The sequence below is a fragment of the Trachypithecus francoisi genome, unplaced genomic scaffold (assembly GCF_009764315.1).
Source record: "Trachypithecus francoisi isolate TF-2019V2 unplaced genomic scaffold, Tfra_2.0 Lachesis_group2, whole genome shotgun sequence".
Taxonomy (NCBI): domain Eukaryota; kingdom Metazoa; phylum Chordata; class Mammalia; order Primates; family Cercopithecidae; genus Trachypithecus; species Trachypithecus francoisi.
In genome coordinates this window covers 4,697,469-4,841,647 of record NW_022681465.1, presented here as the reverse complement: position 1 = coordinate 4,841,647, position 144,179 = coordinate 4,697,469, and the positions used below count along the sequence as shown (strand labels likewise).

Genomic DNA, 144,179 nt, shown 5'->3' with positions numbered 1-144,179 from the left:
GGATAGGTCTATATGGCAGATCTCTATATTTCACTGCATAGTTTTTAGTCATGTGCTAAGAAGGAAAATGCTACTTAGAGAATATAATCAGTAAAATGGGAAGAGTATTTTATTCAGATTCTGCCTGAGTTACTAGAATAGGACAGATATTTCAAAAGGAGGAAAGTAGACTAGAAATAACAGCTTCATTGTTTTTAAAGAATCAGATAATACCTTTGTTTTCAAGGCTCCCTCTGTTGTCCCATCATTTTTTCCCTATAGCCTTAAATGTGTTAGGGAAATAAAAATAAATATGATTATGTCTGTATAATGGATGAGAACACTGGAACATAGAATGGTTAATTTAACAGTCCTTCATCAGCAGTGAGAATGAGAATTCAGGCCATATTTACTCACTCCTAGATCTCAAGAGTTATCCCTTAATAATAAAACAATTTGCTATCCCCTAGATAACAGGCATTGCACTAGATGTGGGTTGAAGAATGATTCTATTCAGCTCAGCAAGAAACCCAGGCAAGAAAATGAATGTGAAAAACCACCATGTGATATGTGCTGTAATATCAATATATGATGTATGTATTTGCTTACTAATTATACAAAAATGTATTGAGTACCTACAATATGCTAGATGTGCTACTGGATGTGAAAAATAGAGTGCAGAATATAAAATATGTGCTGTTTGCTGTCCTGAAACTTGCATTCTGGTGGAAAAGACACGTTGAAACACAGATACTCAATTACAGTATCACAAATGTGGTGGACAAGCAGCACAGGGCACTGTGAGAGCATTTGCCGGAGATCCCCCAGCTGGGGGAACACGAGGGATTTTGCTAGTGCTGATGCTGGAACCACAACATTAGTGTTAGTACTACTTTCTTCTTGTCTCCAGTAACCTTTTCTGAAAGAAGCTGAAGTACAGATCATGAACTGGCAAGCAACTTAAATGCAACTGGAAGCGGCTTAATTCAAGGTCAACGCAGAACACATGCAAGTGAAACACTGTAAGAAAAATAGAAACGGTGGAATCTGTTTTTCATATATGCGAAAGATAGGACCAAGTCCAACAGCTTCAATATTCCTTCAAGGCCAGAAAATAACATCTTACAAATTGTAGTTCTGGGTAGGAAAGAACTGAGCACGGCACTGAGGGGTAACAATGTCTCTCAGCAGTTTATGGTCTCGGGGTATCCTCTAGTAAAAACTGTTTGTCAGTCACCAACTGCTTTGAACCAGGATGGTTATTTTGGACCAAATTGTGAAGGTAGGCTGTGCATGTTCTGAGTCTTTCCAGCACTGACTTTTCATTCACTAGCGACATGTCTGTTTCTCAAACTCTCAGGCATGTGGAAGGGAGTGCATGAGTCTCTTTGAGTAGTCTTTAGTGTTATGTTACAAAGTATTCCTAATAAACTCTTGGTGGAAGGAAGATTGTGTCTTGAAGCCTGTATGAATAAACTCACCAGCACATAGAGCAGCCATCAGCTAATGTGGCCACGTGTGACTTGGTATGTGTTTTAAATGCCTGTTAAAACTGCTAAATGTTTAAATAGACATGTCTGCCTTTACTTGTCCTTTTTGTCTGCAGACATGCGAAGTTACCATAGGAAACTTCTGCATGAGTCTGAACACAGGCATGGGAGAGGTGAGCACACGAGAAGGGCTGTATCTCTGGTTTCCTAACTCATCGTCTCACCGTTCTTGAGCCAACGTGCGCCTGACTGGAGTCCTCTTTCTGGTTGCACTGCCCTGTTGTGGACTCATTAATTTCAAACATTTGGAAGCAATGTTAGTTATAGCTAGTTGTTAATCAATGACTTGAAAATGAGGGATAAATAAAATACTCTATTTGAAGATTAGCAGATTTTGATGATAATTTAGATAACCTCAAAAAAAAGTCTTCATTGGACAATTAGAATACATACAATAAGACACTTAACTTGTTCAGCAGACTCTTCATAACACAGATAACCTTGAAAATCACCTGAAGCTGTTTGTACTAGAGGATCCCCCGAGACCATAAACTGCTGAAGGACATCGTCATCTCTCCAGTGCTGTGCTTAGTTCTTTCCTACCCAGAACTGTGATTTGTAAGACATAGTTTTCTGGCCTTGAAGGAATATTGAAACTGTTGGACTTGGTCCCGTCTTTGGTATATAAAAACCAGATTCCACCATTTCTATTTTTCTTAGTGCTTCACAGGCATGTGTCCTGTGTTGATCTTGAATTAAGCTGCTTCCAGCAAAATTTTTCAGTCTCTAGGGAGTGTGACCTAGATCGGTGGTTTCTGAACTTTAGCATAGAGTAGAACCATCTGGAGGGATTCTTAAGACAAGATTGCTGCGTTCCATTCCTAGAGTTTCTGACTCATGGATCCCGGGGTGTCTTCCAGTTTTCAGGTGGTGCTGATGTCACTGGTCTGGGATTACACATGGAAGAGCAAACCGCCCCCCCGCGCTCCCCCCCCCAACACACACTGGATTTGGATAGCATCAGCAGCAAGGCCTGGTGAGGACTGTCCACACCACCATCCAGCAGCTGCCACGGCATGGTACCATGCTGATTCTCTCCAACAGAATTTTCTCATAGCCCAACCTTAACACATAACATAGGTGTAGAGGAGCACCAAAGCATTAAAAAAAAAAAAAAAAGCCAATTCTTTTTTATATAATTAAATTTCAAATTTTTAATTGGCATAAAATACCTGCCTTGGGTTTAGCTTTATTTGGGTTCAATTAAATTACATTGATATAATAGAAGCAAAAGTAGCATTCACTTACAGGCACCAATAATTCTTGTAACCAAATAAGTCTTACACTAGAATTGCTGACTTTACATTGACTTATTATTTTAAATCATAGATAAATATCCCAAATTCAATATTTCTCTGAACAAATCTCTTTTTAAATTTTAAATGAAATAAAAACTCATATTCCTTGACCTGAATAGCCTTAATAAATCAACCACACACCCTGTGAAAAAATGCGCAGACTCAGGAGCTAAGAGCTTGCATTTCAGTATCGTGAAGTAATGCTAAAATCATATCAACTCCACCCATTTTACTCCTTCTTAGCTTCTGCCTTAGCTTACAGGTGGCTTGCCAGAAGAATAGGAACCAATTACCAAAAGATATTCGAAATAAGTCAGGAACTTGGAAAAATAGCTGGCACAGAGAATTATTCCAGCTTTGGTCCCTCTGAGAGATGCATGTCCACAGACAGAAATAACATGCACATATTGTTTTTCTTGTGTATTTTGACACTTTTCTTTTATAACATTATAGCAAAACTTTCAAATAACTATTACTTACAGTTCAATTAATAATGATCGTTGTAATTAATATTTAAATTAGTTGGTTATTTTCTATAGTTAATGAAATCCATGAGAACAAACAGAACATTTAACACTCACAAATTTTGCATTTAATTTCTGCTAGATTCTTTTATAAAGTTCAAATTTTGAACATGTAATTTATATACTCATCATCTGTGTGTTTCAGGTTCTATTATTTATTTTACAAATGACTGACAGACCATAGCACTGAATGCTTTAGTACTTATTACTTTACTTTTGTTCTCCAGAAAATTAAAGTGAGGAAGGCAACACCCTAAGCTTCTTTCCACTTTTCAATTTCTGAGAAATCCACCACTTTATTATCAGCCATCAGATGAAACTACTTGATACATGCAAAGCAAGTACAGAAAGAAACGGACAGGCCCACCCTTGGGAAAATTTATTACACTCAGAGAGGACAGAGTGAGGGCAGCACCTCTAGATGACCATTGTGTTCCCATCATCTTCGACCAGAAGACAACATTCAGGCTGACAGCAGAGACGTGTTAGTAAGACGTCTGCTCCACTGCAGGGCGGGGGGCAGCAAGAAAGGAGATCAGATGTTCCAGGAAGCTTCAATGCTTCAGGTCCACCAGAGTCACAACACAGGGCCTTTGAGTATTTGCAGATAGGAAAGAGGAGTTATTTTCCATGAGAAAATGTTGAATTGTGAGAGAGGGGTCAGATGAGTGGAAAAAGCTAATATTTTTCCAATTTCAAAATTGGCAAAAGGATGAATTCCAGAGATGCTGGGCCAGTCAGTTCAGCATTGATCACTGACAGTAATTCAGAAGGAATTATTAACAGGCAAATGAGCAATTGAAAAGGAGCAGTGATCTCCAGGTCCAGTCCAGTTAGTTTGACAACAAGCAACATGTTTTCTCTTTGTATTTAGTCAATTTTCTTTGCTGGGTGCTAGTTAAATAAAGATTAATGAAGAGTGATCCTTGGATTTAAGGAGCATTCTCAATTGGTGTACCAAATAGCGTGGTGAGTTTCTGGCTTCCCACTTCACCTGGCAAGTAGTTGTCCTTTTGATATTCCTGTGTACTAGATGAAGCCACAGTTAAACAGATCAGAGCTGCCTTAACAATCTGTTCAAAGACTGCTACTAATTAATTGGGGTCAATCAAGAGGAAACCCTTAATGGCATGCTGTTGGGTCTTGATCTTTATCAAACTTCTATTCAGTGGTTTGGATGAAGGCACAAAAAAACATGCTTATAAAATCTGCACATGTGGCCATATGCAGAAGATTGACACTGGACCCCTTTCTTCCACCATATACAAAAATAAACTCAGGATGGATTAAAGAGTTAATTGTAAAACCTAAAGCTATAAAAACCGTGGAAGATAACCTAGGGAATACCATTCTGGACATAGGACCTGGCAAAAATTTTATGATGAAGCCTCCAAAAGCAATTGCAATGAAACCAAAATTTGACAAATCAGATCTAATTAAACTAAAGAGCTTCTGCACAGCAACAGAAACTCTCAACAGAGTAAACAGAAAACCTACAGAATGGGAGAGAATGTTTCCAAACTTTGCATCTGAGTAAGGTCTAATATCCAGCGTCTATAAGGAACTTAAACAAATTTACAAGAAACAAATAAGCAATCCCATTAAAAGGTGGGCAAAGGGCATGAACAGATAATTTTCAAAAGAAGATATGCATGCATCCAACAAGCATATGAAAAAATGCTCAGCATTACTCATTATTAGAGAAATGCAAATCAAAACTACAATGAAGTGCCATCTCACACCATTCAGAATGACTATTATAAAAAGTCAAAAAATAAGAGATGCTGATGAGATTGTGGAGAAAAGAGAACACATATACACTGCTGGTGAAACTAAATTAGTTCAGCCATGGTGGAAAGCTGTGTCGTTATCCCTCAGAGAACTTGAAACAGAATTACCATCTGACCCAGCAATTGCATTATGGGGTATATGTCCAAAAGATTATAAATTACTCTACCATAAAGACACATGCATGCATATGTTCATTGCAGCATTATTTACAATAGCAAAGACATGGAATCAACCTAAATGCCCATCAACAAGATGATATAAAGAAAATCTGGTACTTATACACTATGGAAACTACAGAGCCACAAAAAAGCATGAGGTCATGTCTTTACAAAAACATGGATGAAGGAAGAGACCATTATCCTAGGCAAACGAATGCAGGAAGAGAAAAGCAAATACTTCATATTCTCCATTCTGAGTGGGATCTAAACAAGGAGAACAAATGGACAGAAAGAGGGGAACAACATACACTGGGCCTACTGGAGGTTGGGAGGAGGGAGAGGATAAGAAAAAATACCTTTGGAATATTATACTTACTACCTGAGTGACAGCATAATCTGTACACCAAACCCCTGTGGCATGCAGTTTACCTATATAACAAGCCTGCACATGTACCCTTGAATTTAAAATAAAAGTTATAATTAAAAATTTAAAAGATTTGTACATGAAACAAACTCAGAGGGATAGCTGATACAGATGACAGAACTGACCTTCAGAATGTTTCAAAAAGGAAGAGAACTGCAACCAGATACACAGGATTCAATTTAAATGGGTGATGTAAAGTTAGGAGTTTCTGGGTATTTAGGCATAGTTGTCCACACAATTGCCAGCAATCAGAGTTCCGTGCTGTATTAGGCCATTCTTGCATTGCTGTAAAGGAATACCTGAGACTAGGTTATTTATAAAGAAAAACTGTTTAATTGGCTCACAGTTTTACACAATTTGCTTTACAGGGAGCCCCGTGCTGGCATCTCCTCAGCGTTCAGGGAGACCTCAGAAAGCTTACAATCATGGTAGAAGGCAAAGGGGAAGCAGCATGTCACATGGCAAAAACAGGAACAGGAGACAGATATTGTGGGGGGCGGTGCCACAAAACTTTTAAATGACCAGATCTTGCAAGAACTCACTCTCATGAAGACAGCACCAAGCCTTGAGGGATCCACTCTTAAGATCCAGTTACCTCCCACCAGGCACCACCTCCAGCTTGAGTTTTACAGTTCAACCAGAGACTTGGCTGGGGACAAATACCCAAACTGTATCACATACTTTTTCTAGACTAAACTCAGGAAACCTGAGAGTGCATTTACGGAAGCGTTAGTGGGTTAGTAGGGTATGGGACAGTGTCTGTCAGTGCTGGGCAGGGCTGGCTACTCATATCTTAAGCAGTGTGGCTTCTGTCTTCTGCATGCTCTCAGAGAAAGCACTCAGTGGAGGATGTAAGGATGGACTGGAGGCCCCCTCGGAGGAGCCCTGGATACAGGTGACCTCCACAGATACGACTTGAACAAGTCTATGATGCCACAAGTAGGTGCACTTCAATAGAATCAGATCACGACTTTGCTATAAGAATTGTGCATCTACAAACCACCCCTTCAGGTGATGAGCCACTCATCATGAGGTAGATGCAAGCCAAGGCTGAAGTGCCCTGTGTCAGACACTGTAGTGTGACTCATGCATGAGATGGGAGAGGGTTTCACCAGATGATCTTCCAGATCCTTCCAACTTTAAGTTTTCCTCCTTCCGTGGCTGGAGTTGGCTGAGTGCTCAAGGTTCTTACCAGCATACACACACACACACACACACACACTTCTGCTCAGAAGAGGGACTGACTTGGAGGAGAGGAAAGATGTCTGAGACTAGTTCCTAGCCTGCTCCTGCGGGTTCTTTAATCAATGTCTAACTCTTCCCAGAGAACATCCAGCAACACAGCTTCTTGTCTTGGGTGTTTTCCATTCACATTTGCTGCTGCCACAGCAGTAAAAGCTGGTTGGGTATAACGAGCTCTCTGTCATGTTTTAATGAGGAGACTTTGGTTCACTATGGCTTTTCCCCTTTGCTTCTATTTGTTTCCTATGGCAGTGCTCTGCATGCTGAAGTAATGCTTGTCCCATGTCCAGCTTCTGAATTAGGATAGCATGGGTTCTGAAAACCTGATGAAAATGTCTATGGACAATTAACAAAGGAACTTTATATTGTAATTGGTGATTTTTTTAATTGCTTCCACAAGAAAGGAACACCAATTTTTTTGGATAAAACAGAAAAATACAATAAAGGAAAATTTAACACATGAAAATTTGAAGATTAATTGAAGAAGACACAGAACTCATTCTCCTCTCTTTTTTTTAATAGTGTGAGATAATAGTTGTGAAACATTTTGAAAAGCATGAAGTGATAACACTCTGTTTTATTAAACATGGTATAATGTAGTAATTAGAGATAATAAAATAGTCATCATCCCACATTTTACCTCTGAGGAATAAACTTGCAAACCACATCAGAATTCTCAGTCTATGTTTACCCTTTTTCAGAAGGGGAAATGATTAGCCAGAACAAATAGCTGAATGATTTGTTGGTGTTCTCATCTACTTAGAATTTCAAAGTGTGGCCTGGGCCCAAGTCTCTGCAGTTACTTGACTGAATCATTCAGTCATCCATACATCCATTCATTAATCTGCTTTTCACCTTTTATGTTACTCCTAAGATGTGCATTTCTTGTTGGCATTTCTAGTTTCAATGGTGTGGATGACAGTCCACACATCTTGGGGCAATTGATCTTTAAACCTCACAGAGAAGCATTCAAGGAAAATAACAGCGAGCTCCTCATTTTCAGACGGACAAAAACAAAATGGCAGCTCTCAGACACCAGGGCTGAGGGTGCAGGGCAAGATATCCGAAGCTGTGGTGAGGAGGGTGAACGCTTGTGCGAAGAGTGCCACAGATCACAGTTCCACGCCTTTGCTCTTCACACTCTTTCCTCTGCCTATAGAGCTGAAGGCAGAAGGAAAATTGGGCCTTTGTTGTTCTGTGAAGGGAAATGTGCTTCAGTGCTTTTGAGAGCATGTTCACTACTGGGGATGAAAGCTGTACTCTCTTAAAATGTCAAGGAAACATCCCAAAGAAGATTCCAATTAGATGCATATCTTTTGCACGGATTTATTGGTACTGAGGGAGCATAACTAAATCCTAAACCAAACATAGTGGTGTGGAATGGGCCTAAGCCAAGGAAATGTAAGAAGATGGAAACATCCTTAATGAATATCAGAAAATGTGCTCTTCATTCAAACCTCATTTGAGCAAATGTGTAAAACAATAGAAAGCAGTGGAGTTGAGCACATTTTAATAGATCCATTTATGCAAAGGGTACATAATGGTGATACAACTGGAGTTCCTGGGGACCAGAGCACAGAAATAAGATATTTTGTAAAGAAAATAACTCTTCTTATTGATGCATTATTAGACAGACTCAGGAGAACCTCCTTATAGCACAGAGCAGGAGAAGTTCTCAAACATCCTCTTGCACTTTGTTAATCTTACATGTTTTGTTATATGCAGCTTTTGTCTTTATTTCTGAGAATTTTTGACTATACTTTTGCTTTATTTTAAATGGGCAATTGTGAGCAATTAAATAAGCAATTCTGAGGTTCTCTGCACAATGCAGCTGTGAAAGTAACTTCATTTCAGTAAACCTCAGCACATATAAAAGTGAAATTCATTAGAAAAGATGCACATTTACTAATGTGTGTCAATACTGGGAGGGATCAGATTTAGGGTAGTCTAAACTCTAGATGCTTCAGGTTGCCTTGCTACTTTTCTTTCTTTCTTTTTTTTTTTTTTGATGGAGTTTCACTCTTCTTGCCTAGGCTAGAGTACAATGGCACAATCTCGGCTCACTGCAACTTCTGCCTCCCAGGTTCAAGTGATTTTCCTGCCTCAGCCTCCCTAGTAGCTAAGATTACAGGTGCCCACCACCACGCCAGGCTAATTTTTTGTATTTTTAGCAGAGACAGGGTTTCACCATGTGAGCCAGGCTGGTCTTGAACTCCTGACCTCAGGTGACCCACCTGCCTTGGCCTCCCAAAGTGCAGGGATTACAGGTATGAGCCACCACGCCTGGCCTGTTGTTACTTTTAAGCTAACCTTCCTGTCTTCTCCATCAGTGGTCAGTGTGCTATGCCTGCAGCCCTGCCCCTCACACCTTTGCCTCTGCTGTGCCTCTCCAGGAGTGTTGTTCACCTGCATCTGGAGAAAGTCTCCCTGGTCTCAGGTTCTAATTCAAATGTCACTTCTTCTATAAACTTTTCTGCCCAACCCTGAGATGAAGCAATATCTCTGGGTGTTAAGAAAGAAGTGTTATCTGGCCTTCTCCTACAGCTGATATTATAGGGACATCCTATATTTCTCCATGGAGGAGCTGAAGTGTTCAGAGGCTGGACTATTTTCTACTTATCTTTGTATCTTTAGAATCCACCCCAAGCTCAGCACACAGTAGTTGTTGGAAAAGTCTCCGTGGATACACAAGCTCCTGAGAAGGTTTGACTGCTGTAATTTCTGCAGCGTATTCACTGTCTACCCAAGGGACACATTCACAGGCCTGCTCTCAGTGACTGAGACTTCCTCCACATCTAGGAACCTCTCTTCCACTCCTTCCTGTGCCCAGGGGCTGGGACTCTGACCCTGCTTGCCATCCTGTTGGGGTTCTCCAGCAGCGCATGGTTGAAATGCTCCTTTTGAACTCCAGGCCTCTGGTTATACACCTTTTTCATAGCAATTTGTTGCTTTTCACTCTGACCATTAAAGCTGACCCACGGGCCGGGAGGGGGAATGGGACCTGTTCCTGATAAGGGTGAGGCCAGGCCACTCAATGCCAAGTAAAAAAGTAAACAAGAATATTGTATTACAGATTCACATTATTCACTTAAGTAAATCAAAGCTGGTTTAAATACATGTTTTCAAGAACTTGGATGTTTTGTGCCACTGGCAGCCACTGCAAACTTCATTTGGATGGCCCATTCTTCACAAAGTCCAGCAATGACCACTTAGTAGGGATTGAAATCCATCGATTTTAAGTCTAGCAAGGAAATCATTTTGAGGCCAACATTCAGGCAATGACTATGAGACATTAGTATCCTAACCTTGAAGTCTCCTTTCAATCCTCAAAACAACCCTTTGAGAGAAATATAGTTGTAGGTATAGATGCAGGAGTAGGCATAGGCATAGACAGGCTTAGGCATAAGCACAGGCATATAAGCACACCTATAGATACAGGCATTGGTGTAGGTGTAAGTATAGGTGTAGATGTAGGAGTACACATAAGCATACATAAGCTTAGGCAGAGACAAAAGCATAGGCATGCCTGTAGGTACAGGTTTAGGTATAGGTGTAGATGTAGGTATAGCTATAGGTACAAAAGTAGGTATAAGATTGGTATAAGTATAGGTGTAGGTGTATGTATAAGCATAGGTGCAGGTATAGGTAAAAGTATAAAAATAAGTAAGATAAGTGTAGGTATAGATATTGGTGTACATTTAGGTATAAGTGTAAGTGTAAACAAATGTATACTTGGAGGTACAGGCACAGCAGGTATACATATTGGCGTCAGTATTGGTGTAGATATAGGTACAGGCATAGGTAGAAGTCTCATTGTAGGTGTAGGTATAGGTGTAGATGTAGGTGTAAGTATAGGTCTAGGAGTAGCTATAGGATTTGTATAGGTATAGCATAGGTGTAGGTATGGGTGTTGGTGTAAGTATAGACATAGGGAAAGGTGTAGGAGTACAGATAGGTATAGAGAGGCTTAGGCAGAGATACACGCACAGGCATGTGTATAGGCATAGGTATACATATTGGTGCAGGTAAAGGTATAGAAATAGGTTTACATATAGTGTAGGTATATATATAGGTAGATGTATAGGTGTAGGTATAGGTATAGACATAAGTGTAGCTGGAGATATAGGTGTAGGTGTAAGTATAGATATAGGTGTATGTATACATGTAGGTGTAGGTATAGACATAGTCTAGTTGGAAGTAGATGTATAGGTGTAGGTATAGGTATAGATATAAGTGTAGTTGGAGGTATAAGTATGGATGTAGGTATAGGTGTAGAAGTATGTGTAGATGTCATCATAAGTGTAGGTATATGTGTAGAAACAGGTGTATTTGGGATAAGTGTAGGTGTAAATATAAATATAGTTATAGGTGTAGTATAGGTAGAGATATAGGTACAGGTGTAGATATAAGAATAGATGTAGGCATCGAATTCCATATAGGATAGGGATAGGTATGGGTGTAGGTACCAGCAGGAAGCCCATTTGAAGTGTTCTCAGAGAGTTAAAATACCTGTCTGGATTTACAACTCTCATAAGTAGCATCCACAAGAATGCACTCGGGTGTGACCCACAGACTTTCTACTAGAGGCATTATCTCCAACTCAGGAAAACCTGCTTTGATGAGGAACCCAGGATGAATGAGAAACTCCCATTAGTGTGAGATGGAAGTAAGTGTATTTTCCCACGCAAATGGTCTAAGTTCATTGCAAAAACATAATTTCCCTCATTAGCATAAAAAGCACACTTCAACAGTGGTTACAAATTAGTTCTTATAAGTAACCAATATACTCTGAATAGCTGAAAATTAACTACCAGACCCTATTCTAGTTGCTGGTTCCTGGGATATTTTCTAGTATCACCTGACATTGTTCCTTTACATTTGTTTTTGTTGTTTTCTTTTTATTTTTTGGCAATTTATGAAAGCTGTAGGTTAAATACTCTTAGTCAAGTAGTTTAATATAATAGAGGTTGAAATAGTCTATTATTAAACTATTTCATGCGTTTTAGCTGGCTCCTGGAAGAAAATGCTAGAGAAGTTATTTCTTTTTGACTTGTAACTATTGGTATAAATACTAGTGTTGGACAAGCTCCTCATAAATTTTATAGTGAAAGTTAATTGGCTAAAATATCTTATATGATTTTGAAGCCAACTTTGTCTGAAGACTCATGAATAACTTTGTGTTCAGAATGAAAAATTACTTCTGTTCTGGGCTATATGGGTGCCCCAAACTAAAAATTTCACAAAATATCCAGCTTAAAACTTCTAATTGAACAGCAAATGTTGTTTCTAATAGAAATATTTAGAATTTTGACGATTTGTAATTTAACATTTCTAAATGACTCTTAATAATATTAATTTTTAGTATCTCAAAGTGTGATTTGCAGCCATGTAGGACATCCCTCCTGAGGAACTGGAAGATTAGGTATATGTGACCTGCATTTAATTCTAAGGCCCATGTCTACATTTTTTACACTTCTGAAGCTGGTGAGCCCAAGTTATACTCAATCCATGCATTTCATATTTATCATTTTTCCTGAAGAACTATTTTTTTTATTATTATACTTTAAGTTCTAGGGTACATGTGCATAACGTGAAGGTTTGTTACATATGTATACTTATGCCATGTTGGTGTGCTGAACCCATCAACTCGTCAGCACCCATCAATTCATCATTTATATCACGTATAACTCCCCAATTCAATCCCTCCCTCCTCCCCCCTCCCCATGATAGGCCCCAGTATGTGATGTTCCCCTTCCCGAGTCCAAGTGATCTCATTGTTCAGTTCCCACCTATGAGTGAGAACATGCGGTGTTTGGTTTTCTGTTCTTGTGATAGTTTGCTAAGAATGATGGTTTCCAGCTGCATCCATGTCCCTACAAAGGATGCAAACTCATCCTTTTTTATGGCTGCATAGTATTCCATGGTGTATATGTGCCACATTTTCTTAATCCAGTCAAGTATTATGGTCAAATGATCTATGGATTCCTTTTTAGAGTGAGTACAATTTTGGAGATCTAGATTTCATTTAAACTCTTTTAGAAAGATTGATTTGCTTTATTTTATTTTATTTTATTTTATGACAGAGTCTTGCTCTGTCTGTCAGGCTGCAGTGCAGTGGTGCAACCTCAGCTCACTGCAGCCTCTACTTCCTGGGTTCAAGAGATTCTCCTGCCTCAGCTTCCCGAGTAGCTGGGACTAGAGTTGCATGCCACCATGCCTGGCTTTTTTTTTTTTTTTTTTTTGTATTTTTAGTAGAGATGGGGTTCATCATGTTGGCAAGGCTGGTCTTGAACTCCTGACCTCAAGTGATCCACCCACCTTGACCTCCCAAAATACTGGAATTACAGGCATAAGCCCATGTCCCCAGCCTGATTTGCATTTGACTACCACTAAATGAGCAGGTATTATGAGAAAATTATGTATTTTCTGTGTAGAGAAATGACAGAAGACAGTCGGGGTGAAATTTCAGACAACACTAGTATTTTTTGAAACTTGAGTTTTTATAGCTGTTTTACTTCTTTAATTTAAAATTTGTTGAAGCTAATATTATCATAATACCATTTTTGTTTGTTTTTTTTTTTCTCCAACTTCCCACAGGTCCCACCAAACCCAATGTAGTGGTTGACCTACAGTAGCTGTTCGGTGACTGTTTGTTGATGAGTTAATGATAGACTTGTAAATCAGAGATCCCAGATGGTTGCTTGTGCCTAGCAACAGTGCCAAATCCTTAGGCCAGATGAGATAATGTATTTGAAAGCATTGTAAACTCAAAAGCGCCCTAATAATACAAGTTATTACAAATAGAGGAAGCAAACGGAACAAAGCCAGACAAAACAGTAAGAGAAGGGGGAGGGGGGCTCGGAGACTCCCAAGTGTTTTGAGGGTTATAGGCCCAGTTGCAAATCAATATAAGATGAGGAAATATATGCCAACTTAATAATGGGTTGGGGATATTACAGAGTGGCAGAAGTTAGTGAGAATCATCCACCGATAAAGAGGAGACTCTTGGAATAGACGTCCATTTTCTTAACCTAGGAAGTCCTCAGGAGTGTTCTGGGACTGTAATTTTAACAGCAATCCTCAAACAAAATTGGAACCCTCTGGGATCCTAGAATTATTCTATTTGGAATCCCTTAGTATTGGCAATACATAATCTAAAAGATTTCCCTCAGGGTGAAACTGTCCCATTTGTGAAATGTCTCAGTTACTTAAGCAGTCATTCCCATCGTGTCCAGTTCCATGAAAACAAACGCGTGCTCCAGTTTCTTTGTGAATTGGAGCTTCTTGTTCAGGCACTAGCTTTTCCTCAAGTAAGTCTCCAGCAAGTCTGCCACCCACCAATGCTTTCATATTTCCCAGGTCTCTTATCTTACATCTCTAGGTAGGGGTGTCCAATCTTTTGGCTTTCCCGGGCCACATTGGAAGAATAATCGTCTCAGGCCACATATAAAATACATTAACACTAGTGGTGGCCGACGAATTGAAAAAAAATCCCCCCCAAATCTCATAATGTTTAAAGAAGGTTTAGAAATTTGTGTTGAGCAGCATTCAAAGTCATTTGGGACCACATATGGCCCGTGGACTGCATGTTGGACAAGCTTGCCCTACAGTGTGATCACAGTGGCTTCATGAACCCTGACTTGACTCTCACAGAACAGATCCTGCCTATTTTTCTTGCATATTTGTTTCCTTTTGTTTCATTTCTAATCTGATAACAACATGATGGATTGCTCCAAACCTTGAACATACTTCCAAAGAAAATTCAGGCTTTGAGCTGGAGGTTATCCCTGAATCTGAAGATAGGCTTCAAGAGTTGTTCGTCAAGAGGAGTGAATCACAGGCAAGGAGTTTACCGCATCAGACCAGATGTGATTTCTATTAAATACACTCTCAGTTGAATCTTGGCAGGGAAGCTTTTGGATGGTCTATACATTTGTAATTTAATTTAACACAGTGATTATTCTTATGTATGTAAACGCTTTCATGTGTGGCTCTAAAATAATGCATGTTTTATGTTTTCCTGAATACTTTGATTTAAATGAGAAAATCCAAGCACCCAACTCTCACTAATAGACATGAAAAGATATGGCTTCTACTCTTTTGTCTCTGTCTTTTCTAGTCACAAGACAAGGAAACTACTGTTTCCTTTTATTTAATTGTTGAACCTGTCACCAACTATCGTTGATTATCCCATTCTGATTTCTTCCATATTGTCTCTCTCTGCTACTACCACCATAAACTGAGGTCAGGTGCTCATTACCTCCTGTTTGGTTGTCCCTGGAATAAGGACAGAACTGCCCCACAGGGAAGAGGAGGATTTAATCATAGTATAAACTAATGACAAAGACCTGACCTACTCCCTTTCTCTATCTCTCCCCCCATTCTTTCCTCCCTCTCTTCGTCCTTCCCCTCCTTCTTTCCTTCAGTAGAAATATATTGAGGAGATACCATTATGTTCAAGTCATTGGGAGGTCACAGAAATAAACAATAAAATCCTCATTCTCAAATGAGGTGATTATAAGACACTGTCACACTGTTATGGCAGAGAAAGGGGAAGCAGTCACATGGAATGGGTGCTGGGGCCTTTACAGAGTCTTCCCAGAGAAGAGTTGGCCATTTAGGCTGAGTGTCAGAAGATGAGCAGCTGGTGAACAATGAAGGGGGAGGAATCTGCTCCACGTCCTGGGAGTGACAAAAACACAGAACATTTCAGAAGAGATATGAAACATTTGGGGAAACGTGTCTTTCAGCATGACTTGAGAATTGAATTCCAGAGGAGGAGATAGACTAGGGGACTGCAAAGGGAGGCAGGTGTGAGATCTTGGTGGACCTTCTATGCCATGCTGATGAATTTAGATTTCTTCCTACGTAAAATGACAAACAATTGGAAGACTTATAACAAGGAGCGATATGGATAGATTATTCCTTGATTGTTTATTTATCCGTCTACCATGTAAGTTTCTAAAGAGCAAGGACCTCGTTTTGCTTCTAGAATCAAGAAGAATGCCAGGTATGTAGTAGGTACATGAGAAATAGAAGCTGAACAAATGAATGGACATGCATTTTTTTAAAGGCCTCAAGTAGAAAGAACCACCATAGTCACATCCTTCTGTTGATTCTGGAAAACAACACTACTAATCGTATTTGGAGAGCCACAGTGAAACTCTTAATTATGTAAGAATGAACCTAAACTTGGTAACTTATGAAGATGTACCTTGAAGTTGTAGGATATTTAATATGGATGTGGTCTTCTTTAGTCACTAAAGGCATCTTTCTGTGACAATTTGGATGGCTCCTGGAATAAACTTCTACCACTGAGGAACCTTGCTGGTGAGGCAGAAGTCTCCATCGCCACAGAGAAAAAGGTAAGGTATGGGAAGTGGACAATGATTGTGAAAACTGGTGCAATACAGTTGTTTCTATGACTTCGTCAAGTTGTGTTATATGCAATGGAAAATAAGAGTTAAGCTCTCAGGCTGCCTCAGCTATCCTCACATCAGTGCGCTGTAATAGTTTCCTAAGACATCTTTCTAGTTCTCATCTCAACTCTCATGCTTCTGGTCCAACCAACCTGCATTCTATCAGACTAATGCTCCCCAAGCACCCATTTCATCATGACATTTCCTGGGTCAAACAGTTACAACCTAGACAGCATTCATCTAAGAAATATTTATGATTTGGCAGTCTGGGCTGCTGAGCTACAGCAAAGCAAATCTGAATCAGCCGTATGCATTGTCCTCAGGATGCTCAGAGTCTAACCAGATGTGAGGGGCAGGGGAGCATCGTGGTTTAGGACCCAGATGCTCCTAAACTTCTCTGGGCAGAACTGAGCTGTGGTCCTCACTGGAGATACGAACTTGGACACACGGTTGCATCTTGCATGCTCCATTTTCCTCATCTGAAATATAAAAGTTGTGGTTGCCTACCACAGAGTAGTTGTAAGGATTACATGTAAGAAGTCAAACAATGAACAAGCTACCAAGAGTTCAGTAGATATCAGCAGTGCTCGTGATTCTGTATATATCCAGATGATCTCTCATTTCACTTAGGACATTGTTTGTTCTGGCTTTTGATTATCTTGCCAACTTTTTGTGACTCTTCCAACAAGTCTCATTCCTACTTCAGGTAGCCACTCCAATCTAACTGCTTACTTTCTTTCACATTTCAACCAAAGGAAGGGGGTTGTGCATCTACTTAGAATAAGAGAAAACGGTTTCCAGATGGCTAAAGAATTGGTTAGGTTTTTCTGTCACATGGCAACAAGCCTTACTTCCTCAAATGCTGGTTCTAAGAACTACTGTGAAATCTTACTATTGAGATTCAACTAGATCTAATTCCATCTCATTGTCATGGAGGTATGGTGCAGAAAGCAGTAAATGAATAAATACAACTGGATTCTGCTCTACTGAGTACGTTGTTATAATGGCTGAATATTCCAACACATGTTTACTTCAACTCTCACATCATCCTGTAGAGTATGGGTTATCTTCTCAAATTTTTTGATAAGACAACTGAAATGCATGGAAAAGAAATAATTAGTCACTCAATTAGCAAGTGTCAGAGTCACATTTTACATCCTTGCTTCAAAATTCAAATTCTGTCTTTTGTACTGTCCTAACTCTCATAATAGCATAAAATCGTTTTTCAGCAGTTTCTTGGGTCAGTGTAGAACGTTGGTTCATTCAAAATTGGCGAATATCTTTTTGGGATTAGAGTGATGAGACAAACCTTCTCTAGAGTGACTAATTGCTGGTCTAGGAGGATGGCCTGCCCATTCTGAAGAACCCTGACAAGCAGAGTTAACAAGTATTGCTCACAAAGTCATTTTAAGTAGAACCAGTCTGCTAGTTATTAAGTGTTTGGAAGCTATTTCCCAGTATTAAGTAGCCAGGATTTGCTGCTAATAGAGTCAGAGTCAGCATTACACCCACTGCTCATAAATGACTTACTTAGAAAGAGTCAAGACATGTTGTGACTTGGCTGTCTTCTCTTCTTTGGAGATAAGGTAAAAGTTCCTAGTAACGAAACATGCAAACAAACATATTACAATCATTTAACATGTGTTACAAGTAAATAATTGGAGAACACACGTTTGCCTTTTTTTCCTTTGCCTTTTACTGTTTCCTTTGAACTAATGTATTCCCTCAGCTGCCAAACATATGTTTTTCGGGTGACGGAGTCATTGTAAGGAGCAGGCCCAGCACCATTCTCTACCATTTCCATGCCCGATGCTTTAGTGCTAAGTAGATGAGATGACGTATAGAAGTGGTCCATGTGTAACAAAAGCCCTCTTGTGTTCTAGTAATTGATCCAGTTCAAAAAATTATTGTTTGTTCATTGCTACAGCACAAAAATGAAATACAGCTTTCCCAGACAGTCCCATAATACACTCAACAACTGGCAGATCCGTTGCTTCCCTAAAGGTCAGAATATTGTTATTTTGGGGTCAGGCTGCCCATCAAAAGCAGAATTGCATGGTGGATATATGCTTGCCTTCTAGAACTGGACAGTTGAAGCCTGGTTCCGTCACTACCTGACTGTAATCTATGGAAAGTAACTTAGTCTTTCTGTGTCTCAATTTCATCATGGAATATACCTCTTAGGGTGTTTGAAGGGATACCTGGAATTAATTGGATAAATCCTTGAGACTAGTGCCTGACCCACATCAGCATTATAGGAGGGCCATCATCAACACCCTCATAGCAAAGGTGACCCTCATGATGGCCCTCATGATAGTGATAATCGGATTATGTAGGAACCCTTAAGACAAAGAAAAATTAGAGATACATTAATGACTGTTCTAGCCCAGCGAACACAAAGTGATAAAGTTTTTTCTTTTGTTTGTTTGTTTGTTTTTGACACTGAGTCTTGCTCTGTTGCCCAGGCTGGAGTGCAATTGTGCGATCTCTGCTCACTGCAACCTTCGCCTCCTGGGTTCAAGCGATTCTCCTGCCTCAGCCTCCCAAGTAGCTGGGATTACAGGCGCCCACTACCACGCCCGGCTAATTTTTGCATTTTTAGTAGAGACAGGGTTTTTCCATGTTGACCAGGCTGGTCTCGAACTCCTGACCTCAGGTGATCCCCCACCTCAGCCTCTGAAAGTGCTGGCATTACCGGCGTGAGCCACCGTGCCCAGCCCCATGAATCTTTTTCTACTCAGGGGATTAAATATTTAAAGTAGAATTGCTTTTGTCTTGCTTATCTCTTCCATGTTACCTCTATTTTTTTAGGGTAAGCATCCATCCTTCAGTGACTTCCTCTTCATTCAAAAATAAGGCATATTTCAGATTTACAGAAAAATTGTGATGGTAGTACACAGAGTTCCCAAACCAGTGTTCTCTATTATTAACATCTTACATTAAAATTAATGAACCACTACTGATACATCATTATTAAGTACAGTGCATACCTTATCAAGAATGCCTTTGTTGTTTGCTTAATTTCCTTTTTTTTTTTTTTTTTTTTTGAGACGGAGTCTCGCTCTGTCGTCCGGGCTGGAGTGCGGTGGCCGGATCTCAGCTCACTGCAAGCTCCGCCTCTCCGGTTTACGCCATTCTCCTGCCTCAGCCTCCCGAGTAGCTGGGACTACAGGCGCCGCCACCTCGCCCGGCTAGCTTTTTGTATTTTTTTAGTAGAGACGGGGTTTCACCGTGGTAGCCAGGATGGTCTTGATCTCCTGACCTCGTGATCCGCCCGTCTCGGCCTCCCAAAGTGCTGGGATTACAGGCTTGAGCCACCGCGCCCGGCCTTAATTTCCTTTTTATATTCCAGTATTGTGTCTTGAATACATTACATCTAATAGTCTTGTCTCTTTAGTTGCCTCTTGGCTGTGGCAGTTTCTCAGGCATATCTTGTTTTCAATAACCTGATGAGTTTTGAGAAGTTTTAGTCTGGTATTTGGTTGAATTTCCTTTACAAGTGAAATGTATTTGATTTTTTTTTTTTTCACAATTAGATCGAGGTTATGGAACTTCGGAAGAAAGGCCATGGAGATAAAGTTCTATTTTTATCATATCTCATGCAGGGGCCATACTACCCATGTGACCTGTCACTGCTGGTGTTGACCATGATCTTCTGGCTGAGGAAATGTTTCTTAGGTTTCTCCACTGTGAAGTTACTCTTTTCCCCCTTTTTTCTTACTGCACTCTCTAGAAGGAAGTCACTACATAAAGCCCACACTTACAGAGTGAGGTGTCATACCTTAGAGGTGGAGCATTTACATAGATTATTTGGAATTCCTCTGCATGGAAGACTTCTCCACTCTGCCCCATTTACTTATTCATCAGTCATTGGTATGGACTCACTGATGCTTACTTTATACTCTGGATTAGAATCTGATAGTACTATGTTTGTTGCTTAGCTTCTTCCAGGTTAGTGCACAGGGAGTTCTTTTGGTTGGCTTCTATACCTCTTTGACATATCCTATCATTGTGTTTTTTGTTTGTTTGCTCATTTGTTTGCTTGTTTTTGAGAAATTCTTTTTTTTTTTTTTCTGACTCTATAGGATACTCTAAGCACATCTTGCATATCTCTAGTTCCAGTCATAGAATTAGCCCTCTCTCCAAAGTTTCCTGTATAGAGACTTAACTTAGAAACCAAGATTTGGGGTATCGTTGCTTCTTGGCCCTCTCAGTTGACATAGTGAAAACTATAGTGTATTTTAACCCCCACATGAAACATCAAGTATTTGTAGGTATTTTTAGACATAGCCATCTGCTTCTATTTATACTGAATGTTTGTACTGGTATCTTCAACTCTACCCCATTATCTCATGAATAATTCCCATATCCTCCCCTCGCTCATCTGCAATTTTCCACTCCAATCATGAGAAACCTAACTGCCAACCCCTGCCATCCACTTACCTAATTTTTCAATTCCAGTATTTGTGTATGGCAATAACAGGTTTGTTAACCTGTGGCCTCCTGTAAAATAATTTTATCAACTGTGCAGTGTGGAGCTATGTCCAATTTATTGTGCCTTTTTCTTACAAACTCTAATATCCAAAGATGCTTAGGATGGAAATTTTTTTCCTTATCTGTTTCAGGGAGATTGTCTCATACATTCATAATACAGTTAAATTGCTTTAACACATCATGCAGTCCATCCAAGGATTTTTTTTTTTGACTTCCTAAAGTTTTTAAAAATAATTTGCAAGCATTGAGCTTCACTGTTTGTGCTGTAAATTTCTGTGGGTTTTGACAAAGGAGTAATATCTTTTATCCACCATTATTGCATCATACACAATAGTTCCACACCCTAAAATATACCCTGTACATAATTTATTCAACTTTTCTCTTATTCCTTCAAGCACCTGGCAACCACTGATCTCTTCACTCTTTCTCTAATTTGGCTTTTTCTAGAATGTCATGTAACTAGATTCGTACAGTGTGTTTCTTGTTCAGTTGGCAAGACTCATCTTTGTCTTCTCTTTCTTTTATTGATGAATAACATTCCATCGTATGGATGTACTAGTTTGTTATCCATTTATCTATGGAAGGACAGCTTTGCTGCTTCTAGTTTTTAGTGATTTTGAATAAAGCTACTGCATTCATGTGTACGTTTTTGTGTGCATAAATTTTAAAGTCAGCTGGATCAATACCTAAGAGTAAGATTGCTAGTTTGCATGTTAAGACTATATTTAGCTTTGTAAGAAATTGCTATACTGTTTTCCAAAATGGTTGTGTCATTACCATTCCCCATAATAGGAAAGGAGAATTCTCTTCTGTGCATCCTCACCGGCAATTAGTATTGACAGTTTTGTTTTGTTTTGACCATTCTAATAGTTGTGAATAGTATCTAATTCCCTAATGACAAATGATGTTGCACATCTTTTCCTTTGCTTATTTGCCATGTGTGTATGTTTTTGATGAGGTGTCTGTTCAGGTCATTTGCACATTTTTAATTGGATTATTTGTCTTATCATTGAGTCTCAAAAATTCTGTGATTTATGAATATTTTTTTCCACTTTGTGGCTTTAATTTTCATTATCTTATCACTGTCTTTCACAGAGTACACATTTTTCCTTTGAATGTTTTCCACTTTAATGTTTATCTTTCATGGATTATGCTTTTAGCATTTTATCTGAAAGCCCATCACCAAACCAAAAATAATGTAAAATTTCTTCTATGTTTTTGTCTACAAGTGTTAGAATTTTCATATACATTTAGGGCAAAAATGTATTTTAGTTAATTCTGGGGAAAAATGAGAGATCTTTGTCTAGGCTCGTTTTGAAAAAATATATATCTCCAACTATCCCAGTGTCTTTTGTTGAAAAGACTACTCTTTTTCATGATATTAATTGTGTTTCTTTACATAAATCAGTTTACCATATTTATATAAGCCTATTTCTTGCTTCTTTATTCTGTTCCCTTGATCTATGTGTCTATTTTCACCATTGCTACACTATCTCATTGACTAATTTTATAGTCAGAGTTGAAATCAGGTCATGCGAGCCTTCCAACTTTCTTCTTCTTTTTTGGTATTGTGTTAACTATTCTAGGTCTTTTGCCTTTCCATGCAAATTGAGACTCTATTTGTCATTGTCCACAAATTGCCTTCCCAGAATTTTGGCTGGAATTATGCTGAAACTGTAGAATAAGTTGAGAAGAATTAAAAATTTGATAATATTAAGTCTCCAACTTATGAACATAGAATATCTTCCCATTTCTTGACATCTTTGATTTCTCTCATGAGAGATTTTGTATTTCACCTAAAGATCCTATATATGCTTTGTAAAATTTATAGTTTTTTAAATTTTTTGGTGTTATGGAAAATGCTACTATTTCTAAAAAATTTAAATTCCAATTGTCTTTTGGAAATGAAAAATTGAGTTTTATATATTAGCTGTTTATCCTGAAATCTTGCTATTTGTTCACTTATTAGTTCCAAAAGGTTTTCATCACCAATTATTTGAGATTTTCCATGCAGAAAAAAATCACATAATCTGAAAATAATGGCAAATTTACTTTTTTCTTTCCAATTTCTATGCCTGATTTTCTTTTCTTGTTTTAATGCATTAGCCAGGACTTCCAGTGAGCTGTAGAGGAGGAATGAGAGATTGCATCTTTGCCTTATTTACAATCTTATGAAGACAGCATCCAGTTTCTCACAAAGCATGATGTTAGCTATAGGTTGTCTGTAGAAATTCTTTATCACCTTAGGCAAATTCCACTTTATTCCTGCTTTATGGAGAGTGTTTATCACAAATGAGTGTTGTCTTTTGTCCAGTGATTTTTCTTTACAACTAATATGGTTAGAACACTTTTTTTGTTTGTTTCTGTGGTTGATTAAATTGATTAGTATTTTAATGTTAAATTAGCCTTGCATAACTAGAACAAATCCCACTGTGTTGTATGATTTTTTAATACAACGTTGGATTTGATTTGCTAGTATTTGTTGAGAATTTTAATGCCTGTGTTCAGGAAAGATATTGTCTGTAGTTCTTCTTTCCTGTAACACTTATTTGGTTTGTTAGGATTATCTTGGCCTCAGAGAATGATGTTGGAAAGTATTCCATCGGCTTCCATTTTCTAGAAGAAATTGTGGAAAAGTAGTTCTAGTTTTTCCCTAAATTTTTGGTAGAATTTGCCTATAAAACATTTGGGTGCTTTCTTTAGGTGCAACCTAACATCTACTTCTCTTTGTGTAAGGTTTGATATTTTTGTCCTTCAAGTCATTGGTCTGTTTAATCTTGGTTATCAAATTTGTGGGCATTGAATTCATCATAGTTAGCTTTAATTGCCTTCTTAATGTCTGTAACCCCAGTAGTGATAATGTCTCTTTCACTACTGATACTGGCAATTTGTTGTGTCTTCTCTCTTTACTTCTTTGTTAGTCTGTCTATAGTTTATGAATTTATTGATATTTTTAAAGAAGCAAATTTGGTCTCATCGATTTTTCTCTATTGTTTCCTTGTTCATTTTTATTTAGTTTTTCTTTTTTTTTATTTTCCTGCAAATTTGATTTCCTTTATTCTTTCTTTTTTACACTTTAAGTTCTAGGGTACATGTGTACAATGTGCAAGTTTGTTACGCATGTACACATGCACTATGTTGGTGTGCTGTACCTATTAACTCATCATTTACATTATGTATATCTCCAAATGCTATCCCTCCCCCCTCCCCCCACCCCACAACAGGCCCCGGCGTGTGATGTTCCCCTTCCTGTGTTCAAGTGTTCTCATTGTTCAATTCCCACCTATGAGTGAGAACATGCAGTGTTTGATTTTTTGTCCTTGCGATAGTTTGCTAAGAATGATGGTTTCCATCTTCATCCATGTCCCTACAAAGGACATGAGCTAATCCTTTTTTATGGCTGCACAGTATTCCACGGTGTATATGTGTCACATTTTCTTAATCCAGTCTACCACTGATGGACATTTGGGTTGGTTCCAAGTCTTTGCTATTGTGAATAGTGCCGCAATAAAGCATGTGTCTTTATAGCAGCATGATTTATAATCCTTTGAGTATATATCCAGTAATGGGATGGCTGGGTCAAATAGTATTTCTAGTTCTAGATCCTTGAGGAATTGCCACACTGTCTTCCACAATGGTTGAACTAGTTTACAGTCCCACCATCATTTTTTTTTCTAATTTCCATTATTTATGTCTTTTGCTTACTTTAGACTGAATCTTTCTTATCTCTTTTCCTATGGTGGAGGTTTATATTGTCAATTTTATTTTATGTCTTTTTTCTTTACTAACATGTATATTCGATGCTATAAATTGCTTCCTTAGCAGTAATTTTGCTATATCTACAATTATGGTTTAGTTCTACCGTCATTTGAACTTGGTTCAAAATAATTTTTAATTTACCAAGAGACTTCATTTTGACCCATATGCTATTACGGGAATGTTTTTAAATTTCAAAATATTAGAGAACTTCCTAGCTATCTCTCTGTCATCGATTTATGGTTTAACCCTATTGTTGCCTGAGAACATACTTTGTACGATTTCTACTTTTTAAATTGTCAAGATACGTTTTAGGACCCCAAATATGCCCTATCTTGGTGAATATTACATGTGAGCTTAAGAACAATATTTTCGGGCTGGGTGTGGTGGTTCATGCCTGTAATCCCAACACTTTGGGAGGCCAAAGTGAGTGGATCACCTGCGGTCAGAAGTTCGAGACCAGCCTGACCAATATGGTGAAACCCACATCTCTACTGAAAATACAAAAAAGTAGCCAGGCATGGTGGCACATGCCTGTAGTCCCAGCTACTCAGGCGGCTGAGGCATGAGAATCACTTGAACCCGGAAGGCAGAGGTTGTAGTGAGCCGAGATTGCACCATTGCACTCCAGCCTGCCTGGGTGACAGAGTGAGACTCTGTCTCAAAAAAAAAAAAAAAGAAGAAGAAGAATGTTTTCTGCCATTGTTGTCTGAAGTAGTCTATAACTGTCTATTATGTTCAGGCCAACTGTCTCCCTAAGCCTGCTAGAGCTCTCAATTTCTAACAGATGGTTGACGTCTCAAACCGTGATCATTTATTTGTTGATTTCTCCTACCCATACCATCAGTTTTTGCCTCAAGTATTTTTGCACTTCAGGTTAGGTGCATAGTCATTTAGAGTTGTTGTGTTAATATATTCTTTAGGGAGGACAGCATTCTGGGTATGGCAGGAATTCTAAAGATTTCCCTGCAAGATTCTCACTCCTGGTTATTTAGTCAAACATTCATCTAGGTACCATGAGAAAGATCTTTGCAGATGTAATTGGGGTTACATCCTTTAAAACAGAAAGAGTTTCGTAAATTTTCCAGCACGCCTAAGCTTAACACTTGAGTCCTAAAATGCAGAGAACTTTCTCTGGCTGGAAGCAGAAGAGAAATGTGGCAGAAGTGGCCGTTGGAGAGATTCCAGCACACGTTTTTGATGGACCCATGCTAGCTCTTATGTAACAGGTGCCATGAGCATGAATGTGGGCTGCCCCTGGATGGCAAGAACAATCTCCTCTGACCGCTAACAAGGGAAGGGTTCCTGCAACATGGAACTGACAAAGACTCTCTCCTTTGACCAAAACTTTGCTCAATCTCGTAAGTCTTTGCTGAAGAGGTCCAAACTTGAGCTTCTTTCTCTGTCCTTGTAGAATGCAGTTTGAATAAGAATCCTTCAAGGACACCCCCAACCCTTGGTATCTGACCACCCTCCCTATCTGTCTTACAACATTGCCTTCAGCAATGATCCTACCAAGTCAGTTTAGCCAAGACCCCCTTAGGCTGGAAGCATAAGAGAAGCATCCAGCTTCTCTTAGTAATTTTCCATTTACTGAGCCCTCCCTGCTCCTTGGCCATAACTCCCAACTAGTCCTTGTTGAAGTTGGCTCCAATTGCTCTCTTTTACTGCAAGACCCTGTTGCAGTGGTCCCTATACCCATCTCCATGGCTCCCCTTAGATAATGTCTGCTTTATCATTTTTAACAGTGTCACGATTGTTTTCCTTTAGCAGAACTGAATTCCACCAACAACCTGAGTCAGCTTATAAACTGATTCTTCTCCAGAGCCTCCAGAAAATAACACAGTCAGTTCAACACCAGGAGCTCTGTCTTCTGAGACCTCCGGCAGAAAAATCAGCTCCCGGCTCTTCCAAAAAACAGAAGCTAAGTCATTGCAATTGTGGCAAATACTACAAAGAAAAGCCAGGAGAGTTTGCAATAGATGAGAATGGCAGGACCTGAATAGGAGTGGTCAAGGGGGCGTTTCTGAGCCCTGGAAGGCAAGAGGGAGCCTCTGTGCAATAAGCAGGAGTAAGGATGAGCAAAGACTGAGAAAAGGCAGAGTCTAGTGTGCTCAAGGAGGCAGAAGACTTCAAGGGTGGCTGGAGCAGGGAAGGAGGGTGGACAGAGGCAAGTCAAGGAGTCCAGAGGTTATGTGGGCAGATTGTTAATCCAGGAGATTCCATTAGGTCTAATTTTCTCCTGTGTCTGCTCCTGTCCGTTACTAAAAGAACAGCATGGCACAGGAGCTCAATGAGGAACACTGCCTATACTGATAGCATTTACACTCCTTCCTAGAAGTGGTTTTGTAGGAGCGTGGAAATGCTCCAATTCCCAGGCAATAAGCCTCCTCTCAGTGCCTGAGCCAGTGTCTGTGAGCCCGGCTCCCCGGAGAAGCAGAGGGTGTCTGTGGTCTCATTCCGTTGATCCTTGCAGGCTGGTATTCCCACCCAGGGTCACCCTGTGACTTTGCTTGCCTGAGTGAGTTGTCAAGTGGGTGGGAAGAATTCAGCTTCAACATGAATACTGGACTCAATAGAAGCACCTCTGCAGGAGGAAACAGGCAGCCTGTTGTAATCGAGAATAGAAAGGAAGCAGTTTCTCCCTTCTCCCTTCCATTTCACAGACCTGGGGGCCTGGGTGGGAAGGTGCCAATGGGAGTTTGATCCCAGAATTACTTGCTCGTCACCAGTCAGATGGTAGAAAATGTGAGATGATGCTTCCCTTTGGTTCCCTCCCCATTTGACAGGGCACTGGTTTGGATACTGTTTCACCTCACTTACATATTCCAGGCTTGGAGGCTGTAGGGTGAGCTTGGAGTGACTGGAGGCTGCCTGTGGCCATGTTCACACTCTCTGCCTCTGTGATTGGACCTATCACACCACGACTGCCTCCTGTTCACGCAACTTTCACCACAAAGTGCAGACACTGACGGCATCAGTGCTCACATAAATGAAATAATCCAAGCAAAAGCACTGGGCTACATCTAATATTTCAGACAGCAAGCTGCATTTACAAAGACCAAAACAAGAGTTGAAATGCTAATTGTATAAATGTAGATAGTTTAAAAGTTGATTCTTGAAACAAAAGTTGAAATAGCATTGTCTTCTGTATTTAAGGTCTGACTAACGCTTTGCCAGGAAGTCACTGGATACTCTAGAATGGAGTTGTTTCTGATGTTATGGTGGGCACTCCTATAGGAATGACCTCCTATGGTACAGGCCCAGGAAGAACCCACAAATACTGTCCTCAAATTTCCTGCATTCTTATGTTTGATTGGACTTGATAACGTGTGAGCAGGACAAGCCACTTGCCCTTTTCTCACTATAGCAGTGATCAGAGCAACACTGGCCAGTGAAGATCACCAGGTTCATCTTCAGCTCTAGTTAACCTGGAAGTTCTGGGGATCAGCCAGTTTGGAAAGTGCCGGCAGGCCTTGGCATCAATGCCCTATTTCATCTTTCGCCGACAGGATTATAGGCAATGGAGTAGTATGAAATGCCTTGATGAGCATAAAGGAGGGTTAAAATATCAGCTGTTTAATAATAACTACATTAGAAGGACGTCTGGACCTGAGACCAAAAAGCAGATTCTTATTTTTCCCATTCTGAACCAACTTCTCCAGCATGTGAAAGCCTGCCAGGCAGAGCACCATGTCTGTCCCTCATGAAGCGCTCCTGGGTGCCAGGAAAAGCCCTGCTCTACCCAGCTGACAACTTGAAGGATGAGGCAGGGAGGAAAAAGGCTTCCTTGAGGACTGGACGATCTGAGAGAGACCCCAGAAAAGCAAAGGAGTCCATATCCAGCTTCATCATGGTGACTTTCACCCAAAACTCAAGTTAGATCACTTTCTCTTTCTCCTAGGAAAGAGCCAGTGAGGAAGAAGAGGTGAGAGGAGATAGAAACAGTCTAGTGGGACTGGGGCATGTAGAGGAAGGCTCCCCACCAGAGGAGTAGGGAACGGATGCTGACTGTTCTTTTGTGGATGCCAACATCCCATTTTATCACTCAGCCCTATCCGTCTCTCATGCTCTAGCTTTGACCTCAGGATTCAACAGCTCCACAGGCCCCTGGTAGTGCAGCTTCAGCTGCCTGACGTGCAGTCCTTCCCACACGCCTGCTGTTTTGGCTATTTTAACAGTTTTGGCTATTTTGCTTCTCCACACATCGACATCAGAGTGGGTGAGCATTGCTGAGAAATCACATACAGCCACACCCTTGGGCCAGTGTGTGATTCTGGATTTAGTCTGTTACATCTTCAAAACGGCTTCTTCATTGTACCTCCTTTATCACTGCCCTCTCCTATCAGTCCAGCAACTGTTCCCAAGAATTGCAAGTCTGTTAGCCCCTGCTGACCTTCAGAAGTGACCCATCTTATTCCATGGAAAATGCAGGGGTGCCCAGGCAAAAAGCTTTTGGGGTGCTGGGCCTTCCTGTGACTGACTGTCCTTTGGACTTTCCCCGCTGCCTTCCCCCCGTTTACTCTAGCAGTCCCGCGGAGCCCTGCCCTTCCTGTTCATGAATTTGCTTCTTTATCATTTCTTCAAATAGTTCTTCTCCATTGCTTTCTTCCCAATGGAAACGCACATCTCTATTCAAAGTAACTAACTTACAAAAACACCCCAAACCGTCTCTTGGGTGATAGCTATTTTTCAGATACGATTTGAGAGTTCTCCCTCTTTTCATAGTTGCCTTTTCAGAACTACAGGGCTATATTAGTTGTCCATGAGTCCTCGACTTTGGTTCAACTCACCAGTAGCTGACTGTTTTATACCCCACACTCTACCGAGACACCACCCAACAAGGTCCACAGTGAGTGCAATGAGCCAACGACCAAAGATAGAAGAGTCAACCTCTTATATGTGTGTGTGTGCGCACATGTGTTTCTCTCTAGGTTTAAGCTACTTCTCTACTATCTTCTCAATTCTATTCCCAAATTTCTCTTAACCACCTTATGTCCTAAATGTTGGCATTTCAGTCCCTTTCCTAAATGCTCTTCTCATGTCTCACTCTCTCCTGGGACAATTTAACCTGTGTTGCTCAATCTGCCCCATCTAGTCTCATCTCCCTCAATTCTGCTTTATTTTATTTTCTTTGTCTGTACTCAGTCTTCCAATCTCTAAATGTATGTACCTAATTAGCTACTAGGCATGTCTGCCAGGATATCTTCAGGCTGGGCACTGATTGAACACACCCTTTTGCATGACATGATGGACCTTTTGTGGACAGGGCACTGCTGTCTGCTATGTTTCCTTTTTGAGAGAAAAGGCTGTGTGTGTGGGTCATCAGACTCCCAGAGTAGCACTTGCATCCTGCTTCTCCGTGCCCTTCTTTACACAGCCCACTGTGCTGCAGGTGGTGGGGCCAATGTCCTTGCAGCTGCTTGGTAAGCCGCAGTTGCCACCTTTGAAGATACCCTCACTGTAGAGCTCACAATGCTGACTCAACAACCTCTGCATGTGTGTTGCCACAGGTCAGGGGCTTCTCCTGTGACGGGTGGACCGCTTTGCTCTGTGCCATGCCTGAAACCTAACCCTATCCAGCTGACAATCCCTCACGGCATTGGAAGCCTACCTGTTGAAATTTACTGAAGAGTTCCACTTGCGAATTTTGATAGACTGGGAAAAGGACTAAGCGAGGTCAGTTATAAGCTTTGATGCAGATTGCTAAGCCCTGGCGCTCTTCTGTAGTTTGTGGTGAACGTACACGGCTGTGTCAGACTCTTCAGGGAAGTGCCCTTAGGTAGGATCTTGAATTGTATTCTCTTATCTTGTGATTGTGCTTTTGTTTTCTCCTGTGTAACCCTTTTAAATACAGCTCTTTCCTTCATGAAATTTTAACTAATTTACCAAATTTTGTGGGCTTGCCCAAGATGGCCTTCACATTGCCCTCAGCTTGGCTAACTTCAGACAGGCTTCTTCCGGACTCAAGTTCCCAGCTGACCTCCCTTTCCTTTGAGCATTTTCTTTAAAAATTATTTTTCTGTGCCTGATGAGTTGTGACTGAGTTATGATCTCTCTCCTTATTGCAATCGTGTTGAATGAATTCTTCCTTGACTGTTTAATCTTTTCTGGTGCAACTTTTGCTTTGATAGATTATTTGAACTAAGTGGCATTCTCTTTCCAGCTACATCAGGTCAATAACGTCCCCATAAAATTACAGGAGACAATCTGATTAACAGAAAATGATGGAGTCCAAGCACACCCCACTGTTAACTATGCAGGCTTCATGGAAACAATGAAAATGCACAGCAACACTCAAAAACACGAGTCCGCTGTGAAGTTTTCTTCTGTTCTCAACTGACGTAAGAGGACTTGGGGTTCACTCCCTTCTGTGTCCAGATGCCCATGTTGCTCAGGGCACTGGAGTTCGTACAGACTTTCTCTACCCCTCACTCGCATGGCAGAGTCCTTCTCCTTGGAGAAGATGCCTCTCTGTACTCTGGGCAAGTATAACAAGCATCTCTTGTTTGTCCCCAAGGAAGAGATCTTTCTGTTTCCCTTGGGAACTCACATTCTGTGATGGTTAATACTGAGTGTCAACTTGATTGGATCGAAGGGTGCAAAGGATTGTTCCTGGGTGTGGGAGTGTTGCCAAATATTAACATTTGAGTGAGTGGGCTGGGAGAGGCAGACCCACCCTCAATCTGGGTGGGCACCATCTGATCAGCTGCCAGCGCGACTAGGATAAAAGCAGGCAGAGGAAGGAACGTGGAAAGACTAGACTGGCTGAGTCTTCCAACCTTCATCCTTCTCCTGTGCCTGATGCTTCCTGCCCTCAAACATCAGACTCCATGTTCTTGAGCTTTTGGTCTCTTGGACTCACATCAGTGATTTGCAAGGGGTTTGTGGGCCTTTAGCCACAGACTGAAGGCTGCACTGTCAGCTTCCCTCCTTTTGAAGTTTTGGTACTGGCTTCCTTGATCCTCAGTTTGCAGACAGACTATTGTGGAACTTCACCTTGTGATCGTGTGAGTCAATACTCCTTAATAAACTCCATTTTTTATATACATCTACCCTATTAGTTCTGTCCCTCTAGGGAACCTTGACAGATACAGGGTCCATGTGGTTACTTGTGCCACTCATGGGCACCCATGTAACTGATGGACACTGCTGACTCTCCTTCTTTAACTACCGGTGTGTTCTCTTTTCATGTTCTCCACCAAAAAGAGCTACTTTAGAGCTTTTCTTGTGTACTCCTTCCACCTGACTTCCAAACGACCTGTCTCTGTAACGTGTGTTCTACTCAGCTAGATTAAACCTGTGTTTCACGGACTCCTCTAGAGCAAATTCTGACATCAAATGTCCTAGATTTTCAGTAAATATAACTTGCATCCTTGCAAACTATAGCTAGCTGTTTATCTCCACCACTAACTGATGTTAAATTGCATATGGCAACTTGCCATGACACAGCATGATTGGGTAGCCAGGAAGAATTTTTAAAAGCACTCCAAGATTTTTGAAGTATTTTTCTGCATCTGGATTTTCCCTTGGAATCATCTGTCTGTGCTTTATCAGATTAGGTCATGCCTAGGAAGAAAAGCATCCCCACCTCGAAAGGCGTACCTCAAGGGCTTTGTTCGTGGTGAAAGGAGCATTTGTTAAATCAAATACATTTGTGATTTTTGACTAGCAACTGTATTAGACTTTGGTAATTAGAAGAATCAGCGTGAAAAAGTGTGCATCATACAATCAAATGTCCTTGGTGAATCTGAGCAATTGGAACTACATCAAGCAGCTTGATTCATCGAACAAAATGGATCCATCAGGGCCATTAGTGTTATCAGTGATTTATGCTTAAAGTAGCGCAATAATTCAGATGACTCTTGGGATCAGTTTTAAACACTAAAAGCAAGTGCCTCCATCTGAAGGGGCAGCAGATTGCTCTGGGAAAGCTTCCCCACCCATAGTAATGAACATATTCAGGTTAGCATACAAGCCAGGCCATCTCTTTCTCTCTCTCTCTCTCTTTCTCTCTCTCTCTGTCTCTCTCTCTCTCTTCTCTCTCTCTCTCTCTCTCTTCCCCAACCCCCGGTTTTTGTTTTCCCTGAAAAAAAAATAAAAGTTCATTAGCCTTCAAAAGAAAAAAAAGTCCATATCTAAAACATTTTTAATTCTGATTACTGCTTCCATTTGCCTTTTTTACCTGACTTGTCTTTTCAGTTTCAGACAATCCACACTTTTTTGACCCATTTTGTACATTCTATTCTTTACGTTTAGATCAACAAAGGCATTTTAACAAAAATGTGATTGCCAGTAAAAAATGACATCTGAAATTGAGTGGTAGGTGTGTGTGTTGTGTGAATTTATTTCTGATGCAGAACAAAATGGATCTTGGTTTTCACAATTATATATCTGGACACATTCCCATTTGCACACATAGACAGCGTGGAGGGTTCAAAATGTATCACTGAAGAATGGGAGGGAGATGATCGAGTATCCTATTAGGAGGCAATGATGCATGGCTAACTTCATTAACTCCATCCAGGTGGCACGAACAGAATTATTGTATAGCTTGCCCTCAACAGAATATTCATCTATTGAGAAAAATTTAAATCCAACACACAAAAATAACAGCAACTAAACAAAATGTTTAGAAGAATTTCTTGTGCCTGTGTTTAATCTGTTTTTGGCAGCTACACATTGGGAAGGATGTTGGTCTGTGTGGGTTGTTAGTACACAGCCTATAGATGGTGTCTATAACTCAGCTGAAATCAGAAAACAACACTCACAAGAATGCCTTTTTAATTATTGTGTTGCAATCAAGTGGGCATTGCAGAATATTAGAAATGTATCTGTGGCCAGGTGCAGGGGCTCTCACCTGTAAGCCTAGCACTTTGAGAGGCCAAACCAGGCAGATTGCTTCAACCCAGGAGTCAACTGGGCAGCATGGTGAAGCCCGGTCTCTAAAAAAAAAATACAAAAAAAAAAAAAAATAGCCAAGCATGGTGGCACATGCCTGTAGTCCTAGCTACTTTGGAGGCTGAGGTAGGAGGGTCACCTGCTCAGGAGGTTGAGGCTGCAGTGAGCAGCCAGGATCACAAGACTGTATTCTAGCCTGGGCAACAAAGTGAGACCCTGTCCAAAAAAAAAAAAAGAAATGTATTTGTTTTATGATTCCATTAGTTGTAATGAGATATATGGACAAAATAATGTGGAAACACAATTATTTTATTCTAATAAAATAAAATTATAAAGCCTTTTAGGTAAATACTAAAAGTATTTATACATGTGCATATTCAATAACAATATCAACTGGAATACAACAAAATAGGAGAGTTTTCCAGAAATTCTCATGAATCCTGCATTGAGTTTTCCTTCCTTGTTTTCTGAACTTTTAAATGTAAAAATTCACTTGGAATTACACAATTTGTACATAAAATAGCTTAAATGGAAGTTTTTAAAATTGGTACCAATATTACTATAGTCAGTCACCCCTGTGTGTGTGCCAATTAGCCTTCTTTCTTGACTCTGCTCCTTGTGAATCATCCAATTTCCTTTTTTTTTTTTTTTTTTTTTTTTGAGATGAAGTCTCGCTCTTATTCCCCAGGCTGGAGTACAGTGGCGCGATCTCGGCTCACTGCAACCTCCTCCTCCCGGGTTCAAGCGAGTCTCCTGACTCAGCCTCCTGAGAAGTTGGGATTACAGGTGCCCGTCACCATGCCTGGCTAATTTTTGTATTTTTAGTAGAGATGGGGTTTCACCATGTTGGCCAGGCTGGTCTCCAACTCCTGACCTCAGGTGATCCACCCACCTCGGCCTCCCAAAGTGCTGGGATTACAGGCGTGAGCCACTGAGCCTGGCCGGAATCACCAAATTTTCAAGTTGCCTAATTTTTCTTCCTAACTAAGTCCAGTGGCCATTGCTGCCATGGTGGCAGTGGGATGTTCTCTGCCCACGATTCAGGCATAGAACTCAGTGTTGAATTTTTTTTCCCCCTAAGTCAAAGTGTTTACCTTGGCTTATTCCCAATATGCTTATTATTTTTAACTAAATCTAAAGAATCTTGTTTTTCTTTTCTCCACCTATTTCTATTTCCCACTTGGGGCACCATTTTAAATCTTTCCTTCTAAGTAAATTTTGACATACGGACCAGCGTCCCACACTTCTGTCACTGATATTGAAGTCCAGAGCCAGGAAAAATCACCTGCAGCCTTTGATTATAATTAATGTCTTAATCTTTGGTCGAGAGAAAGTTTGGAAAATATCGGATGCTCTATTCCCCTGGAGGTGTGCAAGGGATATTCCTATACTAAAGGGCTCTAGAAACTGAACTTGAAATAAAGGAGGGTGGGGAGTGAGAAGCAGAGACTTATTTAAGTTAGGGGTTTCCAAACATTTTTGACCAAAGGATCCATGCAAAAGTGTTGATCTTTTTTTTCATACTTGTTAACTTCAAGTAAAACTGTGTTAGTTTTACAACATTTTAGAAAGTGATACATTTTGCACTGAGTTTAAGAATTTTATGAATGAATTACTGTGGTTAAATGGTCTGACGCTGTCACCAGAATCGTTGTGAGAAAAGGATTACAAAAACAAAGGAGAACTTTGTCATCTTAATAATAAGCTTTCAAATTTCAAAAAATCTTTAATAGTTCTTAAACACAGAATACAAAGTCAGATGCATTCTAATTAGAGATTTAAAAAATTATAAATCCATGTAACTGTTGATTTCAGCCTTTGCATTATTTAGAAGACTTTCACCCTCAATGTTTTTGATTTGCATGAAACCACCTAGCTATTTGAAAGAAGAGCTTTATGTCTAAAAGCTGTTTCAATTTTATCCCAGATGAGGCAAAACAGCAGCACGTTTCTGGGATCAGCAAGAGTTCCGGGATCATTTCATCTCATTAGCTCCTTGTGCCAAAGATCTTTCAGAAATTCTTGAACTGGAAGCTGGTGGTGATCTCATCCCTGTCAAGAATGTTGTTTTACTTAACATCTCTGGAGGTATTGTGGGTGACATTTCTTAATACATAAATTGGTGATAACAAAGTAATTCTAGCTACAAAGAGTTTGTTTTCCTGTTTTGTACATTCAGGAAAAATGAGCCCTAGAAGAGGAAACACTAGAACTATGTGTCTTAGTCTGCCGTAGACTATGGGTGAAGCAACGGAAATTTATTTATTCTACTTTTGGAGGCTAGAAGTCTGAGACCAGGGTGCCAGCATCGCCAGGTTCAGGTTGAACTGAATGATGTCCCCTCGAAATTCGTCTTCATGTGGTTGAAACTCTAACCTTCAATGCAACTGGATTTTGGAGATAGCTTTTGAAAAAGTAACTGATGTTAATGAGCTCGTAGCAGTGGGGTGCTAATCCAGTAGGACTGGTGTTCTCCTAAAAAGAAAGAGAGACACCAAGGATGTACAGGCACGGAAGAAAGGACACAGAAGAAGGCAGCCATCTGCAAGCCGAGAAGAGAAGCCTTGGGGAAAGCAAGTTGCTGACAACTTCATCTTGGATTCCCAGACTCCAGAACTGTGAGAAATAAACACCTGCTGTTTAAGCCTTTGAGTTCATGAAATGTTATGGCAGCCCTAGTGGACAAATGTACTCCTTCTCTTTTAAACATTTTTGATGATGCATGAGTGCTAATCTTGTGATCTCTTCTTACCTAGGTTTGGAGCTGCACCATGCTTCCTCAGAGAAAATGCCCCAGAATGGTTCATCATCCATCTGATGAAGAACCTAATCTCTGGCTTAAGCACTCGTCCCAGCCTGCTAGTCAGCTATAGGATGTTTGCAAAGATGTTTTGGGCCCCAGGGGCATCTATCAACCTCTTCTAGCTGTTTGCATGTTAAGCACTATATAGAAAGAAAAAGATGACAATGTTTGCCTCCAAGGAGCTTAAAGTCATACCCAGCAATAGATATTAATGACCTGACTTGAGATCATTTAGTGTATGTATTGTTTTAGAATCTTTGAATGCCTTTCTAGTCCTCTGTTTCTAGAACAACCACAAAAACATGTGTGAACCCTTAGCATGGGGTCATTGAGTGAGGCTTCTTTCACCCAGCTTTCAATTTGAGTTCTTTTGTAAACTTGGACATTCCCAGTCTCTGCGGTCCTTGCTGCAGTTCTGGCATGATGGGGTTAGAATTAACCTTCTCATGTTCCTACAGCCGGGAAGGAGTGGTGAAGACGGAACCCTTCCTTCCAGCATTGGACATGCACTGGAAAAGTGCTGCTCCTGTGGATGCTGCCTCCTGGCGGCACACAGGAGACTTGCACCCGTACTTTCAGGTGATGCCTCTAAAGTGGACCGCGTTTCAGTTCCTGCTGAGGCCAGCTGGCACCTACTCCACCTTCCACGTTGTAAAACAATTAGCCTCACAGATGGTGCCGCCCTTCCATTGTTGGGTGCATTTTCTTTATTTAGCCATGACAGTAGGCTTCACATTGTTATCCGGTAAACAAGACGCTTGACTTCTTTCATAAAATGTGTACCATGCTATGCAAGATGATATGGTTTACTTTACACTGGCCTGGCCTCATCAAGAATAGTACGCTGAGGGCCGGGCGCGGTGGCTCAAGCCTGTAATCCCAGCACTTTGGGAGGCCGAGACGGGCGGATCACGAGGTCAGGAGATCGAGACCATCCTGACTAACAAGGTGAAACCCCGTCTCTACTAAAAAATCCAAAAAACTAGCCGGGCGAGGTGGCGGCACCTGTAGTCCCAGCTACTCGGGAGGCTGAGGCGAGAGAATGGCGTAAACCCGGGAGGCGGAGCTTGCAGTGAGCTGAGATCCGGCCACTGCACTCCAGCCCGGGAGGCAGAGCGAGACTCCGTCTCAAAAAAAAAAAAAAAAGAATGTTACGCTGCGTCTCAGGGAAGCTGTTACTCTCTGAAAGACCCATTATGTGTTCATAGCGTGTGGTCCTTGCCCTGCGAACTCTCATAATCCTTACTCTAGTGGGTTCAGACACATTGGAAAACATTCCCTCCTCCTCTGCATTTTTTACATTACGAATCATGATTTCACTTCTTGCCCTATTTAATAAACTAAAATTTTCTGAAATGTGAAATCCAAAGAGCTAGATTTTTAACGAAGACTTCGTCTTTTCATTTCTAAAAGGAGGACAGTGTAAATCCTGCATTTTACAGAGTGGCAATCCAATGGAAAAGTATGAGAGAGAGCTTTATAAACTGCAGGATCCGTAAGACGTTGCCCGAAACCTTTTTTCTGTTGTGCATCTTGGTAATTTTTTCTCCAGAATTTCTGTCTTAGGAAGTGCTACAGAACCTGCCCAGTTTTTGCCTGCTGCAACCCCACCTGGCCGCTGTGGCCTGGCCCAGGAATGAGTTAAGTGGGCCCACCTAAGTCAGCTGTCATACCCTGCTTCTCTGCCCTTCAGTCCCTCCTCGGCCTGTTCCATCCATCCAGGCTTCACTTCCAAGGATGAGTTTCTCTGGGACGTTTGGATATGACGGAAAAAGAATGCCAGATCACTCTATCAGTCGGTAAGCACTCTGGGCAGCCGTGTACTGTAAAATACAAAGCCAAGTCCCAGACTGGCCGGGATGCCCACTCATGCCTCTGCCCCTCCCAGGGTCTGGGTGTACAATGGTGCAGAGATTCTCTTAACTTTTGACCAAAAGCTGTTTGAGTTGGACTTCCATTACTTGCAACCTACACCTAACAAATAAGCAAATAATTAATATAAAATCTCACCGTCCACCCTGCCCAACAGACAGACCAACTGCCAACTGCACCGATTTCTACTCTTTTATAAGAAGCAAAAATTTGTAGTGGAGTTACAGACCACTGAGATACTATTGCTACTTCCTTTATACTAACACAATTGAAGGATGACATCACCTTCATTTCTGGCCATGTGTGAGCCGGTGGAGGTAATAATCCAAGCATCGTTCAGGATCTTGATAACACAGTTACTATATCATTGTTTAACTTATTGACAGACTATCCAGGCCTATGGATTCTGTGTCAAGGGAACTTTGATTTCATTCATTAAGGCTATTTATTTCTCCCGTGGGGAGTTTCCTCTCCCGGCCTCTAATTGAGCCACCCACCTGGGATTCCCAAAACATTCACTAAGAGGAGGCTGGAGGGGGCGTGAACCACATGCAGGTGGGGTTGAGAAACCAATCGTGACTGCCCCAGAAGACTCACACAGCAGAGGCCTCTGAGTAATGCGGGAAAGACGGCTCAGCATTTTATCACGAGTCTGTGTTGAATTCGTGACAAGTGACTAAATGAAATCTTTGACTCATTCCTGGCAAATTAAAATGTTTTACAAAGCAGCACCTCTTTATGCCAAACACATTACTCTCATTGCCAAACGCTGTGTGTTTTCCAGAGCAGAAGAGCTTGGTGTCCCCATGGACAGAGGTAAGGTGCTGACCATTCTGGGCATTCCAGTTCATCTCATCATGTTGGAGCTCATGATGCTAAATGCACTTGTCGTTTCTTCATTAGTAGATGAAAAATATAAAAATACAATGTGTTTTGGAATTAAACAGTGTTATTCCTCTTCAGGGAGTTCACTGCGATGAGCGTGCAGTTGCAGACCTGGACATATGATATTGAACGTTCTATTTTGGCTCCTGGCCTTTCAGAAGTCAGAGGAAAGACAGTGAAATAGAATCGATTCGTTCCTTGGAAAAGAGGGAGAAAAGTATATTTTAAATCAGATTATGGAGAGCTAAAATAAGTTAGTCCTGTTGATAATAAGAAATACTCTTGTTAGTACAGTAGTGTTCTAGGAGTTTGGGGACTCAAGCTGTTATTGAGGGAGGGGCCTCACTGAGGTTTTATGCTGCTTGGGCAATACAGGGAACCACCTTGGTCCCTTGGCTGAGTCATGACGATGCTTGTGCTGTGACTTCTGTCATGGTGGACGGTGTGGGAGTGTCTTCAGCAAAACAAAGGCAGAGCACTGGGTCAATGTGGTCACCTTTAAAGAGAAGATGAACCGCTCATGTTTTCTACACACTCAAAAGGGAATTCTTGAGAAGGGATGGGCTTTATTGTAGATATTGTATGAGATAAAGAGCTGCACTTTGGAAGGGAGGGTCCCTGTCCACCCACCCCAGCTTCCTTTCTGGCCTACCCTCTCCTTTCTCCCAGGCCTTGGCCAGCCGCCTCTGAGACCGTCACACACACCAAGCCTCCACCTGCCACAGAAAATTCCTCCCTGGCATTGGCAGCTGGGGTGGGGTCTGGGACATTCACATTGCAGAAGAGGTTCTGCACTCACATTGCAGAAGAGGTTCCAAGCTATATCTCAGTAGCTTGGAAAGAAGAAATGGTGGGGGCAGAGACAGGAAATCTGGAAACGGCCTAGGAAGGAAGATATTCATGAAGAGGAACAAGAAACGGGAATGGAGCGCTCGGCCATGTGCCCTGCTCCACAAAGGTCTGGGAGCCTCACAGGACAACCTTGCAAAGGTCTGAGCCATGAGGCCTGATCCCAGAAGGGCAGGAAGCCTGGGACGCTGTACCTTCTGGAACCTGCAGGTGTCCAGCACAGGTTTGCTTTCAGAACAGCATGGATGTGCTCCTGGTAAAGGTACAGAAGGAGCTTCTCCTTCCTGCTCCAGGGAGAGGCTATGCTTGGGCTGCCCGGCTGCAGAAACACCAGGCTCCATGCCCGGATCTTGCTCTGGGCTCGCTGCTGACAGCGGGATCGCTGTATTTCAGGCCTGAGGGCTGGTTATGGAAATCCGTAAGGGCAGCTAGACCGTAAACATTCAGTAAGACGGGAACGCCAATTCCCCCCACCCCCCCCCAAAAAATGGAAACCAACCAAATGAATACACAAAAAGAGACTGGTTTTCATCTCTCTAGTGAACACCTAAACATGTCGCTGAAAAAGTCACAGGTAAACCTTTCTGCACGCCCAATCTCTTAGGCCACAAAACTAGAGCGAAAAAGTCTATACGCGCTTTCTATTCCCTTTGGATAATAATAGGTTTGTGATATTAGCTGGACTATTAACTCCCTTGAGCCAATTTCCTTCACAGCTGATTGGAAAAAATGATGGTTCACATGGATATTAAAGGTCATGTGTGAGCTATACAGCTAATTATCATGACTGTGATACTGTACAGTGGAATCTGAAGTCCATTAAACACACAAATGCTTAATGAGCATTTACTATATGCCATGTATTTTGCTAAACTTTTAAAGGTACTTACTCATTTAATTTTCACGAAAAACTCATGGAGTAGGTTCTTTTATTTTATGTATTTATTTTTTATTTTTAGATGGAGTCTAGCTCTGTCACCCAGGCTGGAGTGTAGTGGTGCAATCTTGGCTCACTGCAATTTCCGCCTCCTGGATTCAGTGGGTTCAAGCGATTCTCCTGCCTCAACATTTTATTTTGTTTTGTTTTTTTCTTTCTTTGTTTTTTCTGTTTTAGAGAAGAGGAAAATTAGGCACAGAGAAGTAAAGTAACTTTCCTGAAGTAACTCAATATGTAAAAGAGCTAAGATCCCCAACTCATCAACAAAAAATGGAGTCGCATCCATTTAATAGGATAACAAATTCTAGAACTATTTTCTGTAGGGGTGCCAACAGCTTTATCTTTCTGTTAAATAACTTTTATAAGCCAATTAACTTAGGAACATCTCCACACATTTCAGTGAATCAAAACCTCCCCAGTAACTGAGGGTTGCAGTGTGTCTTACCAGGAATTTATAAAGCACAGGTCAGTGGTGAAGCATGCGGGCTTGGCAGCAGGTGGCCCAATGCCAACGGCAGGCCTTGGGCAAACTACCTGATTACTCTGTGCTTCTGCTTTCTCTCTCATTTGTAAAACAAGACAAGAGAACCCATCACATGGATTTGTGAGGAGAAGAAAAGAGTTAACAAATTGCAACCACTTGGACCAGTACTCACCAGCACAGACAGCACAGCAAATATTATATGCCAAGCACTGCACACTCACAGACTGAACACTTAACATTATAAAAATAACAGGCACATACTTTTAGAAATAGTAATTAATAAGTCTAGTAATTTTATAAAATAGCAAATAATCAATGTGACAGGATCCTCTCAGAGGCCTGCATGTGTCCTGACAGCTAGAACAGGGCCAGGTGGTGATCTAGGAAAATGTAGGAAGGAGAGACTCCTGAATAACCAGTGCTGGCAAAGACTCTGGAGGGAGGATGGACGGATGGACTCCCGAGTACCTAGTGCTGGAGAGGACTCAGCAGGAAAAGTGGACTCATGAGTACTCAGTGCTGGAGAGGACTCTGGATGGAGGGTGGACTTGTGAGTACCTAGTGTTGGGGAGGACTCTGGATGGAGGGTGCACTCATGAGTACCTAGTGCTGGGGAGGACTCTGGAGGGAGGATGGACTCCTGAGTATCTAGTGCTGGAGAGGACTCTGCAGGAAATGTGGACTCCTGAGTACTCAGTGCTGGAGAGGACTCTGGGTGGAGGGTGAACTCCTGAGTACCTAGTGCTGGGGAGGACTCTGGAGGGAGGAAGGAATTCTGAGTAACCAGTGCTGGAGAAGACTTTGGAGGAAGAATGGACTCTTGATTAACCAGTGCTGGAGTTGGACTCTACAGGAAAGATGGTCTCTTGAGTAACCACCAGTGCTGGGAAGGACTCTGCAGGAAGGATGGACTCGTGAGTAACCAATGCTGAAGAAGACTGTACAGCAAGGATGGGCTTGTGAGTAAGCAGTGCTAGAGAGGACTCTGCAGGAAGGATGGACTAGCAAGTAACCAGTGCTGGAGAAGGCTCTGGAGAGAGGATGGACTTGTGAGTAACAAGTGATGGAGGGGACTCTACAGGAAGGATGAACTCATGAGTATCCAGTGCTGGAGAGGACTCTGCAGGGAGAATGGACTCATGAGTATCCAGTGCTGGAGAGGACTCCGGAGAGAAGATGGACTCGTGAGTAACAAGTGCTGGAGAAGAGTCTGGAGGGAGGATGGACTCACGAATAACCAGTACCGGAGAGGATTCTGCAGGAAAGATGGACCCATGAGTACCCAGTGCTGGAGAGGACTCTGGAGAGAGGATGGACTCATGAGTACCCAGTGCTGGAGAGGACTCTGGAGAGAGGATGGACCCGTGAGTACCCAGTGCTGGAGAGGACTCTGGAGAGAGGATGGACTCATGAGTACCCAGTGCTGGAGAGGACTCTGGAGAGAGGCTGGACTCATGAGTACCCAGTGCTGGAGAGGACTCTGTAGGGAGGATGGACCCGTGAGTACCCAGTGCTGGAGAGGACTCTGCAAGGAGGAAGGATTCATGAGTAACTGCTGCTGGAGAGAACAATTTCATTTCAGGAAAATTTTCTGATAGATGCTCATTCCCATAAGCTAATATCTCTAATATATACACACATTCATGATTGTAAATACTGTTAGAATACATAATACCTGTAGTACCTATATAATACTTGTACGTTTGTGTATATATTTGAGTACAAAATATACATAAGGACATAATGTATGCAGAAGTTTTTGTAATCATGAAAACAGGAAATAATCCAATGCCAAATAAAAGGGGAAGGTTAAGTAAATGTTGGTCTCTTTGTCCACTCTCTGAAACACTAGAATGAGGAAAATGCAGGGATCTTGGACCTTGGACAATGGCTGGGAATTTTGACTCCTTGTAAAACTATTTCCAGGGTCCAACCTGTACATGCTGCCATGAAGGTTTGGATCTATACATATATATTATTGTATAAAATGGTTTGAGTTGCCACGTGGAAAAAGAGACACAAATATTCCGGATTCAGTCTCTGTTACTCTTACATTTCTGTGTTTGTGTTAACTTACCTCTAACCTGGGCAGTTGAATGCAGGTGGCAGGCAGTGCCATCCTCCCCCTTCTTTTGGATTCCCTACCCCAGAGCCCGGACGACTGTTGGACATGGGACAGACTGTTTGACTGATTATTTTGTTCATCTGTTATTTATGGTAAGTCTTATTTTGGGGAGCACTTTTTGTTATCTTGGAAGGCTTGAAACCCTTCTTAGGTGTGAACTTCTGAGAGGATGCGGGCATCTCCTCCTGTCTGGGGGGCAGTATGTCTTGCCTTGGGATTCACCCTTTGGCATTCATTCTTCAGTGCTCTAAGCCCAGCCCCTTGCTTCTCAAAAGCTGATTCCACAAGTGCCTGCTGCTGAACACTGAGCACAGAGACCTGGGCGACAAGTGGCCGGCAGCCTGGGCCCCAGGCAGGGCTCCTAACCAATCCCGGCATGTTGTCTTTTGTATTAATGAATTATTTTATTTTCTGAATTCTGGTGCTTGGACATTTGGGGTCTTGCTGACCCTGGAGGGACTGCCCTTGCCAGAATGAGCTGGTTCTTGGAATCCAGGGCCGTGCTTTCCAAATTAAACCAACCACCTGGAGTCCATGCTCCAACCACCTTCTCTGTGGCCCTCACACTCCAGGCCACTATGCACCTACCCAAATCACCCCAGGCCAGGGACCAGACAAGAAGGGGCAGCCCCCCGGCCCTGAGCCTGCAAAGATAGTTCAGATTAGCTGATCTGAGTCTGCTCTGGCCCGCGCTCCCTTCTCTCCCTTGGCCACCTGGTTGGCTGTGCGTCTCTGTGTGGCCAGGCGTGACTCCTCTGTCCAGGGATCTGCGACGATAAGCTTCTTTCTTCATGACGTCTTTTCTGTGTCTGTGAGTCCCATCATCCCTAATTTTAAAAATTCCAGGTACCATGAAAACACCTTTGGCTTACTTGAGGCATAGTTCTCTCTATGCCTCAAGCCCAAGGTAAGACCTTCTTCCTTCTGGTACTTCCCAGGCTCTTTCTCGCATTTCTTTTAGAAGTTGCCAATTCCCGTCCCCTCTCTGGCCTCTCCTGGCTTTCCCAGTCCTATGGGTGCCTGGCACCCTGGGCAGCCACTCCAGTGCTGGCCCTGAGTCATGACCAGCTCCTCCCTCAGTGCGGGGCCTCCCTGCACCACCGTGGCTGTCCTGGACTGCAGGTCCCCATCACGGTGCTCCCAGCCCATGGGTGATGCTCCCAGCTCGACCTGGATGCTTGGTGTGGCTCAAGGCCAGCATTTACAAATGACTGTAAGAAGAGGCACCACTCTGCAGGAGGAAGGGTGTGACAAGCAAATGCTCACCTCTAATCCCCTCCGCTACAGCATTCCTTCTCCTGTTGACAGCCCAGATTGTTAGCGTTGAATAAGATGCAGTGTTTGCTGGAAAAGCAGGGTGACTAGAGTCAACAATAATTCAACTGTACGTTTTAAAAATAACTAAAAGTGTAACTGGATTGTTTGTAACACAAAGGATGGATGCTTGAGGGGATGGGTTCCCCATTTTTCATGTGGTTAGAACACTTTCATGCCTGTATCAAAATGTCTCATGTACCCCATAGATATATACTTCTACTGTGTACCCACAAAAATTAAAATAAAAAAATTGAACAACGAAAGAACCACAGAAACCAGATTGTTAGCACCTGAGGACTGTGGGCCCGGCTGACCTGCAGTGCATACAGCAGCCCCTAGGTGGCAGCACAGCACCGGTCGCCCGGAGGGTACAAGTGGCGGCTCTCCTGGGTCCAGGGTCCTCAGGGCAGGAGGGTCCCTGAGTGTCCCCAGGCCCTGCAGCCTGGGCAGCCGCGCGGGCGCTGTCTCCAGAGGGGAGGGGACCCAACGCCTCAGGAGTGGACCGAAGCTGGAAAAACAAACAAAAGAAACACCGAGCTTTTCCTGAGAAGGATTCCCAGCCAAGGAAGGGGGTGCTGCGATGGGACTCAGGGATGCCTGGTGGGCGAGAGAAAGGTTCTCCTGGGTGGCCTTCAAAGAGCCCTTGGAAGAGTCCACCCAGGAGCACCAGCAACTGAAGATGGAGAAGAAGAAGCTGCCGCAGGCCGGAGGTCAGAGCATCTCCATGGGGAAGCCAAGTCAGGGAGAGGCCACTGGCTTGGGAGAGGCAGGGAGAGGCCAGGGCGTCCGCTGTGGTCACTGGACGGCTGGTCCATGGCAGGGGAATCTCCGGAGACGCACCGGCCGCCACGGCTCGTAGAACTTAGCGCAGAGAAAGAGCGAGGACTCGCTGAAGACTCAGGCGCGCCTCTGCCTTTGCAGGGGGACTGTGAGGTTGCAGCCATGTGTTCCCAAATAGCTCATGGGTTCTACTCAGTGATCCGTTTTAAGAAAACTGTTAGAAATCTCAGCCTAGCACTGAAATGTGAGTGCCGGTTAGCATTACTTTTAAGGATCTTACAAAAACAGGGACTGATTTTTACAGAGAAGTGAGAGAAAACGTATTATTGCTATCGTGTGCCAACTCAATAAGGCACTGTGGCATTTGTTTTGTTAGTAATACGACTCAGAGAAAAATACTTATTATTATTATTATTATTTGACATAGTTAGCAATTGGGCAGGGGCCCCGCTGCCTCCTCCGTTCAGCTGTTGTGGCCTGGAACCCATTGTACTTGGCTCTGCATCTGACCTCTAAAGTGAAGTCTATAAAAGATTCTTCAATTGAGTTCAAATTGAGTACGGAAATCAATTACTTTTCAAATACCCACTGCAACAATTAATCCAAAGCCGCACTGCTGAGCTCTGCTCACTGTTCCCAGCTCTGTGCTCAGCTAGGAAGCAGGGAAATCCTGATGCTGTGGAATTAAACAGGAGCTGGAGTGAGTTTGGGAAGGACAGGAATTTTCCACGCCAGCATGGTTGTTACCCAGTAAGGTGAAGTGGCAAGGCCGTGAGGCACAGAAAACGTGTTTTATGTGTCAGCTCTTCTGTTAATGAGGCCTGTCTCAGTTTCCCCATTATATTCTGTTCAAGCTTCTACCCCAAATGGGGTGTGTCTCTAGTCTGAGACTTACTTATAACTACATTGTTTCTTACTCAAATTACACCCTTCATCCCCGAACTCAAGAGATGCACAAAAGAGATGAGGAAAATAACTGCTTAGTTCTAGGCAGCACCCCTGAACCGTGCAAAACAGTTCTGACACAAAAACCACGTTTTCTGTGCCCCATGGCCTTGCCGATTCACCACACTGGGTAATGACTATGCTCCTGTGGAAAATTCCTGTCCTTCCCAAACTCAGTCCAGCTCCCATTTAATTCCATACGCTTAGAAGGATTTCCCTGCTTCCCAGCTGTGCACAGACCAGTGAGCAGAGCTCAGCAGTGAGGCTTTGGATTAATTGTTGCAGTGGGTATTTGAAAAATAATTGAGCTTTTTATTGATGAAAAGATTGTTTTAGGCTGGTCGTGGTGGTTCATGCCTGTAATCCCAGCACTTTGGGAGGCCGAGGTGGGCGGATCACGAGGTCAGGAGATCCAGACCATCCTGGCCAACAGGGTGAAACCCTGACTCTACTAAAAATACAAAAGTTAGCTGGGCATGGTGGTGCATGCTTGTAGTCCCAGGTACTTGGGAGGCTGAGGCAGGAGAATCGCTTGAACCGAGGAGGCGGAGGTTTCAGTGAGCCAAGGTTGTGCCACTGCACTCCAGCCTGGGTGGCAGAGTGAGACTCTATCTCCAAAAAAAAGAAAGAAAGAAAGAGAAGAAATATTGTTTTATATTATAAATGCTTTCATTCTTTTTTGCCCTAAGATGTTTAAGCACATTTTGTCCATAAAGATTGTATATACAAATTAGAAAGCAGGGCAGAAGCAATGACATAAAACTTAGAAACGTAAAAAGTCATGACACAGTGCTTGTGACGACCTGTTCAAGGAATCAAGGAACTCAGTGGATATACTGACTGTGTCTACAACACTACAATTTGCATAATCATAGCACATTGATTTAGACGTGCTTGATAAACACTAAGGCTTGCCTAGGTGTCTTGCCTCACCAACATGACTGGAGTGATGTAAAAAAAAATAATTGGTAGCTGGGCACAGTGGCTCACACCTGTAATCCCAGCACTTTGGGAGGCCGAGGCAGGCAGATTGCCTGAGGTCAGGAGTTCAAGACCAGCCTGGCCAATGTGGTGAAACCCCATCTCTACTAAAAATACAAAAATTAGCCGGGCATGGTGGGCATACCTGTGGTCCCAGCTACTCAGGAGGCTGAGGCAGAAGAATAGCTTTAACCCAAGAAGCGGAAGTTGCAGTGAGCTGAGATAGTGCCACTGCACTCCAGCCTGAGTGACAGAGTGAGACTCCACCTCAAAAAAAGAGAAAAAAATTGGTTATCTTTACCCTTAAGAAACTTTTACCAGGGATTACTGCTTGTGGTTAATAGATTTCATTTACATAAAATTTTTAGATATCAAAAAATGCAATTCACCTGCCGTGTCACGTGGAAGGAAAACATTATCTTTATTATCCTGGCAGGAAGTAGGCCCGCCCTCTGCTCTGCAGGGAGACAATTTCTGTACGCTGTAAGGTGGTTTGCTACGCAGATAGCCTTGAAAAGATGGTCTGGAACAAAAAGAAGTCAGTGCCTCTCCTGGCAAGATGTGCAGAAGCATAAGAGACAGGTGGAGAATGGTCTGGTCTCCCCGTATCTACGTGTAATGCCTCAGAGTCATGGGCATGAAGAACTCATTGGCTAGGACTTTTGAATGTGTGTGTAAATGAATCCAAGGCTGGAGATGACAGAGATTCGTGATGGCGGCCTGACAGGCAAGCACACGAGCTCTGTGTCTCCGGCCCTTCTCATGTTCAAGTTGCAGGCTGAGAATATAATACAGAAATCCATCTGTGTGTCAGCTGTTCGGACATCTGGCTGCATCTATCCTTGGGGCATTTACAAGTTTGGTGTGCAACACTTGGAGAGTGCCCGTGCACGCATGCCCGTAGTATTTTTGGCCCCAACTGGTGGCATCACCTCACAGTCCCCTGGCTACCATCCCTGGGCAACACCAGCTCTGGAGGGATTATGCCACATCCTGGCCATCCAACATCTAGGACCTGAGTCATTTGACTGAGTTGACTTTCCCCAACAGTAGGAAATCCTACGTTAGACCGTCAGGAGGAAGGAGCAGAGTTGGGCTGAGTGCTCTGGAAAGAGTCAGCTTCAGGTGTGTGCTGTCACCACTGAGTTCTTTTGTCTTTGCTGAAGTAGACAAAGTGCCTCTCCAAGATGTTTATGCTACACTTCACAATAGTGGTGACGTCCCCGAATGAAGGTCCTGAAACCTGTCGGATTTTCATTGCTGTTACATTAGCAACTTGCCATAATACAGAGAAAAACTTTGTCTTGCAAGATCCAGTGTGGCCTCACATGACTAGACCGCTTTGCATATAATGTGGCACATGCCAGCAGAGTGCACAATGTTCTCAATGACAAAGGCAACTTCTTCTTTATGCTTTTATGCCTTGGGGTGGCACCAATTGCTTGAAACACTTCCCTAGGAGGTGACTTAGACCTCTTTAAATCTTTTAATTTGAAGATGACTCTCAAAGAGAGGCATTGAGAGATTCTCCTTTATTGTGTTCTGAAATTCCATCCTGAAACTTCTTTTTGCAGGAAGTTACGTGCTCAGATATAAGGGATTTGGCCGTTGATCTGTGCATTTGTGTATATTCTTCTGAAAGCAATGACTTCACCGACTATCACTAGCACATATGTGAATAAGCAGTTGCAGCTTGAACAAAGTAGGAACAAGAAACCAGTTAGAGGGTTCTGTTTGGACTTTCAGGAACAACAACATCACAGACAACTCGTAACATGGGTTAAAATGGAAATAGCATGCTTTATGCTTACAAAGAAAGCCAGTAAAGCCTTCTGCTACTCTTAAGCAGTTTTAACAAATGCATCCTTTAGTGTTGCAGAAAATAGCCCAGAATCATGATTTAAACAACACTGGAAGACAGTGTGTCAGTGACTTGCATGTTAGAAGATGACACTGCAGACACATGTGTTCAAGAATAGTGTATTTGTACCAGATGCTGCTTTTTTCATTCCCTCCTTTACTCATCTTGTCTTAAACCCTGACCAGGAGGCAGGCACTTGGATGAAGCAATGATGTTGACAAAAAGGGCACTCCTCTGGGGCTGAAGCTCAGTGCAGGGATTCTCAAAGCTGTGGAGGACCTCGATGCAGGATAGTGAATAAAAGCCAGAGGAGGCGGAGGCTGCTGAAGGAGTAGGTGGAGCATGGCTAACCGAGGCCCCGGACCAAGAAGGATGACGTCCAAACTAAGATTTGAAGAAAGTGGTACTTATGCTGGAAAAGAGGACAAGAAAGCAAGTGACCAGGGAGAAGATCTCATATAGACGTACTATGTCTTCTCTGTGTTTCTAAAATACTGACAAATAATTAAAAGAGAGAAGCTGCACTGATGACGTCCTTGATCTCTGTTTCAGGAAATGGACTGTTTTTCTGGCAGGGAAAGTGAAAGATAACAGAGTGAAAAGAAGATTAATGTTGTACCTACTGAACTAGAGGGTTATAGAAAAACATGATGGGCATCATTTCACTGAGTTCTCATGACGCATCTCAATGACAATCACTGTGGTCATGGCTGTTCTGAAGCGCAGAGCCAAATCACTTCCCCAGGACAGTGTCTGGCTCTGTGTTGGCATCCTGTCTGGATTCAAACACACACACACATACCTCATGCCAACATCTGGAGACGTTCCCACTCTTTGGGTGTTCCTGTCTGAAGGTTTTCAAAACAAAATCTGAACTTATTTGGAAATAGAATGCATTTTAGTCCCACGGTACTGGTAAACATAAATTAAGAAACCCTAAGACCTCCCTGGCTTCTAAAGAATCAGAGTTTCTTTTTTATTCACAAGGATGCAGGTGGACAGGCCTCATCCTTTCTGCAGTGACTCATGGACAGGAGCTGTCTTGAGGGTCCACCATCATCAGAGGTTAAGAACCTTCAAGGTCATTACAGAAAGGGACAATGTCCAAAGAACCTTGTGGGAGATTTTCATTAGTCCCACCATTGGTGAAGAGCATTGACCACTCACTGACTGGGGCTCGGCTGCAGGGAGCTGCCCACAGCTGTGGGCTGCTTTGGGGACATGCCCTCTACTGCACAAGGACATTGCTGAACCAGGCTTGCCATGCATGGCCTTTACATACAGATCACAAAAATAGAGGACTATTTTGACAATATCAACATATAAAAATAAATAAGATGACGTGAGACTATTACATATATTCATAAAAATTTGAAGATCTGTTCTCTGAATTTCCTACTTAAAGAAAAATGTCTACAAGGGAGTTAATTGCTTTTAGCCAGGGTTCTATTTTGACTGCCAACCAACCCCCTGCCTGAAATGTGCATTGTTAGAAAATTCAGGCATCTGTTAAGGAAAATAAGGAAGTCATATGTCTTTTCCTTGGATACAGCATGAAAGCCACACATTTTTCTATTACATTTTTACTGAAAATATAAAAGGTGAGAGGTACAATTTTCCAATAATTTTAGGAGTGTCTGTTTACGTGGAGAAATTGGTGAGGCTGGCACTCGCTGTGGCACAGTGTTTTTCTTGGGCAGAGCATGAGGGAGCCAGAGGGTGTCCTGGCTTTGGCTTCGTGGGGCATGGCTGTGTCTGGACTGTTAGGAAGGCATTGGGGCAGAAGCAAAGGCACGTGCTCTGCACTGGCAGGGGTGCTTTCCGATTTGAAGGAAGCCACTGAAAACCTAGGGGTAGGTTGGAAATAAAAAAAAAATTAAGAAAAACAACCAAGGGCCGAGGGATGGGAAAAATCCATTTGGCTGCAATGGAATTCAGAGCTGGAGTCAGGGTTGGTCTTTGCCCAAGGAGGTCCTCAGGTTGTAGTGACAGGGCCTTCTGGGAGATCTTCATCTTCTCCCCTGAGTCCCACAAAACCCTGGAAGGTGTTCCTGGGGCAGTCCATGTTCATCCGAGGACACAAAAGCTTCCTGCAGCACTTCCCAGCCCCAGAGCTGCTGATGGAGGTCATGGAGTTCTATGAGCATGCAAGCCTTTCCTCGTCATCAACCCTAACGTCCCGCCTGGAGGAAGAGCTGAGCCAGGTGGAGAGAATGTCCACAGTGCACACTCCTCTTTTTCCTCGCTCTTGTTTCCAGTAGCTGACCCCTTCCCGCAAGGACAAAATCGAAACAACAGCAAAACACTATTGTTTCTCAGAAATGACTTTCTAGTTGGCATAAGTTCCTCCAGGTTGATTGACATTATTGCAAATGACAGAATGTTCTTTGTTTCCAAAGCAGAGTCGTATAACATTGTGTATATGCACCACATTTTCTTTACTCATTTTCTCATGATGCACACTTAGGTTGATCCGTATCTTGCCTATTGACCAAGAACTTGGCTGGTGTTGCAATGAGCATGGGAGTTTAGGTATTCCTTTGACTGATTGATTTCAATTCCTTTGAATATATACCCAGACATGGGCTTGCCAGATAATATGGTAGCTTTATTTTTTTATTTTCTGAGCTCAAGCACAGAAAGACAAATACAGTACCACATAATCACACTTACATGTGGAATGTAAAACAGTTGAACTCCTAGTAGAGTGAAGATCCTGTGGGGATGGGGGAAAGGAGAAAGACTGGGAGATGTAGGTCACAGGGTACAAAGTTTTAGCTAGGCAAGAGAAGTAAGTTTTAAGATCTGTTGCACAGAAAGCTGACTATAGTCAACAATAACGTCTTCTTCTTTCGAATAAATGAGAGAGTAAATTTCAAAGGTCTCACCACAAAACAAGAATAAGTCAGCAAGGTGAGGAATATGTCACTTCACTTGATTTAATCATTTACATTATTTACACGTATCAGAACATCACATTGTACCCCATGAATGCATGCAATTATTTATTTGTCAATCAAAATAGTATTAATAAAAAATTACTTTTCTTGGGATGCTGAGGCGGGAGGATCATTTGAGCCCAGGAGTTCAAGGTAACAGTGAGCTATAATCAGCCACTGCACTCCAGCCTGGACAACAGGACAAGACTCTGTCTCAAAAAAAAATGACTTTCAAAATTGCACAGTGACATGAACGATATAATGTTGAAACCAACAGGGTATGCGTTAGAGTTTTGTCAACACTGTCCTGCTTCTTCTGAAGTGGACCAGTGTCATAAAAATGACCAAAGACTCCTTGTATACATCCCAGCTTCATCTTCCCCGTAAACCATCCTTGGGGGAGTGAGCTAAACTTTTGTTTTGTCTTAAAATATGTATAGTTTTCCATTGCTGTGCCAGGCAGAATTCAGATGATTTCTCATCCATGATCTTATTTAATTCTTAGAATAAATCCATGGCTCTTACATTACCAATTTAAAAGTGCAAGCATCTAGATGTGAAAAGATTTCACCCTGGGGTGAAAAGACTAATTCATTGAAGAGGAAGCCATCAAAACCAAGATGTTGCAAAACTTCTCCATGAAACTTTTAATTCTATTTGCTTTTTCTAAATTGAGATTTGTTCATTTTTAAGAAACTGAAATGAAGTCGTTTATAAATACATTATTTATAGAAACTTTGAATTAATAAATATGACAGTAATAGCCTGAATTTGTAGAGCAATTTATGATTTTAGAAACAACTACACAAATATTAACTCCGTCGATATTATGAAAAGTCTTTGTGACTCATTTACAAGTAAGCATTTTAAAATGGTATGTATTTAAGTAGAACATGCTGTTGAGATCTAAAGATCCACAGTGAAATGGTTGCTACAGTTAAGCAAATGAACCTATATGTCACATTTCAGCATTATCCCTGTTTTTGTGGTACGAGCACCTGAAATCATACTCTTATCGAGTTTCCAATACACAGCACATTATTTACCGTAGTCCTCAGGCTGTGCATTAGATCTCAGATTTATTCATCCTCCACAAGCGAAAGCAGTGTACATTTTTTTTTTTTTTGACAGAATCTCACTCTGTCACCCAGGCTAGAGTGTAGTGATGGGATCTCGGCTCACTGCAGCCTCCGCCTCCCGGGTTCAAGCAATTCTCTGCCTCAGCCTCCCGAGTAGCTGGGATTACAGGTGCCCGCCACCATGTCTGGCTAAGTTTTGTATTTTTAGTAGAGATGGGGTTTCATCATCTTGGCCAGGCTGGTCTTGAACTCCTGACCTCGTGATCCACCCACCTCAGCCTCCCAAAATGCTGGGATTACAGGTGTGAGCCACTGCACCTGGCCTAAAAGTGCTGTACCTTCTGACCTACATCTCTCTGTTTCCCCCTCCTCCCTGCCCCTGGTTATCACTGTTCTATTCTCTGTTTAACGTATTCAACTTTTTTTTTTTTTTAAGATTCACATATAAGTGAGGTTATGTGGCACTTTTCTTTCTATATCTGGGTTATTTCACTTAGCATAATGTCATCCAAGTTAATCTATGTTGTCACAAATGGCAGGATCTGCTTCTTTAGTAAGGCTGCATAGTATTCCATTGTGTTCATTCATATACCACCATTTCTCTATCCCTTCATCTGTTGACAGATGCTTAGGTTGTTTCTATATTTTGGCTATTGTGAATAATGGGGGAAGGAATATGAGAATGCAGACAGCTCTCCAAGATGCTGGTTTAATTTCCTTTGTGTATATACCCAGCAGATAAATCATTGTGGCGTATGGTAGTTCTGTTTTCAGTTTTTTGAAGAATCTCCATAATGTTTTCCATAATGGCTGCACCAATCCCTATGAAAATTCCCATGGTGTTTTTCACAGAAATACAAAAATACTTAAAACTTATACGGAACCAAAAGTTCCCAAATAGCCAAGGCAATTTTGAGGGAAAAAAATGTTGAATGCATTACACATGCTGATTTCAAATTATATTACAAAGCTATAATAATCAAAACAGTGTGGTACTAAGAGTATGGTAATGTTTTAAACACATAGACCAATGAAACAGAATAGAAAGCCCAGAAATAAACCATATGGCCAGCCAATTTTTGACAATGACACCAAGAAGACAAATGGGAAAATAATAGTCTCTTCAAAAAATGATGCTGGGAAAACAATGTCTACTTACAAAAATAAATAAATAAATAAATTGGGCCTTTATTCTACATTACAGACAAAATCAACTCTAAATGGATTAAAGACCTTACTTTTAAGGCCTGAAACTCTAAAACTCCTAAAAGAAAGCATAGGAGAGAAGCTCCTTGACATTGGCAGTCATCAATAATGATTTTTAAAAATTACACCAAAAGCTCAGGCAACAAACATAAAAATAAAGTGGAACTATATCAAGCTGAAAAGCTGCTGCACTACAAAGAAACAACCAATAATCAAAAGACAGCTTACAAACTGGAGAAAATATTTGCAAATCATATATCTGAAGAAGGATTGATATCCAAAATATATAAGCAACTCACACAACTCAATAGCAAAAAGAATAATAACTGGATTAAAAACAGTCTCCAAAGAAGACATGCAAATGCCCAACAGGTATATGGAAAGATGCTCAAAATCACTAATAAAGAAATACAAATACAAATCAAACCCACAGCAAAATACCACTTCACACCTGTTAGGATGGTGGTTGTCAAAAAGACAACGGATAGCAAGTGTTGGCAAAGCTGTGCAAGGCTTGTAAACTATTGGTGGGAACATAGATTGGTACAAGTCAGCATTTTGAATTACATAATTACAAATCGGAGGACTTGAGCAATTCTAGTTAGACATAATAGTATCCTCTGAATGTTTCTCCTTTGTATATCAATAAGAAAATAATATTTAAGTAATTTATTCAAGCATAACATGAGGATCACCATGCACATGTTCCTGTTTCACAGAATGAGCATATCCTGGTGACTTCTACCTGGGTCAGAAAAATCAGCAGCAGCATCCTGGAAACTTCCTTACGTCAACCTGCATTACCCATTTAGGTCTCTTTTTGGATTTCTTATAAATTAGATAATACAACATGTCCTCTTGTGTCTAGCATCTCTTATTCAAACTTTTATGAGTGAAATTCCTTTTGGTTGTTGTAAGAATCGCTAACCAAAGTCTTTGTACGAATTTCTACTCTATCAGTAGAGATAAGCAGTGCAGTTGTTACACAACCACAGCATCACACAGTATTGCCTAGTTCATCATATACGTTATATAATGGTTCACATAGATCACATATAGTAGTATTAAGTATAATATACCATATACAGGGAATGCATGTAATATAGATTGGTTTATATGTGTGACTATGTGTGTATGTGTGTATATACACGCACACACGCACACATATATATATATACAGTACATATATATATATACAGTGCATATATGTGTGTGTATATATATAAACATACTTTTGTTATGGAAGATTTCAAACATGTATGACAATAGGCAGACTGGTATACTAAACTTCAATATACCATTGTCCTGTGACAACAACTTGGACACTGTGGCCAATCCTGTCCTGTGCAACCTTCATTCCACTTGCCCATTCTTTTACTAATTTGAAGCAAATATTCCAGAGTGTGTCTGTGAAGATGGATTTAAAAATTACTACATAATTACGTTAAAATAAATAATTCCTTAATACCAGTGAATAGCCAGTGTTCATATTTCCAATATTTTCATTAATGTGCTTGCTTGTTTTTTAGAGTTTATCTGTATCAGAATCCAACTTAGTTCCAACATTTTGATTAATTGGTATGTCTTTTAATACCCCTACAAATTCTTTTTGAACTCTTTTTTCCTAGCTATTTTGTCATTGGAGAAATTTGTTATTTGTCCTGCAGAATTTGTATAGCTTCCAGTTTGCTAATTGCATTTCTATGGTGCAATTTCAATGGTCCTCTGCCCTCTGCATTTCCTGAAATTTGTTAGGTGACACACATACGTACATGTACATAGATATATGAATATACAGATATGTGAAATTTCTCAAGATCAAAATTTAGTCTGAGTCACTAACATTAAGAAAACCTGGACCAATAGAGACAGTGACACCATGAAGAGAGAGAGTTCTCACACTGTATGCCTGATAACAAAAAAGACTACAAAAACCACACACTTGCACAAAGGTCATCTCAACCTTACAAAAAAATACTTCTGCAAGAACATCTGCCCAGCAACTGCCTGTCCAGCCTTGCACTGGAACCACATTTGTTATTGACCTTTGTAGCCAAGGATAATTATTCCAAAACAATTATGTAATCTTTTCTCTTTAAAAACCCCTATCTTACTTTATCTCCCTGAATAGGCACATAGTCTGCTATGGTGTGCATGTTCTCATTGTAATGCTTTATTCCCAAATAAACACATTTTTCTTCTAGACAGCTTTTGTCTGTTATCTCAGTTGACATATACACATGCATATATATGCACATACATGCATATCATACTCATACACACACATGCATACACACAAGTATGCATCCATGTATTATGACATATTTTATACGCATTTTTTCTGTCCTTTTGCTAGACTACTTTGCAGGAGATGTTATGCCTCCTATGCAATTAGTGTCCCAGCCTCCAATGCCTTTCAACTTATCTCCCTTCTTTCCTGGGGCTGCCAGAGTACTCACTTCTCTGAACCCTCCTCCCCTTAAACTTGCTCTCAGGAGAGAACCTGTCCAGGTGTGGTGACTGGTGTGATGGGTAATTTTATGTGTGAACTTGGCTCAGCTGTGGTGCTCAGCCGATTGGTCCAACCTCAGTCTAAACATGACTGGGGAGGTACTAATGTTTTGCAGAAGTGAATAACATTAAAATTATAACACATTAAGTAAAGCAGTTTACCCTTCATAATGTGGGTGAGCCTCATTTAATTCATCAAAGGTCTTACAAGACAGAGGTTTCCCAAATAAGAAGGAATTTGGCCTCAAAATTCCAACAGAGGAACCCTGCCTGAGTTTCCAGCCTGCTGCCCTGAGGATTTTGGACTCAAGAAGTCCACGTCGAATCGTACCTGCATCCCCATGCTGTTGGACTGCCCATGGGATTTCAGACTTGCCAGCTCCCACAATTGCATGAGATTATTCTTTAAAATCATTCCTCTCTTTCTTTCTCTCTCTCTTTCTACATATACACACTCTCTCTCTCACACACACACACACACACATATATATCCTCTATATATCCTCTCTCTATAGATAGATAAATAAATAGATAGATAGATAGATAGATAGATAGATAGATAGATAGACATGATCTTTCCCCCACATGCAAGTGGCCTGTGTCAAGGTCCTGGATGCCTCCTTGTGAGGATCCCCTCTCTCTCTCTCTCTCTCTCTCTCTCTCTCTCTCTCTCTCTCTATATATATATATATATATATATATATATCCTTATATATCCATGTATATCTCCTTATATATCCTTATACATATCTCCATATATATATATATCTCCATGTATATGGATATATATAAGGAGATAGAGAGAGAGAGAGAGAGCGAGAGAGAGATTGGACCCGATGTTTCCCAGATGCTCTTGCTTGCACTCATACCTCTCCCTCCTCAGTGTTGCACCCATTCCTGCTCACAGGAAAAAATGACTTTTTGTAGGAAGATCTTTCCCCCACAGGCAAGCGGCGTGTGCCAAGGTCCCGGATGCCTCCTTGTGAGGAGCCTGCCTCGCATGAATGCAAATCAATGGTTTTATCCTCAGATCTGCACAAGGCATGTTTGATGGAGTTCTACGTTTCTTTAGGTCCTGAAGAGACACACACATTCCATTATGAGAAATATATATATATATATATATATATAGAGAGAGAGAGAGAGAGAGAGGAGAGAGAGAGAGAGAGAGGGAGAGAGGGAGAGTACATACTCCCTCATTTATGTATATATCCTATTGGTTCTCTCTGGAGAATTCTACCTAACATAGCTAAGGCAACTAATTGACTCGTTGTATGTCTGTTTCTCAAAGGGAGACACAAAGCCTTGAGCTAAAGTAATAAATCTCTAACTAACTGTGGGACTGGAGCATCGGTGGGAAGTCAGAAGCAACATCTCTTGGACCCTGCTGTTCTGAAGTCATCCCACCCACGAGTGGCCTCCCCTGCTTTCCATAGATCTCTCTGAATGCTGCCTCCTAATGACAGCTGGAGCTGTGCATCAGAGAGGGCTGGGCTTGGAGTTGGGCATCGCTTGCTCCTGGCTTGAAGGCTGAGTGAGATCAGAGCATATTTCCATTGCTAGGGCTAAAATAAAAACTCCCCTCTTCAGACAGGGATTACAGCCTGGTCAGAGAGCGACTCACCCTCTGCTCTCTGCTTGCTTTTACTGCTGGGCTGGCCCTTGATTGGACCCGATGTTTCCCAGATGCTCTTGCTTGCACTTATACCTCTCCCTCCTCAGTGTTGCACTCATCCCTGCTCACAGGAAAAAATGACTTTTTGTATGAAGATCTTTCCCCCACAGGCAAGCGGCGTGTGCCAAGGTCCCGGATGCCTCCTTGTGAAGAGCCTGCCTCGCATGAATGCAAATCCATGATTTTATCCTCAGATCTGCACAAGACATGTTTGATGGAGTTCTACGTTTCTTTCGGCCCTGAAGAGACACACACATTCCATTAGGAGAATGTTGTGAGCTATTGAGTACTGGGTGGGCAGGAGACAGGACATTTGGGACTTGGAGGGGTAGTGGTTTTCCAAATAACTGACTGCTGAACTGATGAAGTAGGAAGAGCTAGAGCCCCCCACAGCTGATAACAGCCCACCCAAGCCAGGCTCAGGAGAGCAGCCTTTAGAGTAACAAGGCTTCTGCCTTAGGAAAGGCACTATCTTCCTTGCTTACAAAGCAAATGAAGCTCTCTGTGCAGTTTTAAATATAATATACAAGCCGTATCTTCTAATAGTTTTATTTCAGTGTTTTATTTTGAGGATCTTTGAAGCACCAACCTTATTCACAGCATGGTGTGCTCTGCGGCAGGCAGTGCTGTCCCCTCTCTTCAGTCTGTCCCTATGCCCGTCTGTGATCCATCACAGCACAGCACGGTATGTCCAGGGCAGTGATTCTAAGTTTGGATTCCACCATTGGTTCACTCAAGAAAGTTACTTAGGATCCCCGCACTTCCGTTACTTCATGTGTCACGTAAGAATAATAATGGCACCAGGTATTACGGGTTATTTGAATAATTACAAAAAGATAATGTACTTGAAGCAGTTGAAGTACCCATGAATGATAGCTATCATCATGGTCCTATTTTTCATTATTATCCTGTTATTTCATTATTATCCTGGAGCACTGGTTCTCAACCGGGGGCAGTCTTGCCCTCCCAGGGATATCTGGCAATGTCTAAAGACACTTTTGCTTGTCACAGTGTTTGAGGGTGTTATTGGCATCCAGTAGGTACAAGTCAAGGGTTCTGCTAAACAACCTACAGCACACGGAACAGTCTCACAACCAAGAATTATTCCATTCAGAATGTCTGTAGTGCCAAGGTTGAGAAACCCTGCTCTACGGAGAGTAATGGGAGGGACAAGGAAAACTGTGTGAGAAACCAACAGTCTCAGAGGGTGTGGGCTTTGGAACATTCTTCCATCCCTACTGTAAATGAGGACACAGAGTCTCTTTATGGTCTCTGAGACTCTGGAATTCTGAGTTTCTTACTTACCTATTAATGAATCTGGAAAAGTGCAGCTGTTAGTACCGTGCCTGACTTCCCTCATTGTCCAATAGAGACATGAGTATTAGGGAACAGAAAGGGATGAAAACACTTTCTGTAGAGGCCTCAAGACGTCTATACCATGGCAAAAATATGACTCTTCCCAGAAACTTTTTTGTGACATATTACAATAGGAAAGATCATAACCACGAAATCTTCCCAATGTATGCCTCTGAGCCATGAGCAGTACCGAGCATGTTTGAAACTTACATTTTCCAGGCACTACTCTATGTTGGACAAAGCATATGCATAGGAGCATAAGCAAAGCATTAAGATTTTCCACTAAAATAAAAGCTTGTCAAGTTCATAGATACATCACCAGTATCATTTCCATAATTATAGTTGATTTCACCACTCAAGGTTAATGATTGGAAAGATATTTGAAATGACAGAATTGGCCACTGGTCCTCTGGGCTATTGCCATAGGCAGAGCCTGTTGCTAAACTGTGTCTGCGTCCCCAGTGGCTTAGTCTTATGCAGCAAGATCCATAAAATTACACTGGAAAGAATTACTCTTGGTAATACCATAGCTAATAGCAAGTTGCCTCAGAAGTGAAGGCTCACACCAATACATCATGGCTACACATTGGCACCCACGTGGTTCTCATATAAAGCAATCTTGTAGAGCAGAGGAGTAGAAGGGAAACGTGGAACATAACAGAAACCCTGGTCCCTGGGCAGCTTTCTAGGGGGATGTTACATCATCTTAAAACCCAACCCCATCAACCTGTAAAATTGACACATAGACAGCAACTGCTGTGACATCACAGAGGGAGGAGAGAAAAGCAGGAGGCCTACTGAAGGCATGAGGCCGCACAAAGCTATGTTTCCAGCTTGCATCACAGCCCCTGCTTTCTCTTCATTTTCACACTTTTCTCCTTGCCAAGATACTGACTGCCACCACGCAGGTGTCATAAGCAAGGTGTGGGTCCTCTCTGCTCTTGGCAACCTGTCCAGGCTTCCAGGGCAGGAATTTATCACTAGAACCCTCTTATAAGAGTGGCAAAGCTTTTCAGTGCTGAGAGCTTTTCCCCCACCAGATAAGGCTGCTGTTGGGAACGTCTAAAAGCAGGATGCTTGGTGGTCTTAAAAAGTCTGAACCTTTGACTCAAGCCAAGACCTCAGGAAAACAAAAGTGCAACAGTTCTTGATAGAAGATGCACTAAAAATTAGTTTCTAAAAGTCATTGGAGCATTCAATATCTTCTTTCCTATTGTAATATATCTCAGAAAGTTTCTCACACTAATTACTTTTAATGGTAACAACAGAAATGTTGCTTAGAAAATGTAATTTTATGATTGTGTACACCAGTACACCAGGTACATATCTATAGCATTCGACTCTGCGATTGACACATGATTGGCTGATCAAGATTTCTCATGTTATAGAGGGCAGTGTGCTTTCCTGCTGTGTGACGTTATCTTAAACTTTCTACCTAATAGCATCATTGGTTTTCACCACTGGGTTTACTCTGCTTTCCACATCACCTGAGGAGTATGAGGAAATAACAGACCCCGACCAGTAAGTGCACAGATGTAGCTGTAGTGGCCATACACTTGTCCTCAGTGAGCAACGAATCATTCTTGTAGGCTGGCTTTAAAAACACATATCCTATTAAACAGTTACAAGTTAATCTCAATGGGTTTCTTTGCTCAGATGGTCATGGTCTGCCGTGCCAAACACAAACAACAACCCCATCTTGGTAAGTAGAACAAATGTTCTAGCTTCACCTCTAAAGGCAGTCTAATTAACACCTGACACTGTCTACTCATAATTACTGGGAAAGGGTAATCAGTGACAATACTCGTCCCAGGGAACAGGGTTGTGACTTAGGATGTCACAGTCTCATACCATTTATCATGAAGATGGAATTGTTGCAGCCCTAAAACTCTGGATTTTTTTTTTAAAAAGTACGTTAGAATTAAAGAAGAAATTCTTAGCAGAAATGTTGCCATTAGCAAGCGATCATTATCAAGATACCCTATCGCTTGAATTCAACTCGAAGCTGCCCCAGAACAAAACGGTGAGCTGAGCCAAGTTGCCACGTCACATCAGTGCACACACTGCTCTCGAGCTCCAGAACGCTCCTTTTCCTGCTTTTCTCAAAAAGGGCCTGGAAACTGTTATCAGTACTTCCCACAGTAATGATGCTTACATCATATCTCTGTTGAGGTATGCATTAAATAATGGATGGTTCCAATTATCTGTCTGGTGGAGATGACTCAGGAATCTGTGCCTACAGTTGTGGCTTCTCTTTGGAGTTCTGATTCTCTTTGTTTCTCCCTGCTGCTGTGGATCACCACCCGGATACCTGTAGCCACCAGGGTTCAGGGTGCAGAGCACAGGAGTGAGCCCCAACCCTCTTCCCTTTACGCGTCTTTCCCATCACTATTCCAAAACCATCCTTCTCAATGAAGCGGAGCCATCATCTAGGGATGGTCCTTGTTGTGCCTCACTTTCATGCTGTGATTTGGAGGTCACTGCCCTGATCACAAGTTAACTCAGCCTGGAGGTCAACGCCTTGAGCTCTTGTCTCCATCTGTCATTCAGCCTCCACTCCTGCCATCCCACTCATGGGCCCTGTGTTAGCCAGGGATCACCAGAGAAGCAGAACAGAACCAATAGTGTATGTGTGTGTCTACCTGTCTACCTATCTATCGATTTAGGGAGAGAGAGAGATTGAGAGAGATCATAAAAAGTGGTGCACACAACCAACAGGGGCCAGAAATCTCACAATATGTTTTCTGCAAGCTAAGATCCATGAAGGCGAGTAGCATGATTCCAATCCTAATCCAAAGGACAGAGGTCGAGGAGTGCTGATGGTGTGAGGACCAGCCTGAGAGTCCCAGGACAGGAGAAGACAGATAATCAACTCACACAGTCAGGTAGAGATGCTGAATTCTCCCTTCCTCTGCCTTTTTGCTCTATTCATGCCCTCAGTGGATTGGGTGAGGCCCGTCCACATTTGCTTTACTCAGTTTACAGATTCAAATGTCAATCTGCTCTGGAAACTCCCTCACAGACATACCTAGAAAAATGTTTGGCCAAATGTCTGGGCGTCTCGCAACCCAGTAACGTTGACACATGAAATTAACCACCACAGAACCTCGCTGCTGAACTCATCTTTTTTTTTTTTTTTTTTTTGAGACGGAGTCTTGCTCAGTCTCCCAGGCTGGAGTGCAGTGGCCGGATCTCAGCTCACTGCAAGCTCCACCTCCCGGGTTCACGCCATTCTCCTGCCTCAGCCTCCTGAGTTGCTGGGACTACAGGCGCCCGCCACCTCGCTCGGCTAGTTTTTTGTATTTTTTAGTGGAGACAGGTTTTCATCGTGTTAGCCAGGATGGTCTCAATCTCCCAACCTTGTGATCTGTCCATCTCAGCCTCCCAAAGTGCTGGGATTACAGGCTTGAGCCACCGCGCCCGGCCTGAGCTATGCTTATTCTTCCATCCTGGTGACTTTTCTCTCTGCAATCCCAGTTTCAGAAGTGCTCTGCCCTTGTTTTCTGAGCCCTCTCTGCCTGCCTTGCAAATGCATTTCAGGTGAGCCTCTCCTTTGCCAAGTCTGCGGGGTCTCCCTTCCTGCAGGGCAACCCCTGTCCTTTAGCCTCCCTAATATGTTACTGTTGTATGGTACTTTTGCATTTCTACCTTAAGTTATCAGTATTATGTGCAGCCTTCTCTCTCCTCTAAGGCCAGGAGGTCATTGAGGACTTCACCCCTCTGTTTTCTACAGGACTCTGGGTGTGGGTAGGAACCCAGCATCTGGAGGTTGAAGGCACGCAAAGGGAAAAAGCCATATTTCTCCAACTTTCCCCAAAGGAATTCCCTCTGTCTGTCCAGCTTGAGATTCAGTGTTTTATACTCTCCCGGTGAGTGTTGAACCAAGCATCACACACTGCTTTCTGCCCATCCCCTGGCAAGGCCTGTATCTGGGTCTCACATTGATCCTTTTCCAAGCTTGTATGGTTATTGGCAGAACTCAGTCTTTGCGGTTACAGAACCAAGGTCCCTGCTTCACTGACAGTGGTTTTCCAGGAGCTGCCCTGAGAATCTAAAAGCCCCACAGCTTCTCGGATGAGGTCCTCTCTAGGTCTTCAGAAATAGTGACTTGCTTCTGCTTGCTTCAGCCTGCTAAGACGATGGCTTCTTCTATAATCATGAATTGGCATCCTGTCACCTTGGCCACATTCTCTTGGCTGAAGTCAAGTCACAGATCCACCCAAACTCAAGGGAGGGGATTGCTGTGTGCCTGTTCCCCACCAGAAATGTTCTTCTGTCCACCTGTGGCTTGTACATTGACACCATCACACCATTCACATCTAAGCTCCGCTGGCACCTCCTGACTACCCAGTGGATGACGGTTGCTGAATCACTCCACGTAGCCTCGCCCTTTAGAAAGTCTCTGCACAATGTACACTGCCTGTCTATATTTGCATTACTGTGGTGTTAATATGTTTATTTATTTGCTATCTCTCTCCCTGCAAGAATGTGATTCTATACAAGGAGGGACCACCCTCATCAGTCTTGCTCAAATTGCATCCTAGTGCCTGCCTGGCACGTATAGGTTTCTATTAAATCAGCACCAGCAGGCTGAGAAAATGAATGAAGATCAAGGTCCTGGGCCTGTTGATGTGGGAGGGTTCCTGCTTTGTCAAGAGCCCATAAACAATCAGTCATGGGACTTGCAGGTCAGAGCTGAGCCCCTGGACTGTTCTTCCTTCTGTGAGAGGGGGATCTATTTTTCAGAGGTAAATAAAAGCAACTCCAGTGTTAATATTTCAGGTGTTGTGGTTATTGATTATGGTGTATTATATTGCCTCCTATAGAACAGCAATCCAAAGCCACTCGGCATAAAAGAGAACAAGAAGGGTGTTTTCATATTTCTTAACATTTCTAACCTGTACATGTGCATGCATGCATGTGTGAGTGTTTTGTGTGTGTGTGTGTGTGTGTTGCGTGTATGTATGTGTGTGTGTATGTAAGGAAATTCTATTTTTTCCTTAAGTTCTTTTGTCCATGAAAGAAAATGTACCTAGCCACAAAATCCCTTAGTCTTGTCCAAGGGATTGAGCTTGGGGCTATCTGTTCATCCCCATGGAATCTATCACCAGGAGAGAAATGACTGATCAGGTCAGAGTGAAACATGGATGCAGAAACAGAGAACGCAGAGGCTGCTCCCTTTCCAACCACACAGAAATAATCATATTTCTCACATGAAAGCATTAAAGCAACTCTTGCCTCAAGAATTATTTTTGGTTGTATAGAAGAAAACTGCGAACACAAGTCCAGCCATTATTATCAAAGCTTAGTTAATCTTTCCGATGATGGATGCATCAGTTTATCTAATAACTTGGAGGTTTCTTCGAGATCCTGGCACTGTTTTATCGAAACGAATCATGGATAACACGGTCAATTTATCTCAGTCTCCTGTCTCCAGAAGTTTCAGTACATGACCAGACATTCTGAGAAAGGCAAAGCGTCTTTGTTGCAGAGCTGAAGATGATACTCCTCCGTGGGGAATGCTCTCATCGTCGCAGCTGGGCAGCAACTGAGATCCTAAATGTGATCATTAATGGGCTTTGACATTTTATCATATTTAGAGCAACTACAGATGCTAGTCTGATTCCAGTGTTGCATATGTGATCCATTATTTACTGTGTCTAAGGAATTTGCATTCAAATTTTATTGCAGTGCAAATAGCTACAATAGTGATATATTCTACACCCTCTGCAACCCTGGGGGTGCACTTTCTTTTTTACCCCCTTTGATCTCTCAAATCACAGTTTTTCACAGTTGAAGAGAGAATCATTGGCCCTAGCTAGGTTTACCTTCCCACTAACTTTGACAATTTTAGAACTGTCTATTGCTTTTAAAGTGCACAAGAAAATATTATTGTTCTCTTTCCCAGAGCACTCTGTGGGGGCTGCCAGATCCTGAATTTAGTTCTGGGAAGTAAATACTAATTCACACTCCACCATTCTGTCACACGCTTCGAATTGCTTGTTCATTTTAGAGTCTTACGTTTGAAGCTCAAGCCACTTTTCTGGCCAAGGATATAACTAATAAGCACCTGCTGTTCAGCTCCACTGTTCTGTATTTCCTTATCAGAAACTGTCTCAGTTCCCAAACAGGAGGATGTAAATTGGCACCATGGCTTCCAAGACATTTTCAAGAATAAGTTGGGCTTTGCACATTAAAGAAAATACCTCCTTTTATAAATTCTATTTTGCATTTCTCCACCTAAGGTGGATTTTTAACTGAAAAATCTGACCTCTACGAATTGCCCATGGCATCCTTCAGCCACCATCCCAAGCCCGGGGAACCACTGATCTGCTTTCTGCCTGTCGCTATAGATTAGTTTATTTTCTTTAGAATTTATAAAAATGGAATAATGCACTACGTACTCTTTTTTTTTCTTGCTTCATTCACTCAGCATAATTATTTTGAGATCTGTCAACGCTGTTGCATGTATCAGTTGTTCCTTCCTTTTCATGTCTGAGTAGTGTTGCACAGTATGGTTATACTCAGCTTGTTTATCCATTTACCTATTGACAGATATTTGGGATGTTTCCACTTTTTGGCTATCACAAATTCAGTACCCATGAATGTTTGTTTACAAGGATTTCTATTGCACGTATACTTTCATTTATCTTGAGTGAGTGTCTAGGAGCAGAACAACTGGATCAAACAGCAGGTATAGGTTTAACTTTCTAAAAAAGAGAAAAATTGTTTTCCAAAATGGTTACACAATTTTATATTTCAATTAACAGTGCCAGACATCCATATCTTACTACTGATTTCAATGGGAAAGCATTTCGTCTTTCACCATAACTGTGATATTACCTGTTGCATATTTTTGTTTACAAACACATATTATCAGGGTGAGGAAGAAGCCTTCTATTCCTAGTTTGCTGAAAGCTGTTATGAGAAAATGGATGCTGGATTTTGTGAAGGGCTTTTTCTACTTTTACTCAGATGTTCAAATAACTTTCCACTTTCAGTTTGTCACATTTATTTTGGTGTATGAAACTCACCTTGTATTCCTGGGTAAACTTCACTTGCTCACTTGATCATGATGTATTTTTAAATGTTGAATTTAATTGGCAAGATTTAGCTTAGGATTTTTGTTCTTCCATGCTCCCGAAGTCTGTAGTTTCCTCTTCTTATAATGTCATTAACTTTTTTTTTTTAAGTCAGGGTAATGTCAGTTCACAGAGTGAGAAGCCTCTTCAGTTTTCTAGTGAGTTTCTATATAAATAGAATAATTTCTTTTATTAATGTTAGTAGAATTTACTAGTGAAGCCATCTGTCTCTGATATAATCATTGAAGGGAGGTGATCAGCTAAAAATTCACTTGCTTTACTAGGTAAGAGGCAGGATAATAGGGAATAAGGGAACCAAGGGTTAAGGAGAAGGAGAACAGCAGGTGTAGCCAGCTCCAGACAAGATTGGGCAACATCCAGGCCACATCCTCCCTCCTGTGATAACAAGACAGAGGATTCCACTTCAGCCTGTGATTGACGGGGCGCCAAGTCTTCATTCACTTCAGCCTCTCATGGGTCACAGGCCAATCCTTCCTAGGGTGTAACCAACTGGACGCCTCTAAAGGGCACTTAGGGATGTTACCAAATTCTTTTATCTTAATAAAAACCCTAAAGAACATTGTCATCCAGGGGGTTCTTGAGGCTCTTACTTGAGCCTGTTCCCACTCTATGGAATGAACTTTTGCTTCAATAAATCTGTGCTTTTGTTACTCTGTTATTTTCTTGCTTTGTTTATCTTTCATTGCTTCATTCTTTTGTTGCTTTGTTTGTACGTTTTGTTCAATTCTTTGTTCAACATGCCAAGAACGTGGACAACTTACAGTCAACACATTCCATCCAGTAATAGGGCTCATTCAGGTCATCTCCTTCTTGACTGAGCTTAGTAGTTCCTGTCTGTCAAGAGACTTATCCATCTCATTGTGTTGTCAAATTTGCTGGCACAAAGTTGTTCATAATATTCCCTTATTATCTTTAAACAAATTAATTGTAAAATTCACATAACATAAAATTTATCATCTTAAAGTATGTTTTAACCATTTTTAGATATATCCACATTGTTGTACAACTACTTCCAAGACCTCTTTTAATCTTGTAAAACTGAAACTCTGCTAGTTAAAAAATAATTGTCTCTCCGTCTTCACAGCCCATGGAGGCTAACATTCTACTTTCTGTCTTTATGAATCTGACTACTCCAGATACTTCCTATAACTGGCATTGTACAATATTTGTCTTTCCTGACTGGTTTGTTTCACTCGGCATGCTATCTTCAAGGTTCATCCATGTTGTAGCATGTGTCAGAATTTTCTTCCTTTAATATCCATTTGATGCATATACCGTCTTTTGTTTATCCATTAATTCATTGATAGACGTTTGCGTTGCTTCCACTTCTTGACTATGGTGAATAATGGTGCTCTGAACATGGGCACACAAATACCTTTTTGAGAGCCTGCTTTCATTGTATTGGATATATCCAGTGGAATTGCTGGATCATATGGTAATTCTGTTTCTAATGTTTTGAGAAACTCCCATACTGGTTTTCATAGCAACTGCACCATTTTACATCAAAAATGCACAAGCATTTCAGTCTCTCCACATCTTGACGAATGCCTGTTATTTTTATTTTATTTTTTTTTTGATAGTAGCTGTTCTAATGGGTGTGAGGTGAAATCTAATTGTGGTTTTGATTTGCACCTCTCTAATAATCAGTGACATGCATTTTTCACATGCTTCTTGGACATTTGTATGGAATCTTCAAAGAAATATCCATTGAAGTCCTTACCCACTCTTTATTGTCTCTCATTATCTATATCGTATGTGGTGATGACACCTCTCTCATTCCCGATATTGGTAATTTGTAATTCTCCTTTCTTAACCAGCCTGGTTAAGGGCTTATCAATTTCACTGACCTCAAAAAGCAGCTTTGGCTTTATTTTCTGATTTTCATTTTATCTATTGTTTTTCTGTCTTCTCTTTCATTGATTTCTGTTCCCATCTTTATATTTATTTCCTTCTACTTAATTTGGATTACATTCCCTCTTCTTCCTCTGTTTCTTGAGGTAGATACTGGTATTATTAATTTGAGCTCTTTCATTGTTTCTAATGTAGGCATTTAATGACATAAATTTCCCACAGATTTCAGGAGCATTTGAAAAAAGTCCATAGGTTGTACTTGTATTCGCATTCAGTACAGAATATTTTCTTATTTTACGTTTATTTCTTGTTTGACCCATGGTTTATTTAGAAGTATATTATTTAGTTTCGGAGTATTTTCTTTCTGGAGCTATTTGTGTCATTCATTTTTAACTTTATTACAATTTAGTCTGAGAATAGCCTGACTTCAATCCTTTCAAATATATTGAGACTTGTTTAGAGGCCCAGAATATGGTCTATCTTGGTAAATTCTTTTGTAGCCACTTAAAAAGAATGTGCATTCTGCTATCGTTGGATGGCGTGTTCTATAAATGTTAATTAATTCAAGTGGATTGATAATTTTGTTCAAATCTGTATCTTTATTGATTTTCTGTCCATATGTTCTCTCAATTGTTGAATGAAGGTATTGAAATCTCCAGCTATATCTACTGATTCATCCTTTTCTTTTTGCAGTTCTATATGTTTTTGTTCTGTGTATTTTGAAGATCTCATTGTGTTCACACATGTTTAAGATTCTACATCTGCTTGATAAATTGACAACTTTATCATGATGAAATGACCTTTTCTACTCATGGAAATATTCTTCGCACTGAAATGTACTTTACCTCAAATTAATACATACTTCTAGCATTTTTGGATTCGTGTTAGCATGATATAGCACTAACAAATTTTTTAACCTACCTGTGTACTTATAATTAAAGTGTGTTTCTGGTAGTCAATATACATTTGAGTTTAGACTTCTTATCTTATATGGTAAATTCTGCTTTCTAATGGATGTATTCAGGTCATTTACACTTACTGTGAATATTGATATTATTAGGTATAAATCGACCAACTTGTCATTTATATTTTATTTTTCCCACTTGTTTTTCATTTCCTTTTTTGTTTTTGTCATCTATTGAAGTAATTTAACATATTTATGATTTCATATTATATCAATTCTTTTTTATTCTCTATAACTCTTTGTTCTGTTACTTTAGTGGTTTCATTTTGGTTAATAAAATAAATCTCTAATTTATTGCAGTTGACATTCAAATGACGTTTCATATATATATTTCATACATAGCATAGGAAACATATAATAGTATACTTTCCTTTCTTCCTTCTGATTTTGATGCTGTTTTTGCATATATTTTAAATGTATATTTGTTGACAACTTAACACTGTTATATTTTATTAGTGCTTTCATTAAATGCTCTCTAAAAGAGGATTTGATAATCAGAATGGTCTCATGTATCTACCCATGTAGCCACAATTTTTAGCACTCTTTATTCTCTTGCCATAGATCCAATTTCTATCCCGTCGTTTCCTGTCTTCTAGAAGAACTTTTAAAAATATTTCTGGTACCAATATTCTATTGGTAATATATCTTTACAGCTTTTTATGTCTGAAAGTCTTTATTTAAGTTTTACTTTTGAAAGATCTTTCCTCTAGGTATAAAATTGTTGGCTGACAGTTTTTTCTTTTAGTACTTTAAAGATGCTGTTACACTGTCTTCTTGGCGGTGTTGTTTCTAACAAGAAACCTGCTGTCGTCGTAACTATGTTCTTCTTTATGTAACCATTTTTCTCTCCAGTTGTTTCTAAGCCCTTTTCTTTATCATTGGTTTTCAGCAGTTTTATTATAAAATGTCTTGACATAGTTTTCTTTATGTTTCTCTTTCTCATGTTTCTGAGTTTTTCTGAATCTATGTGTTTGTAGTTTTCGAAATTAGAAAAAATTATGGTCATTTCAGTTTCTTCTTTGATTTTTCTTCCTAATGTCGGTCTCCTTTTTCTCCTCTTCTTCCTCCTTACTGTTCTTATTCTTTCAGGAACTCCAATTACTTATATATTATTCTGTTTACATGTTTTCCAGAGGTCACTGATGCTTCGATAATTCTTTAAGTCATAGTTTTTTTCTTGTGTTTCATTTACAGTTTCCAATAATGTGTTTTTAAGTTCACTAGTGTTTTCTTCTTATCTGCCATTATTCCTATCCAGTGTATTTTACAATCTCACATATTACACCTTTCATCTCTAAAAATTGGTTTAGGTCTTTTAAATACCTTTCATGTTTCTACTTAGTACCTTTAACACATACATGTTTGTAACAGCTTTTAAAATTATCTGCTAATTCTAAAACCTGCATTAATACTAGGTCAGTTTCAATTATTTATTTTTTTATGGGACATGATTTCCTTTTTATTTGAAAATGTAGTACTTTTTATCTAATGCAAGATTTTGTCATTTGATTTTGTTAAGTCCTCGGTATTTCTGTTCTCTTAGGAATATACGTGAGCTTTGTCTTGAGATGCCATTAATTTTACTGAAAATAGTTTGAACTCTCATATCTTGCTTTATAAGATTTTTTTGTAGAACTGGAGCAGTGATCAATCTAAGTCAGTGGTTTCCAACCAACGTTAATTTTGTACCCAGGAGACATTTAGTAACATCTATAGGGGTTATGGTTTTGGCATCTAATGGGCTAATATTACGGGTGCTGCTAAGCATCCATAGTGCAGCAGACAAAGTTCCCACAGCAAATAATTATTCAGGGCAAAATATTAGTGGTGCTGAGATTGAAAACCACTGGTGTAGGACTAATTGTTCTTCATGACTTACACAAGAACTGTGTATGTACTTTGCCCAGTACTCAATGAATTCTAAGTTTTTCTTATCTGGCTGGCAGGAACAAGCACTATCCTCAGCCCTGTGTGAGTTTCTGGCACTCTTTCCTCTCATCCATTGGGTGGTTCTTTCCCCAGCCTCAAGAAGTTTCCACACATGTGTGCATTCATGAGTACTCAACTGAATACTCCACAGGGACCTTCTTGACACCTGTGAAGTGCTCTCCATGTGCTCAGTCTCTCTCTGGTATTCTGCACTGTGGATTCTGTGTGCCTTTGCCTAACTGGATTATTCTGCCTTCTCCTCAACTCAGAGAGTCTGAGGGCCTCCAGCTAGGTTCCCTGCCTTTACCCATCTGGGAACTCCCTCAAGGCAACATGCTAGGACAGTTGGAGAGCTCACATCATTTGTTTCTCATCTTTCAGGGTTCATAGCCTTTGTTTCTTGATGTCCATTCTTGACAGTGTGGGTTTCACATGTTTTATTTTTTTCTTTTTGTATGCTTTAGGTAGCAGGGTAAAAATAGTCTCTTTCCTGACAGAAAGCAGAAATTTTTCTCATATATTTATTTATGCTATGAGCCTTATAAACAAGACTTAAAAACTGTGTTCTCTTTCTTGTAGTGCAAAAAGTTATCAGCTAACTCAAATATATGACTTATAAGAAAATTTTGCTATATGGGTGATCTATTTATTCAACTGTATAAAAATTAGAATTCAGAGAATGATGTTACTATAATACATTCTGAGTTGTTCATCTGGTAGAATGTAATTTTTACTAGGTAAAATGCAATAAAACAAAATATTTGCTCTTTATAGGGCAAAATTATTAAGAAAATATAAAATATAGTCTAATAAAAAAATAGTACATACCAGTAAGCAAATAAAATAGCAAATTTCCCTGGCATCAAGACACCTCTTAGGTGTATTGAATGACATATCATCTCATGCCAGTGCTCCAACTTTCAGTTTCTTAGAGAATGACTCAGAGGGGGGACAATTTTACATTTATGTTCATGAAACCGTAAAGTACCATCTACATCAAACACATCAGGAGAATCGTCCCTCTCATCCGGCCTGTGCCCCACTTCCCCAACCTATTCTGCTGAAACATATCATGGTTTGTTGAGGGTCTTCTTGCTGTGTTTAGTCATCTGTTGGGAGTGTGTGTGTGTGTTGGGGACTATTGGCGTCAGCCTAAAACATCCCACGGAGGGCCCAAGACTTACAAAAACTACTTCTTAAATTTCATGGGTTGTAGAACCAGAGAGAAGCTTGGGATGAAACACTGGTACAATGATCAATCACAAGACTAAATTAAATCAGATTTGTCTTTTTATTGATACATTTAGCTTGCGTTTCTGCCCTTTTGTGAAGATCTACTCACAGCTTACTGACCGATTCACACAGAAATGCTTGTCAACATTAAAAGTCCCCCTGATGACAGTACAATTTTTTTCTTAATATTATGTTAGGCTTTCAAGAGACTCAACCAAGAGCACAATTCTTACTTGCATGTAAAGTCACGTTTTTTAGTATGAAAAACTGGTCTATATTATCATGAAAACAGTTTACTCAACTTGATAATTGAGTTTAAATATGGAAATATTAAAGGATTCAGTTTTAAGAATTTGAAAATTGAAAACACATTATAACCATGTCCCATTCAGGGTTCTTAAATACTTTGCTTTCATTGCTGCATAGTTGTGTGAGGAAATGCTGAAATGCTGATCTTAACTCACTCCATAGTCCCCTCGTGCTTTGTAGGCTGGAAGGCACAGATTCGGTGGTTTCAGCATTATCTGTGCTTTGGCACTTTCTGGTTGTTTACTTAGCTGAAGAAATTAATATGACTCTAACAAAACCATGGATGTTAATTAGTTCTAATTGTTGAACTACTCCTCCCTTGGTGTATTGCAAAAACATGTTAAAGATATACTGCAGAGAGTTGAAAAATTCAATGGCATTTGTCTGTATTTTAAAAGAAAATCTGAGGAAGAATTTGGGAAAGAATGGTAAGGGAGGAGCCATCACAATCAAACATAATAAGAATTCAAAGGTATGGAACTAGCTTGCTCCAGAGTCTTCCTTCCCCATGTCAAACCTCCCTTCTCCCTTGACTCAGTGACTGGACCCAGAATAAACACTGATGTTGCCTTCCCTTCTCTTCCCTTCCTTCCCTTCCCTTCCCTTCCCTTCCCTTCCCTTCCCTTCCTTTCCCTTCCCTTTCCTTCCCTTCTTCCTTCCTTCCTTCCTTCCTTTGTTCCTTCCTTCCTCCTTCCTTCCTTCCTTTCCTTCTTCCTTCTTCTTTCTCTCTTCCTCTCTCTCACTCTCTCTCTTTCTCTCTTTTTTCAAACGGGAGAAAGGGAACAGAATATGGATGCTCTTCCAGACCAAAACACAAATCTCCAACAGAGAAGAACTCTTGGCTGACCAGCAGTATCCTCACAGCTTCTCTCAGCATCTGAATTCAAAGCTCTCATGAACCAAATCTGGCTGAACCTGAGACCCAGGCCCAGTGCCCAGCAAAAGCCTGCAATTCTGTGGGCCGGGTTCGTGGAGACTGCCCCGCAGCATAGAGCCCAGGGGACTAAGTCCCCATTGTGTGCCACCAGCAACTGCTGGCTGGTAGGCATGGAGGAGGTTGGAACCTGTGGCAACCCAGGGTGGGCTGGCTGCTGACTGGAGAGGAGATGTGTCAGGGTGATGACAGGAGAACAAAGAAGCCCAGAGCTCCTTCTCCATGACAAATCACGAAGATGCAATCTTCTATTGAGAGAGAAATGCCCAATAATGATTCTGACTCCCCGCAGAGGAATGTATCTCAGGTCTTCAGCATCTGTAACTGACAGCGGGGGATTGTGACCTCATGCTAAGTTTGGGACTTTATAATGTTAAGTAGCTAACTGATATTGAAAGTGACAGGCACAGAGGGTCTGGTCCCCACCAAATACTGATTGCTGGGGTAAGAACAAGTGTCAGGGTTATAAAAACTGTCATCTTTTGGCCTGTGTTTCTGTTGTATACAAGCTGGTCACATTCTTTGTCCCCACATGTTTTAAATCAAGGAGAAAATATAAATAAAATATTTAGCTCCAAATCTCCCTCACATTTGGCACACAATGTCACCACAAAGCAATCAGATCCCAGCTCTCTTCTCAAGGGTAGATGCTCTGGAGTCTGTCAGGAGGCTGCAATCTGACCAGGGCTCCCTCACCACAGCCAATGGGAGTGGAACCTCTGAGGTGGCTGAGCCCATTCTCTGGCTTATTTTCTCTCCTGGTCCATGCCTGACTTCTTTCTCCAATCCTAGAACCATAGCTCCCAGGCTCCAAGGGAACAGAATCAGGACAGGCCCCTTTCCTTCTTCACCCTGCATGAAAAACCATGAGGACCTTGATATGGTTTGGCTGTGTCCCCACCCAAATCTCATCTTGACTTATATGGTTTGGCTGTGTCCCCACCCAAATCTCATCTTGACTTATAGTTACCGTAATTCTTATGTGTTGTGTAAGAGGGACCCAGTGAAAGGCAATTGAATCATGAGAGCACTTACCCCCATACTGTTCTCATGATAATGAGGGAGTTCTCATGAGATCTACTGGTTTTATAAGGGGCTTTCCCCTCTTTATTCGGCACTCATTCTGTCTTCTGCCACCCTGTAAAGAAGTGCCTCCTGACATGAATGTAAGTTTCCTGAGAATTCCTTATCCCTGTGGAACTGTGAGTCAATTAAACCTCTTTTCTTTGCAAATTACCCAGTCTTGAGTATTCAGGGTAGCATGAGAACGAACTAATACAGTAAATTGGTACCGAGGGAGTACGGTGCTGCTACAAGGATACCCAAAATGTGGAAGCAACTTTGGAACTCGGTAACAAGCAGAGGTTGGAAATGTTTGGAGGCCTCAGAAGAAGACAGAAAAATGTGGGAAAGCTTGGAACTTCTTAGAGACTTAAAGGGTTCAGAAGACGGGGAGATGTGGGAACGTTTGGAACTTCCTAGAGACTTGTTGAGTGGTTTCCACCAAAATGCTGATAGTGATATGGACAATAAAATCAGGCTGAAGTGGTCTCAGAGATGAGGAACTTACTGGGAGCTGAGCAAAAGTGGCTCTTGATGTGCTTTAGCAAAGAGACTCGCAGCATTTGGCGCATGCCCTAAAGATGTGTGGAACTTTGAACTTGAGAGAGATGATCTGAAACTGAAACTTATGTTTAAAAGAGAAGCAGAGCATACAGGTTTGAAAAGTTTGCAGACTGATGCTGCTACAGAAAAGAAAAACCCATTTCCTTGGGAGAAATTCAAGCCCTTGCAGAAATTTGCATAAGTAAACACAAGCCAAACTTTAATAGCCAAGACAATGGGGAAATGTTTCCAGCACATGTCAGAGATCTTCAGAGCACCTCCTCCCATCACAGAGGCATAGTTGAGAAAAATGGTTTCCTGGGCTGGGCCCAAGGCTCCCTTGCTCTGTGCAGCCTCAGGACACGGCGCCCTGCATCCCAGCTGCTTCAGTTCCAGGCGTGGCTATAAAGGGGTCAAGGTACAGCTTGGGCCATTGCTTAAAAGAGTACAAGTCCCAATCTTTGCTGGCCTCCATATGGTGTTGAGCCTATGGACACACAAAAGTCAAGAATTGAGGTTTGGGAACCTCTGCCTAGATTTCAGAGAATGTATAGAAATGCCTGGATGTTCAGGCTGATGTTTGCTGCAGGGGTGGAGTCGTCATGGAGAACCTCTGCTAGGGTAGTATGGAAGGGAAATGTGGGGCTGGAGGCCCCATGCACAGTCCCTGCTTGGAAATGCCTGGTAGAGCTGTGAGAAGAGGGCCACTGTCCTCCAGACCCCAGAATAGTAGATCCATCAATCGTTTGCACCATGCCTCTGGAGAAGCCACAGACACTTAATGCCAGCCCATGAAAGCAGCCGGGAGGGGGGCTGTACCCTGTGAAGCCATGGAAGCAGAGCTGCCCAAGGCCTTGGGAGCCCACCTCTTGCATCAGCATGATCTGGATGTGAGACATGGAGTCAAAGGAGATCACTTTGCAACTTGGAGGTTTAATGACTTTCCTGTTAGATTTCAGACTTGCACAGGGCCTGTAGTCCCTTTGTTTTGGCCAATTTCTCCCATGTGGAATGGGTGTCTTTACTTAGTGCCTGTACTCCTCATTGTATCTAGGTAGTAACTAACTTGCTTTCAGTTTTACAGGCTCATAAGTGGAAAGGACTTGCCTTGTCTCAGATGAGACTTCGGACTTGGACTTTTGGGTCAATGCTGGAATGAGCTAAGACTTTGGGGGACTATTGGAAAGGGATAATTGTGTTTTGAAATGTGAGGACATGAGGTTTGGGAGGGGCCGGGGTGGAATTATATTGTTTGGATGTGTCCTCATTAAAATCTCATATTGAATTGTAGTTCCCATAATCCCCACATGCTGTGGGAGGGACCCAGTAGGAGGTAATTGAATCAGGAGGGCGGTTATCCCCATGCTGTTCTCATGATAGTGAGTGAGTTCTCACAAGATCTGATGGCTTCATACGGGGCTTTTCTCCTTTGTTTGGTGCTCATTCTCTCTCCTGCCGCTCTGTGAAGAGGTGCCTTCTGCCATGATTATAAGTTTCCTGAGGCCACCCCAGTCCTGCGGAACTATGAGTCAATTAAACCTCCTTCCTATATAACTTACCCAGTCTCAGGCAGTTCTTTAGAGCAGCATGAGAATAAACTAATACAAATCTCCTGACTCGACCTCCCTTCCATGGAGCAGTAGTTCTTTGACCCTTCACCCCAATGTGTGATAAGGTCATCTGCTCACATTTGCTTCCTTATCATTTCCACTGAGGGGCTATTCAGCTCCTCCAAACCCTGAAGTAGGATAAGCAGGCTCTTCAAGCTCCACTCAGCATTGGGATAGACTGACTGACATGGCACACCGTGGGGCCCACGCTTGCTTATTTCTCTCCAAAGAAAATTATTCATAAGTAAAAGCTGGTGGGGCACAGTAGCTCATGACTGTAATCCCAATGCTTTGGGAGGCCAAAGTGGGAAGATCACTTAAGGCCAGGAACTTGAGACCAGCCTGGGCAACATAACAGACTTCATCTCTACAAAAAGAAAAAAGATAGCCAGGCATGGTTGTGCATGCCTGTAATTGCAGCTGCTCAGGAAGCTGAGGCAGAAGGCTTGCTTGAGCCCAGGAAGGGACTGTGCAGTGAGGAGTTCCAGAGCAAAAGCTGCCTGATCTGAGTGCTTTCTGTCTTTGCCATGGTCTTATTGCTTCTCAGTTTTGATATGTTTGGAGTACATGTGCCAGCAGGAAGCGAGGGAGGGTCTGCTGCTCTCCTGGAGCCTGTAATCTACTGGCTTTGCTTAAGACAACCTGGGTTGGGAGTCAGTGAAGCAGACAGGCTGAGCAGTCCTTTCTCTCACCCATACCTACAGGGAGGGCAGAAGGTACATTCTAGAAACTGTGCCTCCCCTCACAGTGGCTTCTGTGGCTGGGCCCCATCAGTCAGACCTCACTGGGACTCCTGTGAGATTTCCATGCAAAGAGGAGTGCAAGCAGCCACCACGTCTGAGAGCAAATGCAGTGCCTGCCTTCCATTCAGCATGAACCTCTACAAGAGTGTCCTTGTGATTTTTAGTATTTAATTTTGTTCAGGATTTGTGACCTGTGCTTTTACCTCCTAATTTTTGCTATTTGCTTTTCTAGGAAGGAGAAGTACCTTTTTTTTCATGAAGCAGAGCCAACATGCATTGCTTTGAGAATCTCCAGATCTTCTGATTCCTGGCACCTGCAATTTTAGCCTCAGAGCCCAGGTCTTCATCAAGACAATTCTATGTCTTAACAGGATGTATATGAGAAACCTTCTTTTTTGGTTCCATGACTCAACGGATTCTAATGCTGTGGTTTGCAAGTTTGATATTATTATTGGAAATTGTGTCAAATGCTGGGGAAATAAGGAAAGGGTCCCTTCCTTGACTTTTGGTAGGTAAGTGCTATTGTAGTTTATACAACATGAACACGTCACAGGCAGTACAATCTCCACACCATGACTTTCTTCTCCATTCTAATTGGACCCCATTCTAACCCACCGGCTGAGTTTCCCTTGAGGTGCTCCCTCAGGCAGAAGGACAGGGCAGGACAAAACAGTCCAAGCCTTCCATTGGGACCAGACAGTCGTTAGGAACTGCAAGCAGCTCGCCTTCCACTCCTTGAGTAGACACCAGGCTTCAATCAATGGACTGTCCTGTAATGGGCCAGATGATCAAGATTTTCAACTTCAAGGGCAGCGTGGTCTCTGCTGCAGCTCTGCAGCTCTGCAGGTGGCAGGGAAGCAGCCGCAGCCATGTGTAAATGAATGGGCATGGCTGTGTTCCAAGAAAATATATTTACGGACTCTGAAATTTGAATGTCATACAATATTTATGTATCACAAAACATTATTTTTCTTTTGATTCTTTAGAAAAACATTTTAAAACTCATTCCTTGCTTGTGGACCTCACAAATGCAAGGATTTTTCTCTGAACTCTGCCAGAGACTAACATGAGAAGAAAATGGTCATGTATATTTTGAGCTTGCCCTCCTCAGTGCTTTTTTTCCTAGGGTTTTGGGTCCCAGGCTCCAGCAAGAGTTCTGTTTGCATGCAGACAGTCCCTGAGCAATAGATGCTGACACACTATCAAGTGATAACTATAACTTCAATTAATATACTGAATTAGGCCTCTTATAAGCATATGTAGCCATAACAGTGATCTCAACGTTTATTGAAAATTATCTAGGTGAGATGTCTACAAAGGTTTTACCATGCCTTGGTAAACAGCAGATGATTTATCAATAAAACATTTTTTTATTCTGGCTGTTTTTGATGATGAAGTTGTTTTGTCTTTAAATTAGCCCAAATTATGTTAGGACACATCAGCAAAAGAGCACCTTAAATGTTAAAAGCACTTAATTTATGTGAGAATATCTGTTCCTTTGGAATATGTTGTCTTACTTCCCTATCTTTTATGTGCAATAAATCTCCATGGGTTGTGTTCCTAATCTCATGCCTTGGCAGGTCCCTCCTTGGCCTTTTTCCATGGCTCTGAATGGGGAATGCATATTCATAAAATAATTCACTATTTTGAAAACAGTCCAGGATGAAGAAGGGGAGGAAAGATTTCTTCCTTTAGTTTTCTATCAAAGATGGCTTTAAACCTCCTTCATTCTCTCTAAGTTCCTACAGTGTTTGCAGCCATCTGCTCCCTTTTGCCCTGAAATTATGATTTCTTTAAACATATTTAGGAAACATTAAGCTGTTTTAAAATTTTGTTTGACATAGTTAAAAAAAAGATACACTTCATGCAGATTCTGGATTCCACTTGGTTGGCAATTTTTATGGATTTACTTTCTGATACATCACCTTTATTTCAAGAATAAGACAATTTTCAATGTATGGAAACGTTTGGATAGAATATATTTCAAACAAAGGTATTGATCTTTTTCTGCCTTCCTGTTAGTGCCCTGAGAAATCAGCAAAAGCTGAATAAATTTCAGAAAGTAATGTTTACATTAACTTAATATTAATTTCAGGGTTATGCGACAGTAAAGTCTGACTTTTCTTTCTCATTATGCTGAAATCCTCATTTCCCTAAGAACATGTTTTGCGGTGTCTCCATACAGCGACGTCAAGCCTTTGCGGCTGCAGCTGTCACCATGCCAGTGGCCCATGTGGTGGCCTCTTTTCTCAGGCTCCAGGCAAGAGAGGCTCTAGCACAGTTGTTTAGCACACGCCATAGACAAGGCCAGTGCCTTGGGAGTCGTGGCTGTGCTGACCGTTTTTCTCTTTTGCTCTGTTTCGTGATCACCCCTTTCACCCCCTGACAATATCCAGCTCTCTCACAAACACATGCCTTTGGCCACAAGGGGGACTGGGTGGGAGACTGTGGCCGGATCGGTTCAAATCCATCATTCCCAGTGGGAGACAACTCAAACCACATGGCCTGGTGGCCGCGAGCCACCCAAGCCAACCTCGTGGACAAAGGCTGCAGGGTCACAATGACCTACACAGGGCGGGCTGCCAGGAGGCTTTATGCTTCCCTGAGCCTGGGCTCACGTGTGTATTCCTTTCCAGTGCTTTCGCATCATTTTCTGCATCATTTTAAGCATCATTAAGAAATGGGCAAAACCCATGTATCATTTTAAATTGCCCAATTCTGAAGTGCTCTGTCAGCATTCTAGAGAAGTGAAAATACAACGATTCCAGGAAGGGATCATTCCAGTCCAGGTTTTCATGCATCTGTTCTAACCATAACCATGAGAACCCACTGACAACTATCTAGAGCCTTTATTTGGCTCCGAATCATTTTTTATCAAATAAGGTAATTTGTGAAGCATAACTTAAATAGGTCAGCAAAATTGTTGATCTTAATATAATTTTTCTTAATAAAGTAAGATCTATGGATTTGATTCTAATGTAAAGATGTTCACTTTTCTTTGTTACTCTTTGCTATTTTGCTAGCTTCTCTTTCTCCCAAATGTCTTTTCATTCGGAGGTTACAGTTTTTTCAGTGACTACATTCTACACATTTCTTTGAACATCTCCATTTGCTGTCTTCATTTTCTAGGGTCCTGTCTGTTCAAACTAAGAGAAGGAGAAAGGGAGTTTCTCTCTTATGGCAGGGAAACAGGAGATGTTGTCTGGCCCATCTCCTTTTTCTGCAGGGCACAGAGCTAGTCGACACTTTCCACTCCCGGGGAGCTCACGGTGGCGGTGGGGACCGGGGTGTGGTCAGTGGAGGCCTGGGCTGCCTCCGGACCTGACTCCTGGAAGCTTCCTGTGTGGCCATCTGCACACTCTCCTCCATCAGCTGGATGTGCAGGCTCTTGCAGAGGACTCTGTTGGCCATGAGGTGTGGCAGCCGCAAGAGGAGAAGACGCCAGGTCCCTGGAACCCCATGGGAAGGCCACCTTCACAAGCACATCTGCCCTCATGGTTTTCTGGGACCATTTTCTTTGGCCACAGGGGTAGTGCGGGTGGGCGAGCATCCTCTGCTGAGTGATGTACAGGAATGTACTTGCCTCTGAGGGGCGAGGACATCACTCGCCATGCGCAGGGTGCTGCGTTCCTCTGCAGAGTGAAAGGTGCTTTCACATACGCACGTACAGGTGATCACACAGGCTGCCTGCTGCGGTGCCACCCTGCGCACCCCACCTCCTCCGGCCACCCCACCCAGCTAGTGTCTTCCTGCCTGGCTCCCAGCCTGGGGACCCTAACGTGGGCGTGACGTCGTTGTCTTCTCTCTCCTCTCTTTGCTAATATGGATTCTTCTCCATGCCTTGTTCATCAAGGGCCTTTCCTTTTCCCTTTTTGAAATTCTAAGTAGAAGAAACAGGCAGCAAACAAGAAAGCATCTGGAGGCTGCCTGCTTCTTCCTCTCTGCAGTACAGTTGGGGTGCTAGCACAGCCCTCACTGTTTCCAAGACTGATGGGGGAGAATGAGAATAAGGAAGTTCTGACAGCCTCCAGGTAAACCTGTGAACTGGAGCTAGGTTTATTCCCTCTGAAAATCCAACTAGAGCTACAGGAAAGGTGCAGATCTCCCTTTTGATGAGAGAATAGTGGATTCCGTATTGTCTAAGCCAGTGTTGTTTGCCTCAGTCTTTGCAGCCAGTTCTAACCTGGCCTGAGAGAGAAACCATGAGGGAAGTGATGCAGGTGGGGAAGCAGTGAGAACAGGTGAGGCAGGAGCCATGGGCACATGCTACAGTGCAGGACACAGGGAGGGGTCGGCCAGGAGAGGTGGGAAGCAGAACCAGAGACAGGCAGGCTCGTTCTTTGACCAGCTAGGAAACTGTCCTGAATCCAAGATGGGCCATGAAGGGATCTAATCCAATGCTCAGACAATGCTCTGATTTTAGATGTTTAGCAGCTTCACATTTGTTTTCACAGGGAGAATGTAGTGTGAATGAGTGTGTGCATGTGTGAAGAAGTGTGTGTTGCTGGGTGGGTACATGTGTGTGTACACGAGCACGCGTATGTCTTGGGGAGGCATGGTCCAGCATATGATACAGAACTTGCAGGTAGGAAGTAACTGTGGCAATAAAGAAGAGAAATCATGAAGGTCAAAACTACAAAAACTATGAATTGTCAGACCATGTGGGAGATACATTGAAGGGAGAGACAGGGAGGTAAAATAATCAAAACTCAGTTATTGATTAGATGAGGTGGCCACACCATTTGCCCCAGGCTTGTTACACAATAAGCAATCAGTATGCAGGTATTGAGCACAGGAAAGAGTCAATTAATTTTAATTCATACTAAAGATTTTAATTTGCAATTTTGATTTTCTACTATCTGGGAGGGATAATAAATTGAATGCATACAGCTTTAAGGAATCTATCCACTTATTATAGTGCAGTCCATTGAACCTGCAGAACAGTTTGTAAAATAAGTATGAATTTTAAAACCCTTGAAATTCAGTGCATGCTATTTTAAGAAAATCTATATTTGTCTTCTTTGTAATGCTGATTTCACTGCTGTTAGACTGCATCTGTGTCCACCTTGAGCTCTGAAGCCTTGTGTACTCTGCAAAACACTCATTTGTCCCTTGGTTTGTTACCTGCTTGGGAGACCCATTTAACCTGAGGGTCTGCCATGGCACAACTAAAATTGAAAAGTAGTTATCTGTTGGTTATCGGTTTTCTATCATAATAAATACGTTCACACACAGTAGGATGTTTTCCTGTCACATTCCCATGATTAAAAAGAACACTACTATTTTCTCCATAAAGCTTGCATTGGGGCTGCCCTTGGAGATTTTCATCTTATGTACTTCCCCATTTCTCCTGCTAGTGGTATTTTGACACCAAGGCCAAAGTGCTCATTGAGGGTGCGCCAAACCACATTTTTCCTCTCTATATTTACGTTTTTGTAAAATAGTTAAGGCAACCCCTTCTCATGTTTTTCAGGGTTTTGTTTGTTTGTTTGTTTGTCTTTTCTGAGACAGAGTCACCCAGGCTGGAGTGCAATGTCCCAATCTTGGCTCACTGCAACTGCCGCCTCCTACGTTCAAGCAATCCTCCTGCCTCAGCCTTCTAAGTAGCTGCGACTACAGGTACATGCCCCCATGCCCAGCTAATTTTTGCATTTTTAGTACAGACAGGATTTCGCCATGTTGGCCGGGGTGGTCTCAAACTCATGTTCTATGTGAAAAAACAGAAAATAATTCAAGAGCTATTAGAAGTGTGTACCTTTCCCTTCCACAGTGAAGAGAATGCCCCTTCCAAATGGATTCTAACCTCATCCAATTCTGTGTAGACAGCAAGACCACATTGGTCTCAGGATGCATCTGAAACCCTGAGCTGATGGATCTTCCATAACCTACATTCTGTGCACTGCCATGTCACTATCTGATGATTGACAAATAGGGTCCACATCTTTCCATCCCGTGTGTCTAAATGCTCACTGGAATCATGCTTGATTACAGGAGTATCTTCTTGCTCTGTGCAGTCCCAGCCACTGTATCTTTCTGTAAGAAAGAGCAGTTCATAAGTTCTTGGAGGTTTGCCCTGGGGAACTGTGGAGCATAAAGCCCAGATATGAGTTAGCAGTTGATATTTGAGAATGCAAATTGAGTGACATAGATGTCCCAATGCAAGACAATTGTTACTTTTGAGGTCTGGATGAGTATCGGTTTTATCGGGCTGATGTGAATTGGGAATCCCTGGAAAGGAAGAGTGGTTCTTGTACACTGTGAGGGGACTGGATTCTAGCTGTGCCAGGTGGAATGATTAAGGCTTGCATTGTAGAATTACAAGGAACTGTATTTACAGAGACAGGAAATTGAAAAGCCGGGAAGAGTGGATCCCAAGTGGGGAGCCCAAGTGGCCTGGAAGGAGATATGAGACTAGAGCAGAACTAAGTATGCAGAAAAATAACAACTGAGGTTTGGGGAATGATCCCAGAGGCACCAGCCAAGTGTGTAAAGCAGCGTGAAAACTGACCTAAGTGAATTTATCCTCCCAGCAATTGTCAGTTCTTTGGATAAACAAAGTCTCTAGCACTCAGTGTTCCATGGGGGAACATGTCTCCTCCTCTCCCCACAGCCTTGCTACCAGATTATTATACAAGAAAAGAAAGTCTTAGTATCAAGTTTGCAAATCATATAGTCACTTTTTGGCATACATGCACAAATGTACTCATTCAACCTATTCTAACAGCTGAGGAAAACTTCCCATCCCTGTCTTTAGGGTCTCCAAACCACACCTCACGTGGACACTTCACTTGGGGATGGACCCAGGGATATGCTGATGGCAGGACTAGCCATGTTTGGAGTTGCAAGAGAGGACAGAGACCTGATGGGGTGGAGGGATGTGGGAACGACTGGCTTCAGACCTCGGGAAGCTTTGGCCATGATATGAGGTGATGAGCTTGCCAAATTTGCATATGGAAGATGTCACTGGTGTGCAGGGAGTGAACGAGGATAAAGGCATAAGTGAGTCTTGCCAGAGATCAAGGACAAGGCATTGGATAAAAGTCCAAGAAGAGCATAAGCTGGTCATTTGCAAGGCTCAGATATCCCAACCAGGGGACTGGAGAGGAAGCAGGTATTCTGTTTTGCCCCTGAGCAGTGAGGTCCTGAAAACAAGAAAAAAAGAGTCGAGATCACAAAAAGTCCCGGTAGGCAAACAGAGCCTTGCATCTCACAACTGGGGGAGCAAGAAACAGCAGAGCCAGATGGTGCCAGATGGAGCCGTGTGTTGAAGGCTTGGTGCCCAAGCAGGGAGTTATGGGCAGCCTGCCTGTCTCACTCAGCTAAACATGGTACAAATAAAAATATTTGTCTTGAATGAGAAAATAAATCACATCAGATTATAACAAGTGGAAACACACACACACACCAATAATAAACTGCTAGATGTCTACTATTATATTTGCCTACAAATTTCTGTTGCATATTCTTCGTCTTTTTAAGTGACAGTGATTTCCTAGTATATTTTTATAGTAAAACTAGAAAAATTGTTTAGTCTTTGCTTTAACTTGCTTGTTTAACATTTATTTATGTTTATGTATTTCCTACAGTAAAACTAGAAAAAATAGTTTAGTCTCTGCTCTAACTTGCTTGTTTAAAACGTATTTAGTTTTATATATTTTCTACAGAAAACTAGAAAAAATAGTTTAGTCTTTGCTTTAAGTTGCTTGTGTAACATTTATTTGTTTTTATCATTAAACATGGAAAAGCATAAGACATGCAGGAGCTCTTGCATTTGCACTACTGATGTAGGCTTGTGCTTTACAGACACAGGGATCTTGATAAATTCTATTTCATAAGATTTCCATCAAAAGTCAAAGAAAAGAACTATCAATATATCCCTAAATATTAGTGCTGCCTAACTGGATATGTTCCTGACAAGAGAGAGCGTCCATTTTGCTGAGGAAATCTGTTTACAGTTTTACACATCTGGGGATTGGACTGGCTTCTAGTGCCATATATATACACATATATATATATGAAAAATATATATCTGAAAATATGTATGTAAAAAAATATATGAAATACATATATATGAAAAATTTTATATATTTATTTGAGACAGAGTTTTGTGCTTGTCACCCAGGCTGGAATGCAATGGCACAATCTCGGCTCACTGCAACTTCTGCCTCCTGGGTTCAAGTGATTCTCCTGCCTTAGCCTCCCAAAGTAACTGGAATTACAGGCCCATGCCACCACACCCAGCTCACTTTTTTGTATTTTTCATTGAGATGGGGTTTCATCATGTTGGCCAGGCTGGTCTTGAACTCCTGACCTCGGGTGATCCGCTTGCCTCGGCCTCCCAAAGTGCTGAGATTATAGACGTGAGTCACTGCACCCTACCATAGTGCCATATATTTTAAGACTTTTCTCAACGGCCCCACAGGCTTTCATGCCAACACCTTGAGGACATACTCCTATCCTAGGACCTCTGTCCAGCCCCTTCCTATGTGTCTTATAGGAGGGACAGGTAACAGTAACTTGATTATACAAGTAAGTTACTGTTACATCCATTTACTGTATCATGTTCATTACAATCTAAATGTATCTCTAAAGCAACTCCACTTTCTGAGATCCCTAACTTGTTCATAGCCTGTTCAATACCAGCCGCCATGAAGGGAAGGTGAGCAAGGGATAGATGGAATGTAATTGATCTCAATTGCAGTGACATTCTTAGACTGGCAAATTTTATCACACATGTGGTCCACAAACGCATTGCAAGGCCACCCTAAGGGCTGAAGCTGAAGCTCTGTGAACTGCACCATCAATGGCTTCCAGTTCCCAGAAACGGCCTCAGGCCTCTGAAGCAGGGGTCTCAATCATCATTCAGGGGACATGTGAATATTCATCAATGAACGTATCAGGAGGGACTTCCTGAGAAGATAAGGCCTGCCCACTTCAGACAAAAGCATCCAGTGCATTTCCTGCTAGACCATCTTCTAGCTTCTTTGAAGCTGGAGGCTGTTCAGTGCAACCATATCACATGCTGTGCAGGGCACATCCTGGCAGAAGGCCCACGTGTGGGGAGGCTCCACGGCAGGTGCTGACTCACAGGAGGTTATCCCCCTTGTCTCACCTGCAGGCAGGGAAGTCAGAAGGACCAGGGAGCAAATGGAAGAAATCAGACTCCTCCTTGACCAGCTTCTGGCCTGCGTAAAGTGTGATCCCCGTCACTTTAAGACTTTATATTATTTTGCAAAGTAGGGACATGGAAAGAATCTTTTTTAAAATATTATTTTTTGTTTTACTTTTTCAGATGGAGTTTTCCTCTTGTTGCCCAGGCTGGAGTGCAATGACGCAACCTTGGCACACTGCAACCTCAACCTCCCAGGTTCAAGCGATTCTCCTGCCTCGGCGTCTTGAGTAGCTGGGATAACAGGCCCCTGCCACCATGCCTGGTTAGTTTTTGTATTCTTAGTAGAGATGGGGTTTTACCATCTTGGCCAGGCTGGTCTCGAACTCCTGACCTCAGGTTATCCACCTGCCTCTGCCTCCCAAAGTGCTGTAATTATAGGCATGAGCTACTGTGCCCAGCAGAAAGAATCTTAAGTTAAGAAAATTATCTTAACCAAGAGTTAGCCATGGAGAAGTCAGTTAAGTTTATTTAGGAACCATGGAAACACAGCCATGGGGTAGTGGATAGAATCAGCTGAATGTCTTGCACTTAGATAAAATGCATGCACATAAACAAACACCAACATTTCTTTATTGACTTTTATTTATTTTTTTATGTGAAAAGTGGGAAACCTGCATTTTGCACCATTTTAGCAGCATGTGGCCAGGTTTTATGATAGGATGCCGCTCTGCACGTGAGACCTGAACTGTTCTCTGGTTCTGTTTAGACCATACACCTTCTCTGTTTCTATTTTGTTAGTGCCTAGAGATGAGATGACATATATTTTACCTTTTGTGTTGTGGTGGCTGAAAATTTCCAGCCACAAAGACATAGTTGGAGGATGAAATTTTTCCCAACCGAAACCAGGTGCACGTATATGACCCCGAGTATTTCCTTAGAGACCAAATGCTTAAGTTCTCATCAATAAACTTAACAGTGGGCGGCACCAACAACAGACCCAGTTCACTAACAAAATGGAATGCAACATATGGGATAGACATGGTTTCACTGAAATAATCTGGGGTCTGTGATTGCATTTCCAAAATAAGTTAATAACCACCTTCACAGGGCTATGGATTGCAGCTCCAGTTCTGAAACAATAGACCTGGGACATTTAGACTCATTTCGGGTGAGCTAATCATTTTCTGAAAAGAAAAGTAAAAGAAATTATTTATAACAGATATATAAGTATCATGGGGACAGACAATGTACTTCCAAATGCACTAAATCACATTTCTTTCAACTTACAAACCACCCCACAGACAGTGCAATATTCTACCGAAACCCTTTCTCACAGGGGAACTCAGGTGGAGGAGACCAGCTTCTTGAAAGATGATGGTAGGAATAAAGGAATCAAGTAGACAGTATTGAGTCAGTGGGAAAAAAAATAGTTTGTTTTTATTTCCCCAAGGATGATTTAATTTAACTGAGATAATTTGAAGAAAAAAAAAAGCTTACATACATGTAAGAACTATCAGACTGACAATGACAAATGTAGCTTCTAAAATAATCATTACCACGGATGATCATGTTTGTAACAAGATGGAAATTTGAGAATACTCAAATGAGAGTAGTGGAAATAACTGAAGGTTGGAGAATAGGTCTACAAAACCAAGGGCAACTGAATTATGATGGCTTCAGCTGAGAGGAGTATCATCAAACTGGGTTGATTGTTTTTGAAGAGTGAGTCCGGCAAAATCTACACTGAGGAGGAGAACGGAAATAAATGAACATTTATAATAAAGAAGAAACAATGGATGTTAGAACTAGAAAAGACCTCAAAATCACATTAAGGGGCCCCATTATAACTGATAGTTAGAATCCCTGGGGCTAAGATTCAGAAATCTGTTTTTAAAAATCCCTAATGAGTTCAATTGATCCTCAAAATGGAAGCCCATGAGTCACTTTGTCCAAGAGTTAAGGTAGCAAGGTAGTTAAAAGGCAAAAAAAAAAAAAAGCTCATTCTGACTTCATGTTTAATTAGAAATTAGAAAGCTCTCCTGTGTAGATTCTGTAACAGCTGTAGTTTCTAAACAGCTGAAAGAATCCCTCTTCCATCTTGTACATGCTGAGGATCAGAGTGCCAGTTTAGGATTTATGTTTGACATGAATCAGAGGATCTGTGCAATCCCAGAGTCAAGGGAGGTGAGCCCAGACATGAAGCTTTATTGCCATCGGGAAGAACGTATGCTCTATACGTCCCTCTGGACTCGGGTATGGGCTTTTATTGTTTTCTTTAGCACTTCTCAACTCAGCAGCAAGAAGAATCTGTTACTTGGGACAGATTTAATTTGGCAAAATCCACCCGTTATCCTTATCAGAGTACTTGGGAAGCACCTACTTTGCATAATGAAGTGCTTGGCACTGAGATTCCCACATGCAGGCGTTGGGATGGTTAGGGTTTTGTTCCATTCCCCTGGACTCATGTCCAGTTTGGAAATTGCATTCCGAAGAGTTATGCAGTCATCATTCTTGTCTTCATTCATATCAGTTTCAATTGCTGATATTGTAAAGATGCTCCTTATTCGCCTCTGTGGGTTCAAAAAAGTGGCAGGCTATGGGAAACACTTGGAAACTATCGCATTCACTTGCTTCAATAATGACTGGATAAGAAACATGTACAGGTTACTCTCTATGCCCAGGAAGTGCAGACAAAGCAAAGAGAACAGAAGAAATTGGCTCCACTTTGCAAGTTGATGGGTCTATTAAAGAAAAGCATGATTATGTCTTCATATTAATTAGCAAATTGTATTTCACCTATTCTCTATTCTTGCCTCTTGGCCTATACAGCCATTAGTTAACCCAAAATCTGCTTTCTACCCATCTCTATCTCTGCCACATGCTAGCTGAGAAATCATGAGCAAGTCACTCACATCTTGGACTCTTAGTTTTCTCAACACTTAAAATGAGAACAGTAATACCTACCTCAAAGAGTAGCTGTAGGAATATGAAGTGTCAGGCACACAACTCTCAATCAGTGTTGCTTTCCTTGGTTTTGAAAGGATGGGTGTACTAGTCCATTTTTGCACTGTGATAAAGAAATGTCTGATACTGAGTAACTTACAAAGAAAAATTTAATTGGCTCCCAGTTCTGTAGTCTGTACAGCAAGTCTAGCAGCTTCTGCTCAGCTTCTGGGGAAGCCTAGGAAACTTACAATCATGGTGAAAGGCAAAGCGGTAGCCATTGCTTCACATGGTGGGAGCAGGGAGAAAGGGTGGGGGGGCAGTGCCACACACCTTTAAACAACCAGATCTTGTGAGAACTCTATCACAAGAACAGCACCAAAGGGATGGTGCTAAACCATGAAGGATCCACCCCATGATCCAGTGACCTCCCTCCAGGCCCATCTCCATCACTGGGAATTACAGTTAAACATGAGTTTTGGGTGGTGTCAACTTGGTTGGATTGAAGGATGCAAAGTATTGATCCTGTGTGTGTCTGTGAGGATGTTGCCAAAGGAGATTAACATTTGAGTCAGTGGACTGGGGAAGGCAGACCCATCCTTAATGTGGGTGGGCACCATCTAATCAGCTGCCAATGAGGGTAAAATATAAAGCAGGCAGAAAAATGTGAAAAGGCTAGACTGGCCTAGCCTCCTAGCCTATATCTTTCTCTCATGCTGGATGCTTCCTGCCCTTGAACAATGGATTCCAAGTTCTTCAGTTTTGGGACTTGAACTGCCTCTCCTTGCTCCCTGGTTTGCAAACAGCCTATTGTGGGACCTTCTGATGCTGTGAGTTAATACTTAATACACTCCCCTTTCTATCTATCTATCTATCTATCTATCTATCTATCTATCTATCTCATTAGTTCTGTCCCTCTAGAGAACGCTGACTAATACAGATGGGACAGATAGTCAAACCATATCACTGGAATATTTGAACTCATTATAGGAATATATATAAAGCAGTGATAAGACCAATACTCTTTTCTGTAGTGTTGGAGTTAATGTCCAGCTAGCCAATATTCTTTAAATATTTGTTGAAATCTATAAATAATGGAGTCCCCAGCTCCATCACATTCTGGTGTTAAAGACTTGTCACTTCCCTTATAGCTTTTCACCACTTGATCTTGAAATACTGGAAAAGAGTCAACATGTAATGGGAAATGTGTTGGAAAGATGCTAGGAGCTGTTAAAGAGCAAATTCTTTTGCTGTCATGACTGCATCTTCCAAGAGTCACCAGGAAGCAATGGCAGCCACAGCCATCCTTCTACCCCAGAGCTCCTTCACTATTACTTGGGCCCTTTAGAGCTTGGGACTCAAGAGAGTGCTGCAGAAATAGGGTGCCCCTGAGGCCCATCTGCCAGCGTCCCCACTGTGGGCTCACAGGTGTCTCAGGATGGACCCATCCCTCTGACTCTCTTCTTCTTTGGAAACTTTGGGCTGTTTCTCTGTGGCCCACTGTGACTCCCACCCCCCTCTTCTGTGCAATTTTTCTCCAATGAAGAAAATGATAATCTATGAAGTTTCTAAATCATCCTCTTGGGTCCCCAGAATCAATAAGAGGCTGCTTGAGTTTCCTAAGCATTCGAGGCCAGTAAATATTAGGAAAGAGATGGGGTCAAAATTAAAACAAGCAAAAAATAAGGACACCTAGGAGACCTCTCCCAAACTTCGTAAGATGTTATTTGAAGTAAATTAGGGCAAGGACTCACTTACCTGTTTTTTTTTAATCAATGGAGTTAAAAAAGAACACTTATTTTTTTGGAGAATCCAACCCTAGCTTACTCTCTGTGCATCCTGTTTCCTTCCTTTAGCTGAGTCCTTGTGACTCCCAGCACCTTCCTGAAAAGTCCTTTGTGGTTTTTCCCTCTCCCCTCTTTCCTCTTGTGCCACACAGCACAATAAGACAAAGGTGAATGGTGATTTACTTACATACCAAGTATAACTCCAATAAAATACCTTTCCCAGAATCCCATATTTCATGTAAGAAAATATCTTTGTAACATTCATAAAATATTTTATAGGCCAAACAACTAAATACAAAACAAAATATAAAATCATAAAGATATACAAACATTAGTTGATAAAATAATCCTTCACAGAGAATTTGAGTTATATCTATATAATTTTAATTCTATGCTTATTAGTGAAAATACAAGTCATTTGGATACATCTTTTAAAATTGCAATTATTGGATTCTGTTCCAAGATGGCCAAATAGGAACAGCTCTGGTCTGCAGTTCCCAGCATGACTGATGCAGAAGACGGGTGATTTCTGCATTTCCAACTGAGGTACCTGGTTCATGTCATTGGGACTTGTTGACAGTGGGTGCAGCCCATGGAGGGCGAGCTGAAACAGGGCAGGGCGTCGTCTCACATGAGAAGAGCAAGGGGTTGGGGGATTTCCCTTTCCTAGCCAAGGGATGCCGCGACAGACTGTACCTAGAAAAATGGGACACTCCTGCTCAAATACTGTACTTTTCCCATGGTCATAGCAACCAGCAGACCAGGAGATTCTCTCCTGTGCCTGGCTTGGCAGGTCCCATACCCACAGAGCCTTGCTCACTGTTAGCACAGCAGTCTGAGATTGACCTATGAGGCTGCAGCCTGGTAGGGGGCGGGCATCCACCATTAATGAGGCTTGAGTAGGTAAACAAAGTGGCTGGGAAGCTCGAACTGAGTGGAGTCCACTGCAGCTCAGCAAGGCCTACTGCCTCTATAGACTCCACCTCTGTGGGTGTGGTGTAGCTGAACAAAAGGCAGCAGAAACTTCTGCAGACTTAAACAGCCCTGTCTGACAGCTCTGAAGAGAACAGTGGTTCCCCCAGCACGGTGTTTGAGCTCTGAGAATGGACAGACTGCCTCCTCAAGTGGGCCCCTGACCCTGTGTAGCCTAACTGGGAGACACCTCATAGTAGAGGCTGACTGACTCCTCATAAAGGCAGGTGGCCCTCTGGGATGAAGCTTCCAGAGGAAGGATCAGGCAGCAATATTTGCTGTTCTGCAGCCTCTGCTGGTGATACCCAGGCAAACAGGGTCTGGAGTGGACCTCCACCAAACTCCAACAGACATGCAGCTGAGGAACCTGATGGTTAGAAGGAAAACTAACAAAACAGAAAGGAATAGCATCAAAATAAACAGAAAGGACATCCACACCAAAGCCCCATATGTAGGTCACCAATATCAAAGACCAAAGGTAGAAAAAACCACAAAGATGGGGAGAAACCAGAGCATAAAAGCTGTGAATTCTAAAAACCAGAGCAGCTCTTCTCCTCCAAAGGATCACAGATCCTCACCAGCAATGGAACAAAACTGGATGGAGAATGACTTTGATGAGCTGACAGAAGTAGGCTTCAGAAGGTCGGTAATAACAAAGTTCTCCGAGCTAAAGGGGTATGTTCTAACCCATTTCAAGGAAGCTAAAAACCTTGATAAAAGATTAGATGAAGGGCTAACTAGAATGAACAGTGTAGAAAAGTCTTTAAATGACCTGATGGAGCTGAAAATCATGGCACGAGAACTTTGTGACTCATGCACAAGCTTCAATCGCTGATTTGATCAAGGGGAAGAAAGATATCAGTGATTGAAGATCAAATTAATGAAACAAAGTGAGAAGACAAGTTTAGAGAAAAAAAGAGTAAAAAGAAATGAACAAAGCCTCCAAGAAATATGGGACTATGTGAAAAGACTACATCTACATTTGATTGGTATAACTGAAAGTGATGGGGAGAATGGAACCAAGTTGGAAAACACTCTTCAGGATATTATCCAGGAGAACTTCCCCAACCCAGCAAGGCAGGCCAACATTCAAATTCAAGTTCAGGAATACAGAAAACGCAAAGATACTCCTCAAGAAGAGCAACCCAAAGACACATAATTGTCAGATTCACCAAGGTTGAAACGAAAGAAAAATTATTAAGAGCAGCCAGAGAGAAAGATCGGGTTACCCACAAAGGGAAGCCCATCAGACTAACAGCAAATCTCTTGGCAGAAACCCTACAAGCCAGAAGAGAGGAGGGGGCAATATTCAGCATTCTTAAAGAAAAGAATTTTCAACGAAGAATTTCATATCCAGCCAAATTAAGCTTCATAAGTGAATGAGAAATAAAATCCTTTAGAGAGAAGCAAATGCTGAGATATTTTGTCACCACCAAGCCTGCCTTACAAGAGCTCCTGAAGGAAGCACTAAACGTGGAAAGGAACGACCAGTACCAGTCAATGCAAAAACATATCAAATTGTAAAGACCATCGATACTATGAAGAAACTGCATCAATTAACGGTCAAAATAACAACTAACATCATAATGACAGGATCAAATTAATACATAACAATATTAACCTTAAATGCAAATGGGCTAAATGCCTCAATAAAAGACACAGACTGGCAAATTGGATAAAGACTCAAGACCCATTGGTGTACTGTATTCAGGAGACCCATCTCGCATGCAGAGACACACATAGACTCAAAGTAAAGGGACAGAGGAAGATCTACCAAGCAAATGGAAAGCCAAAAAAAGAGCAGGGGTTGCAATCCTAGTCTCTGACAAAACAGACTTTAAACCAACAAAGATCAAAAGAGACAAAGAAGGCCATTACACAATGGTAAAGGGTTCAATTCAACAAGAAGAGCTAACTATCCTAATACAGGAGCACCCAGATTCATAAAGCAAGTCCTTAGGGACCTACAGAGAGACATAGACTCCCACACAATAATATTGGGAGACTTTAACACGCCACTGTCAATATTAGATAGATCAATGAGACAGAAGGTTAACAAGGATATCCAGGACTTGAACTCAGTTCTGCACCAAGCGGAACTAATAGACATCTACAAAACTCTCCACCCCAAATCAACAGAATATACATTCTTCTCAGCACCACATTGCACTTATTCTAAAATTGACCACATAATTGGAAGTAAAACACTCCTCAGCAAATGTAAAAGAACAGAAATCACAAAAAACTGTCTCTAAAACCACAGTGCAATCAAATTAGAACTCAGGATTAAGAAACTCATTCAAAACCACACAATTACATGGAAACTGAACAACCTGCTCCTGAATGACTAAATAACGAAATGAAAGCAGAAATAAATATGTTCTGTGAAACCAGTGAGAACAAAGACAAAATGTACCAGGATCTCCGGGACATTTAAAGCAGCGTGTAGAGGGAAATTTATAGCACTAAATGCCCACAAGAGAAAGCAGGAAAGATCTAAAATCAATACCCTAACATCATGATTAAAAGAACTAGAGAAGCAAGAGCAAAACAATTCAAAAGCTAGCAGAAGGGAAGAAATAACTAAGATCAGAGCAAAACTGAGAGAGATAGAGACACAAAAAAAAAAACCTTCAAAAAATCAAGGAACCCAGGAGCTGGTTTTTTGAAAAGATCAAGAGAATTGATAGACTGCTAGCCAGAGTAATAAAGAAGAAAGAGAGAAGAATCAAATAGACGCAATAAAATTTGATAAAAGGTTTATCATCACCAATCCCACATAAATACAAACTACCATCAGAGAATACTATAAACACCTCTACACAAATACACTAGAAAACCTAGAAGAAACGAATAAATTCCTGGACACATACACCCACCCAAGACTGAACCAAGAAGAAGTTGAATCTCTAAATAGATCAATAACAGGCTCTGAAATTGAGGCAATAATTAATACCCTACCAACCAAAAAAGTCCAGGACCAGACGATTTACGGCTGAATTCTACCAGAGTTATAAAGAGGAGCTGGTATCATTCTTTCTGAAACTATTCCAATCAATATAAAAAGAGGGAATCCTCCCTAACTCATTTTATGAGGCCAGCATCATTCTGACACCAAAGCCTGGCAAAGACACAACAAAAAAAGAATATTTTAGACCAATATCCCTGATGAACATTAATGCAAAAATCCTCAATAAAATAATGGCAAATCGAATCCAGCAGCACATCAAAAAGCTTATCCAACACAATCAAGTCAGCTTCATCTCTGGGATGCAAGGCTGGTTCAACATCCACAAATCAATAAATGTAATTCAGCATATAAACAGAACCAAAGAAAAAAACCACGTGATTATCTCAATAGATGCAGAAAAGGCCTTTGACAAAATTCAACAGCCCTTCATGCTAAAAACTCTCAATAAAGTAGGTATTGATGGAACGTGTCTCAAAATAATAAGAGCTACTTATGACAAACCCACAGCCAATATATACTGAATGGGCAAAACCTGGAAGCCTTCCCTTTGAAAACCAGCAGAAGAAAAGGATGCCCTCTCTCACCACTCCTATTCAACATAGTGTTGGAAGTTAGGGCAATCAGGCAAGAGAAAGAAAGAAAGCATATTCAATTAGGAAAAGAGGAAGTCAAATTGTCCCTGTTTGCAGATGACATGATTGTGTATTTAGAAAACTCCATCGTCTCAGTCCAAAATCTCCTTAAGCTGATCAGCAACTTTAGCGAAGTCTCAGGATACAAAATCAATGTACAAAAATCACAAACATTCCTATACACCAATAACAGTCAAACAGAGAGCCAAATCATGAGTGAACACCCATTCACAATTACCACAAAGAGAATAAAATACCTAGGAATCCACCTTACAAGGGATGTGAAGGATCTCTTTCAGGAGAACTACAAACCACTGCTCAATGAAATAAAAGAGGACACAAACAAATGGAAGAACATTCTATGCTCATAGATAGGAAGTATCAATATCGTGAAAATAGTCATACGGCCCAAGGTCATTTATAGGTTCAATGCTATCCCCAGCAAGCTACCAATGACTTTCTTCACAGAGTTGGGTAAAACTACTTTAAAGTTCATATGGAACCAAAATAGAGCCTGCATTGCCAAGACAATCCTAAGCCAAAAGAACAAAGATGGAGGCGTCATGCTACCTGACTTCAAACTACACTACAAGGCTACAGTAACCAAAATAGCATGGTACTGGCACCAAAACAGGTATATAGACCAATGGAACAGAACAGAGGCCTCAGAAATACCACCACAGATCTACAACCATCTGATCTTTGACAAACATGACAAAAACAAGCAATGGGAAAGGATTCCCTATTTAATAAATGGTGCTGGGAAAACTGGCTAGCCATAGGTAGAAAGCTCAAACTGGATCCCTTCCTTACACTTTATACAAAAATTAATTCAAGATGGATTAAAGACTTAAATGTTTGACCTAAAACCATAAAAATCCTAGAAGAAACCTTAGGCAATACCATTCAGGACATAGGCATGGGCAAGAACTTCATGACTAAAACACCAAAAGCAATGGCAACAAAAGCCAAAATAGACAAATGGAATCCAATTAAACGAATGAGTTTCTGCACAGCAAAAGAAACTACCATCAGAGTGAACAGGCAACCTGCAGAATGGGAGAAAATTTTTGCGATGTACCATCTGACAAAGGGCTAATATCCAGAATCTACAAAGAACTTAAACTTACAAGACAAAACCAAACAACTCCATCAAAAAGTGGGCAAAGGATATGAACAGACACCTCTCAAAAGAAGACATTTATGCACCCAACAGACACATGAAACAATGCTCATCATCACTGGTCATTAGAGAAATGCAAATCAAAACCACAATGAGATACCATCTCACACCAGTTAGAATGGCAATCATTAAAAAGCCAGGAAACAATAGATGCTAGAGAAGAAGTGGAGAAATAGGAATGCTTTTACACTGTTGGTGGGAGGGTAAATTAGTTCAACCATTGTGGAAGACAGTGTGGCGATTCCTCAAGGGTCTAGAACTAGAAATACCATTTGAGGCCGGGCGTGGTGGCTCAAGTCTGTAATCCCAGCACTTTGGGAGGCCAAGATGGGCGGATCACGAGGTCAGGAGATCGAGACTATCCTGGCTAACACAGTGAAACTCTGTCTCTACTAAAAAATACAAAAAACTAGCCGGGCGAGGTGGCGGGCGCCTGTAGTCCCAGCTACTCCGGAGGCTGAGGCAGGAGAATGGCGTAAACCCGGAAGGCGGAGCTTGCAGTAAGCTGAGATCCGGCCACTGCACGCCAGACTCCATCTCAAAAAAAAAAAAAAAAAAGAAATACCATTTGATCCAGTGGTCCCGTTATGGGGTATATACCCAAAGGATTATAAATCATGCTACTATGAAGACACATGCACACATATGTTTACTGCAGCACTATTCACAATAGCAAAGACTTGGAACCAACCCATATGTCCATCAATGATAGACTGGATTAAGAAAAATGTGGCACATATACACCACGGACTACTATGCAGCCATAAAAAACGATGAGTTCATGTCCTTTGCAGGGACATGGATGAAGCTGGAAACCATCATTCTGAGCAAACTATCTCAAGGACAGGAAACCAAATACTGCATGTTCTCTCTCATAGGTGGAAATTGAACAATGAGAACACTTGGACACAGGGCAGGGAATATCACACTTCGGGGCCTCTCGGGGGTTGGGGGACTCAGGGAGAGACAACATTAGGAGAAATACCTAATGTAAATGACGAGTTGATGGTGCAGCAAACCAACATGGCACATGTATACCTATGTAACAAATCTGCACATTGTGCACATGTACCCTAGAAATAAAAGTATAACAAATAAATTAATAAAAACAAATAATAAATAATAAAATCTGAAAAAAAAAATAAACAGCTAGGAGTAGATCCCATATCTTAGGTATGTTCTCACTTTGTTAGGGTTGACACTCTAGTATCACATTAAATGAAGTCTTAAACGAACAAACAAAAAAACTGCAATTATTATCTGATCTTTCCTACAAATGCACACAGCATGTACCTACATGGCTCAAAGCAAAATAATAGCCAATTTTGATCTGAATTTCTTCAGAATTACAATACTAATCTTTCAATTGTATATTTTATTATTATTAAATTAATGTAATTGAGATTAAATGTTAAATCTGAATGAAAACCAACAGGAGACAAAAATGTAAAGTAAATCCTCATGTATTCAGAGTCTACTCTACCAGATACCATTTTGATAAACAACTTAGGCCCCTTGTCCAAGTGGAAAGTCCACTGTGCAAAGGAAAGCTAGAGACGCTCCCTACAGAAACGCTCCAGATGAAGGGGAGCGGGGTTTCAAAGATGAGGATAAGCTCCTCCAGCCGTCAGTCCCCTTGGAGCCTGAAACGCAATGTCCAGCAGGCAGTTTCAAGAATGTGTCTGTCCTTTCAAGCAGAGCACATGGCATGGAAGATGCATGTAGACGCATGTGTGTGTGTGTGTGTGTGTGTGCGCGCGCGTGCACTCATATGCATGTGTTATTAGGTCACAAAACCCTTTTTGCTGGCCTTGAGGAATCCCTGGATCCCCTAGGTTGTCAAGAGCACAGATTGAAAACCGCTGGCCAACAAAATTTGAGATGTGAAGTGGTTAAACTCAGCCAACCCTCTGAGCTATGACAGACATCAACGGGCAACACCCCACCACGTGGCTTGGCACTGGGGAGCCATTTCCATTTTGGATCCTAACAGAAAATGCCCCTGTTCTATTCAGAGGCCTGCACTTAGCCCTCCTTGTTCATTTGCAGGATAAATGATGAGAATCCTGCTTTGGCTGTTTCTCTGGATGTTAACTCTGACGCCCACGTTGCCATGACTTATGGCCTTTTTTCATGGCTTATCTTAATGAACTGTTCTTCAGAGAATGATGTTTATTGCATTTTCTTATCACTCACCCTTGACGGCTTTGGGGACACTCCTCTCTCCTGGTTCTCCATGGACTTCGCTGTCTGTTTCGTCTCATTAAAGAGTTCTTTTGCTCTGATTGCTCTCGGTAGACTGTGGTGATACTAAGGGCTCCATCCTCAAGCCACTACACGTCGCTGCTGTTCCCTAAGGAAAATCTCTACCAGGGGAGCCCAGGCCTTCCTGAGGTTTCTTCTCTTGTAAAGTCACAACACACACATGGACACACACACATGCACAGAAGTGCTTACACACACACACACACACACACACGTATTCCACGCCATGGGCTCTCCCTGAAATATCAGAGGCATTCTTGGAACTTCCTGCTGGACTCTGTGCTTCAGGCTTGAAGGGGCTCTTGGCGGCAAGAGCTTATGCTCACCTGGCTACAGGTGATGAGCCTCCCTGTCCAGCACCCATCCTCACTTCTCTCTGCCTTCTCACACTTGCTGTGATTGGTGAGCTTGTGCAGAAACAATAGACCACATGGGGCTCCAGCTCTGCTGAGTCCTCCTTGGAGCTCCTGTGTTTGCAGAGATTCTAGGTTCTCGCTTGCTCTCTGGGCCATGCAAAGCAAGAGGACATATTGATGAGCACACCTGAATCTCCTTCTAAGCCCCATCTTCCCGTAGAACTCCTATCAATAATATCTCACACATTTCCAACTGGCTGACACCTCCATTTATTTATCAATGGATTCCAAGCTCAAGTAAGGGAGATTTTATTTACTGGGACCCTAAATCCTCAACAATTATTCAAACTCCAAATAATAAAGACCAGGCATGTCCTCCTTCTCCCAAATCTGTCATTCTATCACTCTATCCACGCTTACCTACTTCAGCAACCTGAGGTCAATCTCTCTCTCTCTCTTTTTTTTTTTTTTCACCTGAGGTCAATCTCAACATCCCCTGCACTCATGCTCTTTACCTCTAATTGATCTCTAACTTCTATCCTTTCTCTAAGTATTTCTTTAAGCTTCTCTCTTCCAATTTCAATTACTAGCACCCCAGGTTAGAGCCTACAAGACGACTCAAAATAGCTTCAGTCAACACAGGAACCTACTGGCTCATTTGATTGAAATGCCAAGGGGTTGAGCTCACTTTTCATTTGCAGGCTGTAAGGACCCCTGCGTCTGGCTCACCCCGCTGCTGTGGACAGGAGCTTGCACGCTTGGTGGCTGTAGAAGGCCTTCTTACAGCCCCCATCCCGCTCCCCACCTTCTACCTTTTCACTCCTGACTCTGGTCTTTCTTCCACGGTGGTGAATCTTCAGCAAACAGTAGTGTGCTCATCTGCCTCTCCATCCACTTCCGCTCACACAGCTTCTTTTTCTGGAATATGGCTTTTGTTTTCTTCCTCTGGCCAAGATTACTTGTACTCAAAAACTCAATTTCTTTTCTCCATTAACTCTTTCTTTCTAGAAAACCAGATACCCACCTCTCTCATTACTCACTTTTTAAACCCAGTTCTTTGCATTTCAACCCCTCATGCTGAAGCACCTCAGGCAGGACTGCCATCCTCTGGGGGCTTTCTATAGAGAAGGCCCCTCGAGAGCATGCACAGAGCCTTGAACAGAGAGGGTGTCCTTCTGGTTGCCATGTCAGATGTTATGTCTTCATGGTGCCTGGGGGGTGACACAGCCATCTTCAGTGAGTGCTGAACTGAACTGATGATGGACAGATTGTTCAAATAAAAGAGAGAGAAAGGCATGGAGAAGGCAGCACACAGCAATATTCCCAGCGAAATCAGACAAAGAATTTGCAAAGTCTGTTAATTAGGGAAAAAAGAAGCCCACTATCACAATCAATAAATGTGTAAAGGTTGTACTGAAAGCGCTTGAGGAACTGAAAATGCATATGTGAAAAACTCTCATTGGAAAAAAAGAGTGTGAATCAAAGAAACAAAACAATGTAATCAGATATTGTGGAGAAGCACAATGTAGGTCCAGAGAGGATGTGAATCTGGAAGACTGGACCTCTAGCAGACACAGTGCACACCAGCCTGCAGAGCCCCGAACACCGGAACGCAGTGTGTGCCTGGGGGTTGTGTTACCTGTAGCTGGGTACATGCAGGTCTCACTGCAGAGTGTGGGTGCTGTTATTCTCAAGAGTATTGGCCTTTTCATAGATTGCTGGGTTAAAAAACCAAAGCAAACAAACAACAGTCCAGAAAGTGTTATCTGAAACACTTGGCTGGATCCCAGGCACAGGAAGCTCTGGTGCTTAGGGGCTGTCACAGCCCAGAGGAAACCCTGGCTCTGCTCTGTCTCTCCTTTGTGATGCTCCCCGTGCCTCGTGGTCGCCTAAACCCTTCCTTTCCTCTGATTCTGTTGTAACCATTCACTTAAGGGTCCGAATCATCTGTGATGTTTTGGAAAACATTGTTCCTTCTCCTGACTGGGTTTCTGGCTTTGTTAGACCAGTCATAAACAGTGGTCATAAGCAACACATTCACTGCAAACCTGCCTCTCCTCCCTGTTGTCTGCAAGCCCCAGTTAAATGTTAGGACCAATATTAATTCATCTTCAATATTGTTTTCTTAAATTTCGTTACTATTTCTTAAAAACAACTTTTGTCTCCCTTCTGTTGCTCACTCTTGGGTAAAAGGGTTAGTCATAAAACTTGCTCCTGTAATGCCTACTTTAAATGTCAATCTGAGCAATTTTTATTTGGGGCATCAAATTAAAGCGATTTGCGTATTTGTTTTCTCTTTTTCTCCCCACATGCTCAGCACTTTTCCTCACCACAGGGAAAGGTCCCCAGGAACACTGATGGCCACGCTCACTGTCACGAGGGTAGAGTTGGGCCATCATAGCCAGGCTGACCTGTGGGAACGCCGAGTTCCTCCTCTGGAAGGGTCGGTGCAGGCAGCGAGTGTGAGCACAGAGTCCTCTGCAGATGCTGGAGGTAGCAGCCGGCCAGAGAACTGAGCTTTTCCAAGGAACGAGGGAGGGGAGGCAACAGCTGTGACGGATCTGAAGTGGCCCTTGACATGTGGGCTTATTAAATTAAAGTTATTGGCACAGTAACGTGAGCGAGAATCATGCACTGAATGTGAATCCAGGATTCACATCCTGATTTATGCATGCATCCAGCCCTGCCTTGCCAAGGTGACAGTTATATTACCCCGCTGAACTCTGCTCCTCTGTGATCATAACAGGGTACCCCTTGGCTTGCACCCTTGAGATGTGTCTTGTTCCCGGCAATGGATGCCTCAGGACATGGCTTTTCTTTGCTTGTGTCCCCATTTGTTTTTAAAAATTTGCCAGAATGCAATCCCCTCACCTCCCTCAGACTAGTATTAATATTTCATACGGATTCTGAAAAGTTACTTCTACAGTTCTGTCAAAAGTGAGACGTTGAAGGTCTAAAGACTTTCTGGTGCAGGTCACCAAAGACCCTGTGAAGATATCAGGAGGTCAGTGAACAACACCGTCAACCTACAGTGAGTGCCTGGAGTCAAACATTTCAGATAAATCTCTACCCTGTACCATTTCATGATGACAAGCAAAGTCCAGCCACCCTATCCGCTGGACACTGGCAGATTCTTGTCAATTAGGCCTCAGAAACATCTTTAAATGTTTTCCTGCCACCTAGAGTGATGCTACCTCTGAGCTTATAACCACATGCTGTCCCCAACAGTGTGGACTGAAGAGACACTGCCAGAATCTGGATTCAGACACGTCCACACTGCAGAGTGCTAAAGGGCACAACAACAGGGCCCTGAGCTGCCTCCTGGTTGTCACATTCATGTACATGTTGTCCTGTGACTCAAATGCCCTTGCAGCCTGGCCCTCCAGCCCTGTGTCTGTCTGGGGACCACCTCTTTTGGCTTCAACATCCATCTCAAAGGTCACCTCTTCTCTAAGCTTTCCTTCAGAAATCACTGTTTTCTCTGACCGCCATTAGCACTGGACTCCTGTCTCTTACCTCATGTTTCCACATTGCACTGTAGACATTTCTCCCTGTGGCTACTTCCCGAGGGACTGTGAGTTTCTGCAGGACCTGGTGAGTAGGGCTTCCAATGGCCTCCTCCTCATCCTGTTGGTGAGGGAGGAAGCCCTGCTCCAGGCTTATGAAGATGGCCAAATACACACCAGCACCAGGCAGATGCAGCTGGCAGTGGTATGTTTGCCACGTCCACGAGCATTCCCAGGATGGAAGACAGTGTGCGTCATGTAGTCCCACAGAGTCACATTCAGGAACTGAGTAACCACCCAGGGGCTGGGGCAGGCTGGCTGTGTATTAACAAGAGGGTGGGATGACCTTGGTTCCAGAGGGAAGATGCGATTGGCCCATTTGCATCATTTCACAGGCTGGAGGTTGTGGAAGGCCACTGGTCAGGGATCAGCAGTCATTGCACCCGATTCCTTGATTCCAAGCAACAGGATGGCTTGCCCAGGGGACCTCGTCCACAGCAGCAGATTGGGGAGTTATCTATGGCTATGCCGTTCCAGACTCTCCTAAATTTACCAGCGCAGTAGTACCCCCGTAAGTGCCAGGGAAGGGCTGGCGGTTAGTGTGGCTACCCTTGTCATGCTACTTGCATAGCTAACGTTCTACATAGGAAGTCTGCGAAGCTCAGAATTTGTGTATAATTTGTTTTGCCCTCACTTGTCATGCTCCTTCAAATTATAGCAAACAGTTTAGGAAGATCTCATCTTTGGCATACTGAGGAATCTAAGATCAGTGAGAACTCCCTCTGGTGTGTGGCAGGCCAAGTATTTTAGAGTGGGATGGACATCCACATATCAACAGCTGGTTTTGTTCATCCTCTATTAGTTTTCTGGATAGTCCTGCATTTTCAAAGTAGTCACAAAAAATAAAACTTCAACTAGTTCTAACCATCTATTAAACATGTCCTGGGGCATTTTCTAGCAGAGCTGAGTGCTGAGTCCATCTGGAGGGGGCAACATGGGGCAGGAGCCGAGTGCTGAACCATCTAGAGGGGCAACACGGGGCAGGTATGGCTGGGGCTGCAGGATTCAGCTGGCTCATGTCTATTTGGAGGCCATCCTTGGCTCTGTCGCCTTCTGGCTTTCAGACCTTGGACAGAGGACATAACTTGCCTCAGTGTCTCTACCTGTAAAATGGGCATGGTCATAATAAAACCTACTTCACAGGGTGACTCTGATAATAAAACGTGAAAACACAAGTAAAGCATTTAACATAGGGCTTGCCTGTGCTAAGTCGGCAGCCACAGAGGCTGCTATCTCCGTGTGTGTAGTGGGTGAATGGTGTACTCCAAAAATTCATGTACACTGGGAACCTCAGAGCATTGCCTGACTTAGAAATAGGGTCTTTGCAGATGGAATTAAGGTAAGAATTGAGATGAGATTATACTGGATGAGAGTGGGCCTCAATCCAATGAGAGTGTCCGCATAAGAGACAGATTTGGACACAGAGACACAGGACAAAAGAGGAGAAGGCCAGGTCAGGAGGGAATGGAGGGGTGCAGCCACCAGCTGCCAAATGCTTACAGGGATCAGAAGCAGGGAGAGGTAAGGCAATTTTCTCCTCAGGAGGCTTCAGAGGGAGCATGGCCCCTGGACACATTGATTTCAGAATTCTGCCCTCCAGCACTCCAGCCTTTCTGTTGCTCAAAGCTGTCAATTTCGTTTTTTAGGCAGCCCTGGGAACCTAGCAGAGCACAAGACAATATAAAGTACTTAGGGTGCAAAACAAGGGCCGAGCACTCCCAGGAAAGCTGTTCTAGAAAGCAGCGCTAGTCAGTGGCCATAACCCTTCATCCAACAAAGGTTTATTAAGTGCCTCCTGCATGCCAGGCACCCCTGTTTTAATGAATAAAACCAGCTGATTTCTTGGCCTCGAGAGCGCCTGGCCTTGCCCCCCAGTTGCCAAGCAGTTTGCATACCCCACTGGTGCCGGAAGGGCGTGGCCTGGGGAATGGTCTGCTTCCTGGGCACAGGTCCTGGTTTCTGGAGTTAGCCCCGCAAGTGGGTGCTACATGAGTCGCAGCCCCTCTGACCTCAGCCGGCACGGCACAGGGGCATCCCTGGTGCAACTGCCATGGTCCCCCATGTGCTGGGGGTGAGTCCTTCCCCTTCCTGTCTCTCACTCCCTCTGCCCCAAGGAAGTGCTGCTGCACTAGCACTGGCAGTCCTCAGATAAGAAGAGGAGGATGCCCCTGTGGGCTCCTGCGGCTGCTGTTCCTGTTGGGGTTGCTGCCTCCTGTCCATGAGCCATCTCCACCCCCAGACAGGGATGGGCTGATGGTTAGGGCAGCTGCACGCCCTGCCAATGTCAGCACAAAAAATACCAGCAAGACTTCTAAAGGCTCCCGTGATTCTTCAAATACTTAACAAAAAGGTGTAATGTTGTTTTATTATTTCTTCCAAAACCACAGCTGTCATTTTTGTTAAACAAGAAGCCTTCATTCTTTACATCTAATAAAAACAAATAATGCTGAGGAAGAATTTACACTGAAGCACATCAGAACAGGAGACCGGACATCAGAGATTTCACAAACACCGGGACTGTGGGTTCATTGGACCTATGTTAGAGTTCTATCCCCTGGAAGTCTACACTCCACTGCCCTGTCCATAAAAGAAGCTTCGACCTGGCAGGTGGACCAGGGCCTGTGTTTGTGGAGATTCCTGGCAACGCCAAGTCTATTTTACAGTCATGGCCCTTGGCTGCCCTCTTCTGGTCGGGTCTGGAACAGCTTGGCTGAGAGGCCCTGGGGTTCCTGTCCCTCTGCACTGGGTGTTGGGGGTGTGAACGCCAGCCTCCAAGTTAGGGTGAACAACTGTCCTGGTCTGCCTAGGACTGAGTTGGGGGCTTTCTGGGGTGCAGGACCTTCAGTACTAAAATCAGGACAGTCTTGGACAGATTTAATTCGCCCTTCTAGGATGAATAAATTCTTGCTAGGACCTCATGGGCCTACGTCAGAGGAGCAGCGGGCTTGGAAATGAGTCTCGGTGTGGTGCATTGCTGTGTGACTGCTGCTGGGGACTGTTGGTGCAGAGTCGACTTTCCTCTCTTCTGTTATCCTCTATTAGAAAGTGTTAGCATCCATGTTTTGTTTGCTCTGGGTCAGGGCTTTATATTGGTTATTTAGGTTAATTTGAAGGACTCTTATGAGCAGGTGCTGTCCACAACCTGGACCCAGCCCACCTGCTTGAGCCCCACATTCTAGGAGGCCAGGCTGTTACAGTGCATCCTCCTGATGTACTGTTTGCTCCCCAGGGAGCTCACCCTCCCAGCTGGCCCTGCCACCCTCAGGAGGGCCCCAGCTGCAGCCACTCTTCAGCCCAGGTGACAATCTGTCAATGTGTTGGCCTCATGCAAGGTTACACGTCCATCGAGGGCAGGGCTGTGTGGCGTCCTCATTACCTAACACAGTGACCATCTCAGGGAGAAGCCAAACCTCCCAGCCCGGTCATCACCCAAAGCCAAGAGCAGGCCACCTCCGTTACACCAAGCTTTTCTGTAACAGCAGAAGTTCAGCTGTGGCCCTGGCTCTGGCCGCCCCCTCTGATTTTAGAGGTGGGGCAGCTGCCAGCTGCAGGGGCCAGTTCACCATCAGTGACTGGGTCCTGGGAGGCCTACAGGCTCAAGCTTACCCCGACTGCAAGGAGCTCGGCAAGATGCCCTCTCTCCCCGCCTGGTCTCCCAAGGACCCTGCCTGAGACTGCTGCAAGGGTGGCTTAGGCAGAGACGCAGCTGGGATGTGATAAACTTGCTTGCTCAGGGCCCCATCATTGCCAAGGCCAACCCGACCACTTCCCTTCAGAGTAGAGAGGCTGAGCATTCCCACTTCCACCTGCTGTTTGCATGGGACCACCTCTACCTGCCCGTCATCATCCCTAGTCCATCACGAAATATGCCACTGTCGAAATAAACAGGGCTGATTCTTGGCCCTTTCTTTCCACTCTTGCCAAAAAGGGAAAAAAAGAAGTTCATTTAATAATTGTATTGAAAAATGAGATGAGATAAACTACTTTTCTAGCAATTCAAATTTTCAATCAGTCGAAATGTGTGTGGTGCAGCACCTAGTTTATGTTTCACAGGCAACCCGTTGCCTTTGGTTTGGAATCAATTGAGAGCTGATGGTTAAAACTAAAACAGGACTCTTCATGGCCGGCCAAGTTCCAGGAGTGGGGACCCTGGCACTTCCCCAGGAAGAAGGAGTTGGGGGAAAGGAAAGTCACAGGAGGCCATTCTCTACTGAGTGGAGTGGAGACCAGGAGGGGGATTAACCTTTTCATCTGCTCACCCAGTTGGCTGTGTGCATGCTTTTGAGGGTAAAAGCAAATGAAGGTCTATAGTTCTCCTGTTATCAGGTCTTTGTGAGAAGGAGCTCGGGGACGCCCCGGGCTGAGAAAGGTTGGATGGACATTTCTTTGTATAGAGTGAGGTACCAGGAATGAAGCCAAAGGCTTTGTGAGCGGCCGGTTCTGATCCCCCATAGAGGACAGAAACCCCTTCAGCCAAGAATTCCTCATCTTGATGCTATAACAACCTGAAAGAAGCATTTGCTGGGCAGATTAATAGCATCAATAATTGCAAGAAGGCAGGGTGGGGGAGGTGGGGAAGAGTTTCGGGCCATTTCTTCTAAACTAAGACAATAACTTCAAAGCTCCTTTTTAAAATAGAACCTTTTTTTTTAAATTAAAAAAGAAAAAGAGATAGCAAATATTTACAAGGGTGAAGTTAAAATTTTTTTAAAAAGTACCCGTCTCCAAATGTGAACCACTGACCTTAGGTAAACAGGTCAAGGCTGTGGGCAGTTGCCGGGAGACTGGCCTGAGGCATCAGTCTCTGCCAGCTCCTCACAGCAGGGCACCCTGGAACCTGCACATGCACAGATATTCTAAAACAGAGCAAGAAAAAAAGAACAAAAATTTGAGTCAGTGAATACAAACAGCAAACACAGCAAACTTTGATTAAGGGGAGAGGGGAACCAATATTTATAAAAATGACTGACTCCCAGGGAACAGCAGTTTCGAAAGGCCTACAGTTTTTCCATTCAAGTCCTAAACAAAATTACAGACAAATGGTCAAAGTTCCTTTTTATGGCAAGTAAAATAATTTTTAAAAAGCACAAGTTACAAATGGATGCTATGAACAAATGCGTCTTGAATTGTTGCATATGTGGTCCAGCCTGCGAATATATATACTTCTAAGTGTATAACGTATGCATTACCTAATAGAAAACTGAGACGTCCTCTGTACACTAACTTGGCACATAACTGAAGTTTATTTTTCTTTCAAGGCGGTGAAGTTTAAGCATTTTTGTTAAGCAAGGAAATCATTATGCAAATGCCTTTCATATCCTTCCCAGTTTCCTTAAACACTGCATGCCAAGCCTCTTTTCATGTCATTTGAAAATTCAAAGTTGTGATCCTGGACCTGTGAGTGTCTCCTGCACTGTGGTAGCGGGAAGGATGCCCAGGGGTGTGAGCTAAGCTGGGGGCTTTGCTGCCCACTGGAATTGCAGCACACCACTGGCTTCTCTGTCACCATCCTCCCGCTGAGTGGCCGTTCATTGCAGAGAAGTGCCTGGGCGCTGGATTCAGCGACTGATGTGGGTTTGAATCCCAGTAGAGTCCTTATTAATTCCTGTTCCACAGAGCCCTGGAGTGCTGGACAGCGATGCAGTGGGGGTGCTGGCACCTTGTCGTTAATGCCAAGGCAGACTTTGGTAAGAAGCTGCCTCCGTGCAGCCTAACTCACGATTGTCATCTGTCCCCGCCACAACTCTGTGCTGGCCCTAACTCATCTGTCCCTGCCAGAAGCTCGTGAGGTCCTCCTGATGGGGAGGCTCTGGAGCTGGTTTGACCTGCAGAACCTCAGGCCTCGTCCCCGCCTGGGAACTCAGAATCCGCAGGGGACACGCATGCACGTCAGAGTTTGGGAAGTTTTGAGCCTACTAACCACTTCCTCGGTGACACTGGGAGGCACTTCTTTTAGGACTTCAGCTTTCCAGTTGTAAACTGGAAGTAGAATGAGAGAATCTCAGACTCCTACCTTTTAATGAGTGCCTGATGGAACTTGACACTAGGGAGTGGCTGAAGTGTTTGGGAGGAAAGGAGGAGTTCCCCAGCCATGACTGCTAGGTGCTGTGCCCCGCTGCCCGGTTCACTCTCACAAAGGACAATGTCCCCTTGACTGGGCACATGTCCCCTTGACTGGGGAACACCTGGGTACATAAGTCCCAGATGGCTCACACTTGCTCTATGGAGATGACAACCAAATCCTCCTGGTTCACATTTCCGGGCTCGAATCAGGAAAACCCACCTGCCTCCAGGCTAAATCTCTAGTCAACTGACTTCCAAACACGGGTGAAGGGTTCCGTTCCCCATCAGAAGCAAGCTGAGCTCAGGCTAATTGGATGGCTCCTGAACAGAGGGCCGTGGGGCTGGGTGAGGGGGCCAGGCCTTTGGAGCCTCCTGGGTGCTGCAGCTCGTGGGGAGGCAGCGTCATCTGGGACCTCTATCTTTCCCCAGGGGGCTCCCTGGCCGGTGCTGGTTTCTATCTTCCTTATCTCTGCTCCCTCTTTGGCTTCTCTAAGGGGTCCCCTGTCACTGCTTCTTTATGACAGAGCCCTCTCTCCCTCAGCTTCTTTACGACGGAGCCCGCTCTCCCTCAGCTTCTTTACGACGGAGCCCGCTCTCCCTCAGCTTCTTTACGACGGAGCCCGCTCTCCCTCAGCTTCTTTACGACGGAGCCCGCTCTCCCTCAGCTTCTTTACGACGGAGCCCTCTCTCCCTCAGTTTCTTTACGACGCAGCCCGCTCTCCCTCAGCTTCTTTACGACGGAGCCCTCGCTCCCTCAGCTTCTTTACGACGGAGCCCTCTCTCTCTCAGCTTCTTTACGGCGGAGCCCTCGCTCCCTCAGCTTCTTTACGACGGAGCCCGCTCTCCCTCAGCTTCTTTACGACGGAGCCCTCTCTCCCTCAGCTTCTTTACGGCGGAGCCCTCTCTCCCTCAGCTTCTTTACGACGGAGCCCTCGCTCCCTCAGTTTCTTTACGACCGAGGCCTCTCTTCCTTAGCTTCCCTTCCTTCCTGGGAGAGCTTCTCCACCCTCTTCTTGGCTAGCTGCGAAAGTGAAAGATGACTAGCAAGACACGGCTGGGACCCTACAGCTTCATTCTGGGCTTTGGGGACTCTGTTCAAAATTTGCCAAATTCATGAGTTGTTTTAGATGAAAAATCAAGCTAACTAACACTTTAAATTTAGAAATTTATCATCAGGTCTGTTCCATTTGCACATTAATTTTTTAAAAAAGCTCTTTATTTCCATTTTCACTTTAAAAAATTCAGAATTGCCTTCTCTGCTATATTGTTGCCTTTTGGTCTCCTCTCATTTCTCTCTTATGCAAGGACACTTAGGATTTGCAAACCCAAATCTACTGAACTTTGCCAAAGGATTGAAACACATTGTCCACGTGATATTCTTTTCAAAATGTTGCTGCATGTGAACCATCACCCTCCCCACCTATGAATACACAGCTATACTCACATGTAGTTGTTTTGCTGAGCTTTAGCATGTATCTCACAAAAACGAGAGTATTCTCTGAAATTACCTAAGTGCCTTTATTAGTCTCAGAAATTTAAACATCAGGCCGGACGCGGTGGCTCAAGCCTGTAATCCCAGCACTTTGGGAGGCCGAGACGGGCGGATCACGAGGTCAGGAGATCGAGACCATCCTGGCTAACACAGTGAAACCCCGTCTCTACTAAAAAATACAAAAAACTAGCCGGGCGTGGTGGTGGGCGCCTGTAGTCCCAGCTGCTCGGGAGGCTGAGGCAGGAGAATGGCGTGAACCCGGGAGGTGGAGCTTGCAGTGAGCTGAGATCCGGCCACTGCACTCCAGCCTGGGCGACAGAGCGAGGCTCCATCTCAAAAAAAAAAAAAAAAAAAGAAATTTAAACATCAATACAAAGCTAATATCTAATATACAATCTATAATTGAGCTTTACCAATATGCCAATGGCATCTTTATGGTAATTTTTTCACACATTGCCTTTCGTTGCCATGTTCTTTAGTCTCCTTTGTTCTCTAATGTTCTCTAGCCATTATTCCTTTTTCACCATATTGGTGTTTGTGAAGAGTGCCAGCATTTGTAGACTGTTGCTCAATTTGAGTTTATCTGCATCATATAATTATTTTAAAAGCCAATTCCTATTAAGTTTTTCATATAGAATTAAATTTATAGCATAGTATTTGCAGCTGGGATCTCTCGGTACCCAAAACTGCATGTATCAGTTAGTTCTCACACTGCTATAAAAAGCTGCATGAGACTGTGTAATTTTTAAAGAAAAGAGGGTTAATTGACCCACGGTTCTGCATGGCTGGGGAGGCCTCAGGAAACTTACAACTGTGGCAGAAGGTGAAGGGGAAGCAAAGACCTTGTTCACCTGGCGGCAGGAAAGAAAGAGCGAAGAAGAGCATGGAAAACTGCCTTATAAAGCCATCACATCTCGTGAGAAGTCACTCACTATCACAAGAACAGCATGGGGGACATCACTCCCATGATTCAATCACCTCCCACCTGGTCCCGCCCTTGACAGGTAGGGGTTATGGAGATCACAATTCAGGATAAGATTTGGCTGGAGACACAGAGCCAAACCATATCAGTGCCTTTATGTTTAAATGTGGTCCTCTCCATGCAGGTCCTGTGCTTTGTTCAGCATCCTTTGGTGTCTTTTCTCTCCTGAGAGGGAGATGGGTGCTGCTATTGAAGGCCAAGACACCAGTGCTAACAACCTAGGTTGGGACAGGTCACAATGGGCTCCCTCCCTGACCGCACTGGAGTGAAGGAGAAGCTGTGGACCAGACAGTGTCCACTGCAGGAAGATACAGCCTGGCCCACAGGGAACTTTGGCAGACAGTCCCTGGCATCCTGGCCTCCATGGTCCTGAAGGCTTTCGTGGAATAGCTGACTTTGCACATGAGTTGGTGGGTCCTCCACTGCTTCAATGTTCAGCTACTAAACGAAGCTTCAGATGGAGACCCCAAGGCACAAAGGCATCCATCGCTTCCCTGTGCATGGTTCCCCCTTTGCCAGACGCTGTATTGTTCACGCTGGTGTGCCCGTTGGTTACCCTAGGTGGGTCGGAGAATTTTCCACATGAATTTGCTCCCAGGAAGAGTGGCACAAGGAATGCAAGCCTTAGTCCTAGTTCTGCCCAGCACACACCCATTTCTTGTCAAGGAGGCATAGCACTTCCCTGCGTCTGTCCTGAAGCTCAGGAGAAGCCCCATCCTATGTGTCCAGACAGTCTGTCTAGTATTTAGCAGGACAGGGCTGGCACAAAACGCCCTGAGGCAGAATGGAGGGCCCTCTAAGCACCAGGGAGACCCAGGGCCATGAGGATTTCAGAGCCCGAATGCAGCGTCAGAGACATTAAGTGCCCAGATTGCTGGGTTCTCATGCCTCATGTGAGTTAGGGGGCTCTGGAAGTCTAGACTAGTCCTGACAATAATGTTAGATAACTCAGCAGCAAATAACAAGGAGTTAAATTGCATAGTCTTAGCTGCCAGGGGAGAGGCAGTCAGTGAAGGCTGAGGATTTGGGGAAAGCAGCTTCTTCCCAGACCTGTGTCTACTCCAGGGTGCTGACCCTGCAAGGCTGGATTCTCACCCATTCCTGCTGTGGCTCTCACCAGCCTCGCTCTTCCTGCTTTTCTCTTGTTCTGCCTTTCTGTGCTTTATCCCTTGGTCAGGGATTTGTGGAAACACCTTTCTAGAACCACAGAACAATGGTTCTTTGTTCTTTCTAGAAAAAAGGTTCTAGAAATGGCTCTGTGTTCTAGAACACAGAACTTTCTAGAACAATGGTGCTCTCAGGGCTGGAGTTCTGAGCCCTACACAGGGCCATTTGGCCCAGCACCTGTGAATTTGCACTGGGAAAACCAGCTACACATCTATGGATGCGACCCTGTACATTCCAGTCCAAAAAAGATGATAAAAGGTTTTTTTTCCCCCCAATAAAGTCTTATTAGGGAATCTAAATCTAATTAGAGAATAAAAGAGAATAACATCTAATTAGGGGACAAAAGAGAATAACCCATTTGGAGATTTTTAAAAACTAGTGATAAAAGCTTCAGCCAAATTAAATTTAAAGGAGTTTACGTGAGTAACAAACAATTCATGAATCAGGCAGCCTTTTGAGCTAGGGTGGGCTCAGAGGCTCCAGTGCAGCTGCGTGATGGAAGAAGATTTATGGACGGAAAAAGGAAGCGAGGTATAGAAATGGCTGGGTTGGTTATGGCTTGGTGTTGGATTTATTAGAACATGGTTCAAAGAGTTGGCTACATCTGATTGGCAAAATTCAGTGATTGGCACAGGTATGGGCTGTAGTCTGTTTACACAGTTATAGTTTATGATGTACCAAAAATCCTTTAGGTGAAATTGAAAATATGTAAGAAGGCAGCTTTAAGCTCAACTTGATTTGACAGTAGTGAGAAGAAAATTATCAGAAGTAAAAATTGCCAGCCTGGACAACAAGAATGAAACTCCATCTAAAAAAAACAAAATGGCCAATGATTTTTTTTAAGATGTTAAACTGGCTTGGATAAAACCCTTTTCAACACTGGCTTCTCGGCCCCGCCTCCCCCTGCCATCTGAATAAAGTCTTGAATAAATTCCCTGTCTGCTTTTCGCCTTAATTACAGAAGCTGGGAAGTGGCCTTTTCATTTGGTACGTTTTTTGGACCGCAGTCTTTCTCAGCTCATCAGTGCCCCCTGGTGGTACGCAGGACGAGGGGACATGAACGAGTTCCATTGTTCACCGGCTGGTGACTGAAGGACATTTTCTCAGAAGCCCTGCACCTCCTCGCCTGTGACTCAGGTACACCTTCAATATTTTCTTGATGACAATATTTACTGATAGATTGTACTAAGTTAACAGCATCAAGCTCAAAAGAGGCACAGTTAAAAGGCAAAGCCATTTCCCCACCCTCCTAGGGTCCATTTCTTGAGACCCTAACATGTGTTAGAGACTTTACTGGATTTACTTTTCTCATTTTTATTACATTGTATTTTCAATTGTGTGGAATGGACTACAAATTTCATTTGTGCGTATTCAAAGCACACTGTGAATAAAAGGATCTCCCAGGAATCCCTGGCAGGAGGAGGGAGCACAGAGTGGCAGAGCCAGGGCAAAGCAGGAGGAGGGAGCACAGAGTGGCAGAGCCAGGGCAAAGCAGGAGGAGGGAGCACAGAGTGGCAGAGCCAGGGCAAAGCAGGAGGAGGGAGCACAGAGTGGCAGAGCCAGGGCAAAGCAGGAGGAGGGAGCACAGAGTGGCAGAGCCAGGGCAAAGCAGGAGGAGGGAGCACAGAGTGGCAGAGCCAGGGCAAAGCAGGAGGAGGGAGCACAGAGTGGCAGAGCCAGGGCAAAGCAGGAGGAGGGAGCACAGAGTGGCAGAGCCAGGGCAAAGCAGGAGGAGGGAGCACAGAGTGGCAGAGCCAGGGCAAAGCAGGAGGAGGGCAGCCCTGGCAGGAACAGGTCAGCACGCAGTTTGGATCAATGGGGAAACAGCACATCCCTTCGTCTGCACAGGCTTCTAAACTTCATGTGATTGTTTTCAGCATCACATGAGATCCTGAGTAAAAGGCAGCTCTCACTGAGCCTGGGATATCGTGAATAGTGCCCACACGGTTGTTATTATTCACTTGGCAATGCCCTGGTCTTCCTGTTCCCTAACACCTCCGCAGTGGCAAGGAAAGGAAAGCACAGGGAGCCTCTTTGCAACCAGCTGGAGGCTGCGCTGAGGCCTCCGCCATCCTAGGGCCAGGCTCCCAGTGTTCCAGCTTTTTGATGTCCTGGCTAGTTCAATTATACCCCACTCATGCAGGGAGTCCCGTAACTACCCAGGTACATTAATTTTCCCTCAAAGTGCATCTGCAATGCATGGTTGGCTGACACGCAGACAGCCCCATCGCCAGCCAGGAGCCGTGGCAGAAGCAGCCCCGGAGTCAGACCCCTGAGGTTAGGCTGGGAGTTGCTTGGACGCTCACTACTGCTTCACCGTGAGGTTCTTCCCTGGACCAACTGGTGTGTGTCTTGCCTGAACTCGGGTCCATTAAACGTTGACTTCACATTGTCCTAAGAAGTTAAATGAAAAGGGTCTCTGGCTAACGGGGGCAGGAGGCAGGGTGTGGGAACCGGCCTTGCGGGAAAGGTGCAGTACGCACACACAATTGACTGAAGAGGACAGCTGAGATTTATACGGAGGATTGCACCTACGCCTCCAGCCAGCCTTACGGTTCTCCCACTGCTGCCAACACTAAGGGTCCTGGGAGAGCGGGCGCTGGCGCCCGAGCTCTGCCCATATCCACCCTCTCACGAAGCCGCGGAGAGGACTCGGCCTGGGAACCCTTGTAATTCAATTGCGGGAGGAGGTGCCGGGAGTGACCCCTCCACCGCGGGCTGTGGGCTTGATGTGAGGGTCATTTCACCCCAGGACAAGGGTGAGCACTTAGGAAGCTGGAATAGACACTTCGAAGCCCGAGATGGTCACTGTCTACGGCTGCCTCAGTCCCTTTCTCCCTGAACAACATTTAGCTGTTAAGCTAAATCATCCACTTGGCCCCTTAGAGCCTCGACCTCGTCACAATGAAGTAGATGAGGCCGCAGAAGCCTTTGTTACCTCCACAAGCAGCTGGAGCCTGGCTTTGGTTGAGCCCTGGCAATGCCTGCCACACCCCAGACCAAGGTGATAGGTGGATGGCTGCTGCGATCGGAATGTTTACACCCGCCTCGCCCACCCAAATTCATCTGTTGAAATCCTCACCCGCAAGGTGATGGGGCTATTTGGCAGGGCCTCTGGGAGGTGACAAGGTCATGAAGCCGGAACCCTGCTTGTGCACGGGAGGTCCTGACGCTGGAACCCTCCTCGCGCACAGCAGGTCGTGAGACCGGAACCCTCCTCGCGCATGGGAGGTCCTGAAGCCGGAACCCTCTGCGCGCACAGGAGGTCGTGAGGGCGGAACCTCCTCGCGCACAGCAGGTCGTGAGACCGGAACCCTCCTCGCGCATGGGAGGTCCTGAGGCCGGAACCCTCCTCGCGCATGGGAGGTCCTGAAGCCGGAACCCTCCTCGCGCACGGCAGGTCGTGAGACCCGAACCCTCCTCGCGCACGGGAGGTCCTGACGCTGGAACCCTCCTCGCGCACAGCAGGTCGTGAGACCGGAACCCTCCTCGCGCATGGGAGGTCCTGAGGCCGGAATCCTCCTCGCGCATGGGAGGTCCTGAGGCCGGAATCCTCCTCGCGCATGGGAGGTCCTGAAGCCGGAACCCTCCTCGCGCACGGCAGGTCGTGAGACCGGAACCCTCCTCGCGCACGGGAGGTCCTGAGGCCGGAACCCTCCTCGCGCACAGCAGGTTGTGAGACCGGAACCCTCCTCGCGCATGGGAGGTCCTGAGGCCGGAACCCTCCTCGCGCACGCCAGGTCGTGAGACCGGAACCCTCCTGGCGCATGGGAGGTCCTGAGGCCGGAACCCTCCTCGCACATGGGAGGTCCTGAAGCCGGAACCCTCTGCGCGCACAGGAGGTCGTGAGGGCGGAACCCTCCTCGCGCATGGGAGGTCGTCAGGGCGGAACCCTTGTACATGGAATTCATGCTCTTAAAAAGAGACCAAAGAATTCCCGTGCTCCTTCTACTACGTGAGGACACAGAGAGAAGACAGCCACCATCTATGAACCAGAAAGCCCCCACCAGGCACTGAATCAGCCCCTGCCTTGATGTGAGACTTCCAGGCTCCAGAACTGTGAGCAATGAATTTTGTTGTTTATAAACCACTCAGTTTTTGGTATTTCGTTATGGCAACCCTAATGAACTAAGACAGCAATTTATTTCCCCAAACCTTTCCAGCTAACATGGGCACTCGAGCGGATTTTCAGAACATAGAACTTGCTGGTTTACTCCCGCCTACTGACAGCAGGCCCAGCATGGAAGCCAGTGCTACCATTTAAGTACGAATAAGCTGACTTCAAGTTTACAGGCTGGGAGTAAAGTGAACCTTAATCAAGTAATCAGTCTAGCAGGGTTATAATTACAAGACACATATTCTCTTTTGTGTGTGTGTAGGATTTGAAATTTGGAAGGTGCTGAGGTGAGAGGGAACACGGCACCTTTGAGGAACGTTCAGTGTGGACAAATGCGGGAAGTAGGGGACCCATAGGGTAGGTGACGGCGTGACAGCCAGAGGGAGCCCAAGAATAGGGTGTGTAGATGGGAAAGGGTCAGTGGTTATCCCGGGAGGAGTGGAAACAAATAACAAGCTCCCTCTGCACACACGTTCAAACCTTGGGAAGGCACAAGAAGGCCATGGAGTGGGTGCTGGGTTGTGTGGCACTGACCACTGCCCATGTAGACAAGGAGACTGCAGGCCAGCTACAACAAGCACCGGGCCCAGCACCCACCTTCAGCAGCCGCCCTCCCTTCTAAGTGCTTGTGTTCAGCCCTACGAGGAGGGGGAGTCTGGAAACGTAGGTCCCGCTTGGCTTCATTGAGATGGACAAAACCACCCACACGAGTGCCTCTCAGCTCGCTTCCATACCCACCTCTTTGAACTTTACTTTTGGGACATATTTTTTTAAATTTTTATTTTAGTCCATGGATATATGTGCAGGTTTGTGGTATAGGTAAAGTCATGTCACAAGGGGTTTGTTGTAAAGATTATTTTGTCACTCAGGTATTAAGTACCAGTGGTTATTTTTTCTGATCCTCTGCCTTCTCCCATCCTACACCCTCAAGGAAGCCCCAATTTCTGTTGTTCCCTTCTTTGTGTCCATGTGTTCTCATCGTTTAGCTCCCACTTATAAGTGAGAGCATGCAATATTTGGTTTCTGTTCCTGGGTTAGTTTGCTACGGATAGTGTCCTCCAGCTCCATCCATGTTCCTGCAAAGGACATGATCTCATTCTTTTTTTTTTTTTTTTAATGGCTGTGTAGTATTCTATGGTATGTATGTACCTCATTTCCTTTATTCTCTCTGTCACTGATGGGCATTTAAGCTGATTCCCTGTCTCTACTGTTGTGAAGAGTGCTGCAATGAACATTCATGTCTATTTGTCATTATGGTAGAATGATTTTTATTCCTCTGGATATATGCTCCGTAATTGGATTTCTGGGTTGAAAGGTATTTCTGCTTTTAGCTCTTTAAGAAATGGCCGTCTGCTTTTCACAATGGTTGAACTAACTTACACTTCCATCAACAATATGTAAGTGTTCCCTTTTCTCCACAACCTCACCAGCATCTGTTGTTTTTTGACTTTTTAATAATACCCATTTTGACTTATGTGAGATGGTATCTCATTGTGGTTTGATTTGCATTTCTCTAATAATCAGTCACGTTAAGTTTTTTTTTTCTTACGTTTTTTGGCTGCATATCTGTATTCATTTGTAAAGTGTCTGTTCATGTTCTTTGCCCACTTTTTAATGGGCCTGTTTGTTTTATTCTGGTAAATTTGTTTAAGTTCCTTATAGATGCTGGATATTAGACCTTTTCAGGTGTATCGTTTCCCAAAATTTTCTCCCATTCTGTAGATTGTTTATTAATGGTTTCTTTTGCTATACAGTAGGTCTTTAGCTTTAATAGATCTCATTTGTCAATTTTTGCTTTTGATGACACTCTCATGTATAGTTGAAGTGAGTAGAAATTATCACAGCCTTCAGGAGGATTATTTGTTATTAACTTCCAAAAATTAAAAGGCACACATGCTTTTGCTAGCAATGTCCTGTCAAGACATTTTCTTCATAGATGCTCACTCACGTAACCTAATATCTACGATTTATACTGATATGGTTTGAATGTGTGTCCCTGCTCAAATCTCATGTCGAATTGGAGCTGATTGGGTCATGGGGTAGATTTCCCCCTTGCAGTTTTTGTGACAGTGAGAGAGTTCCCATGAGATCTGGTGGTTTAAAAGTGTGTGGCACTTCCCCCTCACTCTCTCTCTTCTGCTGCCATGTGAAGAAGGTGCTTGCTTTCTATTGGACTTCTGCCATGATTTTAAGTTTTTGAGGTCTCCTAGTCATGTTTCCTGTTAGGCCCACAGAACTGTGAGTCAATTAAACCTATTTTCTTCATAAATTACGCAGTCTCAGGTAGTTCTTTATAACAGTGTGAGAACGAACTAACACAAAATCGTTGCCAGAAGAGTGGGGGACTTTGGAGCTGAGTAATGGGGAGAGGTTGAAACAGCTTGCAGGGAGGGCTCAGAAGAAGACAGGAAAATGTGGGAAGGTTTGGAATTTCTTAGAGACATGTTGAATAGTTTTGACCAAAATGCCGATAGTAATATGCACAATGAAGTCCAGGCTGTGTTGGTCTCAGATGGATATGATGAACTTATTGGGAACTAGAGTAAAGGTCACTCTTACCATGCTTTAGCAAAGAGGTTGGTGGCATTTCGCCCCTGCCCTAGAGATCTGTGGAACTTTAAACTTGAGAGAGATGATTTAGGGTATCTGGCGGAAGACATTTCTGGGATTTCTAGGCAGCAAAGCACTCAAGATGTGACCTGTTTCTAAAAGAGTATGATCATATGCATGAACAAAGAGATACTCAAGCTAGAACTTACCTTTAAACAGGGAGCAGAACATAAAAGTTTGGAAAATTTGCAGCCTGACCATGTAGTAGAAAATAAAAACTCATTTTCCGGGGAGAAGTTCAAGCCTGCTGCAGAAATGTGCATAAGTAAAGAGAAACAGAATGTTAATTGCCAAGACAATGGGGAAAATGTCTCCAGGGCATGTCAGAGACTGCTGTGACAGTCCCTCCTATCACAGGCTTAGAGGCTTAGGAGGGAAGAATGGTTTTGTGAGCCACACCCAGGATCCAGCTGCTCTGTGTGGCCTCATGTCATGGTGCCTTGTGTCCCAGTGGCTCCAGCATCAGCCATGGTTAAACAGGGCCAAGGTACAGCCTGGGCTGTTGCTTCAGTGGGTACAAACTCCAAGCCTTGACAGCTTCCACATAGTGTTGGACCTGCAGATGTGCAAAAGGTAAGAACTGAGGTTTTGAAGCCTCTGCCTAGATTTCAGAGGATGTATGGAAATGCCTGGATGTTCAGCGCAAAGTCTCTTGCAGGGGCAGGACCCTCATGGAGAACCTGTGCTAGGGGAGTGTGATAGGGAAATGTGGGTTTGGAGTCGCCGCACAGAGTCCCCCACTGGGACACTGCCTAGTGGAGCTGTGAGAAGAGGGCCACTGTCCTCCAGGCCCCAGAATGACAGATCCATCAACAGTTTGCTCTGTGTGCCTAGAAAAGCCCCAGGCACTCAACACCAGCCTATGACAGCAGCCCTGGGGGCCGTACCCTGCAGAGCCACAGGGGTGGAGCTGCCTAAGACCTTGGGAGCCCACCTTTTGCAACAGCGTGTCCTGGATGTGAGACATGGAGTCAAAGGAGATTATTTTGGAGCTTTAAGATTTAAAGACTGCTCTGCTGGTTTTCTAACTTGCATGGGGCCTTGTAGCCCTTTATTTTGACCAATTTCACTCATTTGAGGTGGGAGCATTTATCTAATGCCTGTACTCTCATTGTATCTTGGAAGTAACTAACTTGTTTTGATTTTATAGGCTCATAGGTGGAAGGGACTTACTTTGTCTCAAACGAGACTTTGGACCTTGGACTTTTGAGTTCATGCTGAAATGAGTTAAGAATGGGGGACTGTTAAGAAAAGATCGTTGTAATTTGCAATATGAGAAGGACATGAAATTTGGGAGGGGCCAGGGGAGGAATGATATGGTTTGGATTTGTGTCCCTGCTCAAATCTCATGTTGAATTGGAGGAGGGACCTGGTAGGAGGTGATTGGATCATGGGGGTGGATCTTCCCCTTTCTGTTCTCATGATAGTGAGTGAGTTCTCATGACATCTGATGGTTTAAAAGTGTGTGGCACTTCCCCCTAGCTCTCTCCCTTACCTGACACCATGTGAAGAAGGTTCTTGCATCCCCTTCACCTTCCTCCATAGTGTAAGTTTCTTGAGGCCTGGCAGCCATGCTTCCTGTTAAGCCTTCAGAACTGAGTCAGTTAAACCTCTTTTCTTCATGAATTACCCAATCTCAGGTAATTCTTTATAGCAGTGTGTGTATATATATATATATATATATATACACACACACAAATACACACATAGGCACATACGTAATGTATTGCAGCAGTATTTGTAATCATGAATAACAGGAACTGTGCAACCCTAAATGTGTGGTTTTAAGTGATTTGATTTTTGTAGGCAGTCATAGGGAACTTATAAATTCCAAATATCCACTGATATATTCATATCAAAATTAGGAAGCAACCTCATGACTATCACAGTCTTCACATCTGCAATTTCATCTGCTGTGAGAAGAGTTTCCGGGCAGAAGTGACGTATAAAATACCCCAGCTGTAGATAAGGCATTGGGTGTTTCTACTGCTAGAAACTGAAATGGCTGCAACAGATACATGGCGATTGTTCTCAACGAGACAGAAATTGAAGCTCTAGCTTTTCTGATCACCCAGCTGTGTGTATAACTGTGTGTGTGTGTTTGCGTGCGTGTGTGCATGTGTATGCATGCATGCATGTGAATGCGTACCTGCACATGAGCTAGTAGAATTATGGGCCTGCAGGAGAGGCACAGTTTCAGTGATCAGCCACATCTGCGTTTCAATTCAAGATCAGCCCCTTCCAACCAACCCACCTGTGTCTTTGAGTGTCCACTTGTCCTGTGTGATTAGTGGTGATGAGGGCCCAACCTGGCAGGACTGTAGAGCATCCCTGCAGGCAGCAGCTGCAGAGCTCCTGGCTCACCCCCGGCACCATCGCATGGGCTTGTTGCACTGGGCTTCAAATCCTCTCAATCATAATGTGACACTAATTATGCATTTCTAACTTTGCATTGGTATTATTTTCCCAGGGCTGGCATTGCCAGGTATCACAAATTTGGTGGTTTAGAACAACAGAAATGTATTATCTCACAGTTCTAAAGGCCAGAAGTCCAAAATCAAGATGGCAGCAGGTTCCTTCTGAGGCTGTGAGGGAGAATCTGCTCCAGGCTCCTACCCTCTCCTTGGGGTTCACTGGCAATCGTTGCTGTTGCGTGGTTTGTAGGCACATCCCCTCTGTCCTCAGCCTTCTGTGGTGTTCTCCCTGTGTGCTTCTCTTTGTGTCTCTGTGTTTAAATTTCCCCTTTTTGTAAGGACACCAGACATATCAGATTAGGGCCCATGCTACTACAGTATGACCTCATCTTAAGTAATTACACCTGCAATGAACCGTCTTCAAAATAAGGTCACATTCTGAGGTACTGGGGTTAGAACTTCAATATATGTATTTTTAAGGGACACAATTAAATCCAGTGCTAGATTATATTGGTTACAACATCCAGCTTAATATCGGACACTGTAAAATTTATCTTTGTATCAAAAATTGGAGATGTAAGCTTGGATCTATGGATTTTGTAATACAAATCTATCTCAGTATCTATCCATCTATCTTTCATCTATCTAACTATCACCTCTCTTTCTATCTATTATCATCATCATCTATCTATTATCATCTATCTGGGAAGACTTTTTAATTAGATATGTTATAATTCACTAAGCAATCACTTTTCCAAGGACCCTATATAAAGCATACATTCATGATTATATGATAAAAGTTATAAGGCTGTCAACAATTTGCTTAGTTTAAGTAACTTATAAATGGAAAAATAAACTTAACCTGTGTTTGCATTATTGTCTTAAGAACAGCAGAGGGCACTCCAAGCTAAACTTTGGAATGTGCTGCTGTTTATTTTAAAGAAGTTTTAAATTGAGAGCAAGCACAAATCAATTAGAGCTCCATCTGTGTGCATTAGGTGTGTCTGCAGTTTCTTCCAAAATAAATAAATAAATAAATAAATGGGTTATGTCTCTAAATATATAAACAAATTAAACACACAGTATGTGTTCAACTTAAAAAATTATCTTCAGGGTCCTCTTTTTGAAATAATTTTACATTTAACAGTTCTTTAAATAGAAATTGCCTGGATTTTTAGAAGGAAGCAAGGTGTAACATTTTTCAAAGATGTAGGCTACATTTTTTGAAATGATTTACTCTCATTCAGAGATAAAATATTTTGAGAGACTGCTATTACTTTCACATAATGGATTTAATTCATTTATGATTTCATTTGAATAACTCATAAGGAAATGCCAGAAGAGATTAAATAATTATTAGTATAATTTCTATCACATGGACCCTCTGTATTCTCAAATAAATGAGAATAAGGGGTTATGTAGAAAACAGTTTCTTTAAATATTTTTTGGTTTCCTTATATATAAGACAGTCTCCGTTTCCTAAAATACTCAAGATGAGAATGTATCCTCTCAGAGACTGCCTACGTAGAACTTTATATTGTATTCACAGTGTTCTTAACAAGATCTCCAAGAATGTTGCTAATCTAAAAGCCTAATTGGAATTGGATAAGGGGATTTTATTTGCTATTTATTTTCTCATTTAGATCAACTACTGAATGTGAATTGACCAGGTGACAGCTGTATAGAAAACAGATAAACTTATCTAATACTGTTTTTAAGTCAATTTATACATTAAAATTAGCTGTCTCCTAGAAGTAACTAAAATAGTCGAAGACAGAACATCCTTCTAAACTTGGTAAATGATTTGTAAATTAAATTATTTAACACAACTGAAACCTTTATGTTACTAAAATTTATTTCTTTCTTCAAGCTATTGAGTAAAAATCAGACTGTGTTTTCTGACAGTATTTGATGTGGCAGGTGGGTGTAGGTGTATGAAAACACTCTTTTCTCTTTTAGGGAGCAAAACAATGCTGAGTGTAAAGTCGTTCTTTTCTTTTCTTCTCTTTTTCTTTTTTCTTTTTCTATCTTTTTTTTTTTTTTTTTTTGAGATGGAGTTTCACTCTTGTTGTCCAGTCTGCAGTGCAATGGCGTGATCTTGACTCACGGCAACCTCTGCCTCCCAGGTTCAAGCAATTCTCCTGCCTCAGTCTCCCTACTAGCTGGGATTACAGGCATGCGCCACCACATCCAGCTAATTTTTTAATATTTTTAGTAGAGACGGGGTTTCTCCATGTTGGTCAGGCTGATCTCAAACTCCTGACCTCAGGTGATCTGCCCACCTCAGCCTCCCAAAGTGCTAGGATTACAGGTGTGAGCCAACTAGCCCGGCCAAAGTATTTCTTCATAGCCTCCAACAGCTACCTTTTACGTGATTCAGAGTTAGAAGCCTATGTTGCTACTTCAGATTTATTTAAAAAATAAAGATACTACAATGTTATAAATCATAAACTGTTAAGGAGAGATGAGCCAGAAAGGGGTTAAGGAATGTCAAAATGTCACAGTGGAAAATGGTCATCTGTTTTAGACATCTAGTTCAGATAACGATTCCATAGTTTTCAATATGCTGAAACCAGGTTTGTGAGTTAGTGATGACTTTTCACCTATTGCTTTTTCTCTCTGTATTACCTTCCTCATCTTTAAAATAAAGTCTGCACGGGCTGTGCCAGACGAGGTGACCATTTTTCCCACTTCCCTGTTGATGGAGAAGACCTAGACTGCCTCATTTTATTCCAAGACTAACGCTCCAGTCCTTTGTTGATTGGAACAGACTTGAACCAAGGGTAGCCAGACCATGGGCTGGCCCATGTCCATGATCTGGGCTGGCAAACACAGAGGAGATGTGCCAACGTGTATCTATTTTGAGAGGCTGAACTAGAAAATACTCAGAGAAAGCAGGTGATAAAGGTATGCATAGAATGCATGTTGAGGAGGCCATGGGCCAAGAGGAATGACAAAAAGCATATGTTATCACAGTGCATGAGCACATAGAAGGCGTGAGTCTGTAAAATGAAAATAAAAATAAGACCAGCTGAAAATCCTGCTATTAAAAGTAAATTATTGTATGTAAAATATTTCCAACTGTCCCTGGCACACTGCAAGCCCAATGCACATGGGTGCTCCCTTCGTGGTGTTGATAGCCTTCCAGTGGTGGTCGTTACCTTCTCTCTCCACCTCTGAAGAAGGAGGGACCCTCTGCAACACTCAGTGATGTCTGTGAGGGAAGGACCTCAGGCACTCTCTGTCCACACTTTCTCATTACCATTTCCCCTGTGTGACAGCTGATCCCTGTGGATGTTGGGGTCACCCCAGCAGCTTCCTCCCAGCATCCTGGCAGGAAGTCAGGACGATTCTTTTCTTCTGTAAGATCCTCAGCATTACCTGGGGTGTCCTTTCACAGGCTCTCCCAAGGGTTCCTTGATAGCTGTTGATGCGTCAAGGCCACGAATCCCTGGGGGTTCCTTTTGTCCATCTTTCTGCTTTTGCTCTTTAGTGTGCCTACTTCCTGGAGACGATCTGGTGTGAGCTCCGATTGGTTGAAATGGGACTTACTCTGATTTTGTATTTCGAGCTCTTGTCTGTAGTAAGGGCTAATAAAATGAACCCTCCATGCTGCTACTTCTCTGGGCTCTGACCACGGCCAGATTAGCTAAAGGATAACTAGAAGCTATTGCTAAATATAGAACACAGCTCTTATCTTTCAAGGCGCATCTGCCTACACATTTGGCCATACATTTTTGTATTTCGGAAGATATTTATATGTTCATTTTAAGAGTATTTTTGTTTAATCATAAATTAATGTTAAATGTTACTAAATACCACATGACACCAGTTGCAATGATTTATATTACTTTAAGTTAACATTTAATTGATTAGTTAATAAATACATATAATTGAATATTTTTATCCACGAACCGCATTAGTTATTGGAAGCACTGCTTAATTCTCCCTATTAATAATTTACTGAGGAATTTTACACTGATATTTGCAGTGAGGTTGTTCTGTTGGTTGTTGCGGTGATGGTTGGTGTGTGTGTGTGTGTGTCCTTGACAGGTTCTGGTATCATGATTATGTTGGTTTTATAAAAAGAATCATGACATCTTTTGTTTCCTCACCATAGTACAGTCCACTTTAACTGGAACCTCAGTTACATAATTTGTAAGGCCATATATCTTTTCATCTCCTCTTCCTGTCACTTCGATGAGTTGTTCGTTGTATTCCCTCTTTCAGGGCTCCTAATGCTTGTTTCTAGAAATGGGAATCATAGCTCAGAAACATCTACAACTTGAGTTATCATATCTGGGTCAAGGAGGTTGAATCTGCTTTGACTCTACTGAAAATTATTTTCACTCTATTCATGGTTTTAAATTAATCCTTTTAAAATTTATTTTCCAAATCATTGTGAGTTTCCTCAATGCCCCTCTGCTCACACACTGGTTCTGGGATCGTTGACTCTTTTTATTCTGTCTTTACATATACTCACTCCATTTTCCTTTTTACTTTTTTCATGATTTTGAATGTAAAGTCATATCTGGATATTTTTAAAGAATTAGGCAGGGAGGAACAGAGTGAAGCCTGCCATAGGCCAGAGGAAATTTTAATTTAGGTATATTGACTCAGGATGATTTCTCATGACACCTGTTGCCTTCCTTGGTCTGGAACATGTCTTCACTTACTGTTCTGCATTCCAGGCTGCTTGCTGAGCTGGAGACACGTGTGGTTTGTAAGGAGGCAGATTTCTATGGAGTCACTTACCATTCATCCCTCATCAGTTTTGGTCAAGCCGACACCCATGTACATGTATTTGTCTTCCTGCACTCTTCCTGTTGGCTTTTCTGAGACATGGTGTATGCATGCAGTTACTCTTCCTCTTGCCCAGCTTTGGTTTCTTATCAAAAGTGTGGCATGGCAATGGTCTTGTTTTTGAAGCTCATCTTTGCACACAATCAATGTGGATGGCACCTCCCTGGGCTCAGCAATTTGAGTAGCTCTTTATTTTGCATAATGTTTGTAGAGATTCGTGTCTGTGTTTCCACCCCTCTCAAAAGTTTTTTTTTTTCTCTTTAATCTTCGTTTGCCATTCAGGTAGGTAGAGATGTTTCACTTCCATCTTCTGTCCAAAACTCTCGACAGTTCTATACACTCTGAGAAGACATGACTTTCTTAGACCAATTAGGAAGGTAGTCGTGTGTGAAGTCTTAAGAAAGAAGAAAGTTTTGAATTAGCTTTTGGGAGTGGGATTTGTCAAGGGAAATATATAGATGTCAACAGATAATATTATTGATAATTATCCAGTTTAGAGTGGAGATCAAGAATTTCAAAGGCACCAATCTGTGCAGTTGTGTGATTTTTTGGAATTCTTGGTGTTGCCTAGAGAAGAAAGCAGGCACATGAAATCATCAAGGGCTAGCATTTGATGAGTGAAAGCAATGGGATGGCAATATGGCAAAATAGGTGGGTGCTCCTCAGCAGACTTATTACATGAAACACAGTGTCATTTTCCAGAGTAGGTGCAACAGAGGCACTGGGTTGAATGTATACTCTCATGGGTGTGTGACGTAAGCCTCAGTGAGGTCAGACAACAGGCATAATGGGAGAGAAGGAAGAAATGATGACAATTGGGAGGCTGAGGTCAATGAATGCACGTGTTGGTGAAGGATTAGAGTGGTGGCAGGATTCTAAGCCAGAACGTAAACATGCAGGGTGTGACTCAGCTACACGTGGTTGACTGGTGTGGTGGAGAGGGAGTCCTGGGAATTTTGAGGCTGCTTAGGACAAGAGAAATAGGGACAGAGAGGAAAACCAGGAGCAAAAACTCTTCAGAGAACAATGTGAGTGTGGAGAAGATTAGAAGATGATGAATAGGAATGCATCAGAGGGTGCTAGGGGATGGAACCACCCCCAAAACAGGGAATTATGGATAGGAATGCATCAGAGGGTACTGGAGAGATGGAACGATCCCCAAAACAGGGGATAATGAATAGGAATGCATCTGAGGGTGCTGGTGGGAGAGAACCACCCTGAAACAGCTGAGCTCCTAATATCAAATCAGAGGGCCATCTTCTGACAGCAGTACTAGAAATCAAAGAGAACACAAAGAGTTTACTTCTCATGCAGAGATAGGGATCAGGCTCATGAGTTGTGGTGCATCAGTTAGACTCCAGGAGTCTCCTGGTGGTTCAGGGTTGGGGGCTGGAGCCACATCACACCAGATTCATTATACTTCCAAGGCACTCATATCCTAGGTGGACAGGGCTATGATGAAATTCATTGCATTATGGAACTGCATCCAGGGATTGGAAAATTGGCAGCATCTGTGGGGGATTCAGGCATTTTCCTGTTTATTCTTTTTTTTCCAATGTGTCTGACTTTTGGGACTTTTCTACATCATCTGTCTTTTATGTCAAGGGTGCTCAAGAAAAGAATGCTTTTTCACACACAAAAAAATTTCCTAGATCTTTTTTTAATAGCATATTGCTCCAAATTTTTGGTCGCCTAAATCTATTCATCAGACCTCAACTAACTGGTAAATGTCACTGAGTAGAACAAATGATATCTGGAATGTGTTACCTAAAAAGTTATCTATAAAAAGTAACAAAAACCATTTTATTTGATAGCATTATGTTACCTTTAGACGATATAGAATCCTGAGTGTATTTCTTTATTAGGGAAACTTAATTTTAAAATATATTCAAACTGGAAAATACATCTTTTATTATTATAATTACTCATCTACATTGATTTCAAATTTCAAAAAAAGTACTACCAAAATCCAGTTTACTAATTCGAAATACCAATAATCAAATTTCACAACATGATGATTAGCATGAATATTACCTGTCTTTCCCATATAGAATTACTTTATAAGTAGTAATGTGGGCATATTTTCCTTAACAGAGAAGACCTCAGGAGATTTACAAAGAGGATGTGAAGATTTTTTGCTGTCTTACTCTTCTACATAATGAAAGTCCTACCAAGAGTCTTCACTGAGAATTAGGGAGTGAGCATTTGCTTTTTTCCCAAAGTCCGTAGGAAATGGAATATCTTTCTAAAATATTTCCTTGTTCCTAGTTCGTGTGTGATACACAAGGCTCCATTTTATGTACTAATATAGAATGTGAGTGGCAGGTGTATTTTTTCCTGGTGTAGATATCAAAGTATTTATTTATGAAATAATGCAAATTACTGTTTCATACTCACCCGCTTTAAGGAGACTTGCATTGCTGCTCCGCCAGTTGCCACCCAAACCTTGTTGTGAAGTTGATGAATCATGTGGTCACATAACCTGTCAAATCGGTTTATGAAGTCACCTCATGTAATGAAATGTGACCCACTGGAGTACATCAATTACTGGAAAGGCTTATTGTGGTGGACACTGGTAGAATGTGTGGTTTTCCCATTAGACATCTCTAATTAGTACTGAGAGGGTCAGGTGTCACATCCACAAGGAAAGACTAGAGCTAGTGTAATTATAAAATAGAGAAAGGAATTCAAATAAAAACTAGTGAACTACAAATCAGACAAAAATTACATATATGAATGTACACGTACTCTCACACATGTGTGATTCTCTATTGCACATCCCTGTGGTTGTCAGGGAGTGGACTCTCAGGCTGCAGAGCCATCTCTGCATCACAGGCCGTGTGGATGACCCCACAGAATGCAGAGATTTGTGTCCCTCACTCATGACGCCCTGGTCCCTGCAACATGTTGCACCTCAACTTCTGGACACACTGAAGCCCTTCAGGACATGTGTTCTGCACAAGTAAACTGCTGATGAAAGTGAAAATTCCACATCCGAATGGCTACTCAAACCAAGCATAGGCACGCGGTACCTTACAAGAGTTGTGAAATCATCCTTCTCTCTGGTTTAAGTGTCTCTGAATTCAAAGAGAACATTTAAGGAGACTGGAGACTGATTCCTTGTGTGGTTCAAGTTGCCTTCATTCTATTGTAAAACCTATGGCCTCTTTAGCTAGTGACAGAAACCCTAAGGACAACCCAGATATTTCTAGGAAGTCTGCGGTTCCTAAGTGAGGATGAAATGAAGATGTTGTGAAAGGTGAGGGCGAGCCCGCGGCTGTTGTTCAGAGACGCTATTCAAGGCCACCACATTCTGTAGCCCCCTCCCCACTCAAAAACAGCCGGTGCACGGGACTATGTGCTAGCTTGCCTCAGTGCCTGGAGTTTTCCCCAGGTAAAGTGATGTTTTGCAATTAAAAATGCTTTCCTGAGGGAGTGGCGACCAGCCAGAGGGGAAACGGCAGCCTTTGTGTCTGAAAAGCAGAGTTTTAACTGGAACTTCACTTCCAATTACCTGAGTGTCATCTTCTTCCTGTATGAAATAAAGATAATGAAAAATAAGCACAGTGAAATACTTAACTATGAATCAAACCAAACATGTAAAAGGTCTGAGTGCTGAAAATTATAAAACACTGATGAAGTCCAAGATCTAAGTAGATAGGAAACATGCAGGGTCCATAAGCTGGAAGACCAACATATTAAAGATGTGAATTCTCCCTAAATTTATCTACAGGTTTAATGCAATGCCTATTAAAACCCCAGCAAGAACTTTTTTTGTAGAGATAGATAAGCTTATTCTGGACTTTGCGTAGAAAGGCAAAGGGCCTAGAACAATTAAAACTAAAGCAGTTTTGAAAAGTTTCACCTGCACTAGGTGAAGAATTCTTAGATGTGACAGTAACAGCATGATCCATACATTAAAAATTTGCTAAATTGAACTTCTTCAAAATTAAGATATATTTGTTCTCCAAAGGACCATAAAAAGGATGAAAAAACAAGTAACAGCTTGGAGAAAATACTTGTGAACAACAGATCTGTCAATGAATTTCTATGTAGAATATATAAAGAAATGAAAGAACTCTCAAAACTCTGAAGTATAAAACAACAATAATAACAACACACTACACAATTAGAAACTCGGCAATAGGTACAGTCATTTCGCTACAGAGGGTGCGAAAAGATGCCAAATATCTTTAGTCACCAAGGAAATATAAATTAGAGTCACTCTGAAATACCAGGACACACCTGCCAGCAAGGTGAAAATACCCACTGCTGGCGAAGCTGCAGGGTCACTAGCTCACTCCTACACTGCTTGTGGAAATGGAAAGTGACAAAGCCATTCCAGGAAACAGTTTGTCAGATGTTTAGTTAAAAAATGCTTGTTATACAACCCAGCATTTGCACTTCTGGATGTTTGTTCCAAAGAAAGATTTCTTCTAAAGAAAGGAAATCTATCCATGAATGGTCATAGCAGCTTTATTCAGAATAGCCCTCAACCGGAAACAATCAAGTTGTCTTTCAGTAACTGAATGGTTAAGCAAAGCATAGGCCCTCCATACCATGGAAAACTACTCAGCAATGGAAAGGAAGAAACCTCTGGTACTTGTAACACCTAATATCCAGGGAATTATGCTTAGTGAAAAAGTCAGTCTCAAATTGTATATGCCACATGAGCCCATTTATATAATTTTGTTGGAATAAGAAGGATATAGAGATTGAGAACACATGAGTAATTGCCAGGGAACAGGGATGGAGATATGACTGGTGGCAGTTTGAGATCCTCTAAAGCATGGGTCCCCAACGCCTGAGGCTATGGAGCTGTACTGGTCTGTGGCCTATTGGGAACTGGCTGAGCGACAGGTGAGCGAGCATTCCCGCCTGAGCTCCACCTCCTGTCTGATCAGCCGTGGCATTTGATTCTCACAGGAGTGCACACCCTACTGTGAACTGTACATGCAAGGGATCTAAGTTGCACATTCCTTATGAGAATCTAACTAATGCCTGGTGGTTTGAGGTGGAAGAGTTTCATCTTGAAAAACCATCTCTACCACCCCTGTCCATAGAAAAATCATATTCCACATATCCAGTCCCTGGTGCCAAGAAGCTTGGGGACCGCTGGTCTAAAGCAGTGACTCATCTCTGTCTACCGATGTTAGTGGTTCTAACACTCAGGATCAAATTGCATATAACTGCACACACACACATACAAATATATGCATGAAAAACTGGTAACAATTGAATAAAGACTGTACTCCAGTTAACTGTATTGCGTCAATGCCAGCATCCCAGCTTTGATCTTATTCCAGATTAATGTAAGATGTCCTCATTGGGAGAAACTGGGTGAATGGCTCAAGGGACTCCATAGACTATTTTTGAGATGTCCTCTGAGTCTATAATTATTAAAAAACAAAATGTTAAAAAGTAAATATAGCAAAAGTAACAAGCCAAATGGTTGTTCAAATACAAGGAACATATGCATATATTTTAACTTTAGGAACTCAGGATATAGGTTGCAAGAGTTTTTTTTAAATAAAATACATATTCGTTAATTCCCACCTGCCAATAAGTGAGTAAAAAAATTGGGGAAAAGATGAATCAACTTAAACATAAAACTAAAGAAAGAGCATGATGGAAATTACGGTTATAGAACAAATAATTATTAAATACGACAATGGAGAAATAGGAATGTAAGTAATGAGGTCAGAAGATGTAGTAGGGAAGGGTTATCTTAATCACAGTTTAAGGTTTTAGTTATTTTATATTTCGGTGGAATCGATTATGGGCTAAGTATAAATAAGATTCATATTAATCTTTCAATTACTCTAGTGTTTGAGAACCTTTAAAGAGCATTTGGAATTTCTAATTTTGTTGATGGGTTTCTTTGCTGTGCAGAAGCATTTCAGTTTGATTTCAGATCATTTGTCCAGGTTTGCTTTTGTTGTCTGTGGTTTTGGTGTGATATCCAAAAAATTATTGCCAAGGTCAATATTAGGAAGCTTTTCCCTTAGGCTTTCTTTCAGGAATTGTATGGTTTCAAGTCTTATATTCAGGTTTTAAATTCACTTATGATTTGACATTACTGTATGGTGTTAGGTAAGGGGTTAACTTCCTTCTTTTGCGTATGGATATCCAGTTTTCCCAACACCATTGCTGAAGAGATTATCCTTTCCTTATGGTGTCTTCTTGGTGCCTTTGTGAAAATTAGCTAACTGTACATGCTTGGATTTATTTCCGGGTTCTCTACTTTGTTTCACTGGTCCATGTGTTGTTTTTATGCCACCACCAAAAAATATATTGTTTTGATTATCATAGCTCTGTAATGTAAGTTGAAATCATTAAGTGTGATGTGTGATGCCTCCAACTTTTTTTTCCTGTCAAGATTATTTTATCTATTCACAGTCTTTTGTGGTTCCATAAAAATTTTAGCACTGTTCTTTTCTATTTTTAAAAAATTCCATTAATATTTTGATAGGGATTGCACTGAATCTGTGTATTGCTATGGCTGTATGGCCACTTTAACAATATTAATTCTTCTAAACTATAAACAGGAGCTATCTTTTCATTTATTTGTAACTTCTTCAATTTATTTCATTAGCGTTTCATAGTTTTCACTGTAAATTTTCTTTAACTTGTTTTGTTAAATTTATTCCTAAGTATTTTATTCTTTTTTGATGCTATTATAAATGGAATTGTTTCCTTTATTTTTTCAGATATATTTTTATCAGTGTAATTAAATGCAATTGATTTTGGTATGTTAATTTTGTATCCTGCTACTTTACTGGACTCATTTACTAGTTCTAACAGTTTGTGTATGTGTGTGCGTGTGTGTGTGTGTGTGTGTGTGTGTGCATGGAGTCTTTAGAGTTTTCTACCTATGGAATCATGGAATCTGTAAACAGGCCTAATTTTACTTCTTCTTTTCTAGATGTCTTTTATTTCTTTTTTTGTCTGAGTGCTCTTTCTAGTATTTCTGGTACTATGTTAAAAAGAAGTGAAAAAGTGAGTATCTTTGCCTTGTATCAGATCATAGAGGAAATGATTTCATTTTTTCCCCAATTTTTATGCTGTTCACAATAAGCTCTACATAAATGGGGGCCTTTATTATATCAAGAAAATTGTTTTATGTACATTTTTTGAGATTTTACTATGAAAATATGTTGAATTTTGTCACTTTTTTCTGCATCTATTGAAATTATGTGATTTTTGTCTTTAGTCTGCTAATATGTGTATTACATTGATTGATTTGCATAGTTAAACCAACCTTGCATGCCAGAGATAAATCCTGCTTGTCGTGGTATATGATCTAGCCATAGATTGGAAAAAAGTATTTGTAAACCATATATCCGTTAAGAGGTTAACATTCAAAATTTATAAAGAACTCACAAAACTCAATAGCAAAAATAAAACATAATCCAATTTAAAAAATGGATGAAGGACCTGAATTTACATTTTTCAAAAGAAGAAATAAAAATGGTCAAGTATGTAAAAAAGCGTTCAACATCACTAATAATCAGGACAATGCAAATTAAAGTAAAATCACAATAGAGATCATTTCTCTGTTAACATGGCTACTGTAAAAATGAGAAGAGATAACAAGTATATGGAGAGGATGTGGAGAAAAAACACTGTTGGGAATGTAAATTGGAATGGCCATTGTATAAGGAAACAGTATAGAAGTTCCTTAATTTTTCTTTTAGGGCCATTATATTATCAAGGAATTCTTCTGGTTACATATCCAGAGAAAATAAAACCAGCCCCCCTTGAGGAAATCTGCACTGCTGTGTTCATGGTAGCATTATTCACAATGGTCAAGCTATAGAATCAGCCTAAGTGTCCATAGGCAGATGAATGAATGAAGAAATTGTGGGGTATATAAAACATAAAATATTATTCAGTTTATTTTTTTATTTTTTATTTTTTTTTTGTTTTGTTTTTTTTTGAGACGGAGTCTCGCTCTGTCGCCCAGGCTGGAGTGCTGTGGCCGGATCTCGGCTCACTGCAAGCTCCGCCTCCCGGGTTCACGCCATTCTCCTGCCTCAGCCTCCCGAGCAGCTGGGACTACAGGCGCCCACCACCTCCCGGCTAGTTTTTGTATTTTTTAGTAGAGACGGGGTTTCACCGTGTTAGCCAGGATGGTCTCGATCTCCTGACCTCGTGATCCACCCGACTCGGCCTCCCAAAGTGCTGGGATTACAGGCTTGAGCCACCGCGCCCGGCTATTATTCAGTTTAAAAGAAGAAAGAAACACTGCCATTTACATAACATTGAATCTTAGAATACTTTCAATTTCACATGTTGTGCCTCTTTCCACCCCACCAAAAATATCCTTGATGTGTTTTCATCTTTAAGGGTGTATCTATTCAATTTAAAATATATACCTTGTATTCTGGAATTAAGTTTGGGCTCAGCATAACAAAAAATGAAATTATGTTCTTTGCAGCAACATGGATATAGCTAGAGGCCATTATCCTGAGTAACTTAACAAAGGAACAGAAAACCAAACACTGCATGTCCTCACGTATAAGCGGGAGGTAACCATTGGGCATTCAAAGTTATAAATATGGGAACAACATACACTGGGGACTACTGGATGGGAGAGGGAGGGAGGGAGCGGGAAAAGGGGTGAAAAACCAACTCTTGGGTACTTATGCTCAGTAGCCGAGTCACTGGTTTATTTGTATCCCAAGCCTCAACATTACACAATATACCCAGGTAACAAATCTGCACATGCACCCCCTCAATCTAAAATAAAATCTTTGGGCTCAGCAAAAAGTACTACATAGATAATAAAATATACTGCTCACCTATGGGAAGGGAAAACATGCCTTGATCTACCCCATTTGCCCACATTAGGAAAATCCAATTCTCAGATAATTTAAGGGAAGAATCCAGAGTCATTTGGTTAAGTAAAGGCAGAGCATGAGCTAGAACCCAAGTCCTGTAACTTCAGGACTAATGTTATCTCTGTTTTTCTCTTGGGTCCTTTTGTCCCCTTTAACATCATTCTGGTTGATTCTGCGATCATCATCATCATCCTCATCACCACCACCACCACCACCACCATCATTATCATCATTATCATTATCTGTCGACACTTTCTCTGAAGAACATTTCAATGTCTCTTCTCCATTAAAAAAACCTCCTTCAACATCTCCATTGGTTCTCAACATAGAGATATCATTTAACCTTCCAAATTTCTTTTTGAAAATATTTCCTCAGGAATATAAGAAAAGAAATAGGAGAGAAACAGCATAAAATCAACTGTGGCGTGGATGAAAGTGCATATAGATATATCTCTCCTCTTTGCCTAGTTGAAATACTGTCTTACTAAATTGACAAAAAGGATGCTTCCACAAATTTTGGCAAACTAGAAATGGAAAAAAAGTTTGAGATGGATGTTAAAGTGTTATTTGGTTATGTGTTACATTGGGACACAGAGGTAAAATTAACCCTGATACTTGCAATTCAAATGCTGTCTTTAAATGTTGTTGCTTAAAAAGGTGACTCATATTTAAAAAATTATTTTTCACTATTTTCTGCATTTGTGCACATATATATTCTCCTTTACTCTCCTACGAAAAGTCACCCATATTCTCTTTATATTATCTTACCTTGCTTTGTCTTTAAAGAAATTCAGATTTTAGTATATGTTTAATTTTTCATTGTTTGTCTAGTAAAGGGAAGCACCATGATGACAAGAAATTTGCTTTATTCACATTGTATGCACAATAATACAAATACTAGGCTCAATTTACAATCTCAATTCTTTTTTGGTGTTGGTTTCTGTTCTTCACAATTCATCATTAAAAAACAAATATATACATAAAACATATACATAAAAACAAACAACAAACATATACATAAAAAAAAAAAAAAACCTCACAACAGCACAATTACCTTAATCACTGCTTTCCTCTGGTTTATAGCTGAGGGTAAAAAAGCCCCACACACCCTCACACACACACCAAATGTGGAAGTGATAATCTGAAAAAGCATCTGAAAATACTGATTTATTGTTTTACTCTTTAAAACGACGTAAACATTTTAAAGCCATACACTCAAAGCAAACAAAAATGCACATGATATAGATATGTAATGTAATGAGTTCTATCATTTATATTCTTTAAAATTCTTTATTTTCAAAGATGTTTAAAATATATCACAAGAAAACCAAGAATCATGAGATTTTTGATTGGGAATCAAGAATCATAAAGAAAATGGGAAATCATAAGCAGTTCGAATAGGTACATGGAATTATTGATGTACAGGCTATGAGATACTCCTGCATTCCTTTAATAAATGGAAAAGATTTAAAACTGGCATTTTATCATGGAGTTTATGTTTTAATCAGCCTCAAATCAAAGATGAACTGTCATAAATAGCCCGTGGATAAGAATCAAATAAATACTGGCATGTTTTGCAGAGAATAACATTTGGGAAACAATCCCTTTAGAATAGTTGGTCAGCTTCAAGAGCAGGAAAATATGCTAGGGTCATGTGCCATGTGACACTTTTAGGAAGGACTGCGTACCATTGTGTTCAGTAACAGCTATTTGACCCTTTTAACATTAGGAAGGGATCACAGTAAAGGAGAAAACAAAGGCAAGGTTTGGGTCACAATGGGTGGTTTCAGGGAGGGGCTGATAACTCAAAGGCATGCCAGCAGCCCCTCATTTATCAGGCCTTACGTCACTTAAATTAAAGTGATGGCTGATTCATTAGGTGTCCTCTGAGCTACCAGGTAGACTGTCACAGGAAACCCACACTAGATTTCTGCAATACAGTCATTAAAAAGATGCATGGGCCCCCGTGTTCCCTGCTAACTTTCCTGGTTGAAGTCCAGTGACTTACAACTTTCATTCTTCTAGGTAGCAGGGATATTTGTCAGCTGTTATGGCTGGACTTCCAGAGGTACTCAATTTACAGTATCTATAGTGGAGTGAAAATGAATGAACATCTGTACATTTGCTCAGATACTATGTCAGGCGATATGAAATTAGCTGTCATAACAAGTCCATAAAGCCTTAACACACTATTTATCTTGCTCAGTTTATAAAGTACATAAACTATGGTAAGCTGATCTCAGCGGGCTGTCTTTGGAGGACAGCGTGATCCAGTAGCAGTGAGAATCTCCTATGGATCTGACCCTACTGAGAAGTTCTCCTCACCCATATGTTCTGTCCTTTCACTGGCATGCCTCACTGTAGGAAATAGGGCCATCTCTTTAGTTTTCCCCTTGATTCTTTTATCTTCTTTTAAAAATTCATTTTAAAAAAGGGTTAGAAGTTCCTCTATTTAAATCTCAACCCTGATTATATTCAGGTTAAGGACTGTTTTAACGGAAAAGTATGAGAATGAATGAAAAACCACCATTCCAAAGTAGTTTATAAAGAAAGAGTGAGAAGTCAACAATTTAAAAGTCCCCCCCCCTTTTTTTTGAGATGGAATCTCTCTGTCGCCAAGGCTGGAGTGCAGTGACATGATCTTGACTCACTGAAGCCTCTGCCTCCCAGGTTCAAGTGATTCTCCGTCTGCAGCCTCCACAGTAGCTGAGACTACAGGCATGCGCCACCACACCAGCCTAATTTTTGTATTTTTAGTAGAGACAGGGTTTCACCATGTTGGCCAGGCTGGTCTTGAACTGCTGATCTCAGGTGATCTGCCCGCCTCGGCCACTGAAAGTGCTGGGACTTCAGGCATGAGCCACCACGTCAGCAAAAAGACTCCTTCTTTGATGGAACCACTACAATTTAAAAATCACTAGAAAAATGTTCCAATCTGCTTCAAATGAAGGAATAAGGTGATGTGCATTCTTGAGCTACTATTGGACTGTCTCATTGTTGACTCCTGTTGGTTTCAGAATTTCCAGCCCAGAGCTCATAGATGTGAGAACTTTTTTAAACTATGGAGATCAAAAATCTAAAACTTTAGATTTAGTATGGAGAGATTTAGACCAGTGGCTTCACAGTAGGATGTGAACATCACTTAAGTTGCAGGATCTACTGGGCTCCAGGAAAAAAATTCTACACCTTTTTCTGTATTTATTTTAATCTCTAAAATGAGTAGGCAATTTAGCGTCATTGGAACTTAATATGTGGGTTGACCTTGGGCCCATCCTTTGTCAAGGTCAGATGATGGTCTATGATGAACGGTACTCAGGTATCCCGAGCATGGTGGGGTTATACCACTAACAAGACGCGGGCTGCTTTAGTTGTTCTGCATACATCATATTTTGACGTACTGCAGCTCAGCGGTGCCCATATACAAGGAAAATTTGTTTTCAAAAGTCCTGCAAATGTTGGAACTTGAATAAATTCTTAAAACGCTACACATGAAAAAGCTACAAGAAAATGTCTTTGAATGGGCCCATTGTCAACCATGTTACAACAAAATGATACCTTCGTTATGATTATGAAGAAGGTGTGACCCCAACATGATAACGAAAGTATCAAGTAAATTATTTGAAATGTAAATATCATTGCTACTATTTTTAACATTAACTCTTACCCTTTATGAAGATTATGCCTTGAAAAATGAACTATTGACTATGTGAACCCATCTCAGTTGGCAAAACAATTCAAAATTAAGCATCTGAAACATGATGATAGCACACCTCTACCAATCTTCAGGCAGCTAGACATTATTACTTCACAGAGGCCTTGGCTAAAGTTTATTAATCTAGTGTGGGGAGGCGGCCTTGCACAGAGGGACAAAAGGAAAAAAGGTTTAGTTACTGTATCATTGTCTTTGCATTGACAAAAATTTACAAATTGGGATAATTTCTCCCATATTGGATGATAATATGACAAAAAAAACTGAGATAATTTCTCCCATAATGGATAATAATATGAGTATCTTAAACAGATTTTAGATTGCAATATTTGTTTCAGTAATGCAGTTCTTAAAGAAGTACTCGTGTGTATGCCTGGGTGTAAACCTCAGATCACTCAAAAGTTGATACATGCAACACCAGCAATCTTCTTTAACCAAAACATAGTATCAAATGAAAACAACAAGCATAATAAAAACTTACAAAATTATAAGTGTAATCACTGATGAAATGACTGTATTTCCTGGAATTGGGACAGGGTGTTGAAGGTGGCGGTGTGGGGAGGGGGAAGCAAAAAGTAAAGAGAAAGAAAAGAGAAAAGATTCCCAACTAAAATTATCAAGATAGCACCATATGTGAATTTTATCTGCTACATCATTTATAGACAAACTCTGACCAGTTAAAATATTGAAGACAGAAGTGCTCAAGTGCACAGGATACCTTCAATATAGGTAATTTGTTTTGTAAAAGACATACCATGAAAGCTTTGCAAAATGTTTAATAAGAGGAAAGTTCTAATGAAAATCTTTTCTAGCAAAAAGGATCTATGATACTTAAATATATGGGAAATTTTTAACTTAGGAGTTAAATGTATAGATGAGGGTGCAGTTTTCTTCTATAAGAGGCAAATGTTGCAGCTTTACCAGTAGGCTCTGAGATGGGAGCAGGCTGCCAGCTTGGCTAACTGGGCAGATATTTTTAAATAAATCGGAATGCTTGGTTTAAAGTGGTGGCATAAATGAAGTTGTAGTGAACAAGGCAGTAGCTGATTTTAAAGAGAAATGTTTTCTACGAAGAGCAGGCATTTGAAAAATACATAATAGCTGATTTTCATTGTGTAATTTGGTACAAAAAATGATGTAAATCTGTCACCTTTAAAAATTCCTCTAACTGAACAATTCAACTTGGGAAAAAATCTAATTATGTAAAAATCTTTCACATGAGGATCAACAAGAGATTGGACATCTTCTGGTAATATTTAATTTTAGAAGACTATTCTGTTTCCTTGCAATAATAATTGAATGGCATAGGAAAGAAGGAAAATACTAGGCAAATTTAATCAGCACTCATATAATTGGTATATGAGATTGAACAATTTATTTTTCTTCTTTGCATGCTTGCTGTTAGAATGTAGCCATAAACATACCTATTTCATGTGAACCACTCATCTCTCAAAGTGACATTGGCCAGCCCTGGAGAGACACTAAAGTCACGAATCAAAATAAAGAAAACCTAGAAGCCAGCTTTCAAATGACTAAATCACAAAACGTAAAATCAGGAGTTTGAAAGTGTTATTCAATTATATTATTCATCTAAAAATATAATCATCACATATTACATATTTTAGTGTGGAAAAAATATTTCTATTGACAAAATCATTTTAAAATATGTTTTTTGTTTAATCTCTATGAAATGCAGGTAATGTGAGCATTTGTACAATAGTGCATGTTTACGTTTGGAGATCATTTTCATATATAAGAAAAAATTTAGAGTTTTGCCAATATTCATTTCATTGGTTATGTAGGTAATTAACCTACTAATTAAGTCTTAACATTATTCTTTAAAATTTGTACAATCAAAATAAAATTCAACTGATGCTAGATTTTATACTTTTTTTATAACCAAAATAATTACTGGATGGAGATAATTGGTTTAATTGATATCGTGCTTGAACTTTCATTTTATGATTCTGAGTAACACACATCATCAAATAGTATTTATTTTTTATACAACTTGAAACTGTTTTCTCTTTGGTATTTAGAAATTTCTCATTCTCTCTCTGTGTGTTTGTCTCTCTCCTCTCTTTTCTCTTATCACACTACAGTTGTGTTGCTAAGTATTCAAAACTCTTACCATGAAAGCAGTGATTTAAAAGGGAAAGAAAATACTTAGAGAAGACAGTTTAAAATGGGTGTTTGTTTCAGTGTTTGCATCTAACGGGTTATTATTAGTGTGTTAGAGGGGTCTGTTTCCGTGTTTGTATCTAACAGGTTGTTACTATTAGTGTTAACTGGGTCTGTTTGTTTCGGTGTTTGTGTCTAACAGGTTGTTACTATTAGTGTTAACTGGGTCTGTTTGTTTCGGTGTTTGTGTCTAACAGGTTGTTACTATTAGTGTTAACTGGGTCTGTTTGTTTCGATGTTTGTGTCTAACAGGTTGTTACTATTAGTGTTAACTGGGTCTGTTTGTTTCTGTTTCGGTGTTTGTGTCTAATGGGTTGTTACTGTTAGTGTGTTAGATGGGTCTGTTTGTTTCGGTGTTTGTATCTTACAGGTTGTTTTTATTATTGTGTTAGATGGGTGCTACTTCTTTTTCACTCCCTTAGTTCTTCAGTTTTCTCTTCTGTAACTTGAACATGGCATGAAAGGTAAAGGAAATTATGTATGCATATAGTGCCTGGCACATACACAATGTACATTAGTCTGTATTATTTTATTTCAAATGATATGAAGAGTAGTTTTTTGTGCAATGCACCACAGATTTTCTAATTAAAGATAACTATATGTGTGTATGTATGTGTGCGTGCCCACGTGCACTTTCAAAAGTTCTTTTCTTGAATTGTTACTACCATCCAAGCAGTTCAGGATTAATACATCCATTTTACAGGTGCCAAAAGTGAAGGTCAGAGAGGAAAACCAATTCAAGTAACTCAGCCAAGGCCCCAGAACTAATAAGGAATAATAAGGATTTGAACCCAGGTCTTTAGCCTGGAGCCTGACTCTTAGCAATCACACACACAGCATTCAATAATGTCGCTTCCAGGGCTTGGCAGGAATTAAAATGACACACTTGAAGTTATTGGGCCTATTCACACACTCTGGAAAATACATTATAAACTGCCTGTAGGGGAGTTTTTCTTCAGGTAACTAGATCACTCATATTTCCTAAAATTTAGCTTAATATGAGATAAACCAAGAGAGTGTGCATCAGAGATGATGGGGTACATGAATTAGATCATTTAGTTTTTCTTTCTCATCTTGATTTACTCATTTTTATGTAAATTTTAGTAGTAAAGAAGTACTCTTTGGATAATATCTCTACAAATAAACACTCAAAAATCACTGAGAACTAAATAAATAAGTGATCGATAAATAAGTAATTATTTTTCACTTGGTTTCCTCATTTACTTTGGCATTATTTTAGGGAGATTTAACGCAAAAATAACTTTATCATGTAAGTGTAGAAAATGCAAAATAAAGTTGAAGATAAAAATTAAAAGTAGCCTTAAGACTACTGCGTATGACTCATTAATTTAATAGCTTGAGGGATTTCTTCTAGGTCTTTTTTCCCACATAGCTTTATAATCTTGATGTCATATTTTATGTAATTTTTCACATTAGTTTTCCATGAAGCTGTAACATGATGATTTTTTATTTTATTAGATTCTCTTAATTTAATGGATCCAACACAATGACCAATATACAATTGTCAAATATTGAGTGTGAGTGTTCACTCTTTACTATTGTAAATAATTTTTCTATAAACATTTTGA

At 42.0% G+C, this 144,179-nt stretch overlaps 2 long non-coding RNA genes across 8 annotated transcripts; one reads left to right on the top strand and one right to left on the bottom strand.

Annotated features, from left to right (window-relative positions):
• Nucleotides 1–16,236: 16,236 nt before the first annotated feature.
• On the top strand, nt 16,237–37,079 carry LOC117064382. Of its 2 annotated transcripts, XR_004429424.1 has the most exons (4): nt 16,237–16,331; nt 35,464–35,624; nt 35,716–36,154; nt 36,293–37,079. It is a non-coding gene; the product is annotated as an uncharacterized LOC117064382 (long non-coding RNA). The 2 variants fall into 2 exon arrangements; XR_004429423.1 differs by having other exon boundaries at nt 35,716–37,079.
• A 51,908-nt stretch (nt 37,080–88,987) lies between these two features.
• LOC117064381 lies at nt 88,988–117,187 on the bottom strand. Of its 6 annotated transcripts, none has more exons than XR_004429420.1 (6): nt 116,996–117,187; nt 108,953–109,065; nt 105,710–105,869; nt 100,219–100,790; nt 89,915–90,104; nt 88,988–89,277 (listed from the first exon to the last, which is right to left on the bottom strand). It is a non-coding gene; the product is annotated as an uncharacterized LOC117064381 (long non-coding RNA). The 6 variants fall into 6 exon arrangements; XR_004429418.1 differs by lacking the exon at nt 116,996–117,187 and adding an exon at nt 113,797–113,891; XR_004429417.1 differs by lacking the exon at nt 116,996–117,187 and adding an exon at nt 110,493–110,795.
• Nucleotides 117,188–144,179: the final 26,992 nt, after the last annotated feature.